This window comes from Arachis stenosperma, chromosome 9 (genome assembly GCF_014773155.1).
Source record: "Arachis stenosperma cultivar V10309 chromosome 9, arast.V10309.gnm1.PFL2, whole genome shotgun sequence".
NCBI classification, from domain to species: domain Eukaryota; kingdom Viridiplantae; phylum Streptophyta; class Magnoliopsida; order Fabales; family Fabaceae; genus Arachis; species Arachis stenosperma.
The window spans coordinates 161,088,840-161,229,573 of NC_080385.1; the positions used below are offsets into that span (position 1 = coordinate 161,088,840).

At 34.4% G+C, this 140,734-nt stretch overlaps 20 protein-coding genes and 1 non-coding gene across 31 annotated transcripts in view; 12 read left to right on the forward strand and 9 right to left on the reverse strand.

The window, feature by feature from the left end:
• Positions 1-1,914: 1,914 nt before the first annotated feature.
• Positions 1,915-3,858, forward strand: LOC130950992 (protein ROH1-like). Its single transcript, XM_057879596.1, has one exon. The coding sequence runs from the start codon at positions 2,362-2,364 to the stop codon at positions 3,559-3,561; it is 1,200 nt and encodes a 399-aa protein (XP_057735579.1). The 5' UTR covers positions 1,915-2,361; the 3' UTR covers positions 3,562-3,858.
• Positions 3,859-7,264: 3,406 nt separating this feature from the next.
• Positions 7,265-8,343, reverse strand: LOC130951778 (18.1 kDa class I heat shock protein-like). Of its 2 annotated transcripts, none has more exons than XM_057880499.1 (3): positions 8,212-8,343; positions 7,903-8,072; positions 7,265-7,778 (listed from the first exon to the last, which is right to left on the reverse strand). In XM_057880499.1, exons 2-3 carry the CDS (start codon positions 8,048-8,050, stop codon positions 7,273-7,275), a joined length of 654 nt encoding a protein of 217 aa, XP_057736482.1. In that variant the 5' UTR covers positions 8,051-8,072; positions 8,212-8,343; the 3' UTR covers positions 7,265-7,272. The 2 variants fall into 2 exon arrangements, with proteins under 2 accessions (XP_057736482.1, XP_057736483.1); XM_057880500.1 differs by having other exon boundaries at positions 8,198-8,217.
• Positions 8,344-11,868: 3,525 nt separating this feature from the next.
• LOC130948851 (abscisic stress-ripening protein 5-like) lies at positions 11,869-12,811 on the reverse strand. Its single transcript, XM_057877726.1, has one exon. It carries the CDS (start codon positions 12,738-12,740, stop codon positions 12,105-12,107), a length of 636 nt encoding a protein of 211 aa, XP_057733709.1. The 5' UTR covers positions 12,741-12,811; the 3' UTR covers positions 11,869-12,104.
• A 4,667-nt stretch (positions 12,812-17,478) lies between these two features.
• Positions 17,479-19,360, forward strand: LOC130950687 (40S ribosomal protein S18). The gene is made up of 4 exons (XM_057879247.1): positions 17,479-17,710; positions 17,931-18,091; positions 18,249-18,437; positions 19,082-19,360. Exons 1-4 carry the CDS (start codon positions 17,708-17,710, stop codon positions 19,185-19,187), a joined length of 459 nt encoding a protein of 152 aa, XP_057735230.1. The 5' UTR covers positions 17,479-17,707; the 3' UTR covers positions 19,188-19,360.
• A 1,359-nt stretch (positions 19,361-20,719) lies between these two features.
• On the forward strand, positions 20,720-22,151 carry LOC130951239 (F-box/kelch-repeat protein At3g23880-like). The gene has a single exon (XM_057879885.1). The coding sequence runs from the start codon at positions 20,870-20,872 to the stop codon at positions 22,052-22,054; it is 1,185 nt and encodes a 394-aa protein (XP_057735868.1). The 5' UTR covers positions 20,720-20,869; the 3' UTR covers positions 22,055-22,151.
• Positions 22,152-36,367: 14,216 nt separating this feature from the next.
• Positions 36,368-38,811, reverse strand: LOC130950350 (uncharacterized). The gene is made up of 4 exons (XM_057878854.1): positions 38,451-38,811; positions 37,267-38,259; positions 37,120-37,192; positions 36,368-36,959 (listed from the first exon to the last, which is right to left on the reverse strand). The coding sequence occupies exons 1-4, from the start codon at positions 38,809-38,811 to the stop codon at positions 36,368-36,370; spliced, it is 2,019 nt and encodes a 672-aa protein (XP_057734837.1).
• A 1,573-nt stretch (positions 38,812-40,384) lies between these two features.
• LOC130951192 (uncharacterized) lies at positions 40,385-46,267 on the reverse strand. 5 transcript variants are annotated; one of them, XM_057879828.1, is made up of 11 exons: positions 46,039-46,267; positions 45,202-45,297; positions 44,582-44,659; positions 44,110-44,162; positions 43,097-43,339; positions 42,592-42,848; positions 42,288-42,500; positions 42,112-42,204; positions 41,925-42,026; positions 41,262-41,651; positions 40,385-40,630 (listed from the first exon to the last, which is right to left on the reverse strand). In XM_057879828.1, exons 5-11 carry the CDS (start codon positions 43,335-43,337, stop codon positions 40,541-40,543), a joined length of 1,386 nt encoding a protein of 461 aa, XP_057735811.1. In that variant the 5' UTR covers positions 43,338-43,339; positions 44,110-44,162; positions 44,582-44,659; positions 45,202-45,297; positions 46,039-46,267; the 3' UTR covers positions 40,385-40,540. The 5 variants fall into 5 exon arrangements, with proteins under 5 accessions (XP_057735811.1, XP_057735810.1, XP_057735808.1 ...); XM_057879827.1 differs by having other exon boundaries at positions 45,202-45,302; positions 46,039-46,261; XM_057879825.1 differs by lacking the exon at positions 44,582-44,659.
• A 292-nt stretch (positions 46,268-46,559) lies between these two features.
• Positions 46,560-47,534, forward strand: LOC130950351 (F-box/kelch-repeat protein At3g23880-like). Its single transcript, XM_057878855.1, has one exon. It carries the CDS (start codon positions 46,560-46,562, stop codon positions 47,532-47,534), a length of 975 nt encoding a protein of 324 aa, XP_057734838.1.
• A 3,568-nt stretch (positions 47,535-51,102) lies between these two features.
• On the forward strand, positions 51,103-52,559 carry LOC130950610 (F-box/kelch-repeat protein At3g23880-like). The gene has a single exon (XM_057879160.1). The coding sequence runs from the start codon at positions 51,178-51,180 to the stop codon at positions 52,315-52,317; it is 1,140 nt and encodes a 379-aa protein (XP_057735143.1). The 5' UTR covers positions 51,103-51,177; the 3' UTR covers positions 52,318-52,559.
• A 142-nt stretch (positions 52,560-52,701) lies between these two features.
• LOC130950611 (uncharacterized) lies at positions 52,702-57,500 on the reverse strand. 4 transcript variants are annotated; one of them, XM_057879161.1, is made up of 5 exons: positions 57,188-57,497; positions 56,957-57,045; positions 56,664-56,841; positions 53,012-53,118; positions 52,702-52,920 (listed from the first exon to the last, which is right to left on the reverse strand). In XM_057879161.1, the coding sequence occupies exons 1-4, from the start codon at positions 57,383-57,385 to the stop codon at positions 53,053-53,055; spliced, it is 531 nt and encodes a 176-aa protein (XP_057735144.1). In that variant the 5' UTR covers positions 57,386-57,497; the 3' UTR covers positions 52,702-52,920; positions 53,012-53,052. The 4 variants fall into 4 exon arrangements, with proteins under 4 accessions (XP_057735144.1, XP_057735146.1, XP_057735147.1 ...); XM_057879163.1 differs by having other exon boundaries at positions 52,710-52,920; positions 53,048-53,118; positions 57,188-57,498; XM_057879164.1 differs by having other exon boundaries at positions 52,737-52,920; positions 53,044-53,118; positions 57,188-57,500.
• A 553-nt stretch (positions 57,501-58,053) lies between these two features.
• Positions 58,054-61,061, reverse strand: LOC130947619 (protein PHLOEM UNLOADING MODULATOR). The gene is made up of 4 exons (XM_057876330.1): positions 60,376-61,061; positions 59,596-59,990; positions 58,921-59,114; positions 58,054-58,783 (listed from the first exon to the last, which is right to left on the reverse strand). Exons 1-4 carry the CDS (start codon positions 60,681-60,683, stop codon positions 58,379-58,381), a joined length of 1,302 nt encoding a protein of 433 aa, XP_057732313.1. The 5' UTR covers positions 60,684-61,061; the 3' UTR covers positions 58,054-58,378.
• Positions 61,062-61,752: 691 nt separating this feature from the next.
• Positions 61,753-67,627, reverse strand: LOC130947659 (sterol 3-beta-glucosyltransferase UGT80B1). The gene is made up of 14 exons (XM_057876365.1): positions 66,944-67,627; positions 66,281-66,423; positions 65,660-65,893; positions 65,363-65,480; positions 64,817-64,987; positions 64,427-64,490; positions 64,276-64,333; positions 64,002-64,179; positions 63,787-63,917; positions 63,090-63,192; positions 62,891-62,967; positions 62,764-62,811; positions 62,232-62,381; positions 61,753-62,153 (listed from the first exon to the last, which is right to left on the reverse strand). Exons 1-14 carry the CDS (start codon positions 67,125-67,127, stop codon positions 61,947-61,949), a joined length of 1,866 nt encoding a protein of 621 aa, XP_057732348.1. The 5' UTR covers positions 67,128-67,627; the 3' UTR covers positions 61,753-61,946.
• An 8,136-nt stretch (positions 67,628-75,763) lies between these two features.
• LOC130950353 (UPF0496 protein At1g20180-like) lies at positions 75,764-76,582 on the reverse strand. Its single transcript, XM_057878856.1, has one exon. The coding sequence runs from the start codon at positions 76,580-76,582 to the stop codon at positions 75,764-75,766; it is 819 nt and encodes a 272-aa protein (XP_057734839.1).
• A 21,839-nt stretch (positions 76,583-98,421) lies between these two features.
• LOC130947433 (G-box-binding factor 4-like) lies at positions 98,422-101,427 on the forward strand. The gene is made up of 4 exons (XM_057876132.1): positions 98,422-99,239; positions 99,411-99,482; positions 100,323-100,352; positions 100,828-101,427. Exons 1-4 carry the CDS (start codon positions 98,595-98,597, stop codon positions 100,906-100,908), a joined length of 828 nt encoding a protein of 275 aa, XP_057732115.1. The 5' UTR covers positions 98,422-98,594; the 3' UTR covers positions 100,909-101,427.
• A 2,069-nt stretch (positions 101,428-103,496) lies between these two features.
• LOC130951769 (early nodulin-like protein 13) lies at positions 103,497-105,052 on the forward strand. Its single transcript, XM_057880492.1, has 4 exons — positions 103,497-103,655; positions 103,761-103,864; positions 104,020-104,424; positions 104,785-105,052. Exons 1-4 carry the CDS (start codon positions 103,526-103,528, stop codon positions 104,854-104,856), a joined length of 711 nt encoding a protein of 236 aa, XP_057736475.1. The 5' UTR covers positions 103,497-103,525; the 3' UTR covers positions 104,857-105,052.
• Positions 105,053-107,673: 2,621 nt separating this feature from the next.
• LOC130950354 (egg cell-secreted protein 1.3-like) lies at positions 107,674-108,120 on the forward strand. Its single transcript, XM_057878857.1, has one exon. It carries the CDS (start codon positions 107,674-107,676, stop codon positions 108,118-108,120), a length of 447 nt encoding a protein of 148 aa, XP_057734840.1.
• A 326-nt stretch (positions 108,121-108,446) lies between these two features.
• On the forward strand, positions 108,447-108,536 carry TRNAY-GUA (transfer RNA tyrosine (anticodon GUA)). Its single transcript is given in 2 exon segments — positions 108,447-108,483; positions 108,501-108,536. It is a non-coding gene; the product is annotated as a tRNA-Tyr (tRNA).
• Positions 108,537-114,131: 5,595 nt separating this feature from the next.
• Positions 114,132-120,352, forward strand: LOC130947521 (cellulose synthase A catalytic subunit 2 [UDP-forming]-like). Of its 2 annotated transcripts, none has more exons than XM_057876218.1 (14): positions 114,132-114,565; positions 115,564-115,759; positions 115,860-116,095; positions 116,187-116,289; positions 116,388-116,574; positions 116,718-116,984; positions 117,057-117,402; positions 117,504-117,641; positions 117,742-117,867; positions 117,976-118,188; positions 118,283-118,553; positions 118,641-118,837; positions 118,909-119,259; positions 119,379-120,352. In XM_057876218.1, exons 1-14 carry the CDS (start codon positions 114,485-114,487, stop codon positions 119,961-119,963), a joined length of 3,297 nt encoding a protein of 1,098 aa, XP_057732201.1. In that variant the 5' UTR covers positions 114,132-114,484; the 3' UTR covers positions 119,964-120,352. The 2 variants fall into 2 exon arrangements, with proteins under 2 accessions (XP_057732201.1, XP_057732202.1); XM_057876219.1 differs by lacking the exon at positions 114,132-114,565 and adding an exon at positions 115,306-115,359.
• An 8,509-nt stretch (positions 120,353-128,861) lies between these two features.
• LOC130947523 (60S ribosomal protein L3-1-like) lies at positions 128,862-131,904 on the forward strand. Its single transcript, XM_057876220.1, has 6 exons — positions 128,862-128,926; positions 129,128-129,222; positions 129,539-129,649; positions 130,111-130,415; positions 130,919-131,328; positions 131,420-131,904. Exons 2-6 carry the CDS (start codon positions 129,138-129,140, stop codon positions 131,676-131,678), a joined length of 1,170 nt encoding a protein of 389 aa, XP_057732203.1. The 5' UTR covers positions 128,862-128,926; positions 129,128-129,137; the 3' UTR covers positions 131,679-131,904.
• A 5,103-nt stretch (positions 131,905-137,007) lies between these two features.
• Positions 137,008-137,805, reverse strand: LOC130950355 (uncharacterized). The gene is made up of 2 exons (XM_057878858.1): positions 137,442-137,805; positions 137,008-137,369 (listed from the first exon to the last, which is right to left on the reverse strand). Exons 1-2 carry the CDS (start codon positions 137,803-137,805, stop codon positions 137,008-137,010), a joined length of 726 nt encoding a protein of 241 aa, XP_057734841.1.
• A 1,463-nt stretch (positions 137,806-139,268) lies between these two features.
• LOC130948757 (polypyrimidine tract-binding protein homolog 3-like) overlaps positions 139,269-140,734 on the forward strand; it is a 5,247-nt gene continuing 3,781 nt past the window's right edge. The window contains exons 1-5 of one of the 2 annotated variants that reach the window (XM_057877619.1): positions 139,269-139,496; positions 140,112-140,179; positions 140,285-140,356; positions 140,464-140,540; positions 140,650-140,728. In XM_057877619.1, coding sequence (XP_057733602.1) covers positions 140,123-140,179; positions 140,285-140,356; positions 140,464-140,540; positions 140,650-140,728 — 285 coding nt within the window. In that variant the 5' untranslated portion in view covers positions 139,269-139,496; positions 140,112-140,122. Of the gene's footprint in view, positions 139,497-139,675; positions 139,695-140,111; positions 140,180-140,284; positions 140,357-140,463; positions 140,541-140,649; positions 140,729-140,734 lie in introns of those variants that run through there. The other variant, XM_057877620.1, reaches the window with a different exon arrangement.

The window sequence follows — 140,734 nt, forward strand, 5'->3', positions numbered from 1 at the left end:
CTTCATCGTTGCAAAGATTTTAAAGAGGAACAAGAACAACAAAGACAAATGAGAGAGGATAAAATAGAGGGGACGTTCTCTTTGAAGAAGAGGAACCATTAGAAAGAAGTTGAAGGGTGGTGTCATTGCTGTCCGAAACTGACAACGTAGAAGACAGACAAAAAAATTACTTGCAAGAGAGGAGATGATGAAAAAGAGTTGAAAGAGAAATTAGTTAGAAGATAAAAAAAATATAGTTGTGATTATTGAAATATTGAGGAATAAAACTATAAAAAAAATCAGTATCTCAAGTATCCATGATGAATTTATCAAATTTAGTATGTTCACTATTCAATCTTAATTCTAATAGCTCATTCAGCCTTGGCGTGTTAGGGGTTTCTCTTTGCTTTTTTTTTTGTTTGATTTGTGAGAAAATGAAGTTTCAAGTTAGTTATGCGATGAGTCTTGGATATGATCCGTGTTATCGGTTTTTGTGTGCTTGGTGCTTTAGTAAGTTTCTGTGTGGTGTGATTTCTAAAAGAATTTTGGAGATGATGCTGGTAAGTGGTGGTTGTGTCCTCGTATTTTTTGTCGTTATCAGGTAGATGGTGGTTGTGTTCCTCGCGTTTTCAGCATCACCACAGCGCCTCCCTTTTCCTTTTCCTTCCCTCTCTACCCTCTGCTGCCCTTCTCCTCCCCTCCTCTTCCTTTCTATCCCTTTCTTGTTAATGTTTGTTTTGATAATGATGATGATTTTTTGTTTTTTGTTTTTTATTAACAATGATGATTTTGGTGATGAATTGCTATTTTGATTTTGATTTATTTGAGGTTATTGTTGAATGTTGTTGTTTGGTACAAATGGTGATAAAATAATAGTCGATGAGGTGGTGGTGAAAAGAGAAAGAGAAGGAGTAATTTTTTATCATTTAAAAAATTAATTTATTTAAAATGACGATTTTAAAATTACGTCGAATCATAGGAATAATTTTATATGAAAAAATGTTAAAGGCAAAAAAATTTCGACCTATACTTTAGAGACTAAAATCGTATTTAATCTTAAAACAAATGTAACCTAATTGTATGCTAGAATAAGTATTCTATAACAAATAGATTATTTATCATGATAATAAATCTAAAAATAAAATTTACAAATTCAGTTTTTATTAAACTTCGAACTTCTCATAAATTTTCATTATTTGAAAAACCCTTGTATTTTAATAATACGAGTGTTTCAACCCTTTTTATATGAGAATGCCATGTAGTTAATTTTTTTCTTTTCGTAAAATTTTTAAGATTGTCACTACTCCCTAGTCAGTAATATTTATATATTCACAAAAACAAAATTCTAAAAATCATCAATTTATTACCTAAATTATTTTGGTCCCTCTAATTATCAGAGGTAGCGACACCCATCAACATTTTATCTAAGCCTTATGTACGAACCACATTTGTCCAGGTGTCAAAGGTGGACCCCACGTGACCGCAATCCAGCACGTGGTGGCCCATGTAAAAGTGTAAAACAGTCTCCCAACTCCATGTAGCACACTATAAATTCCTCCCCTCCCTTCAGGTGCTGATGTACAGTGGGGACAGCATAAGTGTCTCTGTCCCAAAAATTCAACGGTTCAGATTTCATCCGTACCTTTTTCATTGGGATCTACACCGCTGAAAGCCCTCTGAATCCTCAATCTAGGTCCTTGCCACCGTGTCCGCTACGTGTTCGATGCGTGTTCTGCTTCCATAAACCACATTAATTATTAATTAATTTTCACTAATTAACTGCGGATTACACTTTAAACTTTACATTAGTGATTTTTTATTTTTTTGTTTATGCGTGGTTCGCTTTTTCTTCTTTTTTTTTCTCTCTCTCTCTCTCTCTCTTTTCTTTTATTCCTTTTTTTTGGGTCTCTTTTTATTGCAACCACCACTAAACGCGGTGCAATTGTGCCCCAATAAAATCCCTCTCTTTACCACTTAGGGTTTCCATGTTTCTTTCTTCTCACTTGTCCCCGCATTCTCTCTCTCTAGTTTCTCTCACTCCTTGTCTGGTTCTCTCTGTCTCTCTCTATATCTCACTGGATTCTAAACTCAAATTGGGTTCAGTTGAGCTGAAAAGTTCTGGAATCTGAGTGGGGGAATCCTTTGGAATTTGTGGGAAGTCTTGTGTGCTTTTGATTTCTGGGTTTCCAAATTGATGTTGATAGAGTCTACAAATTGATCTCTGAAGTTTGGGGTTTTCAAATAGGTGAGGTTTTCTTTTGAGGCAAAAAGTCTTTGAAATCTAGTCCTTTCATTTCTGGGTTCTGAAATAGAAAACAGAAAGTCCTCAACTTGGAGATAAATCTTGGATTTTGATCGTTCTTGAGTGTGTTCTATGTGAGAATGCCCGCAACGGACTACCAAGGTTCGTCTCCGTCATCATTGTCCCATTTCGGCCGTTCATTTCTGAACATCCACCGTGATCATCAGGTTCACTCCATGGAAGGTTCAAGCTTGGAGGTGGAGCTGGAATCGTTTCAGCAACACGTGACTGACCAGTTCCTTGAGCTGTCGTCGGTTAGCCATGAAGAATTGGTGTCACTTTCATGGGTTGGGAAGCTCCTTGATTCATTCCTGTGCTGCCAAGAGGAGTTCAGGGCCATCCTCCACACCCACAAGGTGCTTGTTTTAAGGCCACCCTCGGATCGCATGGTGTCTGAGTACTTTGAGCGCAGTGTGAAGGCCTTGGATGTTTGTAATGCAATCCGTGATGGGATTGAGCAGATTCGCCAATGGCAGAAGCTCTTGGAGATTGTTCGTTGTGCAATGGGAGGAAACCAGAGGAGCATTGGTGAGGGTCAATTTCGAAGAGCAAAGAAGGCTCTTATTGATTTGGCAATTGGTATGCTTGATGATAAGGATTCTTCTAATGCCTCCATTAATGCACATAGGAATAGGTCATTTGGCCGCAACACTGGTGGTGGTAGAGACCATCATCATAATAACAATCTTCACAATCGATCGTTGGGGCACTTTCGATCCCTTTCGTGGAGTGTTTCTCGAACTTGGTCTGCTGCTAGGCAGCTCCAAGCAATTGGGAACAATATGCATCCGCCTAAGGCTAATGAGCTTGTGGCTTCCGGAGGCCTTGCAATGCCGGTTTTCATCATGAATTCGGTGCTTTTGTTCGTCATGTGGTGTCTTGTGGCTGCAATTCCCTGCCAGGATCGCGGCCTTCAAGTCCATTTCAACATTCCTAGGAACTTCTTGTGGGCTGCTCCAATGCTATCGCTCCACGACAGGATCATGGAGGAGTCCAAGAAGAGGGACCGGAAGAATGCGTGTGGCTTGCTCCGGGAGATTCATCAGATTGAGAAATGTGCTAGAGTGATGAATGAGTTGGCTGATTCAGTTCAGTTCCCATTGACAGAGGAAAAGGAAGCTGATGTTAGGCACAGAGCTCAAGAGGTTGCACAACTTTGTGATGCTTTGAAAGATGGGCTAGACCCTTTGGAGCGCCAAGTTAGGGAAGTGTTCCATAGAATTGTGAGAAGCAGAACAGAAGGGCTTGATTCTCTTGGAAAGCAAAACCTTGCTGATTAACCTTTTTTATGCATACCCTTTAGTTTCCATTGTTGGATTTTGCTTCCTTAGAAGCTGAGAATGGAGATCAGAATTGTAAGGGGGAGGTTCTTGTATCTAAGAACCGTGTAAAATGTATAGAGCTTAGAATATTTGATGTGGATCCTTTGTGATCTATGCTGTTTATTGTCCTCTCCTTGGTTGTTTTTCTTTTTGTCTTGTGATGTTGCTATTGTATAATCAATTTTCTCTGCAACTTGCTGCATCCTCATTGTAGCAGATTTTGTTAATCGATGTGTGCTAGACACATTTTCCTTTTGCTTCATGTGTTCATATACTTACAATTCGCGTTCTTGGATTATCAGGATTCGTGGTTTTCATTGAACTCTTAACTGTAAGATGCATTGAAGTTGATCAAAACTCAGGAATCACTCTTTTATTCAAGTCAGCAAGTATGCAACAAAACAAACAGCCTTTCGTTTCTATTTATCTTTCTCTTATGTGTTATCATTTCTTATTGAGAATGACATTTGATCATTTTTAACAATTGTTCCTAATTGTTCTAGGTAAGAAATATGTTATAGCAGTTTTTCCTATGGTGGTTTGTCTTCAAAAATACCTAACATAATGAATAATATGCAATTGTAAAAAACTTTGAACCATTAACCAGAAATAATACAACTTTCTCATTTTTTGTTTGTTTTATTTGCACCGGCATTCCCTCCTAGAGATTGCGAATAAGTGTTCCAGATGAATAATTAAGGAGATTGAGTTTCTAGTCAAGTCATTCAAGTTGACTTTGACTTGGTTTATTGCCATCCATAATTGAATTCCTTGACAAGGGGCTAGTTCAGGTCAAGGTCAAGATAAAACTTATGACCTTTATTAACGGAATCAAGATTTGCCACACATTATCTCTCAACTTTTTCAACACAAAAATAGTAATGTTCCCTCTACTTGAATTGAGCTTATATCCCAGTCGAGCTTCAATAAAAAATGTTAAATAAATGCTGCTATTGTGCCATATTGAACTTAACTTGCAGTGGAACTTCAATAAAAAAAAAAGGTTAATCAATGCTGGCCAGCAAATTAGGAACAAATGAAAGAAAGTTTGCATTGATTTACCTATAATTCAAAGAAGAGTATTATTTACCTATTTTGGTCCCAAAGAATTTTTAACCAAACACTTTAGTCCCAATTAAAATTAATTACTCGATTAGTCTCTAATAATTAACTTCGTTAGTCACTCAAGTCCTTTGCTCTCTCAACTCTAATAGAAGACAAAATGGTTCTTGAAAACTCTAATAGGGGACAAAATGATTTCTGACCCCCTCTGTTCGGAAACAACACCATTCTTTCACAATTTCCAATATATCTCGCATAACCCTAACATTCATATTATCCTTCTTTACCTCCACAGTCTTCTTTTCTATCTTTTCCTTCCTCCTCTTCAACTTCAAGATTAAGCTATGGTGTTACTGCCACGCGTGTCGCACGTACCTCAACATGTCATGGACCACACTTCCTAAATCTCTGTGACTGGTACACTCAACTCCTCCGCACTTCACTCACCAGAAGCATCCACCTCTACGTCCTCGATAACAGCATCACTTCCAACCCCGACAACGTCCACTACATCCTCAAGACCAAGTTCCACAACTCCATCAAGGGCACGCCTTTCTCCACTCGCCTGCAAGCAATATAGATTGTTGGATATTAGAATATCATGAGAAGATTCTCCTTCGACATCATATGCAAATTCTCATTTGGAATGAACTCTGAGTGCTTCATTTCTTCTCTCTCGAAGTTCAAGCTGGCAGACAGCTTCAACCTTGCATCCAAGCTATCAGTATAGCGAGCAATGTCGCCGTCACCGCTCATATGAAAATTGGGATTACTGAACATTGGTTCGGAGAATAAGCTGAAGGAAGCGATCAGAGTGGTGGACAATGTGGCAATAGAGATGATAGCGTAGAGGAGGAGGGAGATGGCGACGACAACGATGAATCTTAATAAATCGGACTTGCTGTCTAGATTCATGGGATCCATCAAAGACGACAAGTAAATGAGAGACATAGTCATTAATTTTCTGAGTATGAATTGATTGAGAACAAATTGACGATTCTTTTTCTTGTGAACATTGAAGTTAAAGAGTGTGCATTGTGTAGCTTGAAGTTGCAGTGTTAGACTATTAGGGTTATGCGGGATATGATAGAAATTAGGAAAAAACTGTGTCGTTTTTGAATAGAGGAGATCAGAGACTATTTCGTCCTCTGTTAGAGTTGGCATGAACTATTTTATCCTTCGTTAGAATTGATAGAACAAATGACCTAAGTGGCAGATGGAGTTAATTGTCAAGGATCAATCAAATAATTAATTTTAGTTAAAAACTAAAGTATCTTGTCCAAAATTATTTAAGAACCAAAATGGATAAATACTCTTTAACTAAATAAGTTTTTCTTTATATTTTATTTTTATTTTGTATTGTGATACTTTAATTATTATATAGAATATAAATATAAATAATACAGTTATATCTTATCTCTAAGTCTTAATTTAATGTATAAAAATGATAACATAAAATCTTTTTCTAGTTTACTCAAATCTGCTAGGAGTTGATGGTTGAAGTCACACTCAATCAATTATAATATTATGTTCCCAATTCACCCAAAAGTTTAAAATAGGCACAACGTTTTTTTTTTTCCTTCTCTCTTTCCATGTTATCAACTGACCTACTTAAACAAATCTACCTATAGTACTTGAGGATTTGATTTTCTCCTGATGATATCTTTATGAAATTAGTTAAGATTGCTATCTTAGTATGTTTGATATATTGAATTCAGGCCCCTCAAACAATGGTTGATGTTATTAGGATCGGATATTTTAAATTTTTAATGTGATAGTTAAAGTCAAAAGCCGTTATCAAGTGATAATCATGTAAAATGACTTTTGAATTTTTTGTGCTTCTCATGAAGTTACATGATCAAATTTTTTTTGCAAGGTAAGCGGCATTTATTGATAGACTAAATTTTTTGTGCTTTCTCTAATTGATAGTTTCATCACTTTAAATGGATAAAAATAAAAAATATTCAATAACTATCAAAATTTATTATTTTTTATTATTATTTTTAGTTATTAATTTATTTTTTTAATTTAATAATTTAATAACATATTTTTAGCTTATATTTTTTAATATTAATAATTAATTAATTAACAAAAACAATAAATTTTGATAGTTTTCTAACATTTCTCGATAAAAGTTATATTGTTGGTTTTAGATGCCAAAGAATTTTTAGTCTTTTCTTATGGACATGGAAAGAATTTTTAATCTAATTGTTTTGTGCCATCATGCATGAATTGTGGCCGAGTATGACATTCAAATGGTGTTCCTTCTCGCCCAAAAAATGGTGTTTCTCTCTGCCATCTTTTTATTTTCATTTTGCTTTAAGAAAAATAGATTGTAATCTTAGAACAATGATTAAATACTCAAAATTAGATTTTCACAAAGACATCAGGTTAGTTCTCTGAAAATATAGATATGCATTTAGTTTACATTCTACTAACTTTTCATGAATCACTAAAAAGCTAGCCAATGTTAAACTATCATAAATTAAGTTGATGAACAAGATTAGTCAAATATGTTATGAACCATATAGCTCTATGAAATTAACTTCCAATATTGTTGTTTGAGAAACCAACAAAAAAAGGAAAATGAAAAGCACGTTTTATTAATCAACTCTTTCTGACTCTAATATAGTGTATGACAAGAAAAATAAGAGATACAAGCAAAGTTGATCCTCCTATGAACAATGGAGGACAAGGCTTCCATGGCCTTTTTGGACGCTTCTTCTTCACTGCTGGACCTTCCTCTTCACTCTTATCTGGAACCTTTTCAGCCACAATTTGTTGTGCTGCCGGCTCCGGTTCCGGCTCGGGCTCTGGTGGCTTTCTATGAACAATCTCTTCTTCCTTCACCTCTTCAATTCCAACACCAAGCATCCCTTTGACCCTTTTTGGCATCACAATCCTCAAAACTGCTTCCTCTTGGTTATACTTGGCCTTGATCCTATCCAATTCTATATCCCCGGGGATTCTAAACTTCTTTCTAAAGTCTTTGATTTTGAGGTCTTTCTTGAATGGCATCATCATGTCCATTTCCTCCACCTCCTTCTCCCCACTCACTGAAATCTCACTGCCATCTTCACTTATATTGATCTCAATGTTCTCTTTCTTGTATCCTGCATTAACATGCTAACAGGATCAACAATATCTTTTTGCTAACTGTTTCTGTGGTTTGTGTTTGGTTCTAGAGATAAGAAAGAAACCAAAACATATATAAAAAGTGGAAAGTGTTAAAGGAACCTTTGAGATGTGCAGTGAGGATGAACATTACATCAGTTTCTTTAGACAAGAAGAAAGGCCCTGCTCTATCTTTGGCAAACTGAAAATCAGAAATGGAAGTGGAATCATCTCTGATTCTCGTGATCTTCAGACCCAACTCAACCTCCATAGATGTTGATCCTCAAATTTTCCTGAAATAATGCATAATGGCTAGCAATTTAGCATAGTGCTATATAATTCAAGAACAATATTGTGCAAGTAAAGAACATATTCTTTTCTTGCTGCAAAGGGAAAAGCTGCTAAAACGTTGAAGTACATTGCTTCTCTTACTATTCTCATTTTCTTAAGGGAATCTAGTGTTTAGAAAACATGGTTGCAATTTGCTAACTCCATTTAAACATTTGTTACTAGTCAATGAGTTGCTGTATATACAAAGTAAGATTTGAACATCCGATATCGCTTCGGCCAACTAACTCACTAAGATGAACCCAAGTTGGTTAAGTAGGAAAATGACTATGATGGAGACTTTTTCACTCACATCACATCATCTTTTCCTTTTTCTTTTTATTTTTATGCTATGAAGCACAAACACTTCGTAGAGTTGTCATATCCGTGTGTAGAACACATTTTGGACACGACATTCGTCGACACTTGTCTAACACCCAAGTTTGCTGTATCCAACCGTGTCTTAATAAAAAAAAGAACTTTTTTAAATATGCTTGAACACATCTAAATAGCATCTTCAGCATTTCTTAAAATTTGTGTGTCGACATGTCTTAAAATTATGTCGACATTTGTCGACATAATTTTTTTGACAAATCTAATTACTAACATCTATCTTGGGATAAAATTAGTGTAAGTTCGTTTTTAGGGCCCAAGAAAACTTGATTTCATACTGAGGCCCAATTTAGAATGGATCAGAAGCATAGCCCGATGTAGAAGAAGCCTTATGTCATGAATAATATTTCATCTATTTCTCCTTCTTCAGCCCTCACCATGAGTCCATGATCCCAAAAACAAAAATCTCCTTCTTTTAAGTCCTTTGTACATCTCTTATGTGTTAAGATCAAAATTGTCCTTTATGATTAAAATCTCAAGAGGGGTTTCTAACTTCAAACATACATAACTGTCTTTTCTTCTTCTTTTTGATTCTTCTTCTTTTATTTTAAATGTAGTGATAACAAAATGGGTATTCTTCTTGAATAGCTTTGATAACATACCCTACCATGCTTAATTGATGATTTGATGTACTACTACTCAAAGAAGTGTGACCTACCGTGTTTCTCAAGTAAGAGGCACCTTTTCTAAAGGCTTTAGTATAAGTCACAAGGCATTCAAGATTTCTTTCGCAAAAGCATTGGTCGGTCATTAAACGCAAATGCGCGTGAGAGAGGTGTAACTGCCCTTCCTCCATTCCTATCACTTGGTGTGTGAGAGACATTCACTCCTCAGAACAATAATAAGCAAATGTAAAGAAAAAGAAGAAAATAATTGTCGGAAAATGTTTTTTAAAAATGAATTTGCAAGTTTCTTAGGCATAATTTGTGTATGCGTATTAATAAGTTATTATGAATAAGGTGAAAATTTACCTGTATTTATTTTTTTGTAAAATTAATAGTTGAAATTTATGTAAAGTTCAATAAATTTTCTTTTTTTTTTTAAACAAAATCCAAAAATATATAAAAAAGAACTTAAAATGAGTGGTTGTGCATGTGTTGCATGTTATTAAAGCATTCATTAATTATATACTCAAAAACTATACCGTATTATATAAGTGATCCGTAAGAGACAATTTTACATCTTTTTAGAATAAGAAACTTTTACCCTGATCATTAAATTTGAATAAAGAAGGAAAAAAGAAATAAATGATAGACAAGAAAAGTGAATTCACCGAAAAATAAAAATTTGTAACGTGCGTGGACACTAATTTCGTCGATCTACAGTATAAGTCCATTCTTAGGGTTCATGGTGCTTTCAATGTTCATTAAATATATTTGTTGCCAATACGGGGTGTTTTCTTATTGGATCGGAGCACACATGTCTAACACTTGTTGCATATGATACAAGTGATTTTCAGTAATTGCTCCATCGCTTTCTGATGGAAATCACAAATAATCATGTGTGGATAAGCTTATCTTTGAAAAATTGAGAGATTTCATACCATATTTAAGTTCTCAAACAACTTAGTCACTTGCAAGTTGCAAGTGTATTTGTTTATTAAATGTTATTTTAGGCAAGAATTTTATGTTACCAATTGCTTAAACTTTTTCCATGATTTAGTGGTTGCGAATATATCAGTACTTTTTGCAAACTAATTAATTTTGCTACCGATCCCAATTTTTTTAAGACAATATATAAATCAGAGTAATTAAAATAAAAACACGAGAGTAAAAATCTCCTAAATTGTAAAGTAGTTCACATTGGAAAATTAAAATGTGGATGCAAATAGTATATTTTTTTTTCCCTTGCCAAAGTAGTTCTCATTTTTGTTTCGTTTTAGCTCAAGTATCTACCTCGGTGGCTGTAAGTGGCTTTGTAGTTTGTATGATTCCATAGTTAATAGCTTGTGACAGAAATGTTGTGGTGACCGATACCTAGAGTAAGTAGTATTTGATATCTTGATGAACCCATCAAAATGGGACGGATCTATTTTTAATCATGGTTATGAGAACCGATTGAACTGGCCAGTTCAATGGATTAATCAGAAATTAACTATTAGACAGTTCAGATAAAAAATTAATTGCTAACAAATGGGTCAAAAAATTGAAAAAACCGATTAAAGAAAAAAAAAGCAATCAAATAATCAGTTAATTAATTTAAAATAATAAAATATAAAAAAATATTTTTTTAAAAATATATATTATATATAAATACTCTCAATTAAATATTTAAATTTTAAAATTTTTAACTTTATCCACCTAATAGTCAGTTTGATTTTCATAGCATTACTTTTTACATTATCTCTGTGTTAGAGGATTCTTTCGCTTCTCTTAAATAGTTAAAACTTAAATCACATATGCATACAATCATGTTATACATGTATATCAAAATTAATCATAAATATTAATTATTAATATAAAATAAATATATAAATATATATTAAAAATAAATTAAATAATACATATATTCATATATAAATACATAATGTGTTTATTCTTCTTTAGACAATAACTAATAGGAATGGTAAAGCGGGCCAGCCCGCCCCAACCTGCCCTGTCCTGTCTAGGTCCACCCTATAAACAAGACAAGTCGACCCGTCCTGCCAACTACGATGGGTTTAAAATGCTAGCCCGTCCTACTTTATGGTAGATTTGCGGGTCGGCGGGCTAGCCCGCTTGACTTTTTTTATTTTAAATAAAATTTATTAAAATTAATTAAAAAATAATAATTAAAAAATTAAAAATAAATAAAAAATAGTCAAATTATAATATAATTTTTTACTATTTTTTTTATTTTTAGTTTCAATAAAATTGTTCAAAATAATATTTATCAATAGAACTATCTTTATTTTAAAAAATAAGTCATATAATTTGATCAAATATACGAAATTATAAAATAAAATAAATAAAGTTAATAACTAAAAGAAGAATAAAAACAAAAACAAAAAAAGTGTTTAAAAATTCTATAATTATTAAGTTTATAATAGTAATTACTCTGATATTTAATAAAATAAAATTATTTGGCCCGGCGAGCTGGCCCGTCTCACCCCACCCAAATCTGCTAATTTAGCAGTGACAATTTGACGGATTCCAAATTCTAACTCGACCCACTTTAATAAATTGAACGGGTCAACAAGTTTTGCCACCCCTAGTAACTAACTATACAAAGAATATTTTATGGTACTTAATAAATTTATGTCTAATTTGTTTAAAAGGTAAAAACACAAGAGGTGAATCCAACCTTTTTATATTTGTGTCATATAGTAAAATTAAGTATTATAGAAGAGACCACGATACAAATTGAATAGCATCCCAATAATAATAATAATAATAATAATAATAATAATAATTTTATATAATATCGGTAATCAACAGAGTACATATACAAGCATATATTGGAAGCAAATAAAGCAATAACATTCTCCCAATAAGTACATACAAACCACACACAGTAGTAGAAGTAGTAGTAAGCTGGAAAGATAAATTATACGGAAGATACATAAAATCGAAAAGCACAATAATTCAATAATATTATTGTTGTACGTATGTATACACATAGACGCGTCAGCCAAAGAGGTGGTGCTTCTTCTTGCCATGAGCTTCTTCATCTTCCTCTTTAGCTTCCTTCTTCTCATGATGCTCATGGAAGGCAAAACCTCCAGATCCCACTGCAGCTGCTGCTGCTACCTCCTCTTCTATCTTGTGCCTGTGAGCATGCTCGGGATCTTTCTTCGCCTCGTGCTTCTCATACAAGGCATAGGCACCAGCAGCTGCAGCACCAAACTCACCGAGATGCTCAAGCTTCTTGTGGTGCTTCTCTTCTTTCTTGTAGTCAACCTCATCTTCATTTCTTCGATCACCGTCATCACGCCCATAGCCACCGCCATAGCCACCGGAAGAAGGTTCATCACTGGAGTAAGCTGACTTGTTGTAACCGCCAGATTCACCATAGCCACCACCGCCAGAAGGCTTATCGTAACCACCTTGATCGCCATAGCTACCAGACTCACCGTAACCACCGGAAGGATTATCATCGTACGATGATGGCTTGTTATAGCCACCGCCAGAGCCACCGTAACCACCAGTTTCCTCGGAGGAGTATGATGATGACTTGTTGTAGCCAGAGTCAGTGTCTATGGGTCTGTCTTCATCGTCTTTGCGGTGGTGGAAGAGGCCTCGAGAGCGGTTCTCGTCAGACATGGTGGATTGAGAGAGAGAATAAGAATGAAATGTGTGAGTGTAAGGTAGGATGGGATTGGTGGTATGTGATAGGTACCTATTTATAAACGGATATCATCATGTTAATTGCATGAGACCAAAAACAAAATAAATAAACAAATTCATGATCTACACATCACGTTTTTTCTTATATATTCTTGTTTTCTATTAAAATTAATAGCAATGCTAAGGGACCAACAACTTATGTGATTGATAGCTATCAAATAATCGTCAATGATGATTTAATAACGTGAGATTGATGTGAAATTTTATCCAATGATTTACCTTTCTCTGTTGGTTATTGGCCAAAATTCAATATAATTACTGGCCCTCTAGACTTTTCCTAAAATTAATTATAAACATTAAAAAATTTACTTTTATATCATAAAAAATGTGCTAATAATTTTTTCCAAAAAAAAAAGAGAAAACAAATAAAATCAAATTGAAATTGTTATTTTTAGTGAAAATATAAATAATTTTGGTAAAGTAGCTAAGGAGAAAAAAGGAAAAAAATTGAAAGGAAAATATCTGAGTCCCCGGCCCACATGTTTTTACTTTTCTCTTTGGAACGGAGACTATTTAATATTTATGTAACTTTCTTAATTTCTTTTTACTTGTAGTTGTAATTTTTTTAGTTTAATAATTTAATAATTTATTTTTAGTTAAGGATGTTAATAAATTGGGTTAAGACGAATTTAATTAGGCCTGAATTCAATCTTAAAAGATTACCATATTTATTTTAACATGATTTAAAATAAATTGGGTCGATTAAATATAAAATTAGTATATATAAATTTATAAATTTTATATATTAAAATAATAAATTTACTTTAAAATTAAATTTAATAAATATTATATTATATTTATAGTTTTATACTAAAATAAATTATTCTAAAATAAAAATAATATTATATAATACAAAAAATATTAATTAAAATATAAAATTATAATATGATATTATTAATTTTATTTTAAAAAATATTTTTATTATAAAAAATTACTTTGGACCGAGTCAGGCGACTTGAAGCATAACTCAAACCCAACTAAAAAATAAATCGGATAAAAAGTGACAAAACCAAACTTGCCAAAATATATATTGGTTCTGGGTCGAATTTCACACAGGATCATGATCAGATATTAAACACATCTACTTTTACTTTTAAATATTAGTCTTTTAACATTTTGAGTTAAATTTTTTGAAGTTTTTTCTCTAAAATTTAGACTCTTTCAAAAAATTAAAGATTAAGAACATAATTTGATAATAAAAAATTAATCCTTTATATTTGTTCTTTTATATCTGCATAAATAAAGAATGAATGGTACGATGTGATAGATTATATATATAGCGCATGAAAATAGGACAATCTACTCCATCCTGATTATTTGTTTATTTATTTATTATTTTACACGAGTTATCTACATGCATTATCACGGTGGTGGAAGCAACTTACTTAAAAACAAAAAAAAAAAGGATGGATATATGATCATGAAGTTAGATAAACATGTGTCATTGGGTAGGCAGGTTCCTTCTTTTTTGGTAGGGGCCATTAATGATATTAGTGCTAAGCTTTGAAATTTCGGATCTCTATTAATGCTTTATGTTTAGAAGAAGATTTTCTTTTATTCCTTTTTTTTTTCTACGATGTGTTTCAAAAGATTAATAGTTAATTTATTATAAATCAAAATTTTATTTAAGAATTTGTTATTAATAAATAAATTATTATATATACAAAATAAAATTTAAATTTCTAATATTTACTTAAATAAACTAATTAATTACTAGACCAATCAAAATTAATTTCCTTTTCTTTTCTTTTATTTGGTACACATTGCATTGCATTTAATTTTGGGCCATATACTATATATCTAGATATAAGGATATTTTGTATATACGTACATACATGATACAGGTGAAACAATAATATATAGTTGTTTAGAATTTATTCCCGCGTACAGTACAATATAAAGATTGTCATTTAATTAGATAGGGTTGTATTAACAGTGCAGATAATTAAAGTTTGATATTATTATCACAAGTTCTTGAAAATGATTAAACTTTCATTTTTGTTATTATTTCGTTCACGAATTGAAGAATATATATATACACACACTTAGATATATAATATTTTTGTTATACATACACACACATTTTGAAAGTAATGTTATCCATTAGAATTAGCCTACATGTCCTTTTCAATTAGTTGTAATTTTGGTTGTTCGCTTCATTTCAAACGAGTGCATGACAATTTTTGTGGCTCAACAAGTTATAAAAGTAAAGAGGAAAATATAAATTGATTTTAGTTAAAAACATAAAAGCAAAATATTAAACTTACATTTGGAATTATTATATCTACTTTATTTAATTACTCTCTTCATTTGATCCAATCTTAATTGTGAAGGATGTGTATTATTATTCATTTATTCCATTTTAGTTGAGGATACAATGTCAACAATTTTTTCATAAATATGACAAAATTATTTAATGAGTCAATTTTTAAATTGAGTTATGGTCACTCAATAAGAAAAAAAAAATTACATCAATATTTTTAACATGTGTTATTTTAACAAAAATCCTTTATATATTTACTTCAATCTAACCTTTTTATTTCGGATTGAATTTATTTATTTATTTTACTTTGGAGGTGATAAAAGCCCAAATGTTGTAGAAAATGGAAGTGGATAATGTAGGCGGTGAGTGGGACCCATTTGAATGGAAGTTGCAATTTCAACAGTCTGAGGTGTCGGCAAGAAAGGATATTCCATCCCAAGAGTCATGAGATTCAATATATATTTCCCTTTTTCATCATATTATTTTTAAAACATATGCATTTTTGGCAATAGAAATAAGAATTTAATTTTAATATATTAATAGTATAAAATATTTTATTTATGGGACATTTTACTGTACAGATTGAAATGGTATAAAGAGAAAATATAATTTTTTTATAGTTATTTTTTATTATTTTATTATTATTCAAAATATGGATCCTACCTTTATTAATCTCTCTTTAATTCTATTAAAGGAAAAATCTGTAAACTTACATCTTTACCATATAATTCACCTTTATTTATTTATGTAATTATATTTATTATTTTAAATAATTATTTATATAATTATTATAAAAAATAATTATTTTTATTCATATGATATTATATAATTAAATACATATATAAAATTATTTTACACTAACAATATATTAAAATTAAATTTAAAAAATAATAATGAAATATCATTTTATGCTCATACGCACTAAAGTAGTTTGTATGGAGGGCTGCAAATTTTGTAGGTTCACCGAGAGTTTGTTCTTTACATAAAATATATTTAATTATATTTTAAACATTATATATTTAAGAATATTAAGTTCTAATTAAATAATAAAACATTTGTTTGTATGAAAAAATATTAATGTTAATATCAATTAGTCTTCACCAAGACAAATCACACCATATTCCTTGATGTCACTTGCTTGCTGTGCCTGTCTCAGTATCTCCCTTCCCTCAAACACTGTTTACTAAATTACTGTTATTATTATTAAAATATCATTCTACTTAAGATGTAGAATTAATTAAATTCATAACAAGGCTTGATTATTCAGAAGTATTAATATTGAAGAATGTGACTGATATGAATGAAACAAGTTACTGAAATTAGGTCACATACTCGGGAGCTACACGTATTCTGAGATATAATATATGGTTGTGACAATTGATTGGATATTAACCTGTGGAGAAGTTGGAGCCACGTCGTGTTGCCACGTATTTCAATTGACCACTAAAAAAAATAGATAGATTTGGTGGTAATCGATTTTCATAATGTGGATTGATTGATTATTATTGCCCATGCATCGCATTACTTGATACTTTGTTCGTTGAAGGTGGACCAAAAGTTGAATCCAATACTTAATGCCAATGTAGCTATTTAATGAATAATTTCGGCTAAGCGAAAAAACAACCAACTCCTAAGTCGAGAGGGTTAACTGGTACTGAACACATCTGAGTTTTTTATTAATAAATAAATACTTATTAGAACGTTCTGCTTCATTACCCTTGAATTTTATTTATGAATTTAGTTGATTAATTAATTGAGTTATCCACTTCAAAATCAAAATAAAACTTGTATTCACATATTACGGTTATTTTAAAAAGTTTTTACTCATTAAAAATAATTTATTAAAGTTATTTTTTGAAAAATCAATTTTAAAAAATTACCATATTCGTATTTGATAAATCAAACTAAAAATATTTTTTAATAAATAAAAAATAATAATAATTGTATTTAGAATTTTTTAATTTTAAAAAATTATAATATATATAAATATAATAGTAAATTTAAATATTTATTAATATATAAAATTATATTTAATTTTTTAATTTTAATAAAATAAAAATTAATTTTAAAAATATCTCTTTAGATGATATAAAAATCCCTCTAATTTTTAAAAATTACAAATATAAGCACATGCCTTTTTTTAGTTCACTGAACACAATTTACCAAACAAATCTTATGTGTTAACACTTTTATGAGATTCATAATTTTTTTGTTTTTAATATTAAAAAGAGTTAAAATCCAAAAGAAAATCTAGATAAAAATCAAGCGCGATAAGGATGGCCCGCTTATTTGTCTTCTTCAACTTTTTAATATAAAAAATTAAGATAATGCAGCACAAACTTAGCAAATGTCACATTGTTTTAGGGCGATTGAAGACATGAAAGCCCAAACACAGGAAGGATATTTATATAAAATTATGAATTATAGTGTAAACAAGAAGCCCATGTACATGGCCCAGATCTGGATTTATTAAGGCCCAAATAAATAAAGAAAAGAAAGAAACCCTCCTCCTATTGCGTTGCGTAGTTGGAATAGCGGAGGTTTTAGCAAAGGAGGCGTCGTGCCCAGCTGCGCGGAGCAGAGCCACATCCAACTTCCTTGAATCTCCCTTCATTCAACCATGGTACCAATTTCTTCTCTTTCTGTATATGTCTTTGATTCTTTTGAGAATTTTCTGGTTTTGATTTCAACTATCTTGCAAACGTGAACTTCCATCGCCTTTTTTTTTAAAACTAGCCTTTGATCTGAAATCAAGGGTTTTGAAACCAACCCTTGCCTTGTCTATGCTTAAAATGCAGTATGATGATTGTGTTATTGTCCTCTTTCTCTCTTGAGTAATGTAGTCTCTAGTGGCAAACGAGGATTTCCAGCACATTCTTCGTGTTCTGAACACAAACGTAGATGGGAAGCAGAAGATTATGTTTGCTATGACCTCCATCAAAGGTATCGGAAGGAGATTCGCCAACATCTGTTGCAAGAAGGCCGATATCGACATGAACAAGAGGTACCTTATATGTTTATGTATATGTATATGATATCATAAGATAAGTTGTGGCGTTAGTTATCTTACTAATGGTTGAAATTATAGACTATAGACTTTAGGATATAAGGCCAGGTTATCTGATAGGGTATGTTTCTGTTGTTGTTGATTGATTGGGCAGAGCTGGTGAATTAAGTGCTGCTGAGCTTGATAATCTGATGACTGTAGTTGCCAACCCAAGGCAATTCAAGATCCCAGACTGGTTCCTCAACAGGAAGAAGGACTACAAGGATGGCAAGTACTCTCAGGTCGTGTCCAACGCCCTCGACATGAAGCTCAGGGATGACTTGGAGAGACTCAAGAAAATCAGGTCTCACTCATAACTCTTTAATTAACTTTTTAATTTAGTCTGATTCGGATCAAATCTTTATTTAGAATTTATGTATAGGGATGGATGTTAGTTGTTTGTTTGTTCAATGTAATTTTGGATGAAGTTGAATACAGTCTCTGTTTGATATTTGTGCTAACATGATATGTAATGGACCAGTTGATTTTGGTATGACTTTTAGTTCAGTTGTTAACTTGGTGTGGTTGTTTATTTCTATTCTTGTTAAATATTTTTATCATAGACGAACAAAATATCCTCATTACCTAGTAGATATAATTATCTGAATCTTCATCTTTTCAATTTAGTTCAATGGCTTTTCATGAGTGTGTATTTGATTTGACTATCCTGCATGATTTGATCTAAAATCATGGTGTTCTTTTTCCATTACAAGATTACGGTTTACAATAATTTCTTAAGATGTACAAATAAGTCATTATATGATGCAACACTAATACACTATCTATCTTTTCTCTTGCCAGTCCTCAAAACACATTATATTCAGGGAAATCTGTGGTTAATATATGCTTATGCATTGGTTGACTTAAAAATTCTAGCTGCTGTATGTTTTTTTCTTCATGAACTATTCTAGCTCCTGTATTGACACACACGTTGACACTATTTTTCAGAAACCACCGTGGTTTGAGGCACTACTGGGGCCTCCGAGTTCGCGGTCAACACACCAAGACTACTGGGCGTAGGGGAAAGACCGTTGGTGTTTCCAAGAAGCGTTAAACTGTTATATTTTGGCTTTTGGAAATTAGATATTGTTGAAGAGGCAGACAATGTTTTTACATACCAACTTTGCTTTTTGGTTGTTAAATGCTCTCTTGACCGTTTTCAGTTTTGTTTGTTATTTTCTCTAAGCTTCTTTTTAGTTGAATGAATGATGACTCTTTTTACAGACATGAGACATCCACAATCCAATAGTATTGATTACATTATATTTTAACAAAAAGTTTGCCATCCAAATATTTTGAAATAATGAGGAATTAGTAAATTGGTGTTGGTTTACTAGTGCTACGTTTGAATTGGCGCTAGTGGGAGTGGAGTAAAATCTAGTTTCAAGGGAATTTAATGAACTCTTCTTGTTTGGATTGGTAAAGTTTATGGAATAGATTTAATTCATCAAAATTATAGTGAAGTTCAATCATACCTGTTACCATCATCTATATTTTTTAATAAATAAAAACAAGTATTTTTCAGAAAAAATTTTTCTGTTAGTCCCTTGTGCTCACGATATAATCCATGTGGTTTCATTACACCTGAATAAAATAGTGATAGTGTGGTGAACTATAAATAAAGACTTGGTAGGTTTATCAGCAACAATATTTCCACTTTTTTGTTTACTCAGCAGAGTAAATTTGTATGCAACTTCAAATTTCCACCATAATTAAGCAAGCCTAGAAAAGTGCTGAGTTAGTTCTAAGGAATAGAGAGGAGTTAGTATTTTTGTAGAAATTGGGTCAACACTTAACCATAAAAAAAAATGATTACTCAAATATTATTAGATGTCATCTTACACTATTGAAAATATTGATGATAGCTAATTGATGGCTAAACATCACAAATTCTGCTGGCTCCTAGCACTTTTTTATGCAAATTCTAAAACCACCCTTTTAAAGTAAAAAAATGAGGGAATACCCCACTCGACCCCTGACAATTATCTCAAAAGGACAACGAGGCAAAAAAACACTCAACCTGGCCCTGATTTTTTTTGGACTGATTAGTCTCTATACTAAAAAAACATCGACTTTTTTTTTTGCACAAGGACCTCGTTATCCTTTTGAGGTAATTGTCAAGAGTCGGGTTGGATTTTTTTGTTTTGTTTTGTTTTAGGCTTTGTTTGGATATAGAAAAGAAAATGGAAGGAAAGAAAATGAGAAGAAAGAAAATGAGTGAAAAGAAAATAGAAAGAAAAGTAGAGTTATTTGTATGTTGTTTGGGTTAAGAGAAAATAGATGGAAAGAAAATAAAGAAAAAAATTTTCTTTTGTTTAGATGGATAGAAAAGTGAAAAAAAAGAAAATCATAATAGTATAAAATTACATTAATATTCTTATATATATTATATATAAATAATAATTTATTAATGATATGGGATAAATATGTAATTTTATTCATATTGTCACATTTCTCTTTATTTTCTTCTCATTTGTGGAAAAAAAATAATTTAAGAGATCTCACACTATTTTTTTCTTTCCTCCCTATTTTCTCTTTTCATCCAAATTACAAAAAACTTATTCTTTCCTCCCATTTTCTTTCCCTCCAAATTCCCTCAATTCAACCAATGTGTAAGGGCCTCAGGACTGTTTAAGGTTTCTTCCAAAAAGAAAAGCAACTTCTAAAAATACCAACCCGTCCGAAGTTGCACACTTCCCGGTGCTACTAATCGCGCCGCCCCCTTCTTTCTCCAGAATGAGGGGGAACCTCCTCGGAACCACCGACAAGCGGCACAAACACCTCTCTTCGACGCTGCGGATCCTTCCGGACGATATCATCGCCGAGATCTTGGTGAGGGTTCCGGCGAGTTCCGTTGTGAAATTCAAGATTGTGTGCAAATCATGGAATGCACTAATCTCCAGCCCAAGATTCGCCAGCGACCACCTTCACCGCTCAACAGCAGATCCAACCATGACCCGCCCACGACTCGTATTTAGAAGTGATCGCGGATTCGAATTTTTCTCGGTGCAGTCTGTGTATAAGAATCCATCCGCGCCTACTGAGGATGCCTGCTTCCAGATGGATGATGATGTGCATATCTTGGGTTCCTGCAATGGCTTGATCTGCCTCACCTTGCTCAACCGTAATCGTCGCTGGGAATCCATCAGATTGTGGAACCCTTGTACCAGATTGGCTTCCGATTGGTTGAAAATTCGGCCAGAGGGGCCCATGTTCGGGGATTACATTTATGGTTTTGGCTATGATTATGTGCATGATAATTACAAGTTTCTTGAGGGTTCTTTGGCACACCGCTACAAAGTTCACACCTTTGGTTCGAATTCTTGGACAACCATCATTCAAGATCATCCATTTTATCCCCTGCAGGTGATAGGGAAGTTTGTGAATGGCACCCTCAATTGGGCAGCTCGTACTCGTAACAACTGCTTCAAATGGGTGATCCTTTCCTTTGACTTAGCCAACGAGAGTTTTTGCCCAATGTCCCTGCCTAATAGGGATCATAGTGATTACAATTATAGTTCTGTTTTCTTTACTATGTTGGGTGTCTTGAGGAACAACCTTTGTGTTTGTTTCAATGAAAACTATAGTCGTTTGGTTTTGTGGGAGATGAAGGAGCATGGGGTTCAAGAGTCTTGGACTAAGTTGGTCACCATATCTAGTGAGCTTTTAGTACCCCGGCGTTATGGATCACAGCTTCTGTCATATAGAGCCTTGTACATCATGGAAAATGATGACGTTCTGGCTGTTTCCTATTATTCCGATGCTTGCAAATTAGTTATGTTTAATGCAAATGTTGGCCAGCTAACGCATACAAATCTTTGCGAACCAGGTCTTCATAGCTGCTATGTTTATCATGAAAGCTTGGTTTCGCCCTCCCATTTAGGTCTTCCATGTTTTTTATATGGATCCACTACTGATTAAATCAACTACATGTTTATTGCTTAATGACTCTTTCTTGTTGTGGCTTCTTTTAAGTCCTACTCTCATTCATTAATGCAGTCTATTTTCTTTTCCTCAACTTGGTGTAGCGCTACATGACTCTACTTTCTAGTTTCCATCCATATGATTATCCCCAATAGCTATCTAATAGTAAATGAGTAATATATATCTCTATCAGTACTGCATAAGGTGCATCAGGCACCGTCAATTCATGTTCTCCAAGGTTTCCATACTCTGGAGAAAACACAAGCAATGTGCATCAAAGATGTATAACATTGGATTCCTAAATCATGGAGTCATGACAATTAATCAAATCCTTTACTTTTGAACAAAAATGAAGGTCCTAGGTATGCAGGTACTTATTTTCAGATTCCAATACTGTTTCTACCACCACTTCCATAGAATTTCCAGTCATAATAAAGTACAAAGAATGATTTATATTTAATTTAATTGGGTGTCCACCGCGCAGCACAACAGAATCAAGTTGTCCAGTGACCAACTATCAATGGAAAAAAAAAAGTCTGAATGACATAATAGATTAATAGGGTGATCTTAGTCTTCCAATATATTCATCTATGACATCCAACATTCCAACAGCAAGTATTCTTTGCAGTTTCATTACACCTGAAAATGTTAAAAGTAATACGAAATTTTAGAGGACAAAGATAATGTAGAGAAGCAATTTACAGAAAGTGCAGCTTTATTTAAACTATACAATTAAAAGTGATAGGGTGAACAACAAAAGACTTGCTAGGTTTATTGGTTGACTTTGAGACCAGTTTCTACGCGTTCAATGAGCTGATCTGCACTCATTGCTCCCTCCTGCAAATCATACCAAGCAAACTAACCAGCCAAATAATAATAATAATAATAATAATAATAATAATAATAATAATAATAATAATAATAATAATAATAATAATAATAATAATAATAATAATAATAAAAAGATGATGCAAACTATAAATAAACGAAATATATGATGTAGCTTCAACTTGAGAACTCTGTTTTGTGTTTCGAAAATTGGTGGGCACGAGGGAAACTTTCAAGTAAATATATCAAGTAATAATGGTATGACTTCAATATATTTATAGTTATATATACAAAACGAGTGTGAAGATAACATAGGTGACAATCTACTAGAACATCAAACATAATGCTACCATTTTATGGTATCAACCACGGACTAAGGTCTTAAACATTCTTGAACAGATGCACTTGTTAGATTCTTAACAATGTAATCAAAGCATGTTTTCATTATGTTTAAGTCAACAAGAACAAGCCTTAGAGACAAAGAATGTGAATGAATGTGCAAACATCCAGTCCTAATTTCGAACTAGATGCAAGTCCACTATATTCAACAATACAAAGTTGAAGTAATATTACAATGTGTTATTAATGATACGAGTAAACCCACTCGTAATGGGCCGAATACAGCAATTGCAGACCCGACAACTCATGATGGGTCAAATGTACCATTTGCAGATTCAACAAGCAAAAAAATAAGAAAGTCACCTGTGTGGATGAAAGATTATGAAGGGTAATGTGAGGGTGCGTTACAGGGGATTCTTATAGTATGCTGAGGTGGAGAGTTAGTTACAACAATAGAGAGAATGCATGTGTATAAGGAGAGAGGAGTGTAATGGAGGAGGATAGGCATTTTCATATGGAAGGTTGTTATAGTAGTCTTCCTTAAGTCAGGGTTGCTGCCATTGTTGATTTACTACAATTACATTCTCACTGTTTCATTGATTACTTGATATTTTCCTGCATTGTTATATATCTTCACTTGCTGAATTTGTTCTGGTGTGAATTGTCTTTTGGTTACCTATTAATTGGTGCCTTCATTGAGAGAATCGGAGTCATGGCGGAAGGAACACATCTGAACCGATTAGAGGAGCTCACTTTGTCGAATAAGCAAGAGGTCACCACCCTTAGCCGCGGTCTTATGGAAGCTAACGAGAGGATCGCCGATACGCAAGCTCAGCTCACGAACATGGACTCTTCTTTTCGATTCATTGAAAAATTGCTTCGTGAGAATTTGAAATTGAAGCTTAAGGTGAATGATTATGGCTTCAATGGTGACGACACCATGGAAGGTGGTTCAGAGGCAGGGTCTGTGAGTGTGGGGGCTGAGCAACCGTGGCCTCGACTCAGAGTGAAAGTCGCCGATCTACCAATGTTCGACGGTGAGGGGGTGGAGGATTGGGTGTTTCGGGCCCACCAATACTTAGAGACGTTTGAGATACCTATGGAACAACGAATCAGGGTATTGTCATTTCACTTGGTAGGGGCGGCTTATGCTTGGTACCGGTGGGGGATCAACAACAACATGGCGTATACATGAGAAGCATTTCTGGAGGCGATAATCCTCAGATTTGGAAAAAACCTCTATTATGATCCCCGAACCGCTATTAAAGAGTTGAAGCAGAGTGGATCGGTGGAAGAATATTAATGCCAATTTGAAGAATTGACCAACCGAGTCAACGGATTGAGTGAAGAATGGATAATCTCACTCTTCGTAGCCGGACTCAAGGAGCAATTAAAGTGTGAATTGCTCTTGGCCCAACCTACCTCTTACATACAAGTTGTTTCCATCGCCAAATTGCATGAACAAAAAAATGCGGTAACTGCGGGCCTAGCTAGAAGCACTAGTAATAAGCCCATTACTCAACAAGCCCCAACCCGATTTGCACCCAACCGTACTCTCAATCCCATTTACACTAATCAAAAAATTCAAACTAATCTCACATCTACCAACCCCACAAACCCTGTGATTCTCCATTCCACCAACACTGCCAAGATGTGGTTCGATTTGTCAATCGTTGTGTGGAGTGTCAGTGTATAAAGTATGTCACTGCCAAGTCACACGGACTCTTGCAAATGCTTCTGGTTCTGGCAAAGCCTTGGGAAGACATTAGTTTAGACTTCATCACCAAACTACCAAATTCCAATGGTTTTACTGCGGTGTTAGTAGTGGTGGATCGGTTCAGTAAGATAGCTCGGGTTGCGCCGTTGAAGACGGGGTTCACTGCCAAAGTGGTTGCTCAGAAATTCATCAATTCCGTGGTGAGGTATCATGGCTTCCCAGCCACTATTGTCTCAGACAGAGAATCTCTTTTTCTTAGTCGTTTTTGGAAAGAATTGTTTCAGCATTGTGGTACTAAGTTGCTCTATAGCACAGCTTATCATTTTCAGACGGATGGACAAACTGAGGTTGTATTAATAGGACCCTGGAGCAATATCTGCGTGTGTTTACACATGCTCATCCAACCAAGTGGTCTGCCTACCTCAATTGGGTAGAGTTCTGTTACAATAATTCTTTTCACTCCACCATTGAAATATCACCACATGAGACCTTGTATGGGTTTGCTGTCAGAACTATACCCGGCTATACTAGTCGCTCTTCTTTGGTCCAAGACGTGGATGATCTATTGCGAGTTAGGGAGATTCTTGACATGGAATTCAATTTCGCCTCTAACAAGCCCAAGAACGCATGAAACGCCAAGCTGATTCTCATAGACGTGAAAAATCATTCAATGTTGGTGATTTAGTTCTCTTAAAACTTCAACCATATTGGCAGGGGTCCGTAGTGACGCGAAGACATTTGAAGTTTGGTAAGAAATATTTTGGACCATTTAAGGTGCTCCAAAGAGTGGGAACTGTCGCTTACAAACTGGAGTTGCCAGTTGGAAGTGCAATTCATCCCGTTTTTCATGTTTCACTACTGAAGGAGTTTAAGGGTGAGTCCGTTGTGGCAGGGGGCATCAACAAGCTTCCTCTTTCTCTGTCTTTTGAACCAGTGCCGGTAGCCATTATTGATAGTAGAACCTTGCAGCTTGATGATGGGTCTCAGGATGTTCAAGTGTTGGTGGAATGGCAAGAAACACCAAGAGAGGAAGCAACATGGGTGAGTTGGGCTGAGTTGGTAAGAATGTAAGACCTTGAGGACAAGGTCATTGTAATGGGGGAGTGATTGATACGAGTAAACCCACTCGTAATGGGCTGAATACAGCAGTTGCAGACCCTACAACTCATGATGGGCCAAATGTACCATTTGCAAATCCAACAAGCAAAAGAATAAGAAAACCACCTGTGTGGATGAAGGATTATGAAGGGTAATGTGAGGGTGCGTTACAGGGGATTCTTATAGTATGCTGAGGTGGAGAGTAGTTAGTTACAACAATAGAGAGAATGCATGTGTATAAGAAGAGAGGAGTGTAATGGAAGAAGATAGGTATTTTTATATGGAAGGTTGTTATAATAATCTTTCGTGAGTCAGGGTTGCTGCCATTGTTGATTTACTACAATTATATTCTCACTGTTTCATTGATTACTTGATATTTTCGTGCATTATTATATATCTTCACTTGCTAAATTTGTTCTGGTGTGAATTGTCTTTTGGTCACCTATTAATTAACCTCTTTACTAAACTGATTTATAAATGTAACTTCAAAATTCCACCAGAACTAAACAAGGCAAGAAGAAAATGTTTGTTTCTTTGCTTCAACCTAAACAAATTTAAAGAAGTACATTTAAAATTCTAAAATCGCAAATTGGCCAAACAATTGAGGAATCAGTGTACGTAATGAAATAGTAAATAATCGGCATAGAAGATGAAACTTAAGAATGATTTCTTGATATATTTTAATGCTAGTATTTTTATTGTAAATAATTAACACTGAATATAATTAATTTTACTGTTATAATTTAATTACTGATTTATATACAATCATCTATGTATTTGTTGTATATGTATTTATTTGTGTGTTATGATTTTTGTTAAATTTATATTATATTATTATGCATTATTATATATACTTATATAACTAAATATATTAATACCAAATATATTAATTGGATATATATTTTAAAAAATTCTTTCTCGTTGAAAGGGAGATACTTTTTAAATTTAAAAAAAAAATTAAAGAAACTCTTCTGGCGGTAAACAAGTTGTTTTTAGAGTAATTAAAAGGAATAAAAGAAAAGTGCCTCATCCACTGCAAGAAGGGTGATCCCTTGGTCTCTTTAAAAGGCTTAAGAGTAAAAACAACTTGAAAACAAAATAAAGTGATATCATATTTATCATAGTTATAACATATGTATAAGATTGACGTGTTTATAGTATTTATTGATAATATTAACTATAAAATTGTTTTTTTTAATTTAAATTTAATAACAACATCAAAATTAGTCATAGGAAGAGATGATTATATTATGAGTTAGATATTATTTATAATAATATAACCTCTTATAACTCTTATAAACTTAAGAATGATTTCTTAATACATTTTAATGTTATTTCTTTTGTTGTAAATAATTAACGCTGAATGTAATTAATTTTTACTGTTATAATTTAATTACTAATTTACATACAATCATCTATTTGTTTGTTGTAAATGTACTTATTTGTATGTTACGATTTTTGTTAAATTTATATTATATTATTATATGTTGTTATATATAATTGTATAATTAAATATATTAATACGAATATATTAATGATCTGACTGTTACAATTTCAATGCCTTAACTCGACATTATACACCATAACTCGGCAATTTCCGTCATAATTCGGCGGTTACACGTTATAATCGGACTCAACGGACTACCCTTAACTCGGCATTATACACCATAACTCGGCAATTTGCGTCATAATTCGGCGGTTACACGTTATAATCGGACTCCACGGATTACATTCTGGAATAAAACTGTCTGACCAGGTATTTATTACTTATTAAACCTAATAACTGCTCATCAATTTAGATAAAGAACGTAACTGACCTATCTTACTTCACCTATAAAGGTATGATGTTTTATCCTCAACAGGGACACACTGAATTCACGGTATTAACTTAAGCATCGGAGTGCCTTTTGCAGGTACACTCCCTCTTTGCTCATACTCTCCGTGACGTGACACCCCTCTGGACGAGAAGTTTGGACCATCCCAGCTTATAGCTCGGCGTTAAAGGCTAAAGCTCGGCGTCAACTCCTGTAGCCGAGGTTACGTCCAGGTCGTTCACACAAGAACAATTGGCGCCCACTGTGGGGCCCAAAAATATAATTCTTTTCATTTTCATCGGCCTCGAAATTTTCACCTCCAACCATGGCTGAGCAACTTCCACTACACCGTCTGAGCTCCTTCAGATGGTGACCGAGTTACAACAATCCAACCAGCACATGGCGGAGGAGAATCAAAGAATGACGTATCAGATTGCTAACCTAACTAATGTTCGGATTGAAAACAATGATGGACATCAAGAACGAATCGAAGAAGCCGAGCATCATTCTGATCCAACACATGTCTCTGAAACTGCTCGGAATGAAGAAGTTCGAAACGAAAGAGCCCCACCTGAGCACAATGAGAAAGCTCGGCTAGAAAATAAGGATGGAGAGACAGATAACTCGTCTAGACCATTCACTGCCGATTAAGAGAAAAGGTGGAGGTAGCACAAGCTCTGCAAGAAAACGCTCTTACCGAGCTATGTTTTCAATCAAAGCCAGTCCGAACAATCTTCAAATGCCTCCACGCGTCCCCCAGATGACGTTTCAAGCATCCGATTTCAATACAGCTACAACAAATCTGGATGATCCTGTGGTAATCTCCATTCAACTTGGAGATCCCCTGGTAAAAAAGATACTGCTTGACCCGGGGAGCAGCGCCAACCATTTTTGAATAAGTTCGGCGCTATTGTTTCTACAATTCATCTCTGTGTTAAGTTCCCCTTACAGGATGACACTATTGCAACAATTCACAGTGACAATCATGACGCTAGGCAATGTTATAACAATAGCCTCAAAAGGCCCAACCAAAATATAAATGCACATGTTCACACCATTAGCAATCAAGACGAATCCCCAGTGTTGGCCGACCTTGACCCAAGAGCTGACGTTCTCGAACGACCAACCCCTACGGAGGACTTACACAAAATCTTTTTTGCAGATAGCTCAAAAAATTCACTTACGTCGGATTCACACTAAGCTCGGAAGAGAAAACCTCAATTCAAAAATTTCTACAACAAAACGCCGATTTGTTTGCTTGGACCCCAGCAGATATGCCAGGTATTGACCCTTCTGTAATTTCTCATAAGTTAGCATTAAACCCATCTGTCCATATATAATTATCTGAAACTTCATCTTTTCAATTTAGTTCAATTGCTTTTCATGAGTGTGTATTTGATTTGACTATCCTGCATGATTTCATCTAAAATCATGGTGTTCTTTTTCCATTACAAGCTTACGGTTTACAATAATTTCTTAAGATGTAAAAATAAGTTATTATATGATGCAACACTAGCTATCTTTTCTCTTGCCAGTCCTCAAAACACATTATATTCAGGGAAATCCGTGGTTAATATATGCTTATGCATTGGTTGACTTAAAAATTCTAGCTGCTGTATGTCTTTTTCTTCATGAACTATTCTAGCTACTGTATTGACACACACGTTGACACTATTTTTCAGAAACCACCGTGGTTTGAGGTACTACTGGGGCCTCCAAGTTCACAATCAACACACCAAGACTACTGGGCGTAGGGGAAACCGTTGGTGTGTCTAAGAAGCGTTAAACTGTTATATTTTGGCTTTTGGAAATTAGATATTGTTGAAGAGGCAGACAATGTTTTTACATGCCAACTTTGCTTTTTGGTTGTTAAATGCTCTCTTGACCGTTTTCATTTTTGTTTGTTATTTTCTCTAAGCTTCTTTTTAGTTGAATGAATGATGATTCTTTTTACAGACATGAGACATCCACAATCCAATAGTACTGATTACATTATATTTTAACAAAAAGTTTGCCATCCAAATCTTTTAAAATAATGAGGAATTAGTAAATTGGTATTGGTTTACTAGTGCTACGTTTGAATTGGCACTTGTGGGAGTGGAGTAAAATCTAGTTTCAAGGGAATTTGATGAACTCTTCTTGTTTGGATTGGTAAAGTTATAATGGAATAGATTTAATTCATAAAATTATAGTGAAGTTCAATCATACCTATGTTACCATTATCTAAATTTTTTAATAAATAAAAACAAGTATTTTTCAGAAAATTTTTTTCTGTTAGTCCCTTGTGCTCACGATATAATCCATATGGTTTCACCTGAATAAAATGGTGATAGGGTGGTAAACAATAAATAAAGACTTGGTAGGTTTATCAGCAACAATATTTCCACTTTTTTGCTTACTCAGCAGTTAGTAGAGTAAATTTGTGGATTTTTTATTTTATAATTGGGGAAGAGATGGTATTTTGCGTTAAAATGAAAGAAAACGGAGTTTTACAGGAGACTAGGGGCGCTGTCCTGATGGATCTACAATACGCCCCATTCGTAATGCACCCACAATCTGCCCCCTTGTATTGATTGCATGCATGACACGTGTCTATGTCCCCCCTCAACCTGTGAATCTCATAATCCCCCTTGGTCCCTCTTCATACTCACGTTCTCTCTCTTTCTTTCACTTTCAAATCTCGTTCTCTCTCCTAAACACCACACTCAAGTGACTCAACCATTCTTTCTTCTTTCTTCTATAACTCAACACAACCCCTTCCCCCATACTAGAACTTCATCTTCAGATTTATTGATTTCAACTATATCTCCATCAACATCACCAAGTAAGTACATTTTTTAGTAATAATGTTTTTGGTGAGTTTAATTATTTTAATTAGTGTAAATATAAAATAAATTAGATTAGTTTTCAGAAATTAATTTGGATTAATTAATTCATTGTTAGTAGTAATAGTGTTGAACTTATTATTAGTTAGGATCACAATCTTAGTTAGATTAAGATAGTACTAAAATATATTTTTAACTTGTAAACAGAAACAATACTTAATATATTATTAAGATACTTTAAACATACTTTATATATTATATATTTTTGTAGAAGAATTTAAACATTAAATATATACTACAATACATACATACGAACATAGATATGTTAAAATTTAAATATGTATTTTATATATTTTACAATAAGTTAATCATATTTAACATAATATATTAATATATATTGTTTATATATATATTATTTACAAAAATATAAAATATAAGATTTCATGCTATGTTCAGAATATATTTTATTTAATGTATTATTAAATTTATGTTGAATAAATGTTAAAGTGGGATATGTTGTTTATTTCAAACAGAACCGAAAATATTATATATAAAATTATTTAAATATGCTTTTATTTATTTATTTAATGTTAGAGAAATATTGGATATATGTTAGATATAGTTTATATAATGTAATAGTTTTTTGTTTCAGAAATAATACAAATAGAAGATGGTTCGTAACATTACGCGTCCTGAAGATCACATTGTTGAATACCTTGAACGTCCACCATATGTAAATATTTTTATGTTTGTATATTTGTTAATATTATTGTTGTTATTATCGTACTTAGTATTATTGTTAATATTGTCGTTGTTATTATTATTATTATTATTATTATTATTATTATTATTATTATTATTATTATTATTATTTATGTTTGTTTATTTTTTTGTTTCTATTTTTAATTATAATTTTTTATTTGTTTTAGAGTTCAAGAAATTTAGAATCAAGACATCTAAACCAAGATTCATATGATCCCCGAGTTGAGATCGAATTACGAGATAGTGGATTCTATCGCATATCTCAAATTGGGAGACTTGTTTTGCACAATGCACTTATAAATGCCTTAATCGAGCAATGGCGTCCAGAGACTCATACGTTTCATCTTCCACACGGTGAATACACGATAACCTTAGAGGATGTTGCAATGATATTTGGACTCCCGATAGATGGTATGCCGGTGTCAGGATTTACGGATAGCAGCACTAATGGCCTCGAAAATGAATTCATGACACAATTTGGTATTGTACCTACTGCCGTTGATCATAAAGGAAGCGGTGTCAAGCTTGCATGGCTCCGCACCCTAAAACGGCGCATGCAGTTGGACACTGCACTTGGTAGAAAAATGTACGTCAAGATACACTTATTATTGTTGTTTAGCACAAATTTATTTTGCGACAAGTCAGGAATGACAATTCACTGGAAGTTCTTACCTTTACTCCGAAATTTTTCTGACATTAGAGGCTTTAGTTGGGGATCCGCTTGCCTGGCACATTTGTATAGGGCATTATGTCGGGCATCACGTTATGATTGCAAGGAGGTGGATGGCCCATTGGCACTGCTTTGTATATGGGCTTGGGAACGGTTACCGTTCCTAGCACCGGTGCGATCGCATCCTAGTTTTCCGCTTGCGTGCAGGTAAAATTATTTCATATGTTAACATATTATCGCTTATATATTGTTTAGGTATATTATATAACATATATTGGTACTGAGTGTTAGAGATTTATTTTATTTTAGCTGGATGTTTTGGCACTCGCAGATTCACGGATACCAAAAGTGGACCATTTCTCACATCAGGCGTTTACTAGATGATATTCCTACAGATGAGGTTAGTTTTTTTTGTTGTATTTAACAGTGTTGTTATTAATATTGGCATTATATTTGTGTTTGTATTTATGCAGTCGTTTTGGAATGTTTTTGCAGTTTGTGTGGAACCCGTACAGTCCTGATCATATAGAAAATATTGTAGTACTAGATGATATTCCTACAGATGAGGTTAGTTTTTTTTGTTGTATTTAACAGTGTTGTTATTAATATTGGCATTATATTTGTGTTTGTATTTATGCAGTCGTTTTGGAATGTTTTTGCAGTTTGTGTGGAACCCGTACAGTCCTGATCATATAGAAAATATTGTAGTTCCAAATGACATTTTGCAGCATCGATTGATGTGGAGTGCAATTGTGCCACTAATATCGTTTGAATGCATAGGAACAAAGATTGGAGAGTTGAGCATTCTGGATACATTATGAGCTGGACAAACCGTTTGAGTTCCGTTTGAGTTCCGTTTTGGTTGGTGATCCTGCACTACACCATCAAGCATCCGATCGGTATATGCAATGGTATACAGAAGCATATGGGGCTCACCTGCGATTGACTGGTTATGTAATTAGGGCTGGCAATACATACCCTACCCACGGGTACCCTACCCGGCCCAACCCGTTCGGGTAGGGTAGGCTACCCGACCCGCTGCGGGTAGGGTAGAGTGCGGTTCGGGTAGGCCTGCGGGTAGGGTAAGGTACGGGTTTAGGGTGTACCCTACCCTACCCTACCCGCACCCCCCATATATAACATGTTTTTAAAAATTTATATGCATAGTAAAAGAGGTGGGAGTTGAACCCTCAACCTCCTTCATGTGTAGCAAGTAAGTAACCACTAAGCCAGTTACTTACTTTGATAATATATTGCATTTGTATATTTATGAAGTTACCATAAAATAAAAATTAAACAAAAATAAAAATCATATATATAATTCAAGATTCAGAAATCACTCATTAGAAACCCTAAAAGGCTAAGACTGGGAGGCTGGTACTCTGGTAGCGCCGTTTCTTCCCAAGTTTCTTCCCAAGCCATAAGCCTCAGACCTCAGTGCTCCATTGCCCCAACTCTCCTTCTTCATTCGTCATTCCTCTATTGCCACCACTCTTCTTCCTCCTTTGTGCTCTCCTCACAACGCCGCTGATTCGTGACCTTCTCTCCTCTCTACGCTGCTGTTCTGTTTTCTTCTTGGTATGTACTTTGCGTTTGAATCTGTAAAAATTGGGGCTTTACTAGTGGTGAATCATATGTCTTTCATTCAATGCTTGCTGTGCCCAACTAGCTTGAATTTGCTCTGTTTTCTTCTTGATACGCTGCTGCTCTGTTTTATTCAATGCTTGCTGTTTTTTATGTATAAATGATTTTTCTGAATCTTAATGATAGTACTATTGTGTAGGTTTTACTATTGTGAAAAAAGAATGCCTTATTCTCACAGTGTGATGTGTCTCATTCAACTTTTGAATGTAAACAAAATTAAAGGAGCTTTCATTAAGACAAATCATTAAATCCAATCACCTTATATTAATTTTCAAGTACCAACACCATATATTATAATAGATTTAATTAGTAAAGCCAAAATATGTAAAAGGCTAAAAGCTCTGACTCAAAGCCTTGACCATAGTTATCTGCACCCCTTGAGTTCTTATTTGTGGTGGTTGTCATTATCTGTCTCTAAACATACAATCCATTTCGAATTTAGGATTTATGAGGAAATTTGACCGACGGATCATATATATTTTGGTCAATTTCTTATTTTATTTCAAATTGATGATTTCATGTAAATGGGAAATGCTAATTTGATAAGAGTAGTATTAGATGTATAGTTAAAGAGGGAGACTTAGAATTTGGCAAAAAAAAGGAACTTATTTATGTAATTTTTTTTATATGATAATTAGCAACCTGAATAACAACAACCAATTTTTACTATTGTGTAGGCAATAATGGATAGTAGCAACATGGATGTAGTGGCTCAAGAACAACAAGAAGAAACTCCTATTGAAGAAACTGCTAATTTTGTTCTAGACGAGTCTGTCTCGGGTGAAAATAGCAATAAATCTTTATTGAAAAGTGTTTATTGGCAATACTTTAGTAGATATAAAGAGGGGAAAGAGTGGAAGGCAAAGTGCAACCATTGTAAGTCTGTTCTTGGTGCCAATCCAAGGAATGGGACTACAAATTTGAAGAAACATGTGCTCCATTATTGTAAGAGAATAAAATTAACAAATTCAAGAAAATCAACAATTGCCAAATCTCTTCAAAGACATGGAAAGAATAGGTCAGATTCTTTTATATTTGATGCATCTCATACAAGAAAATTGATTGCCAAGTCCATTTGTATGCATGAGTATCCTTTGTCATATGTGGATCATGTTGCAACAAGAGAAGTGTTTGCTTCAATGCAACCAATGTTTAAGATGCCAAGTCGAAACACAATCAAGAAGGATATCTTGGAAATGTACGAAATGGAGAAGCTTAACATAAACAAGATGATGGATGCAAATGATAGTCGAGTGGCTATTACAACTGACATGTGGACTTCCAACCAGGAAAAAGGATACATGGTTATTACAGCACACTACATTGATAATTCATGGAATTTGCAAATGCGAGTATTGAGGTAATACCTTAAACTTTGCTTCTAGTATAAGATATGCTTTCTAATGCTTGATGTACTTGTGATATTTTTTTATCTGATATATTTATAATAATTTTCAGCTTTACTTATGTTCCTGCTCCTCATTCAAGTGAAGTTCTCTCTAATGCATTAATGAAAGTTTTGTTGGAGTGGAACTTAGATAGAAAATTATCAACTATTACATTGGATAATTGTTCTACAAATGATGCTATGATTGACGTGTTGTTGGGACGTTTAGACTCAAATTATTTGTTGTTAGGGGGTAAGTTATTGCATATGCGTTGCTGTGCTCATATTTTAAACCTAATTGTGAAGGATGGTTTCAATTTAGTTAAAGAAAGTGTGGAGAAAATTCGTAATAGTGTGGTGAATTGGACTTCAACTAGTAAAAGACATGAAAAACCTTTGTGAGTTGGTGTAGTAAGTCAGGTGTTCCCTTTACCAAAAAATTATCTCTTGATTGTATGACTAGATGGAATTCCACTTATGTGATGTTAGAAAGTGCATGGTTGTACAGAGATGTCTTTGCTCGACTAAAACAAAAAGACTCCAATTATAAAAGTGTGCCAAGTAATGAGGAATGGGAACTTGCAAAAGAAATTTGTGGTAAATTAAAACTTTTTTATGATGTGACTGAGTTGTTTTCTGGAACTCAAGTTCCAACTGCCAACATTTACTTTAATAAAGTATGTGAGATACATGTTAGATTGGAAAAATGGGCTATTTCTCCTAACCCAGTTATTAGTAGCATGGCATGTATGATAGTGAGGACGACAGTGAAGATGATAGCGATGGTAATAGTGTAGTTAATATTAGTGTATTTAATATTAGTGTATTTAATATTATTCTATTTATTATTGTTAATGAATCCTAATACTTTCTTAGTGTATTTATTCTTGTGGTTGTTCATGTCATGCAGCTACGGCAGAAGATATAGATGGGGTGGAAGGTGCGAGAAGTTTCCACCCTACCGATATACAAAGTAAGGGGTATAACTTGAGAATTGACCCAATACATAGGAGCGCAAGTAGATATACCCCTTCCACAATAAAAAAGACAGTAAAAAAATGTATTAAATTTGTGAAAAAGACATTTAGCAAGTAATCTTTATATTTGTTGTTCACCTATTGTTGTAAGACTGTTATTGTGGTAAGATTGCTATGGTAGTTTTTGTTTAATTTAATTCATAATGTAGTACATAATCCAATACAAGAAGTAAATAAATGCCGAAAACCCTAAGAATTATGAGCACCACCACTAGCACTTGACCCTGGATGCTGAGGGCATCTACTTCGACTGTGACCCTGGCCTCCACAAAGCCCGCAACGCCTAGGACCACGCATATCACGCATATCCATTTCATTCAAGAAACGAATTATTTTGGGACGTCCTTTGGATACTCGCTTTAAGTGTGGATTAGGTATATGCCTTGGTCCTTGATACACAGGCCATGTTGTTGGGTTCCCTAATGGCTTAAACCTTGCTCTATACACCTTCTTTATCTCCTCCATCCTATATACGTCATGAACATATTGTTGCCAATCAAGTGGTTGGTTCGCAAAACACGCAAAGACATGACGACAAGGAATTCGATATGTCTGAAACTCACCACAATCACAATGTCGTTGACGGAGATTCACCGCATACTCTAAACCGCTGGGCATCTCGCGCACCTCAAAGACCTCATTCTGCCTATCAAACAAGTTAACTTGGATGTTTTCCGCTGCCTGCTGATTTAATTGAAGTTTGTTGATTGCATATTCAAAGAATATATGTCCCGCATTCGTTCGAGCCTCAGCCCTCTTCCTAGTGAACAACTCATTTAACCTGTAAAAAGTTGCCTTGACAAGTGATGTAATTGGAAGATTTCGCGCCCGCCTTTACTACCCCATTGATGCACTCGACTAGTTTTGTCGTCATATGACCCCAACGATATCCATTATCGAACGCCAAAGCATATTGCTGACGTGGGATCCGATCGAGTCACTGAGTGTAAGCCTCACCACGCTCACGTAATCTTGCATACTGCACATTAAATTCACGCACAGTCCTACAATAACCTGTAAAAAAAACAAGAAAAAAATAAGTATCACCACATAACACTAACATCATTATTTAACTATAATTTACGTACCTATATTTACAATCAACTTCTGTAAATACGGTGCCTTGAAATTCCTTAAGAAGTTGGATGCTATGTGCCTAACACAAAACATGTGGATAGCTCTTGGAGGCTCCCATGATCCGTTACTACGTGCTATTGCTGAGGTAATAGAGTCGTGTCGATCAGGGATAAGCCCAATACCATCCCGCGTCACCACGTGTGTGCGCAAATGAATAAGAAAGAAGTGCCATGCATCAGAAGTCTCACCCTTAACAACGGCAAATGCAAGAGGCGCAATATTGCCATTGCCATCCTGAGAAACTGCAACTAAGAGAGCTCCTTTGTATTTGCCATACAGATGTGTGCCATCTATTTGGACGATTGGTTTGCAGCTCCTAAATGCTTTAATGGAAGGGTAAAAGCTCCAAAACACCCGTGTCAGCATCCTAATATCCTGGACCACCTCATCCCCTAGGTAAGCTGGTGCAGTTTTGATCTCAACTGCAGCTGATGGATCTTTTTGTACCATTGCTTCAAACCACGACGGTAAAGCTTCATAAGAAGCTTCCCAACCACCAAAAATATTCGCAATTGCCTTTTGCTTAGCCAGCCATGCTTTGCGGTAACTTATCGTATAATTGAATTTCGACTGTACTTCGGCAATCACAGATTTCACCTTTAAAGATGGATCAACTTCAACCAATGGCTTTATAGCCTTTGCAATCATGTCTGAGTTTATCTTGGCATGATCTTGAGAGATTGTTGTCCTGGAGCATGTGTGACTACCATTGTACTGCCTTATAACCCAACAAAACTTTCTCTTAATAAGACTAGCCCTGATAAGCCAATCGCAATTTGTTCCATATTGTACACACTTAGCATAAAATGTAGTTGGCTCAGATTCACACACTCGATAATCCACACCCCGACGAATGGTATAATCTTTAATTGCTGTAATCACAGTTTCTCTAGAACTAAACTCCATGCCAATGACAAATTCACCATCCATAACAACAACATGATCTACACCAGCCATAACAAAAAATAATTCTTACTATTACTAATAATGATAATAATGATAAATTAATAATAATAATAATAACAACAAATAATCGTAATAACAAATAATAACAATAATAGTAATGCGTAATATAATAAAGGATAAATAATAATTATTATAATACTAATTACAATAAAAATAGAAGACTACTTACCTGCATTGACAAACTCAGGAAATTCTGGTGCATTCATAGTATCTAGATCCAAAGCATGCATAAAAGAAGGCTCTTTAGATAGATGTTGGCTCGTTAGTACATTTGTCACATCTGCAACGTCAGGCTCAATTATGATATCATCTTCGTCGACATCTTCAGCTGGACCAACAATATGATAAGTGCCCTCGAATTCCTCTTCACTTTCAGTGTTATAAACCGTCCAGTCGATATTAGGTTCGGGTAAATTAACCTCAACTAATTCTTCGAACTCAACATATAACTCGATAACTGACACTTGTGCCCGTGTTTGTTGGTAGATCGAAAATATCCCTTGCATACTTGCATCGTCAACCACATACATTATTTGAAATTGAATAAAACCCCCAAATACTAACACAGGCTGTCTATAAAAAATATTTGTGACTCTCTTTAATATTTGATTATCAACACACTGACAAAGTATACTATTAAATTCCTCATATGTTATTCCAAAAGAAATAACAAGATCATATGAATTTTCACATACAAAACTCACACCTTCAGATGTTTGTGGAAAGATTTGATAATTATAATATATTTTCAAACTAACACTTTCCTCCATTTTTCTTCTCTTACTCTCTCAACGAAATAAACTACACTCACACTCAACAAATTCGTTCTTTTTTTTATAATACTCGAGGTATATTTTTTAATCTAAAAAATACAATACGCTTCCTGCTTAATGTCATTCCGCCCTCTGCGTTCTGGTAATACGTCGTTCTTGTATTGTCAATACACTCCCTTGTATTATGTTTTTAATATTAAACTAATACAATACGCCCCCTTGTACTGTGTATTTAATATTAAATTAATACAATCCGCCTCCTTTGTATTACTTTTTAAAATTTTCAAAAAAGCAATACGCCCCTTGTATTGTCTTTTTCTATTTTAAAAAAAATATTTAGTTAAAGCAATTCACCCCTTGCGGATTCTCAGCCCGCATAAACATGCAAAACACTACAAGATCCAATAATGAAGCATTACACCAAATCCTAACCAATATTAAAAAAAAAGGCTAAATTTGTTTGCAACTTCAAATTTCCACCATAATTAAGCAAGCCTAGAAAAGTGCTGAGTTAGTTCTAAGGAATAGGGAATCACAACAACATCCCATGTTTATCCAAATTCTAAAACCACCCTTTTAAAGTAAAAAAATAAAAGCAACTTTTAAAAATACCAACCCGTCCCAAGTTGCATACTTCCCGCTACTACTAATCGCGCCGCTCCTTCTTTCTCCAGAATGACGGGAAACCTGCTCGGAACCACCGACAAGCGGCACAATCACCTCTCTTCGACGCTGCGGATCCTTCCGGACGATATCATCCCCGAGATCCTGGTGAGGCTTCCGGCGAGTTCCCTTGTGAAATTCAAGATTGTGTGCAAATCATGGAATGCACTAATCTCCAGCCCAAAATTCGCCAGCGACCACCTTCACCGCTCAACAGCAGATCCAACCACTACAAGGTTTTTGTTTATTTGTGGAGGTTTTTTTTCTTATTTGTGGAGGTTTATAACCCCCACCAAATAGTTTGTGGGGGTTTCCAAAACCCCCAAAATTTGAGGTGCCACGAGGTCTTTTGTGGGGGTTTTTAACAACCTCCACAATTTATTCAGTGGGGTTTTGTGTGTGTTTAGTGGAGGTTTTATATTTAACTTTTGTGGGGGTTTTAAATCACTTTTGTGGCAGTTTAAAACCCCCACAAATTGATTTTTCAATTTGACACAAATTAACTATTTTGTGAGGTTTTCAAACCTCCACAAATCCTGTAATTAATTATTTATTTTTAATTTCAAATCATTCATTAATCTCATCCCATTTATATACTCTCAAATTAGAAATTTATTTTATAATATCAAAATTTAAAAACTAAATCTTTTATAACACAATTCCTCAATATAAGACATAACTCTATATATAAAAAAATTCTCAAAGTCAATAGTTTCAAACATAATTGCATATAGTATTGTTTTACATAACTATTACTGTTTTTCTTTAAAAAGTAAAATAAAATAATTTCAATATTTCAATGTCATCTAATTACATAAAAATCTCAAATATTTGTCCTCGGATGTCCATTACTATCACCAGCTGATCTCCTAGCATCAAAGGGAGTAGTAGGCTCACTTTCAGCATCATTAGCCTATATGTAAACATAAGATGTTATTAGTAATTTCAGTAAAGTTAAGCATCAAGATAATTCGATATAAGCCTTACAACTCAATTTTAAAGAGCATCTAAACCTAGTGTAAGAAAACAGAAAACTACAGCTGTACAGTTGAAGAGGCAGAAACATGCGGATATGCTTGGTTGCTTACTACAAAATGATATCATTATCCTAAAACAGGATCGGAGGCAACTTGCACTAATTTATGACCAAATTGATATAATTAAGTATTTTTCTAATGCAAAACACAGCAGCAGAGCAGTTTCTCATGTTTAATGGACAACAACCACTAAAGAATGCAAGAACACTGTGATGTCCATGTTCTTAACTATTCTCAGCCTAATTTTTGGCATCTAGAGTCGTGGGTTACCACTGATATTGAAACAAGTTGGTAAAATAGTGTAACAATTTTAACATAACACTAGCTTTTCTATAACTATTAAACACACCAATTGTTATCATTTGAGCCTTTTACTTTTAGTGTATCAGGTTTATTTAATAAGAATTGATGATATAAACATGTTCAATTTCAATAATTAGACTCCATTATTAATTATTATTCCATCTAAACTTATATTCCTAACAAATGAATTTATTATAAAGTTACCTCGCGGGCAGAAAAAAAGCCAACAAGTGCTTCGGGAATTCCTCCTTCCTTCATCATTAGATATGCTTTCATCATATCAAATGATTGCTGCAACTTAGACTCTAGACTAATGACCTTTTGCTGTGAATTATGTAAGTCGGACTCCAAATTATTGATCTTTTCCTGTAAAATTGCAGAAGTAGTAGGCGAAGAAGATCCAGCTGAATTAGTGGAGATGGTCATCCCATTAAGCCGACTTCTCACATTCCTAAAGGTATTTGTAGGCGCTGCTCCCATGCCCATGCAACGAACTCTCCCAGAGTGTTCAGGCCCCAAAACTTTACCAACAGCATCATTAGGGGACACCTCAAATTGTGTATTTGACTGTGTCATATTCAGCTCAATTTGTTCCTATTTAAAAGAATAAATAGAAACTATTCAATTTAAAAGAAACAACACATGTAACCAATGGCATTGCAGATTATGATTATTCTAGTGTTCCTACTTCCTAGACCATTATCACAACAAAAAATTTAAAGTGAAAAGTGCATGCAAGTGAAATGAACCACTTTCCTATAATCATTATATATTTCAATCCACAAGCAACCACACTCAAATCCCATTTTCACATGATCACATACAAATAAAATAAGATAAGATAGTAAAGGTTTACAAAATACTTACCACTATAGTTAATGCCTCGTTATTTACAAAAGACCCATCCTTTCTCTTATGTGTTTCAATGTACATCATTCCTCTACTAGGCTTCTTTCCCGTTTCCAAGTACTAAAAGAGAAGGAATAAAGAGTTAAACAATTAACATATATAATGCAAGTAAAATCACACATGTACCAAGTGTGTATATATATACCATCTCATGTCGCCTCCGAGAGTTGGATTTAGATCCACAAGTGTGAGGAATGGTTTGCTTGCTTCGATTTTCCTTATTTTTCATGCAAAGCTCCTAAAAATAAATATAATAACTTCAATTAATATTTTTTTTAATTAAACTACAGCAATAACTAAATGAATTGTTTAGTGTCTTACAACTGTAGACGGTTTTAGTCGATAATTGACAAAGCAAGCCCATTGATCTCTTGGAACATCATCAGGAACATTGTTCACCAATGCTTCTCTTCTCATGGTTGGATCATAGAACTCATTCCACAATCTTTGCCTATATGTTGCCCACTTTTTTGCAATACTTTGAATGCAATACCTGTAGGCAATCTTTTCTGTGCTTGTAAAATGGAAGTGGGGCTTCAAACAAACAAACAAACAAACAAATAAATAAATAAATAAATAAATAAATACTTGAACTAATAGAAGTTTCAAATAAAATGAATTTTACCTTTATCATTGTATCAAAGCACTCATCCTTAAAAGACTTAGGCATGCCACCATTTTCTTGTCCTGACCACTTTTCAAAGCTAATTGGAAAGATACGTGCATTAGTTGCTAATATACCACAATAGCCAGCAAGTAAACCTTGTGCTTCACCATATGCCGCACCCTCTTCGTCAACCTCTACAATTACACGGTCTCCCCTAGGTAAGTTGCAAACATCCTTGACTTTGATCTTAGCTTTCTTCTTCATATTTGTAGAGTCTTAAGGAAAATAAAAAACTTAATTATTGAAAACATTCATATTAAGAGTTACAATTATTAACTATTTATCCATTTTTTTAAAAACTTCATTGGTACAATTATTCTCAAAAGTCAAATATAAAATATTAAGAGTTACAACCTTTTAAGCTAACAAATGATTATGGATCAGGACATGTTCAACCTAATAACATAAATGGTTTAAACTATGCTTTAATCACATTAATTAATTATGCAATATAAATTAATACCAATTATCTCCACATTCCAAGCAGATGAAGACTTTGAGTTAGAACAACGTGTGGCTCCATCAGATGAAATGGAATTTGCAGCGGCTTGAGAAGGAGCTTGAGAAGGAGCCTCACTAGCCTCTACACTAGTGGTATCTTCAAATGCTGCTGGTGCTAGAGGTTGAAGTGAACGAGAAGCATTGTTGTTTTCCCTCTCATCTACAAATTTTAATGGATTTTTTATGCGTTTGCCCCTTGGCATGACTGCACATCAACAAATACAAAAATGTTAAAGCATTAGTTTATTCTCTTCTATCCTCCTTACCACCCTGTGGATTATATATGAATTCAATAACATGCCTTTTTTAATCAATCTTCAGTTGATAAGCACAGTAAACAAGACAAATAGGACAAAAATGCAGACAAATCATACCAGTGGCCAGAAATCTTTTCATGCGGTCAGCTATGAAGCTATAAGATTTCAATTTAATTCAGTGGTTTACAATGTGTTACATCAGAATATATGGCAATTTTTGCATATTATTTATTAAAGTAAACAAATTTAACAGCGAGGGTGAAAATGAAACGGCAATGGCATATCTAAAATTAAGAACATTAGTAAACTTGTTATTAATAAATTCAATCATCCACGGGAAGACAAAAACAATTAAAAGCTGGGAAAGTAAAATACAAACCTAGTTTTCACCTCTTCATGCACTAGCTAGTACAAGTACATATATACATGAAAATTGTGGTTGTGTTAGGGGATCTTTGAGAGGCTAAAGGCATATAGAATGAGAATAATGAATTAAGGGGAAAACTATATATGAGGGTGAACTCACTTTAGCTATATAGATAGATGGGAGATATGCTTTTACATTACAACTGTATAGGATCTCAAGCAAACAAAAGCAGTCAAAAAGGTTTTAGACCCAGCTTTCTACCTTTTTTCTCAATCTTTTAATTCTATACTACTAAATTACAAATATACTTGAGTATCAAATCTCCCAACAAGTACAGAAAAAGAATATTACCTAGACGACCAATGATTATGGTGGTGGCATCAGAAGTTTCAGGTTTCCTTTAACTGTAGATGAGGAAAACAACTTATCACATGAATAAGCACACAATAAAAAATTTGAATGAGCTAGAGAAAGTTTTTGCAACTCTATCAATGTGAAATAACTACTGCTAAGTCAAATATTGAAGAATGTCCTAAAAATCAGTATGGTTTGTCCAACCACATGAAAATTAAAACAGATCAAACTCTATTTTTCTCCAAATAAATCCCCCACCCACTAGAAATTTCAAAGCTGTACCTTTTTTAGGTTAAAAGTCATGTAGTTGCTTTCTGCATGGTAAACCAAGTAATTTTATAGCGCACGCAAACTTCAAAACTATAATGTATGCTTTCTGCTTCTTATATATGCTAGTAGCTCAATTAGCTTAGCTTATTGTATTAGGCATCATTAATTATTATTAACCAATTAAGGTGGTTGAGGGTACCACAAAATCTGCGTTTATTGTGGCTTCAACTGAGTACACTATGAGAGATCCAAGGTCACGATTCTGGAATCTACAATTCTGATTACCAACGTAGTAATACTTAGAAAATTAAATAATAAATATATATTGGGAGAAAATGAAAAATAATTAAACATAAAACAGAAAGAGAAGGGAAACAATCATAAAGCAAAGCTACAGGTATATTTTTCTAATGGGTTTGTGAGACTAAAAATTGGATCCTTTGTGATAATTGGCAAACAAACAGACAAAGATTGTTTGATATGCTGGTTGAAAGAACTTCTAAAGTCTTAAATGAAACTGATTATCACCTTTCAAAATATTATAGAAAAGGAATATGTACTTTAAAATGATGCAACCAACCAATCAGTTCCTCAGTCCAATTTTAGCAGGAAACTTTAAGCTCCTTCAATTAAGGTGCATAAGTTCACAACAGATTTGTTAATAGAATTAATTTGAAGTTTTATTTAAACAAGGCATACACCAGTTTGGTCTACTGGCAACCCAGCCTGAAGAATGGAACAAAAAAAATCCACTTGCATTCAAAGCCAAACAAATAATTAAAACTAATAGTAAAATTGATATCATAATTCTTATCTTACCTCAACAAACTTTGTTCAAAAGCAATAGTAAGAAACTGGTGAAGTATAAAACTCTGCATCTGCTATATTATTAGTGGCTGTCTTCTCATATGAGATCTGCTCTAATAAATAAATACTATTAATTAATAACATCATCAGCACTAACAATTAATGAAATTAAAACCATGTAAGAAGGAAACAATCAAAAAGGAAACCACACATGTATCCATTAACTAAAGAAAAAAGGACAACATATAATTATTATATAATAAGATTTAACTAACAAATTATCTTATAAAAGTGTATAATACAGCTTATGAAAACAAGCAGCAACTTTAAAAGTTAAAATTGCCCTGTGAACACACTGGGATAGGGATGGGACCCATGGAAGCAAAAAAGCGCGCATGCTATCCCATGATCCTCAGAAAAATGTTGATAAATTAAGTAACATTCAACAAAATAACAATGATCTTCCAGGTAGAAAAAAAAGCCTCATGAAAAAGAATCAAATAATTGAGAAGTGATTGAAATTGAAGAAATAAACGTGGCTGGCATTCTTTCCAATTCCTATTTGTTCGAACAATGCAATACTGAAATATAATAAACAACAATCCTAAAATATATTCCATTAGAAAATAAACTAATATAACATAATTCTAATATTTTTTTATCAATTATCATGTCTTCCCTACCTCGTTTCCAAGATTCCTTATCAACACAAATGAAAAACAATAAAAAATACAAAACAAAAGGGAGTATCAGTACGAAAGTTGCATCAGAACTGAAGAGGCGAGAATTTATTGTTAACAAAGAAGAAATATTAACAAATTAATTGGGAAGAAGAAGAAAAAGAAGTACCAGCAGCAGTTCAAAGGAGAAATTGGAGTGAGAGAATGCGGCGTTGAAGAAGAAGCTCGGGAATGAACAGATCTGAAAATACGTTGTACCACGGCAACTACGGTGGCATCGACGGCAGAAACTGTGGCGACAACGGTGGTGAAAACTGCGGTGGCAGCAGGGGCGACAGTATAGAGAACAGATTTGATCCAAAAACACGTTGATAGAAGAGGTGGCTCGATCCAGAAGCTCTCTACTGCAATGAACACGACAGTGGTAATGGCGCCGACAATGAAAACGACAGCGGAAATGGCGGTGAACCTGGCAGTAGAAAATCTAGGGTTCCATAGCCACTCTCTCAGCTAACTAAACGCCTTTCATTTCGGAAATAAGGGAAAATGAGATTTGTTTCCTAAATTTTGAATTTTAATTAATTATGGGTGGGGGTTTTTAAAATTGCCATAAATAAAATATATTGTGGAAGTTTTTAAAAACCTCCACTAAAATATTCCCACAAACAAATATTAATCTTGTAGTGAACCATGACCCGCCCACGACTCCTATTGGAAACTGATCGCGGATTCGGAATTTTCTCGGTGCAGTCTGTGTTTAACAATTCATCCCCGCCTACTGAGGATGCCTGCTTCCAGATGGATGATGATGTGCGTATCTTGGGTTCCTGCAATGGCTTGTTCTGCCTCGCCTTGATCAGCGGTAATAGACGCTGGGAATCCATCAGATTGTGGAACCCTTGTACCAGATTGGCTTCCGATTGGTGGAAAATTCGGCAAGAGTGGCCCATGATCGGGGATTACATGTATGGTTTTGGCTATGATCATGTGCATGATAATTACAAGTTTATTGAGGGTTCTTGGGCACTCGGCTACAAAGTTCACACCTTTGGTTCCAATTCTTGGACAACCATCATTCAAGATCTTCCATTTTATCCCCAGCTGGCGATAGGGAAGTTTGTGAATGGCACTCTCAATTGGGTAGCTAAGCCTCTTGACAACAGCTTAGAATGGGTTATCATTTCCTTTGACTTGGCCAACGAGAATTGTTGCCCAATGTCCCCGCCTAATATGGATCATGTTGATTACGATTATCGTACTGGTATCTATGCTAAGTTGGGTGTCTTGAGGAACAACCTTTGTGTTTGTTTCAATGAAAACTATAGTCGTTTGGCTTTGTGGGAGATGAAGGAGCATGGGGTTCAAGAGTCTTGGACTAAGTTGCTCACCATACCTAGGGAGCATGATGTACCCCGCCGGGCTTATGAATTCCCACGGCTTCATTCATTTAGAGTCTTGTACATCATGGAAAATGATGACGTTCTGGCTGTTTACTATTATTCCAATGCTTGCAAATTACTTATGTTTAATGCAAATGTTGGCCAGCTATCGCATCCAAATCTTTACAAAGCAGGTCTTCTGAACTGCTATGTTTATCATGAAAGCTTGGTTTCGCCCTCCCATTTAGGTCTTCCATGTTTTTTATATGGATCCACTACTGATTAAATCAACTCCATGTTTATTGCTTAATGACTCTCTCTTATTGTGGCTTCTTTTAAGTCCTACTCTCATTTATTAATGCAGTTTATTTTCTTTTCCTCAACTTGGTGTAGCGCTACATGACTCTACTTTCTAGTTTCCATCCATATGATTATCCCAATGGCTATCTAACAGTAAATTAGTAATATATATCTCTATCAGTACTGAATAAGGTGCATCAGGCACCGTCAATTCATGTTCTCCAAGGTTTCCATACCCTGGAGAAAACACAAGCAATGTGCATCAAACATGTATAACATTGGATTCCTAAATCATGGAGTCATGACAATTAATCAAATCCTTTACTTTTGAACAAAAGCGAAGGTCCTAGGTATGCTGGCACTTATTTTCAGATTCCGATACGGTTTCTACCACCACTTCCATAAAATTTCCAGTTAATACAAAATTTTAGAGGAAAAGGATAATGTAGAGAAGAAATTTCCAGAAAGTGCAGCTTTAATTAAACTATACAATTAAAAGTGATAGGGTGAACAACAAAAGACTTGCTAGGTTTATTGCTTGGCTTTGAGACCAGTTTCTACGCGTTCAATGAGCTGATCTGCACTCATTGTTCCCTCCTGCAAATCATACCACAAGAGAAGATATAAAAATCAAGCAAACTAACCAGCCAAATAATGATAATAATAATAATAAAAAGATGATGCAAACTATAAATAAACGAAATATATGATGTAGCTTCAACATGAGAACTCAGTTTTGTGTTTCGAAAATTGGTGGGCACAAGGGAAACTTTCAAATAAATATATTAAGTAATAATGGTATGACTTCAATATATTTATAGTTATATATACAAAACGAGTGTGAAGATAACATAGGTCTTCAACATTTTTGAACAGATGCACTTATTAGATTCTTAACCATGTAATCAAAGCATGTTTTCATTATGTTAAAGTCAACAAAAGCAAGCCTTAGAGACAAAGAATGTGAATGAATGTGTAAACATCCAGTCCTAATTTCGAACTAGATGCAAGTCCACTATATCCAACAATGCAAAGTTAAAGTAATATTACAATGTGTTATTAACCTCTTTACTAAACTGATTTATAAATGCAACTTCAAAATTCCACCAGAACTAAACAAGGCAAGAAGAAAATGTTTGTTTCTTTGCTTCAACCTAAACAAATTTAAAGAAATACATTTAAAATTCTAAAATCGCAAATTGGCCAAATAATTTAGGAATCAGTGTAATGGAATAGTAAATAATCGGCATAGAAGATGAAACTTAAGAATGATTTCTTGATATATTTTAATGTTAGTATTTTTATTGTAAATAATTAACACTGAATATAATTAATTTTTATTGTTATATTATTTAATTACTGATTTACATACAATCATCTATGTATTTGTTGTATATGTATTTATTTGTGTGTTATGATTTTTGTTAAATTTATATTATATTATTATGCATTATTATATATACTTATATAACTAAATATATTAATACTAATATATTAATATTAAATATAATATTATTAATTGGATATATATATTTGAAAAATTCTTTCTCGTTGAAAGGGAGATACTTTTTAAATTAAAAAAAAAAAATTAAAGAAACTCTTCTGGCGGTAAACAAGTTGTTTTTAGAGTAATTAAAAAGAATAAAAGAAAAGTGCCTCATCCACTGCAAGAAGGGTGATACCTTGGTCTCTTTAAAAAGCTTAAGAGTAAAAACAATTTGAAAATAAAATAAAGTGATATCATATTTATAATAGTTATAACATATGTATAATATGACGTGTTTATAGTGTTTTTTGATAATATTAACTATAGAATTGTTTTTTTTTAGAATTTAAATTTAATAACAACATCAAAATTATTCTTAAAAAGAGATGATTATATTATGAATTAGATAGTATTTATAATAGTATAACCTCTTATAACTCTTATAAACTTAAGAATAATTTCTTGATATATTTTAATGTTATTATTTTTGTTGTAAATCATTAATACTGAATATAATTAATTTTTATTGTTATAATTTAATTACTAATTTACATACAATCATCTATTTATTTGTTGTATATGTATTTATTTGTGTGTTACGATTTTTGGCCAGCAGTTTTATTGAATTTTGGCCAGCATGTAACCAGCAGAGGAAGGTGAGCCATTGGATAAAATTTCACACCAATCTCACACCATCAAATCATCATTGATGGCTAGTTGATGGCTAACAATCAAAAAAATTGCTGGCCCCTAGCATTGCTCATAAATTTATATTGTTATACGTTGTTATATCTATTTGTATAATTAAATATAATATTAATAATTAGATATACATATATATTTTAAAAAAAAAACTCTTCTAGTTGTTTTAGAGTATTTTTTTTTTTTAAAAAGTGCCTTTTCCACTAAGAGAAGGGTGAGCCCTTGACCCCTTTAAAAAGCTTAAGTGTAAAAGCAACTTGAAAACAAAATAAAGTGATACTAAATTTATAGCAGTTGTAATATATGTATAACATGACCTGTTTATAGTATTTATTGATAATATTAACTATAAAATTATTTTTTTTAGAATTCAAATTTAATAATAGATAATAAAGGTGTAAGTTACTGAACCAGACCAAAAATTATCGCAAACCGAACCGAAAATTACAACAATCGATTTGAAAACCGAAAAAATCGGTTTTTTCGAACAAAACCGATCGGTTCGGTTCGGTTTTCGGTTGGTTCGATAGAAACCGAACTGAACCAAACCAAACCGAACATATGCATCCATTTCAATATTTTAACCATTTTAATCTTTAACCTAACAACAAAAATCTCCAACTCCTAACCATATCAATGTTTTACTCTTATTATTTTAGTTTATTAACTATTTTGAACCTCTAATTATTGTGATTCATATTTTACTCATTAGAAATTAAAAACCGAAAAAATCGATCCGAATCAAACCACTGTTGGTTCGATTTGATTCGGTTCGGTTGTTATAAAAATAGCAAACCAAACGGTTGTGTATCTATAGAAACCGAATATATAGATTCAGTTGGTTTTTGGTCTAAAACCGAACCAAACCGAACCGATAACACCCCTAATAGATAATATAACAAGATAATTTCTTATAACTCTTATAAACTTTTTTTAACTAAAATAAAAAGATTCGAACTCGCGACTTTAGGTGAATATAGAAATACTATGCTATTTGAACTGTAACTCATTAGCTATAATTCTTATAAACCTAAGAACGATTTCTTGATACATTTTAATATTATTATTTTTATTGTAAATAATTAATACTGAATATAAATAATTTTAACTGTTATAATTTAATTACTGATTTATATACAATCATCTATTTATTTATTGCATATGTATTTATTTGTATGTTATAATTTTTGTTAAATTTATATTATATTATTATACGTTGTTATATATACTTATATAACTAAATATATTAATACTAATATATTAATATTAAATATAATATTAATAATTCGATATATATTAAAAAAAAAGTGCCTCATCTAGTACGAGAAGGGTGAACCCTTGACCCCTTTAAAAAGCTTAAGAAGAAAAGCAACTTGAAAACAAAAAAAAGTTGTTACAAATTAGATTACCATACCAAAGCCACGCCAAGGGATTTGTGAGTATGAGCGGGAACCTGCTGGAAAGCACAATCCTTCCGGGCGAGCTGATTGAGGAGATCCTGGTGAGGGTTCCGGCAAGTTCCCTTGTGAAATTCAAGATTGTGTGCAAGTCATGGAATGCACTAATTTCCAGCTCCAAATTCGCCAAAAAACAGCTTCACCGCTCAACCTCAGATCCAACCAGGATCCGCCCGCGACTGGCGTGCTTGGGACTGGATGACAAAATCCGATTTTACTCCGTACAATCTTTCTTCAAGAACCCATCCGCATCCGCTTTTACCGAAGATGCCTGCTTCCAGAATGATGATGAACTGCGAATCTTTGGTTCCTGCAATGGCTTACTCTGCATCGGCTTGCGCAAGGGCAAGTTCATGTGCCGTGCGCCTCGCCGCTGTAAATTCATCAGATTGTGGAACCCTTGTACCGGATCGGTATCCGATTGGTTGAAAATTGAGCAAGATGGTTGCGTGTATGGTTTTGGCTATGATCATGTGCATGATAAGTACAAGTTTCTTGATTGTTATTGGAAACACGGCCACAAAGTTCACATCTTCGGTTCGAATTCTTGCACAACCATCAATCAAGATCTTCCATTTGAGCAACCCTGGGAATGGACAGGGAAGTTTGTGAATGGCACTCTCAATTGGGCAGCTCGGCCGCAAGGCAAGTTTTCCAAATGGGACATCCTTTCCTTTGACTTGGCCAACGAAAATTTTTGCCAAATATCCCTCCCTAACAGGAATGATAGTGACGACGATTTATTTCCTGTGTTGGGTGTCTGGAGGGACAGCCTTTCTGTTTGTTTCAATGAAAACGAGAGTCGTCTGGTTTTGTGGGTGATGAAGGAGTTTGGGGTTCAAGAGTCTTGGACTAAGTTGGTCACCATATCTAGTGATCATAAGGTATTTTCGATTAGTGACGCACGGTTTTGTTCAGATCTGGCTGCTTTCTTTTGTCCGAGATCTCATGATTCTATATCCTCCTTCAAATTAGTTATGCTTAGGGCAAGTTCTTTAGAGCCACCTCAATATGAGGATATTTACGACATATATCCCGGATACCGCCATGTTTACCATGAAAGCTTGGTTTCGCCGTGCCATTTAGGTCTTCCAAGTTTCTTATATGGATCGACTATTCATTAAATCAAAGACCATGTTTATTGCTCGCCGAAAATGTTTGTTTTTGTCAGTTCTTTTGTTCAACTCTTATTCCCGTTATCTACTGTGTGACTGGTCCTGATATTGGGTCCGGGTGTTAGGGTGGTCGTAGAGGTTTTTCATAGTCTAATGTGTAAGATGCAGCAGGCACCACCAATTCATGTTCTCCAAGGTTTCTCATGCTCTGGAGAAAACACTAAGCAATGCATAAAAATGTATAATATTGGATTCCTAAATCATGCAGTCATTACAATTAATCAAATCCTTTACTTTTGAACAAAAGCAAATGTCCTAGGAATGCAGGCACTTATTTTCAGAATCCGATACTCTATCTACCACCACTTTCTTAAAATTTCCAGTCATAAAGTACAAAGAATGATATATATTTAATTTAAAAGATACCACTGTTGAGAGAACAGAACCGAAAAGAAGAGAAGGAAAAAAAAAGGGGGGGGGGGTGTCAAGTTCCTTAGCAATTTGAGATACAAAATTATCAATAAAAAGTGACGTAATAGTTTAGTCTTCCAATATATTCACCTATGACATCCAACATTCCAACAGAAAGAATTCTTTGCGGTTTCATTACACCTGAAAATGTTAAAAGTAATACGAAATTTTAGAGGAAAAGGATAATGTAGAGATGCAATTTCCAGAAAGTGCAGCTTTAATTAAACTATACAATTAAAAGTGATAGGGTGAACAACAAAAGACTTGCTAGGTTTATTGCTTGACTTTGAGACCAGTTTCTACGCGTTCAATGAGCTGATCTGCACTCATTGCTCCCTCCTGCAAATCATACCACAAGAGAAGATATAAAATCAAGCAAACTAACCAGCCATATAATAATAATAAAAAAGATTATGCAAACTATAAATAAACAAAATATACGATGTAGCTTCAACATGAGAACTCTTCTTTGTTCCAAAAATTGGTGGGCACAAGGGAAACTTTCAAGTAAATATATTCAGCATGCGAAGCTCTCTTAACATTTAAAATAATGGTATGACTTCAATATATTTATAGTTTTATATACATAATGAGTGTGAAGATAACAAGTGACAATCTACTAGAACATCAAACATAATGCTACCATTTTACACTATCAACCACGGACTAAGGTCTTAAACATTTTTGAACAGATGCACCTATTAGATTCTTAACCATGTAATCAAAGCATGTTTTCGTTATGTTAAAGTCAACAAGAACAAGCCTTAGAGATAAGGAATGCGAATGAATGTGCAAACATCCAGTCCTAATTTCGAACTAGACGCAAGTCCACTATATCCAGCAATACAAAGTTGAAGTAATATTACAATGTGTTATTAACCTCTTTACTAACTTCGCCTATGCTACACCTGTTGTACATAGTCGATCCCAAGCTTAGATAAAGGAGGGTTGTGTTAGATGTTCGACAACCAATATAAAAACTTAGTCGAATCTTCATGACATGGATCAAAGACATTATTACGCTAAAATTAGGTCGTTAGCTGGAAGCAACGCGCTATATGGCTCGCGTACAGTGTTAAATGAATAAGAGCTGCTGCATCGATGCTTAGGTGTAGTGTTAAATGAGCAAGGGTTCCCGCGTTTTCGTGAACAGACGAAGACAAATAAACTAGTTCACAAAAAAAAAGAGTTAAAAGTAAAGGTCGGAACAAAAGATTGAAATTTGGGACATGAAACATAGGCACTCTATCAGGAAAATTCATAGAGGTGATAGATACCATGACAAGGAGGAAGATTAATATCATATGCCTACAAGAAATAAAATGGGTAAGTACAAAGGCTAGTGACTTCAAACTTTGATATACAAAAAAAGTGAAGAATAGGAATAAGGTAGGTATTATCGTAGATAAGCAGTGGAAGAAGGATGTAGTGGATGTCAAGAGGATGGGTAATCGGATTATCTCTATCAAACTTGTGGTGGAAGAAGATACTTTTCTTGTGATTAGCGCATATCCACCGCAATTAGATTCGGAGGAGCAACACAAGATAAGGTTTTGGGGGGATGTGAAGAGTTTGGTTTAAGACATACCTTGGAGAGATAAGATTTTCTTAAGAGGAGATTTAAATGGCCACGATGAAAGAGAAGTGATTGGGTATGAAAGTATTTACGGAGGTCATGGTTTCGAGGTGGTCAATACCGAGGGTATACCTATTTTGGACTTTTTTTCAACTTTTAACCTTCTCATTACAAATATATTTTAAAAAAGAGGGACAAACATCTTATAACCTATAAGAGTGGCATGACAAGCTCTCAAATCGACTTCTTCTTGTTGAGGAGAGTCGACCAAAATTTTGCATTAATTGTAAAATTATTCTGAGAGAAAGTTTAACATAACATAGAATGCTTGTCATGAATTTTCGTGTTGAGCAAAAATTGAAAAAAAGATATCATACGAATAATCCAAAGACGAGGTGGTGGTGGACGAAAGGTGAGGAATAAAGAAGCTTCTTAAGACGGATAAGAGAAGAGACAAAGTAGGAAGGAGATGAAAGCGTAGAGGAGATGTGGAGAGAAATGACAAAAGTTATTAGAAAAACACCAAAAGAAAGTTTTGGTGAATCTAGAAGAATAAGACCAAGAGATAAGGAGTCTTGATGGTGGAATGCGAGTGTACAAGAAAAGATAAAGACAAAAAGTGAGTGCTTTAAAAAGTGATTTTTGTGCTGCAATGTAGATAATTGGTGAAAATATAAAGTGGTTAAGAAAGTCTAACAAAAGCATATGAAGATCTCTACTAGTCTTTAGTGACGAAAGAAGGAGAAAAATGTATATATAAAATCGCAAAGAGCTGTGAAAGAAGAACGAGAGACTTGAATCAGGTTAAGTGCATAAAGAATAAAGACGAAAAGGTTTTAGCTCAAGATGAGAAGATCAATGAAAAGTGGAAGAGTTATTTAATGAACGACAGAAGACTCTTTCGAACCTTGATCGGCTATGTTCAAGGGAAGAAGATCAAAATATCGACTATTATCGAAGGATTCAAAACTTCGAGGTAAAAGAAGCTCTAAAGCAGATGAAAAATGGTAGGACAGTAGGACCCAATAATATTCCGATTGAAGTTTAGAAGGGCCTTGCAGAGAAAGACATCAGTTAATTAACCAAACTTTTTAATGAGATTTTAAGGTTAAAGAAAATGTCAGATGAGTGGAGAAAAAACACATTGGTACTTATATATAAAAATAAGGGAGATATACAGAGTTGCGAAAATTATAGAGAGATCAAACTCATGAGTCATACCATGAAGTTATGGAAAAAAGTGATAAAACGGAGGTTGAGATAGGAGACACAAGTAACAGAGAACCAATTTGATTTTATGCCAGTCAGATCTACCATTGAAGCTACATATGGTGTTTGTTGATGAAGAGGTATCGTAATAATAAAAATGATCTATATATGGTGTTTATTGGTTTGGAAAAAGCATATGATAGGATGTCAAATGAGATCTTATGGAAGATTTTAGAAAAGAAGATAATAAAGATCGCATATATTTGTGCAATTAAAAATATGTATGATGGAACTATAACTAATGTGAAAACTTAAAAATACTCACAAAGCATATCTAAAAGCATGTGTCATGATGCATGCTTTTTGTCGATAATATTATTCTTATGAAAGAGTCGATAGAAGACCTAAATAAGAAGTTGGATTTACGGAGAGAAACTCTAAAAGTGTATGGTCAGCTATAGCAAAACAGAATATATGGAATGTAAGTTCTGCCGTCGAAGATAAAAATGACGAAGTGTGTGATTTCATATGCGATAAAAAATGTGCTTTTAAAACTTAAAATAAATTCTATTGTACTGCTATCAGACTGACTATGTTTTATGATACAGATGGTTGGACGGTCAAAAAAAAATACGAACATAAATTAAGTGTGACAGAGATAAAAATGTTAAAATGAATGATTGGTCATACGCAATTAGATAGAATAAGAAACGAAGATATTAGAGAGAGAGAGTTAGAGTAACATCTACTATAGAAAAAATGGTAGAATCACGTGTCCGATTGTTTGGACTTGTGAGAAGAAGATTGACAAAACACTCAATCGAAAGTGTGAATGAGATGAAAGATGGATAAAGAGTAAAAGATAGATAAAGACTTAAAGAATAGCAGGTGGTCAAATAAGATCTATATGTAAACGATCTCTTTGTAAACATAATACATGATAGAACTCAATAACGTTTACTTAGCGAGACAAGACTTTGTTATTGTATTAATCTCTTTACTAAACTGATTTATAAATGTAACTTCAAAATTCCACCAAAACTAAACAAAGCAAGAAAAGCCCTCATCTAAGAACATTCCAAAGCAAAAAGCAACTCACAAATCGGTCGAAGGGCTCTCCATCCTTGAAGATGATGAAGGTTGGCAGGGCCTCAATCCTGTATTTGTCGGCTATGGCGGTGTACTTCTCAGTATCAATCTTGACTACCTGTATCTTATCCTTAAGGCGAGTGCTGACTTCATCAAGAATGGGAACCATGAATTGACAAGGACCGCACCTAGTATAATAAAACCACACCTTAACTCGAGTCACTAACTAGATTCAGTTTTGATTATGCAAAGATTAAGAGTTAACACACAGTACATGAGTACAGAGCTTAACTAATTACATACCAGGTAGCATAGAAGTCAACCAAAACAGGCTTCTCAGCATTAGCTAGCAACTCGTCAAATGAAGAAAATGTTTGTTTCTTTGCTTCAACCTAAACAAAGTTAAAGAAATACATTTGAAATTCTAAAATCGCAAATTGGCCAAGCAATTCAGGAATCGGTGTAATGGAATAGTAAATAATCGGCAACAGAAGACGAAACTTGAGAAGAATTAGGTTTTGTTTTTATTGTTACCAGAGGAAGGATTCGACGGCGGCGAGAGGGAGAGGAAGCAGTTCCGATTCGAAGAAAGCGAGAGCGAAGGGGAAATTGAAGCGAGGATAGCTTTGCGGAAGCAGAGGAAAAGGAAGAAGAAGCAGGTGCGAAACGCGTGGAGGCTTCGGAGGAGTTGAGAGAAGCGATTGTGGAAGACGCGGAAACGGAAAGTGCCATTGGAACTTGCGAGAGAATTTGGGAGGGATTCTTTGGTTTAGGATAGCGAAATAAAACAAAACAAGTGAGTATTGTTTATTTAGTAAAGCCAAATAATATCTGTGTTTGTTGCTTGCACTTGCACTCTACTCTTTCAACTATTTCTTGTGTTTCAAGTTTGAACACGTTAATGGTCCATGGATTAATAACCTTCAAAAACAAAAGCGATGCTACATGTGCAACAATTCATTGCATGCACAATTTCCCCACTTCTCCATCTGCTATATTTACTTCATTATCAGTACAAGAGTAGGTTTCCAATTCCATGTGATTCATATTCTTAATATTCATTTTCTTTTTCTTGCATCAACATAATTTAACGATATGAACAAACTTTATTTATTTACTATCAAAAAATTCTATTAAATATACATGTCTTGTTAGGAGAACAATTTAACAAAAAATTGAATATTACATGTTGATTAATTATTAGCTCATTTTTATCACAATGCAATAACCTGATTATTATTATTATTATTATTATTATTATTGTATCTATCAGAGCAATTTAAGGTCACTACAACTATTCAATCACAATTTAGAAGCTACATGCACACTTTGGCATACATATGATTTCGAAGGAAGCAGGAAAGAGAGCACTTCCTTGCAGAAAAAACTTTGCCACCATCTAAAACAAAATACAGAGTGATGAATCCCAATGAACTGGGATAAGTTCGGTAATCCTGATCTATATTCATACAGAAGAACTTACAATAGTGATACAAGAAGATGAGAATTGGCCGTGGTGAAAATGTTAGGAACCCAACACTCATCAGCACAAGAAGCCCTCATTGACTCACTGTCAACCTCATGACGATTAACGTACATAAGTGCAGTTAAATGGCTCAAAAACTGCCGCAGACAAAAAGAACATGGTACATAAAAAAATGCTTACAAATTTGAAACAAAACGGGACACTATAAATAATAAATTGTTTAGGTCGTGGTAAGAGGATCACCCATCGCTTGTCAATGTGAAAGCCAGAAGGACAACGGCAAGTGCAAAGCCAATGACGGCAAAAGGAAACCACCGTCCATATTTATTTGCCCTACCCTTGCTAAAAGTGCTCTCTTCATCGCTCGACTCGAGCTGTTTGAGAAGCTCCCTCACTTTATCCATGTTTGAGTCCTTTGAAGCTTGGATTAGTCTACCTTCAATCTTCTTAAGCTTGGCCAGCCTCCTGTCGCTGTATGTAACTGTATTTGACCAGAGAAAACCTGTCATCTTCCACAGGAGGATCCCTACATAGATGGCTACAACACAGTCCACACTGTAATGATGGCGTTCTCGTACTTCTCTTTGGGCACTATGCGCTACAAGAAGCCATACAAGAGCTGAACTGTACCCTCCATATGCTTCCTGCAACCATTTTTTAAAATAGAAAAGTCAAGAATTAAGCTCGTGATTCAAAATTAAAAAAAAAAAAACACACACACATACACACAGAGACACAAATGATAAGACAATGCAATCTTGCAAGGAACTTCAGAACTTACAGTCCAAGCCATGGCTGTCAGTACGGCTACAAGCATGTGGCCACTGTATATGAGGTCATTGCAGCCACCTTCAGCTTTCTTTAAAAGACTGTACCATGTTGGTCCTTCAGAGGCAGTGGGTCGTAGGAAATCAATCAGAAAGCTCATTGCACCCCAATTTGGCCGGTATTCATCAACTGGTTTTCCAATGTCAACTATGAAAGGAAAGTATGTTGATTAGCACTTTAGCATAACCTTCTTGCTAAAGCAAAAATATCTGCGAAGGTGGACTAGTTCATACAGATGTAGGGGAAGAGATACATGATAAATGTGAAAGCTTTAGATCCAACTTACTAAAAGCTTCCAATACCATATATAAGGAACGAAAACAAAATAATAGAAACTAAAATTCCTACAATTCCAGTGAAGGTCAGGAACTCAATACATATCAAATAAAACCACAACAGACCATCCTGAAGTGGCTGCAATCGATGACAATGTCCAGAACCTAGTATGTTTCAGTTTCAATACTAAGATACTCCTTTTAGGCAGAAAAAAATTATGAAGGAAGATAAAATTGAAGAGGATATACTAATTGAGCACTAAGATATAAGAGACCTATAAGTTTGTTAATATTTACAGGCCACAATATAAGCAATGATTAGAACTCAGTTATAGTACACACTACACACATACCATAAGCTTCATCTAGCCTTATCACCTGGCGGATAGCGATATGATCTGACTGATAGGGAATATAATATTTCTGAAGCCAGGGATGGGGATGAGCTGGAACTCTGAACCGACCATCAGCACACCAGGGACGCGGTGATGGGAAAATTGTAGATGCAAAACTGATGGCACGAAGAAGACGGCCAATTGCCATGGTAAACATGTATCTAGCACCTAGTCCAAAGCCTGGGGCCTTTACAGAGTCACATAGAACAGAGAAAGCCAACATTATAAACAACATCAAGTAATGGTGCAATCCAATAATAGGAGCTCTTAGTAACGCAACAATTGCACTAGGGAGTTTCTCATTCAATGCCAGGAGAATCCATTGACCAGAATCTGGAAGAGGAGGTTGATTGCTGTCAAAACAAAATAAGTACATAAGCTTTGATCTTTCTAATAGAAATACACCAGCAGGTTAAAGAAATTGTTCGTGCAAATTATAACAAAATCATACAGTAGCAAGCTAAAATTCTCTTCACTGAAGAATCTTGGACTAGTCAAGATCACTAGCATTGACCATTTTAGTTTCAAAATCACAAGCCAATAATAGGTTATCCAATCTTCGGTAGTTCTCCTTCTCCATGAACATTAAAGAAATCTAGTTCGTTGACTTCATTCAACAACGCTAGATTCGCATTAAAGAATCAACAATTACAACGAGATCGATTAAAGAAACAACAGATCCATTCACGGAAAGCGAGGGAAAATAAATGGAGTTAGTTAACTGTAACAGTTTGATACCGGTGCCACTGGAGGCCGAGGACGGCGGTGACGGAGCGAACCGAAATTGCCTCGTAGAGTAAAGCGGCAAGCATGAACACTATTGACGCGACGAACGGAATCAACGAGCGAAACTCCTCGGACCAATGGCGGTAGTAGGGGACGCGAGCGAGGGCGGCGAGGGCGAGAAAGATCCAGAGCACGGGCATAAGGCGTGAGTGCCACGCCGGGGAGACATGGCGGAGGTAGTCGATGGCTATGTAGGAAATGGCGGCGACGCCTAAGCCGGCGTTTTTGGTGGAAGGCCGCGGCGGCGCCGGCCACCTCATGATGGATGAGCTGAAGACACAGAGAATCCGATAAATCAAAGAGTGTGAAGGAGTGAAAGGTAATTACAGTTACAGGTGGAAAAAACAGATACTTAGGAGATGAGTTAACGAATTTCCAGACAAATTCTGCTCTGGGAAATTTTACAAGGTTTTTTAAAGCCCATATATCAAAACATGGCTTTTTTTTTTCTTTAAAAAAAAGAATTATTAATGATGTTGTTGACTTTTTTACATAGAGCTGTTATGAGTTACTTCAGAGTTGTGTTATGTCATTCTTCGTGTATTAAAGTTGTGATACACTTGGTTCTAATGGAATCCATTGAAGCACCAAGAAATTGGTAGCTGCGAAAGACAGGGATTTGAGTCCTCCCTAAGCATGCTGGACTGACTTATGACGAATTCATTTAGATTTTTTATTTCATAAAAAAAAAAAACAAGATTCATTAACACCCTTTTGGATAAGAAAATCAGCCACGGGAGAATCTTGGCTCAATAAAAATTTGAGTAAGTCCTCAAATTTATTCTAAAAAGATTACTCATTTTCTAAATTAGTACTCAAAAATTTTTTTAATCAAATTCATCTTTCAAAAATTTTAAGTTAATCACGTTAGTTTTTTTATTATTTTTTTTATTAACGACGCCAAAATTTTTAATGTGGCACATAAAATCTTAATTGACTATTAACATGATAAGTTTATGAAATTAGATCAAATCGAAATCTAATTGAAAAGAAAACTTGAGATATTAGAATCCCTCAATTTAGAATTGATTTGATGGAATTTCATAAACTTATCATGTTAGCAGCTAATTAGGAATATTAAGTGTATATTGTAATATCACTTAATTGACTTAAGATGTCATTTTGATGTCGTTAGCAACGGAATTGACAAAATAACTAAAATGACTAATTTAAAATATTTAAAAGACAAATTTGATAATAAAAAAAATATTTTAGCGACTAATTTAAAAAATAAATGATTTTTTATGACTCGAGCATAACAAATTCCCAAATTGATGAAATTTAACGTGTCAAAGAGATTAGACTTTCTTTTGAAAAAAAATTCTCTGCTGATTTTATTAATTCATCATATAAGAATTCCAAGAGCAAGCTCACTTCATAGTTCATACTATTACTTTTAGTCATACTATTTCTCTCGCATAAGATGAATGAAGTACCAAAGGCAACAAAAATTGGAGTTATCCTACAAGATTTAATTCTATAATGAATGAAACAAATGAAAATGGCAAAAATGCAAAAAAGGGCTACACACCACCACAAGGTGCACAGCACCATTTTCCGAGTTGGCCGAGAAACCACTGCAAAGAACTAGGATGCTCATCCTCCGCTACCGGAGGAGGAGTTGGCAGTGGCAACTCATCAGGTAGATGGCGATGGAATGCATCAACTGCAGCGGCTACACCATCTTCATTCTCAATCAACTTAGCAATTTCCATTGCTCTAGATTTCACCTGAATTATACAAGTATATACGTCATGGACTTGAAAATCTTTGTAACTTCAAATGTGCCTCTTGACTTGGAAATTTACCTCTGGCTGGAGCATGAATTTAATAGCATTTGATAAGTTCTCGGCACTGAGCTCGGATATCGGAATTGGAGCCGGTCCTAACTCTTTCTGACATATTCTATCTCCCCAAAAGAACTGATCTCCAAAGAACGGAACAATGGTCGTCGGACACTGCGAGTTAAATGTAGAGAAATGTTAGATGACCAACATTTTTACTTTGTATTTATCTTGTGTTTGAGTCAACACTAGCCAACTCCCAGGTAATGCTACGAGGCCAATACTTTTAGTGTAAAAAAGTGGAAAGTTAGTTGGTATCGGTTCGAATGTCAGGTAAAAAAAAGGCAGCCAGTCAACAAGCATCGGGCGTTAACATAGGATCCGGAGAAGGGCTGCACCTAAATCAAGGAAAAGATGTTTGCCACATAGAATTTCTCATAAAATAAAACAAAAGAACTGCTTTGTTGCACCAGAATCAGTTTCATTAAAATCCAAAGGCATTCAATTTTCAAAAGAAAATATATTAGAGAAGAGATTATTGAGTATTGCATGTTACCCCAGCTTTTAAACCTGTAGCAGTAGTTCCAGCTCCACCATGATGCACCTGTAATTTTGGGGTTGTTTAACCTTTTTCCAAGTTATTTTCTCACTTTCCTATAACAAGAACTTATGTTGAAACTCACCACCGCAGAACATTGAGGAAACAACCAATCATGAGGGCATTCCTCCAGTAGGAAAACATTGTCAGGAACTTCTTCCACTGCATAATGAAAAACATAGTGCAACTATTGTAATTTATCTTAAAATACACTGAACAAAATGTAACATTTTCTGAGAAATAACACCTTCTAACTTCAACAGAAATTAGAATAGAATACTTACGATTCCCAAGATTGCCCCAACCCCGATCGATAATTCCCCGTTGTCCGGTTTCCTGTAGTGCATCCAATATAACATCTGTTGTTCTTTTAGGGTCTTCAAGCGGCTGGCAAAGTAAGCACAACAATTTTGTTTAGGGAATTCAAAAAATAATACTACTTTAGTTATAAACTGCTAATGCTATGACATGGAACTGTTATTTTTTATAATAGGGATAGCCCGGTGCACAAGCATCTTGAGTAACGCATGGTCCGGGAAAGGGTCGCACCCAAAGGGTGTAATGTACGCAGCCTAACCTGATAATTACATCAGTGGCTGCTTCCACGGCTATGATTATTTATTTGAGTTCCTATAAGGTAGATTACCTCAGGAACTTCAGAATTCAGCCTAATATGAATATGGAGAATTCTGAGTACCCTTTCTTGTTCTACACCAGAGTGATCGATCAGACTATCTGATGAACATTAGAATAGCCATTCAGATTAACAAGTAGAAAAGAAAATGAAGAAAAAAAGAGCAATGCTGCATTCTCGTGCATCATAAAATGGTAGGCCATTAGAATTTAGAGGCAAAAGTTCTATGAATCCAGTTTGGTGAATCTCATCATGCTTCATTTTCTTGAACATCCAAACAGAAAAATTGAAGTTGTGGGACAAAAGTTACTACTAATCAGATTTGAGTTCAAGTCACAATGCCATACCATGCTCCCAAACCCAAAATATATTGGAGGTGACCCTTTCCGAATCCATTGTACAAAATCTTCCTGTGGTATATACTTTGATCCAAGGTTTAAGAAACAATAACCAACAACATCAACTAAAGGTCCCCAGTCTGCAAATATGTTAAACATGATTAGCAATTTCTATTTAGGACTTAATCATATAATGCAACTATCAATTACATCCTTGTCCATACCACTTGGCTTCGGAACAACATGGGGACTCCACATGTAGCCAGTTGGTAAATGAGATATCGATCCACGGTACATACTGAAGTATGCAATAGGAGCAAGCTTCAATTTGTTTTTCCTGAAGTCATTGATGATTCCTCTTATTCCCCACCATATTAGTAGATCCACAACTATATAAGATAGCTGGAGCCAGAAGGAAATATTGGAACAAAAGATCTATTGGAAACCACAAAAGAACCAAAATCAAATAACAAAATATTGTTTCAGCAAAAGACTTACCCAGTAACCAGCACTTTGAGGAACTCGTGCCAAAGGGTGAGGAAATGCATATGTTGGCCTGCATATTAAATATCAAATTACGAAGTCATGCCTAACTTGTTATGAAACCTTATCTTACCTATATAAAATTGTTATGGCAATTTAAACTCACGTCCATGGCATTGTGAAGAAGATGTGAAGAGGTACGCCAAGGGCTTCAGCAACATGTGTGTGTCCTGCAAGCCAGAACAGATGATAGAGTTTAATCTATTTCATTCTTAAAAAGTCATGTGCCAGTTTTACACAAATTTGCAAACAATAAACATGCTCTGCAAGAATGAAAGGAAAACTTTTCTTTTGAAACAAAGAGCAATCAATAACAGATCTTATGAATTTGGGAAACAAATTGGAAAAACAAACTCCTATGTTCTACATGCTCTTTAATGTAAAAGCCTCTGAATTTTAAACGTCAAATTTGCAAGTTACTTTTGTGATCCCAGTTTTCCTATTCCCTTTCTAAGAACATTACTAACACTTTATATTTGATCTACTAACTACTCACCATAAGCTGGAGGATTGGCAATAATAGCCTGGGCTCTGAATGGAACACCGGTTTCCAAATCAGGCGCTGTGCATGCTGGAAGAAGGGAATCAATAATGTCCTTCAGCTGCTTTCTTTGGATAGATATTTCTGCAGGCCCGGATGGAATTAAACCTTTATTCCTCACCATATCTATCATTGAAATAACTCTTTCAGTATATCAGCAGCAGATGAACAAAGAATCAAATGAAAGTAGAACACATGGTAATATATCACTTTAAAAAGACAAAAGGGTTATTTAACTAAGACACTTGGATTGCATTTGCAATTGTTGTTCCAAGAACTGATATTTTCTTGGTAGTTATTATCATGCGACGATATCCATATCAGATACTTCTTATAGACAACTTTAGGTACATATGCAGTTTGAGGCTGGCAAGAAATGTTTGGATATTATTTCACATTGTTAAGACTAATTCTCACGCTTATAAACTTTCACAATTCATTGAGTGGTATATAAATTATACTGCTTCTTGAAAATGGAAGTTTTGAGCAAGGAACTCTTACATCCTGCCAATACACGTGGATCGCCACCCAACGGATAGAAATCTGCACCAGCTGACTTTACAAATGTGCTGAAATTAGAATGAGTTGCCACCCTAACACGATGACCATACTCCTGCAAGTAAATATTAGTTCATCTCTGAAGAAAAAAAAGAAACAAGTATGGAAAAAATTAAAAAAAAAACTGTTAAACAAAGACTTTGCATCTTTCCAAATGATACAATCAGATCAATTATAATATAAGGTGATTCTCGTGTGCAACAAAATGAACCGAATATATGTAATTGAACATGCCTGAAGTCTCTTTGCAATGGCAAGAAAAGGTTGTATGTCACCCCTAGTTCCAACCACAAGTATGACAATTTGTAACCGTGGAATTGATGTTTTTGCTTCACGAATAAGATTTTCACTCGCTGTTGACTCGTCAAATGACTGGAATTCTAACAATTCTGAAGCAACAGATGCACTTCTTTCTAGATCAACTTCAACAGTCCCATCATTTTGTATCCTCACAAGGTCAGCAATTAGTTGTTGCTGTGAATCAAAATCATAAAATGTTGTGAACTTGCTTATAACAGGGAAAATCCAATACATAAATGAAAAACACAGAGCTTAAAGTCAATAACAAATCTTCAAAGGCAAAATCGTAAGTAATAGCCAAAACACATGTTGGGAACCAGAAGGCATAATTGTTTTCTAGAAGTAAATAAGCTCATAATTGAAACACAATGAATATATTCAGCATATATTATATTCACAATAGAACTATCAGATTTTACATGTTTTGAAAAATATTAAATGATTAGAAACTGAATAATTTGAGAATAATTTATGATGATTAGAATTAAAAACACTCCAAAAAGAGCAGAAGTACAAGTTTGGAATGTAAAATCATGCAGATAAAACAACACCTCCATCTACCTTCTCATCCTCGGACAATCTGTCCAATAGTAGATCATGCTTCGGGGTCTTCTCCGTCATTGATCTAGAAAGCATAACCTCATGGTCAGCTATAAGTGGGTTTCTCCGAGTCTCAACAGGTGCTGTGGTGCAATGTTCTAAGCCTTCATGAACATGAGCAAAATTTAGCAAACACAAAATAAATCTTCCAGAAGGAAACAAGTTAGAAACCATAGTCCAACGGGTACAATACCAACAGAAATTTTTAAGTTATATCCCAAACAAAATACAACAACCGGAAGATATTAACTGTTATGGCCTTTTGTCTGCATAAACTCTGCTATTTCTCTTTTTCTTCATTCTCTTAATTGTACATTGCTAAAGTTTAATCAATAAAATAGTTATCTGAAAACAACACAACCCAATGAGTAACTTCACACTACCAAAGGATCAAACTCTTCTAAAGTGAGAAGGTCGGTAAAGTAAACGTTGATAAAGTGAAAAAGTGAGGTCTAATCACCACACCTGATGAAAATTACAAGTTCAATGATAACTAACATTTTACTTTATCAGTTTACCAATGTTGTCACTTTAGAATATTTCTTTCCCCTCCTAAAAACACCTTCATTATTGATCTCAATCGCTACTTAACAGATCAAATGATAGAAGCAAATGAGCACAAACCTCTCCTTGGTGAAGAACCAACTTCTGATGAAGAAGATAAACCATGCTTTCCATTTATAGACTTTCTATCCCTTGTCATCATCTCTTCATTATCCATTTCCCTGATATCTTCCTCCTGTTGGTGGCTATCAAAACCACCTTCTAATACATCATTGGACAAATATTCAATCCCATTACTGCCCATGTTCCCAATTCAAAGCAATCATTACTTGTAACAATTTTACTAACAATAAACATACTCAGCAAACCAAAAGTCCAAAACTTGAAAATCCCAATCAGAAACCAAACCCCTCCACCCAAGCCTGCAAGCTAAAAGGGACTTCAAATCAACAACACTTCCTTGTATATCTGAGTCTGAGAACAGCTGCAATTACTTTCAAGTTTTTCTGATATTACCAAGTTGCCCTTCAGTGACCAAAAAACAAAACTTGGATGAATCCAAAGCTAAGCATACCGACCGGTCACTGAAGCACGAAGAAAGAACGTTTGGTAAGCTCAAAGCTGGAAACTTTTTTTTACAACTGTAACCTCAACCGAATTACAAGCACGTCGAAGTTGGTCAACAACAGAACCAAAATCAGAGAAAGACCCAGAAACAATAGCGGTGGAAGTGTGCACTGAAGGGGTGAAGAATAAACGGAAATACTCTGCAATAAGCCAATAATCACCTTTGGTTTTGACCATGAGTCATAACAATCATGATGCTACTTCTTTGACAACATAGACAAAATACTTTTTAAGAATCAGAAATGGTTAATTTACCGGGATAAAATAAATAGAGTTTAAAATTATACTAAATTTCTAAATTAAAACAAGTTTAATCACCGTGTCATGCACGTGATAAGATTGAAATTATAATTTTAAGTTGTTATATTAAATTTCATTTTAATTATAATAATTTAATTAATAAAAAAATAATTTGTATGCGTTATTTTTCTTTTCTTAATATAGTATTAATTGAATTAACTATAAAATAGTTATTTAATCTACTTTTTTCAATAAATCAGGTATATATACTCAATATGACCATAAATAATCTAGTAATACTTAAATCTACCAACAAAGTTTTATATGTTGATTTACTATGAAGTAATAAAATATCAAAATCAGCTCAAAATGAAGAACAAATTAATAGAAAATCATAATGCAAAAAGTTTTGTAATAAACAATAAATAATTTAAACCTATTGAATAACAATTCAATACTATCCTTTGATACCTGCAAAATATATACATGAAACAACATTGTATCAATGTTTGTATATAAAATTATATGATTAACGTAATTATAAAATTGTTTGTCAAGAGAATAAAATTATACGAATTTTAATGATAATTTTAATATTCTCAAACTATTAATGTACAATAAGAATTCATTTATTAGTTCCTAGAATTTCTAAATTTTTTTAAGTGATAGTAATAAATTTTAATAAATAAATAGATTTAGTAAGACATTTTGTTATTACCTTTTTATTATAGGCTCTCAAAAACTTCTCTATATACCACATTCATCGTGCAGTTATCTTCCAAGTGTCAATGATCTTGCAACAGCACTCGCAAACCATCTTTACTCGTTACCCTTGATAACGCAACATACAATTGACCATAGGTGAAAACTGGCCTTGGAAGATAAATTCCAACTTTCAATAGAGTTTGTCCCTGGGACTTATTTATTGTCATTGCAAATGACATGATAATTGGGAATTGTCTTCTTTGAAACCTGACCGGCAATGTTTCATTATTTGGAATTAGATTCAGTCTTGGGATAAGAACAATACTTCCAACTTTGTTACCAGTTAAAGTCTTGCATTCTATCACATGATTTTCCATTCTTCTAACTTAGATCCTCATTCCATTGCACAAACCATTAGTTTGGTCTATATTCCGCAGCAACATAACAGGAGCGCCAACCTTCAGAACCAACTTGTGTGGTGGTAGACCTGAACAATTTATTCCATTTAGAATCTCCGGCGAAAAAGTATCTAACTCAAATTCTATATTTCCCTCTTCAACACACACAGAGTCTGAACTTAAGTAGACTCTTTCTTGTCCAGGTAACCCTGCAGTCATCTTGTTGTTGACATCAGTGACACAATCCAAAGTTGGTGCAAGAATTGCTCTATCCTTGAAATAATTTTCAACGGATAAATTGGATAACATATCTGGATACACGAAATCAATGAGGTCATCCAAAGCTGTCTTAGAGTTCTTAATCAAAATGTCAGATGGTATATGAACGATCGATTCACCATCTGTTGTATCATCAGCCAAATCATCACCAATTTTTAGTAGTCATTCTGCAAAATTTTTGAGTTCTTGTATGTTGTTATTTTCACCTAGTGACAATCTCATATTTTTTGTAAGTTTCAAAACCTCACAGTTATGCCACAAATATGAAGAATTAATAGAAGACTGAATTATATCTTGCCTTGAGTCTCTGGGAATCGCAGGTAAAATTTGTTTAAAATCTCCTCCGAGAACAACAACTTTACCTCCAAATGACAAATGAGCATTATACGAATCTGAGCACCTTAAGATGTCTCTGAGGCATTTGTCTAAAATTTCATAACAATACTTACTTATCATTGGAGCTTCATCCCATGTGATTAATTTGGCCTTGGATATTAACCTTGCAAGAGGACTTTCCTGTTTAATGCTACACAAAGAATCCTCATTTATGGTCAAAGAAATTTTAAATCTTGAATGTGCAGTTCTTCCATTAGGCAACAAAAGTACAACAATCCCACTCGAAGCAACATTTAAAACTATACCTCCTTTAAACCTAATTGAGCATGATATAATTGACCATAAGAATGTTTTTCCACAACCACATTGACCGTATAAGAAGAAAAGTTCACCCATATTACCGCTAACAGCACCAATTATTTGATCGTATGCAAATTTCTGCTCATTAGTTAGCCTTTCTAAATACCCACTTAGTTCATTCGCAAGAGCATTAACGTCAAAATAATTGAAATAATTGACTATTACGACTTATATATATACACTAATCACAAACGATATGAATTGTTAATGGAAATACTTGATACTAATAGAAAAAAATTATATAAATAGAAATTATTTAATTTCAATTTCAATTCCATATAATAAAACAGTAGTTTTCAAAAATTATGGAATCTTTTTTTGACATATGTATTATGCCATGCGTATAAATTATACGGGTTATTATATAAATTCATATATATGCATAACAAAACAGTTTAATATTATATATTTTCTACATTAATTATATATCAATATTTTAAAAAAAGAGATAAAAAATATATAAATATATATAATATTATTGTTATATATGAAACAGTTTTATATTACTTTAATTATAGAGACTTATTATAATTATATAAAATTTAATTTGAAGAAATAATTTCTCTTGCCATAAATAATATACTAAAACTGTTAGTATATTATCTTCTTTATGGTTAATTGAATTTATCAATGATTTTCCCGTGTAAATCGTTATTACCCAGTTTTTAATAATTACTTAATATATAAAATTTGAAATTAGAAATTGTTATTACTAATTCAATTAATTGGTTAATTGAGTAATAATTGTCAAATTATTAAGGTGCAAAATCATTGATTTACTCAATTGATTTTCATATATTATTTATATTTCAAATAATAATTTGAAATTATATTATTTACCCAATTAATAATACTATTATTAAAAATTATTTTTTACATTGATTTTTAAATCAATTATTAAATAATTATTTTTGTTAAGATAATTGTTTATAAATTATTTCAAATTATATTTTGTTAAGATATAATTATTTAGATTATTACTCATGACACGGGTATAATTTCATTTTATACCAATTAATCAATTATAATTATATGACACGGGTGTAATTTTAATTTTATCTATGGATTATTTCTCGTAATAATATACAACATATTATTTACCGTGATAATTTGATTTGATTGATTTCTAATTATTTACGTACATAAATGATTAAAATATATAACATAAATATCGTAATTATTATAATTCTATGATATAATTATAATTAACATATTTTATCATAATTAAATATTGATTTAATATAATTATAATGAAAATACTTTCCCAAAATAATATAATCTACTATTATTCATCCACTAATTATTTGGCAATAAACTTTAATATGATTTTTTACATCTCCACTATGAGAAATAACTACTTAGATATACCAAATAATATGTAACATATTACTACTTGTATAAGTTAAGGCACAAAGATAGGATTTAATTAAGGTGATTAAAACTTTTACCAAACAGAATATGACATCAATCAAATAAAAAAGGGTACTCGATTTTGCATTAATTAGCTAGTCGAAGAAATAACATACTCATTCATTATTCATGTTTCATTATATTTTTTAAATAATATATAGAAAACATATATCTTGTGTATAAAAATGTGACTATTAGTAATTTTATTAATAAACTTTTTTTAAACTATTACTAATTTCAATTTTAATAGAAAATCTGAGGAAATAATTTTGCTTGCCATAAATAATATACTAAAACTGTTAGTATATAATCTTCTATATGGTTAATTGAATTTATCAATGATTTTCCCGTGTAAATCGTTATTACCCAATTTTTAATAACTACTTAATAAACAAAATTTAAAATTGAAAATTGTTATTACTAATTCATTTAACTGGTTAATTGAGTAATAATTGTCAAATTATTAAGGTGTAAAATCATTTATTTACTCAATAGATTTTCATATATTATTTATATTTCAAGTAATAATTTGAAATTATATTATTTATACAGTTAATAATACTATTATTAATAATTATTTTTTACATTAATTTTTAAATCAATTATTAGATAATTATTTTTGTTAAGATAATTGTTTATAAATTATTTTAAATTATATTTTGTTAAGATATAATTATTTAGATTATTACTCATGGCACGGGTATAATTTCATTTTATACCAATTAATCAATTATAATTATATGACACGGGTGTAATTTTTATTTTATCCACCGATTATTGGCAAATAAATTTTATTCCAATTATAAATAAAATCTGTTTTATTGGCAAATAAATTGTCTTTAGGTCAACGATTTAATATATGTATAGGTTCATTTTTTGTCAAATATAATGAAAATACAAATAAAGAAATAAAGGATAAAAATAAACTTAATAATATCTGACACTATTTCATTTTATTAAATTATTTAAAAATAGCACATCCACAAAAAATAATCATAATATATAAATTGAGGCAATAATTTAAAATTCTATAATTATAATTTAATCAAATACTAATAGTAAAACCAAATTACCTAAACAATATTGAACATATTCTAGTCCTTAGTCACGTATAGTATAGAGTCATTCTTATAACGACAACCAACTAAAATAACATCGTAAGTTTCAATATTTAGAATTCGTGCAAAATCGACCATCCTCTTGTTAGATAAGTTTCATCATCCGCTATCCATGCAATGCTGCAAGGTATAGAATTGCCACACCGAGAAATCAAACTAACTCTTATTCCCCTCAATGGCATTGTATGCATGCAAAAGAAAGCTGGTAATTTCTGAAAAAAATCAAAATATGTTAAAAAATTATTCTAATAATGAACGGCTTAAACTAAGAAAATTTAAATATATTACCAATCATTGAAATTGCATATCTGAATTTGTCATGAATTTAACAAAACTGAACGCTTACATCCTTCGGTAAAGTAGAGACTATTGCCTCTTATTTGAACGCTTACATCCATGTAGTTGGAACCCGAATCAGTGAAGACAACTCGATGAGGTATTTCATGGATGTGATGCATTGTAAATGATTATGGCAAAAGACAATCGAACTGGAACATTAGATGATAAGAATAACTTAGAGTAACAACAAATAAAAAATTATCAAAATAATAATATAATAGAATGAGTATATAAAAAAATATTATAAAAAATTATAAATTGTACCTTAAAATGATCAACTTCAATAAAAAATGAAGAATAGATTCTTATTCTATGAAGTAGTAAAAAACAAACATTAAATATAAAATTATGAATTGACTCTCAAATTTAGATTCATGTACCACACGAAAACACTATATATAGACTTTAGTAAAACAAAAATAAATATGTAAATTACCTATTATTAAGGTAATTTTTTAATAATACATTAAATTTTGATTTGATACAATTATAATGAAGATATGTTTCTAAATTAGTATAATTATATATTATTCATTAAATATTAATTATAATATAATTAATATTAAAGATATTTTTTATAAAATAATTTAAAAAAATTATTTGATATACGTGAATCTGGTAACAAAGATTTATTATTATTATTATTACTATTATTGATATTATTATTATCATTAAAATTATTAAAAGTGTTTTTAATTGATAATAAATAGTTTAATAGTGCATTAAATATTGATTTGATATAATTATAATGAAGATATGTTCCCAAATTAGTATTATTATATATTATTCATTTAGTATTAATTATAATATAATTACAATAAAATAATTTAGAATAGAAAAAAATTTTATTCATTTTGGAGGAAAAACGGAAGCATGAGAGATCGATACGTCACCTTTAGTAGTTAGGAAAAAACCCAATTTTAGTATATTAAGTAGATTAGTTACATATTTTATTTTAAATATGTTTATATAAATCAAATTAAATTTATTTAATTTATATTATTTATTTGATTTAATTTATATATATGTATCATGTATTATTAGTAAATTGAATCAATTATTGATACAGTTTATACATAATAAATCGAATTAAATTGAGTAATTATTGACATATAATATACATAGTAAATTGAATTAAATTGATTTAATTTATATATAAATAGCATAAATTAAACTAATTTAATTTATATAAAAATATTTAAAATAAAATATGTAACCGATTTTGATTTAATATATTTATAATTTTAAATTTTATTTATTTTATTTAGATAAATTATCCTAAAAAATAAAGTTTTCAATGTAGAAATTAATGGGTTGATAGGAGGTAGGTGATTTGTATTAAATTATTCTTTTATTTTAATCTATGACAATAATAAAAAAGTCTCATAATTCATAAAATTTAACAAAATACATAAATTTAATTATAATTTTAATTTTTTTTCAAAAACTTATTTCATTATTCAAATAATTAAAGATACCCTTTGATCCCAATCTATGAGATCAGTAACACTAGTACTTAATATTTTTAAGTAAGGATTCCGCTAGAGAGACAATGGATTATTTGTACAATATGTACAATGGCTATTGAGTTATGAAATGAACATCTCCTATACTATTTAGAATAACCATCCAAGTACAAGAATAATAAATATCTTCAATTGATACCACTGTCATGATACCACTCATTGGCTCATCATACTTTTCCATAAATAAAATGGTTTGATATCCGCCCACACACCCCGTAACATGTAAGAAGCACCAACTCTATCGCGGGGAACCAGGCACAGTTCTGATCCATGCTTAAGAAAGACATTCCATGCACTCTGCTGCGGGTTTATGCCAACACCATCGTTGGTGGTGATAGCGCTGGTCTGAGGAGGGACTTTGAATTCTTTGGCAGCGAATTTGAGAACGGCAGTGAAAGGCGCAGCCTCTGGAACGCTAAACACTTTAAAGGGAAGCTTGGGATCAGAGGTGAATGTCACCTTGAACGACACATTTCCGCCACCGCCCGCCATCTTTGTTTCCTTCACGATTCTTCTGTGCTTAAAGAAAGAATAGGAAAAGAAATTAGAGAGTTTTATTGATTGTTGATAGATTGAATTGAATTGAATTATGAAGGTAAAACTAAATATATATAGAAAATATTATCTATGAAAGATAAAAATAAAGATAAAATAAGATAAGATAATAAAAATTAAAATTATAATTAAATTTATGTATTTTGTTGAATTGAATTTATGGACTATGAAATTTCTTAATTATTGTCATAGGTTAAGATAGAAGAGTAGTTTAATAATTTGAAAAAGGACATTGGGCTTGTTTGGGTGAGCTTTTAAGAAAAGATCTTTTTTTGAGTTATATTTTTTTAAAAGATCTTATAGAGAAGTAAAAGTAATTTTATATTTAGATATTTTATGTAAAAAGGTCTTTTTATTTATCAATTATGTTTGGGTATAATAATATAAAAATATTTTTTTGTTTATTTATTATATAAAAAAGATCTTTTTTAAAGAAAAAAATATCTTTTAAAAAAAGATGTAAATTACAGTTTCTCAAAAAAGATTTTTTTTATTTTATTAGTACTTTTATTTTTACTACTAAAAATTTGTCAAACACGTAAAAATAATAGCGCTCAAACATGCACATTATTCTTCTAAATAATACTAGGTTCATTTTTTCGCCAGAAATACTCAGTAGGTACCGCTTTAAAATATTTTATATGTGTAGTGTGGATATCTACACCGATTTATTTTTTATTTTTGTCACAATTGTACCAAGAAATGTATCTTCTGAGTTCGGACATAAGGGAAAAGTCATATAGATTTTTTCTCAAATAAATAAATTTAGGTAATGTGTAACTATAACACTAAATTTGTTGTTTTAAAATTGTTTTAATGTTAATAAGAACTATGGAAATGAAACATGTTCTGTGGGGTAAGGTACAACGGGAGACAGCTTCGCTAGGTGTCTGAAATTGCAACCTCCAATTATGGAAGTTAGTCAAAGGCATATATTATAGTGAAAAACCATTCTTTGAATCTATAATAATCATATAATTACACAATAAAAGGTTCATATATGTATGGTATATATGTACATTGCATTCAACATTTGAAAGTCTTGTTTTATTTTTTCATTTCCTTAATGACCAAAGCCCTTGCTTTGTTTATTGTTACAAGGCACAAGTAGACATGTTCCTCAAGTTCCTTCACTTGTTTCCTAAACCCAACATCATTTTTCTCAAGCTCCTTCACAATCTGCAAAGAGAATTTGTCCTCTTTTCTATCCAAACAGAACTGCACCATTGTCCTGTTATGTTCAATTTCATCATGAATCCTTGTCACAAATCTACTCATTGTATCAAAGTCTCTGTTCAATATGTAAGTTCCCTTAGCTGCTATATCAAGTTGATCATAAACTTTACTAAGGTAATCACTTTTTGATGAAATTCTACTACATCTTCGAAGCTTTTTCTTATTATGATGCTTCAATTGGGTGTTGAGAATTGCTATCCCCATGAATAGTGATGTTAGAGGAGTGTGTGATGCTATAACCATGGCCATGATTGCTACTATGCCACATGTTGCTGTCACACAAATACCAAACAACCTCTTCAAGTACTTCAAAATCCTCTGTTTCCTTCCAATTTTTGTTCTCATTGATCTCAAATGGCGCAACACGGACGAGTACTTATCGTTTATGAGCTTGAAGTTGTGGTTCGAAAAAGGGTTGCTTGAGGACATGAATGAGTTGAGCTCAAAGACGATTAGTTCGAAATTCTGTGAAGATTCGCAATTATTCTTATTACTGTCCAGTGCTCTTTGAATGAATTCATGAGTATAGTGGATTTGGTTGATGCTTTTGAGAAGACAGGTGCAAATGTGTGATGCCTCAGCACTAATGTCAAAGTAACTTAGCATAAGGTTTCTGAGTTCTAGAGTCATTGAAATTGTTGCTGATTCAACAAGGGAAAGGATACTTTCTTGATCAGGTTCAAGGAGGAATTCTAAGAAGGTGTTGTGGCTATAATTTATGGAAGATTGTGTTGCAAGTAATTGAGCTTTGTTGAAGCAATCAGCATATGATTTTGTCCTAAGTGCTCTTAAGTACTCCTCATGAAAGTTGATGTTTATTTGATTTTGTCCTAACAGAAAAATAAAATATGATCTCAGAAAGAAGCTAATTTATTAACAAAATGACATAGTACTAAGAAAAAATACTTGCCAAAATTAATATCATGATTTGCCTCTTATTAAGAAGATAAAACTTGATAATTAACCCTTTCAAAATCTTGTTTATCATTTTCAATGTTACAACAAGTAAGCCATCATCTTATCTGATACCAACCAATCAGGTTGCTTAGATCTCCAAGGATTTGAAAGAAGATGCTAATAATTAAATGGAATTCTATAGCCAAATGAAAAGTGGTGAAATTGAATTATAAGAGCATGCATATGTATACCTTGGTTGGCTTCCATCTTGGTTGATCTGAGGAACAAACTTTATGCTGCAAAAGCTAAGAACAACAGAAATTGAATTATATGAACTAACTTGGCTTTTAAGGAAGGCCGATATAAATATTTAAATTTGAGATTTTTCTTTGGTAATAAAAGTCCCATAAAAGATCAACTACAGAAATATATATATAAAATAAAAGTTACTAATTTTAAAGTGAATCAAAGAAATAGAGCACTAAAGATATAGAATATTGTAAATCAGTGCAGAGTTATGTAAACAAGAAGGATAAAATTAGAGATCCTAATAGGTTATTACCTCTTGATTCTTGCATGGCCCATCTGGTGAATTTAATTTTCAGTGCTTCAAATTGAACAAAAAATGACTACCGAACAGGAAAGTTATCCAAAGCCACTATCAATAATCTGGTTTGTTTATCTAATCAAACATGTTTTATTGTTCCTTATATATGTGTGTGTGTATTAAGTAGCTTCATCAAGAAGAAGAAACACTTTGAATTGTAAATAGCTGAGAGATGACATGATGAAATGCATATATATTGTTACAATCATGTGGATCAATAATCAAATTATTAGTGTTAACCGGTTAATTAACTAGGTCATCGTAATTATGGGCATGGATGAAGCCTCTAAGCATTAAAGGTATAGCTGTAATTGAGCATTTACCAACTGAAACACACTACCGAGTAGAATAGTAGAGTAAGTCACGCTATATATTTATTCAGAAATTAAAAAGTGTTACTCTTGAGTCTTACCAAATATGGTATGAGATGAAATTGTTAATGACAGATAGATGTCTTTAACCTCAACTTGTGTGTCCAACAAATTATTATTGGATCCCGCTAGGGAGACAATGAAATATCTATACAATATATAAAAATAACAATAAATCCCATTTATTCTACTTTCTATCCCTAAATCAAATTACCCCCAATTTACCATTGTTGACCATCCATTACCCTAACCCTCAAACATGTCACTGTCGCTCACCAGCCCCCTTCGCCGCATCACTGTCGTTGGTTACCAACCCCTCCTCCGTGCACCCGCCATTCTCGCGACCCGCATCAGCTCCGACGAGAACTGCATCGGCGACCCCTATTCGCTGCCATACACCATCGCTGGCAGCATCCACATCGCACCGTCGGCGCTGAACTACCAGACCGGTGCCTTGTTGTCCAACCTTGCACATCCGTCACCGCCGACCCACCCAGCATCGCCCAGTCTTTGCACTAGTACGCCGTGGCTGGAAGCATCCCCGTGGCACGGTTCGCAGCTGAGGATCCACGCCTTGTGTCGCCGCCTGCCGTGGACCATTCACCGGGACCAGCACGAACATCATAACCAGACCGTCGCCGACCATCCACGGTAAGTGGGTTAGTTTCTTCGTTCCATAATTCATTATTGCTGTTGCATCTTGTTCTAGAGATAGATTATGTTGCTGGGATGGTTAATTCTACATGGTGAAAATGCAATAGGTGCAGTTTTAGTATTCTGGAGCATGTGGGATGAGAAATTGGTTGAGATCGTTGCAATTGATTTAACTTTAGCGGGAATGGTTTTAAAATTTTGGTATTCTTGATCATGATATTGAAACAACTGCTTGACTTAATTGTTTGCTATTTTCATATAAGCTGATTTGGTAAAGTTGGATAATTTAGTGATTTAGCCTAGTTTTGGATTAGGTGTAAGGGTCTCTCTTTTGTTGTTATTATTATTTTAGCTTTCCTTTTGATCAGTTATTTTAATTTAAAAAAACTGGTTTGATTTTCTGGGCTTGTTGATTTATGTTATTTATAATGAATTGTGATCATATTTTGTATCATGGCCTTAATATAATGAAGATGGAAATGATGAATGAAATGAGATATTTAGATGAAACAATTATGGTGGTGATTGGTTTTTGTGATGATCAGCTTTTCTTGGACTGACATAAAACGGTTTTTTGGGAAAGAAAAGAAAATCACTTGTGTTTAATATGCATCCTCTTCTCCTAGTTCAAGACGTAATTTTTAAAGAATGTGTAAGAGAATTTTTCTTGGTGGCTTGTCCTACGCTTGTTCAAAACCTAAGATATGCAACACAGCATTTGAATTAATTATTCAGTTGATTTTCTTAAGTTGTCAGGTTTTGAATTTGCAGGATGTATTTAGAATTATCTAATGAATTAAAGAAATAAAGACTATTATATACATCAAGTTCAGCTTCAATTTTTTTTGGTTGGAAACCATGTACATATCTCTAATTTAATCTTCTTCTTGTTCCATTCAAAAAGTAAAAGCATGCTCCTTTTTTTTATTATTATTTTTGCTCTAATCACTATGATAGTAAATCATTCACTGAATAGGGTTCACCCGGTTCATTTTTCTTGTATATGATAGCTTTCTTTTTGGGGAAGGGGAAAAAGGTTTTTTTCTTTTTACTATTGAGTTGCTGAGTTCTGTATGGCTTTTTTTCCAACTCTGGAAAGAATAGTTAGAAACTGCCATAGCACTATATAAAGCCTTTCTAACTATTATGATTTTTGGTCTGTTTTTTTTTTTATTTTCCTTGCTTGCTACTCTAATGCTTAGATTTTGAAAAGTTGTAATTGATGTTCCATTTTTTAATTGATGTTCCATTTTTATTTTATTTGAAGAAGTCCAAGCTAGAAGTTCACTATCACACATACGACTTACTTTAATTTTTATTATGAACATATCACATAAAGATATTAATTTTCTTATATTTGGTGTTAAATAAGTTTATTTAATTATAGAACATTTGGTCCCTAGAGTGTACTCCGAATTCGGATATTCATTCTTGGATCGACGTGGTACGGATGGTTACTTCAATAAATACCTGGATGGTTGAGTTACATTTATTACCCTACTGTTTAGGTGTGCCATGTTATTGCTTTGTGTGAATCTAATTTACCTTTATGGTTGTTGTGTTTATAATTGGAGGAGTCGGTCTCTCAAACCACTTAAATTCTTGCTGTGGAAGTCCTTTCTCTTAATGGCTCTTATGATTATTTTTTGTATTAGCATCTGTAATGACTATAAGGTTTTTTGCTCATTTTCTTATAATCTTCCTTTGTTGGTTACAAACTGAATAGAAACTTGCATTGGATTTCAGAGGAACTAGCACGAGGAAGTTAGATCACCATTCACGGCACCTAGCATGAGGACATTGATACAACATGCCGAAGATTTACTAAATGGGAGGAAGAACAAAGGGAGGAAGAAGTAGCGTAATAGGGTTTGACTACTGTGAATTTAATTACCTTAAGTTATATAAATTACTTACCGCTTAGTGTCTTGGGGATTTATTTATGATGCTTTTGGAGGACTTGTTTCCAGTGGATACCTTTTTTTTTTTAAAACTTCTGTGAATCTGTTGGTGTACAGTTGTTCAGGCATGGCACACCTTCGAGTGAGTCAAAATGACCATCTATTTTGTTTATGAAAGTAACCATCCAGTTACATACTGAACCGAATACCCGATTTGTTATGTCTTAGAATAGAGATATCTCTTTCATATTTTCAGATTTGACTTGAATCTGTTATGATTTTGGACAACATGATCAGTGTTCATGACACAAGATCCAATGATTCCTTTAGAATGCATCCTACAGGTAGTATGAGTTGAATAACACGAAGAATAACCATTTACGAATACTTTAAAAGTGAACATCCAATATCATATAGAAACGAACATCCAACATAAATATGTAAAAATAACAATGTAATTATTTTCTAAAACGACCAGCTATATACCAAAAGACTATGTTAAATAACAATCTGAAACTTGTAACAAATTGGATAACCATGATAATTAGATCCAACATCACCATCAAGCATCAAATAAAACTAAGAATCCAAAAATAACCATCCACATTCACAACAAAAATGAACATCCGATCACGTACAAAAATGAACATCCAATGTATCTCAAATAATGATAACTATGTATTCACTATCTAAAATGACCCGCTACGTGCCGAATGACTAGTTAGTATAGCATAAAATAATTTGCAACAAATTTACTAACCTTACTTGTAAGATAAAGAATAACTATCATGTCTAATCATATATATATATATATATATATATATATATATATATATATATATATATAATTCATTGAAATTAATCAAGTAAAATGGTTCATTAAAATAAATCAAGTATAGATTCTTGCAACAACTGCATACAAACCTGAAAACTATATCTTTATAACATAATCACACCCTCTTCATCTACGCTTTATAATAAATGAATATGAATCAAAACCATATATACATCGAGATGAAAAATAAACGCAAGCACACCCATGTCTAACATATTCTAACTTTTGTTAAACGAGGTTAACAAAGACAAAAAAGATTGTTACAATCACACCTAAACTAAACAACAAAAAATAAAATGTAACAAATTAGCATGATCATGTTCCCTCTTTCATCTTGGATCCATTGTTATGTCAAATATCTTCTCTTGAGGTGGCTCTCTATTCTGCTGGTTTGGTATTAAATTCTTTGGCTGCACTTTTTTTGTATCATTGCTAGGTTTTTTATCTAAGAAATGGCTAGCAAAATAGCACTGAAACATAAGATGATGACAATACATACATGCTTAATCCAATCTGGCAAAGTAGCACTGAAAAGAAGTGTCCAAATTTTGCTAACATCTTGTACCTTGCCTGTAAAAATTAAGGACCATTGTTATACTGAAAAAAATGAAGTTACAAAGTAAAAAATCAAATACTGGCATGGAACATCAGTGGCCTCAAATAATTTATAAATTATAGATTTAAAAAAATGAAATTTAGCCAAAGAGGCAAAAACCAAACTAAATACTTAGAATTAATTCCACATCTTCAACAAAACCCATTCTGAGCATCTCATTAGCCTCATCAAGGACATGGAACTTTAGCTGGCTCAGGTCAATATTTTTCCTCTATATATGATCCTATATAAAATCAACAATAGCCATTAAATAGACTAAAGCTTCCATTATCAACATTGGCAATAGGTATGAATCATATTGCAAAAATGAAAAACCATTATATGAAACCAACATATATTATAAAGGCAATACCTTCACGCGACCTGGAGTGCCAACAACAATATCAACGCCTCTCCTAAGCTTACTCTCCTGAGTCTGGTATGGAGCCCCACCATATATAAACAGCAAGAACTCAATCCCATTGCACCACCATAAACTTCAAAATCAGCATACACCTAATCAAAGAACATCTGAAGCCTAGGTGTCAAACAAATATACACTATAGAGTAGAACGATAGCTTTATACTGACCTTTTGTAGTCCAAGAGGGGGACGAAGAGAAGCGTCGCGATCAGGCAGAGGGAACGGTGGCGTTAGATTCGTTGACGGCAGACCACAGACAACGCAAAGAAGACGCGGCGTTCAGAGATGAGTATGGTGCGACACAGGTCCACACGGGCGTGCGGATGTCCAGCGGCCAGGAGACGGCGACGGGGAGCTCCTAGTCGACGACTGACGCTCGACGGTAGCACGAGGGAGGCGCGGGACGATGGCAGCAGCAAACACCAAGCTTGAAGGAAACACTCCAATCGTGCGGGAAGACCGGTTGGGTAGCGCCAACGGCTCAGGTTACAGCGAATTTCATGGGGGTTGGTTCTCTAGCGTCGGAGATGAGGCTCTCTTCGGTGGCTGCTTGGTCAAATTGGGGGAGGGGGTTTCTGCTAGGTCAACAGGAGAGGGAGGATTATATGAATGAGGTACAACAAAGGGAAAATCCTAATTTCATTCAAATTTAAAATTTGAAATAAATAAATAATAATTAATTATTTTAATTATCATTTGATTTTAATTACAAAATTATCCTCATTGTACACATTGTAGAGCAATTATATTGCCTCCTCATACTTTTTCATTATTATTACATGACATAATATTGCGTCTTATATTATGGTACGTGCGTACTTGTTTTATATATCCTTATCGCGATCTCAATCCAAAAGAAATGACGTTACAAAAATGCGTGAGAATCATGCATGTCAATGTACATATATGTAAATGTACATGCACTCATCAAATTTTCATAATAATAATAATAATAATAATAATAATAATAAATTTTAACTTTAAAATAATTCATATGATATCCTTAAAAAAAAAAATAACAAAAGTTTCTTGCTTCTATAATATGCTATGGAGTAGGAGTATGGAATATGGACTTATGGAGGGCTCTCTTTCAAAATTTCATGTCGTTTACCAATTTGGTAATTTGTCACCTTTTGCTTGGAGTTTTCTTCTATATATTCATGTTAAAAAAAGTCTAACTGATCAATAATAACTAGGTAAATTTTAATTCATTCATAAAATCTAATATTTTTTTATATTTTAGTAATTTTTTATTTTAAAATAAAAATATTAAATAATAAAAAATTATTTTAATTTTAATAATATTTTTTATAATCATACTATGTATATATTAAAAACAGCTATTAAAATTAATTATTAATATAAAATATATATTAAAAATATAAATACACATTAAAAATAAATTAAATTACACAAATATTTATATATAAATATATAATAATTAATTTTAGTATATATATGTTCATACCTTGGTCCAATAATAAAGGCCCAGGTCCAAACGAAAGGCTTAGTCCAGAGGATTGAGCCTTGCTGAGCACCGACCTTCGTATTAAGAAGTCGGTGTTAACTACGACTTACTCTAAAGAAGTCGGAACGGAGAATAGCTGGCAGATAAGCACTCATTCAAATGAGTAACTGCCCCTAAAATTTCTCTAACCACTTCATCAAGCCATATCTTAACCTCCCTAAGATAATGGGACGGTTAACACCCTAAAAATATGGCACTACTCCAACGGTGGCTATTGGCTCACCACTATAAATACACTGACACCCCTCAGGTATCTCTAAGTCCAATACTCTCTAGACCTGTTTACACCCTTGCTAACTTAGGCATCGGAGTGTCTTTGCAGGTACCACCCCCCATTCACTCACGTACACAAGTCGGAAGGAGGTTCCAGCGTGCAAACCTACTCGGAAGCTACCCTCCGCAAACGATTGGGCCAACCAACGCCATCCATTCTATTAATCTCCGGTTACCCACCGTAACATTGGCGCCGTTGCCGGGGACCCGAGAGATCATCCACCGATGGCGGACAGATCCCACGAAGAAGGTCATGTGGAAACAGATTCTGAGCAAGAGAATCTGGACACAGGCAATAACGATGCGGACTTCACCCTTCACCAGGAAATTGATAATCAGCACAGAGAAGGCACCTCCGGAGTAAAAAAACCCGAAGGTAAACTCTTCAGAAGGGCGCGAGTCAGAGAAAGAAGGACCATCCCATGTAACCGAACTCATGGGATTAGTCCACAGCCGCCTGGAACAGTTAGAACAAGAACGGGAGCGACAAAAGGAAACTGAAAAGAACCTAAAAGAGGAGATGGAACGACGAAAAGAGTTAGAAAGAAAACTCTTAAAGTTAGAATCCTCCCTCAAAGGTCGCAACTCCCGTGACGAACAAGAAGAGCCGCCCTTAGGTGGGGAGGATCCTTTCAGCGAGGACATAATGAGGGCAAAAGTTCCGAGGAACTTTAAAAGCCCTGATATGGACCTCTATGACGGAACCACAGATCCAAAGCATCACTTGAGCAACTTCAAAAGTCGGATGTACCTAGCTGATACTTCCGACGCTACGTGATGCAAAGCCTTCCCGACCACTCTCTCGAAAGCAGCGATGAAGTGGTTCGATAGCCTCCCCCCAAGGTCGGTTACCAGTTTTGAAGACCTCTCGATGAAGTTTTTGATGAGGTTCTCAATCCAGAAAGACAAAGTGAAACATGCACCGAGCCTCCTGGGAATAAAATAGGAGGTCGGAGAATCTTTACGAGCCTATATGGAAAGGTTCAACAAAGCATGTTTGGAGATTCAAGACCTGCCCACCGAGGCAGTAATAATGGGGTTAGTCAATGGGCTTAGAGAAGGTCCCTTCTCGCAATCCATATCCAAAAGACATCCCACCTCCTTGAGTGATGTGCAGGAAAGAGCTGAAAAGTACATCAACATGGAGGAAAATGCTAAGCTGAGAGACCTAAGTTGGCGACCTGGGCACCCTCCCTCAATAAAAGAGAGGGAGAGGGAGACCAAGAAGAAGGAAGAACTCGGTCTCAACAGACCAAGGAAGTACCACTCTTATACTCCTCCAAAAGTTTCAATAGTGGATGTATACAGAGAAATTTGCAACATTGAAAGGCTGCCACCCCCCAGACCCATCAAAAATAAAAAGGGGGGAAGCCGCAGCGATTACTGTGAGTACCATAAAATATATGGTCACTCCACGAACGATTGTTACGACCTTAAAAATGTGATAGAAAAGTTGGCCAGAGAAGGTCGGCTTGGCAAATACCTCATAGAAAGGTCGGACAATCATGGGAAGAGGAAGCGAGATGATATCGACAGAAGAGACCCACCACCGTCGACTCCTGAGAGACATATCCACATGATCTCAGGGGGTTTCGCGGGAGGAGGACTCACAAAATTTTCTCGCAAAAGGCACCTCAAGAGAGTCTATCAGGTCAGAGGAGAGTCATCCGATCTCCCCACCATCTCGTTCACTAAAGAAGATGGGCAAGGAATAACCCCTGGACATGATGATCCAGTGGTAATAACTATGATCCTAGCCAACGCCCATCTCCACAGAACCCTAGTAGACCAAGGAAGCTCGGCGGACATCCTTTTTAAGCCCGCCTTTGACAAGCTAGGGTTGGATGAGAAAGAATTATGAGCCTACCCCGACACCCTATACGGATTAGGGGACACACCAATAAAACCACTGGGATTTTTGCCCCTCCACACCACTTTTGGAAAAGGGGAAAAATCAAAGACTCTGAGTATAGACTTCATAGTCATTGATGTCGGGTCAGCATATAATGCTTTAATCGGCAGAGCTACCCTTAATCGACTCGGAGCAGTGGTATCCACTCCCCACCTCTGCATGAAATTCCCGACCTCAGCGGGAATAGCAACGGTAAGGGGAGACCAAAAGTTGACGAGGAAATGCTACAATGAAAGCCTAAATCTGAGAGGAAAGGGCAGAGAAGTTCACACAATAGAGCTCGGTGGCGCAAGGGCCAGAGAAGAGCTGCGACCACAACCGGGAGGAAAAACCGAGGAGATACAGATCGGTAAAGAGGAAGGGGAAAATACTCATATAGGAGCCAACCTAGGGAAAACTCTAAAACAAGGATTGACTAAACTCCTAAGAGATAACTCCGACCTCTTCGCCTGGAAAGCCTCTGACATGCCTGGGATAGACCCCGAGCTCATGTCCCACAAACTCTCGATTTATCCTGGATCCCGGCCTGTACAGCAAAGAAGACGCAAGCTCGGCCCAGAACGAGCCCTAATAGTAGAAGAACAAGTACAGGCGCTCCTGGAAGCTGGCTTCATCAGAGAAGTCAAGTACCCAACATGGCTAGCCAATGTAGTGCTAGTCAAAAAACAAAATGGTAAATGGAGAATGTGTGTCGACTATACCGACTTAAATAAGGCATGTCCCAAGGACCCTTATCCACTGCCAAGTATTGACACCCTAGTGGACTCCAGCTCGGGGTATCAATACTTATCATTTATGGACGCCTACTCGTGATATAATCAAATCCCAATGTATGAGCCAGACCAGGAGAAAACATCATTCATCACACCCAGAGCTAATTTCTGCTACGTGGTCATGCCATTTGGATTGAAGAATGCAGGAGTCACGTATCAAAGGTTGATGAATAAAGTGTTTTCCCCTCACCTGGGGAGTCTAATGGAAGTATATGTCGACGATATGCTAGTAAAGACCAAGAAGGAAGTCGACCTCTTGTCAGACCTCTCACAAGTCTTTGACACCATAAGGCTGCACGGGATGAGACTAAATCCCCCAAAGTGCGCCTTCGCGGTGGAGGCAGGAAAATTTCTAGGATTTATGCTAACACAAAGAGGGATCGAAGCCAATCCCGATAAGTGTAGAGTCATCCTAGAAATGAAAAGTCTGACTTGTTTAAGAGAAGTCCAGCAGCTGAATGGCCGACTCGCAGCCCTCTCCAGATTTTTGGCAGGATCGGCACTAAAATCCCTTCCACTATTCTCCTTATTAAGAAAGGGATGCCATTTCGAATGGACTCCTGAATGCGAGGAGGCGTTCCAGGAGTTCAAGAAGTTTTTAAGCCAACCTCCTATTCTGACCCGACCAGTATCTGAAAAAGACCTCGTCCTGTACTTATCCGTAGCAGACAAGGCTGTCTCATCAGCCCTGATAAAAGAAGATGAGGTCGGACAACATCCAGTTTATTTCATCAGTAAAGTTCTACAAGGCCCTGAGCTAAGATACCACAAACTAGAGAAGTTTGCCTACTCCTTAGTAATAGCCTCACGAAGGCTACGACCTTACTTTCAGGCTCACACAATAAGAGTCCGTACGAACCAACCCATGAAGCAAATCCTCCAAAAGACGGATGTTGCAGGGAGAATGGTTCAATGGGCAATAGAGCTCTCCGAGTTCGACTTAAGATATGAAACTCGGATGGCGATCAAAGCCCAATGCCTTGCCGACTTCATTGCAGAATACGCAGGGGAACAGGAGGAAAAACCAACTATATGGGAACTCTATGTAGACGGATCCTCCAACAAAACAGGAAGCGGCGCAGGCATAATATTGGTAGATGAAAGAGGAACCCAGATAGAGGTTTCCCTAAAATTTGAATTTCCAGCTTCAAATAACCAGGCAGAATATGAAGCCTTGATCGCTGGATTAAAGCTGGCAGAAGAAATCGGTGCTACAAAGGTGATGATATACAGCGACTCACAAGTAGTGACCTCCCAGATAAGCGGAGAGTATCAGGCAAAGGACCCAAATATGAAGAGGTACTTGGAGAAAACTCTGGAGCACCTTGGGCGTTTTGCAGAAACTGAGGTTAAACACATAACTCGGGATTTAAACAGCAGAGCAGACGCCCTGTCCAAGTTAGCAAGTACCAAACCAGGAGGGAACAACAGAAGCCTGATCCAAGAAATCCTCCAGGAACCCTCAGTAGTAAAAACAGAAGACAAACAAGAAATACTTGAGGTAGTCGGTTTAAACCTCGGATGGATGAACCCCTTAGTCGAATACATGAAATTCGACATCCTCCCTAAAGAGGAGAAAGAAGCTAAAAAGATCCGAAGGGAAGCACAACACTACACCTTGGTGAGAAATACCCTCTACAGAAGGGGGATATCGACACCATTGTTAAAGTGTGTACCGACCTCAAGAACTGCCGAGGTATTGGAGGAAGTACAAAGTGGGATCTGCGGAAACCATCTCGAAGCAAGGTCACTAGCCAGGAAAGTAATCCGAGCCGGATTCTACTGGCCGACCTTGCAGAAAGATGCCACATAATTTGTGAAAAAATGTCAACCATGTCAAATGCATGCAAATTTCCACGTAGCTCCACCAGAAGAGCTCATCAGTATCACTTCTCCATGGCCCTTTGCAAAATGGGGAATGGATTTGTTAGGTCCTTTTCCCCAAGCGCCAGGACAAGTCAAATACCTGATCGTGGGAATAGATTACTTCATAAAGTTGATAGAAGCAGAACCATTGGCCACCATCGCCGCTCAAAGAAGTCAGAGGTTCCTCTACAAAAATATCATCACAAGAAATGGGATACCTTATTCCATCACTACAGATAATGGAACCCAATTCACCGATACTACCTTCAGAAGCTTAGTAGCCAGTATGAAAATCAAACATCAGTTCACCTCGGTGGAGCACCCACAAGCCAATGGGCAAGCCGAGGCAGCAACAAGGTCATACTAGTAGGGCTAAAGAAAAGATTGCAAGAAGCAAAAGGAGCTTGGGCTGAAGAGCTCCCCCAAGTGCTATGGGCTTACAGGACAACGCCCCAATCCGCCACTGGAGAGACGCCTTTCCGACTAGTCTATGGCGTAGAAGCAATGATACCAATAGAAATCAATGAGCAAAGCCCAAGGGTAATTCTCCATGACGAGATAGGAAACATACAGGGGCACAAAGAGGAGCTCGACTTGCTCCCCGAAGTCCGAGAAGATGCCCAGATAAGAGAAGCAGCATTGAAGCAAAGGATGACTACAAGGTACAACAAAAAAGTCATTCGAAGAACATTTGCCCCGGATGACTTGGTACTAATCAGAAATGACATTGGAGTCAACAAATCAGGAGAAGGAAAACTTGCCGCTATTTGGAAGGGACCATACAAAGTCAATGAAGTTTTAGGAAAAGGTTATTATAAAGTAACCGACCTGAACGGCACCGAGTTTCCAAGGTCGTGGCATGCTTGTAATATGAAAAGGTACTACAGTTAAAAGTGAACTCTACTCCCTGATGTACTCTTTTCCCAACTTCATGATTTTTTCCCAAAATCAAAGGGTTTTTTCTGGAGAAGGGTTTTTAACGAGGCATCATAGTAGAGGCTAAGGGAAAATAGGCTATTAAAACCCTTAGTAGCAAGAAGGTACCTCCCCAATTAATAAAGATCTTTTTCATCTATAATATCTCTTATAAAATCCTTTTTATTTTCTAAGTCTTTCTACGAAACGCGCCGACTTAAGCTCGACAAAACGTGAAAATCCCATGAACCGACCTAGATGGTCGTCAGGATAAAACGACGAGGTACAAGTCGGTGTAAAGAGGTTATACGAGTTGATCGTAAAAAACTCGGGAACAATCCGACTTATAAGTCGAAATGAAAATCCGAGTAGAAAAGCTCGGAAATACTTCGACCCGCGAATCGGAGTAAAGAACCGAGTAGAAGAAAAACGCATCACAAAAATAACCTAAGTCATAAGAACTCACTAAAGCAAAGTTGAGTACAAGGAATAATAAAAAAAGAGATTGAAAAACCTAGGAAAAAGTTTAAAGGATGTCCTAAAGTCCTTAAACAAAAGGCTCAGAAAAACAGATAAGCCAAAAGGAAAGGTTTTCAGGAAAAGATCAAGGGGACTTCGAAAAATCAAAATCAGGAAAGCATACACGCATAAGGTAACCTAAACCCTTATCCAAAAAAGGGTATTTATTTTGTTAACTTAAACCCTTATTAAAAAGGGGTATTTCTTAATATTTTGTTTACGGCCTTGAAAGGCCAAAGGAAATTGTTCAACAAAGCACCACCAACCAAAAATAAATAAAAGAGTTTAAAAATGGGGGACCCACAGGCCGGGCCCCAAAATATCCCGCAAATCATTTTTTAGAAAGAATAGAAGACGGATCACCACCACCGGAGTCAGGAGGAGCGCCACCAGGACCACGAAGAGAAGCATCCATGGGAGATGAAGAGGAAATAGGAGGAACTGCTGAAGAACCCGGAGCATCCTTCCCATGAGGAGGAGACTCCATGATCCTCTGCCCTCGAGTCTTTAACTCTGATTCAGAAACGATCACAGGGACAGGGGGATCAACTATGGCCCCAACAATAACAACTTTGTCAGGATGTAAAGGAGAACGATCCAAGTCGGGAGCAATAACTCTGACTTGCTCCAGGAAGATCCTCCAAGACTCCTCGGCGCCATCAGCAATAGAGTCCTCCAACTCATCGTATGCCTTCCGAGAATTCAGCAGATCATTCTTCACAGACACAAGATCATTGAATAAACTTTGATAGCTGGCCTGCACTGTTTTCCTCAAATCCATCTCCATGTTGCATTGGGCTTGTAAAACCTTCCCCTTCTCCCGGAGGGCATCTCTCTCCTCCTTCAGTTTGGTGACTTCCTTCTTCAACTCTCCCTCATGCTCTTGGTATGAGCGAAGCCTTCCTTCCAGCTCCTCGACCCTCGAGGTCATCCCTAAAGAGCTGAGAGGAGCCTTCTCAAAAATATCCAAGAGTTTGTCGCAAACCCCCGCCGCCTTGAGACTCTCCTCAATTAGGGGTGGCAAAGCGGGCTGGCCCGCCCCGCCCCGCCCCGCCAAAATATGGGGCGCGGCTGACCCGCCCCGCCAAACTAATATGGGCTCAACTTGCTAGCCCGCCCCGCCAAAGGGCGGATTGGCGGGTTGGCGGGCCGGCCCGCCTTTTTTTTTTTTCCAAAATTTTTTTATGATAAAATTCAATAAAATTCAATTTACCAAATTTTTATTTTATAATAAAATTATTCCATCAAATTTGTTTTTTAATAAATAGAATATTAGAATAATATCTTTAATTAATTATTAATCGATTAAAAAATTATAATCAACCATAATAATTTTTTTGATTGAAATTAACAATAATAAAAATAGGACATCACATAACAAATAATAAGTCTCAAAATCTTAAACATAAGTGCATAATAATAACAAAACAAACACATAAATCATAATCCACACATAAATTCTACCATAATTAAAAGTTAAAACAAAACACAACATAATTCATAAATCAACAAGACACCCAAAAAAATCCTTACATCAACACACATAAATTAATTATCAACTTCTAAATCAATAAAATTTGAATCTGATCCAGAAGTTGAAACACCGCCTCTCCTAACACCTTGAGGATTCACATCTTCACCTTCGCCATCACCTGCAAATAGAAGAATACCCAAATTTAGAACAAGATATAAATACTTATAAATATTAAATTAGTAAATAACAATGTAATTACCATCAACAAAGCCTTTATTCCAATTGCGAGTACAAATCACAGCCTCAACATTTTCTGGCAACATTCGACTTCTATATTTGTTAATGACATGAGCTCCAATACTGAAGGCAGATTCCGATGCAACCGTAGTAATTGGAATACTCAATAAGTCACGTGCCATGATTGATAACTTCGGATAACGACTCTCATATAATTTCCACCATTCCAAAACATCTAAATCCTCAAAGCAATCCTTTGACAAAAGTTGTTCCTCCAAGTATGTATCAAGTGGATTCTTTCCACTAGAGACCTCAGCTTGATGGTTACGTTTCATCAATTTCTATCAAAATAGAAATAATCACATCTTGTTAGTGTAGAATAATGACAATTAATAAGAGAATTTAAAAATTTTAAACATTACTTACACCAACAATTGCGAGTCGCTTCTTGGTTGCACTTTCAGGGGTATGGGCCATGGATGAAGATTGAATACTAGGTCCTTGTGCTTGAACAATTGGAAGAGAATTCTTGTCATATTTTTCAAAAAGTTTGTATAATTTTTTTTTCACATGTTCCACCTTTCCTTTTGCAGTTTTAGCATCAATCTCTTCATACATAAGCTCTAAAGTAGAAATCTTAAGTCTAGGATCAAGAATAGCACCAAATGCAAGAATGACACTATACTTTTCCCAATACTTCTTAAATTTGTTCATCATCTTTTCTCCCATGCTCCTTAGAAGCTCATCTTCACTTCTCAAACTTCCCATCAAAACACATTGAATATGATAGACTTGTAGAAAATACAAATTCGAAGTAGGGTAAGATGTGCCAGAAATCAAATTAGTAGTTTCATAAAAGGGGTATAAAAATTCACATATCTTTTCAGCTCTCCCCCATTCATCAACTGAAGGACAATACTTATAAGCATGATCGGTTGCCTTCAAATACTCAAAGGCCTTCCGATACTTGATAGCACTTTCGAGCATAATGTACGTAGAATTCCATCGAGTAGTAACATCTAGATGCAACCCACTTGTAAAATTCAAACCTTGAATCGCTGAAACACATTCTTTAAACCTTATCATTCTACTTTCCGATCCCCTTACATATTTCACACTTTCCCTAATCTTATCCAATGCATCATGAGCAATTTTTAATCCATCTTGCACAATAAGATTCAAGATATGAGCAGAACAACGAATATGAAAGAACTCTCCATCACACAACAACCAATCATGCATATTTAATGTACTTTTCAAATGATCTTGGCATGTATCATTAGCAGATGCGTTATCTAGTGTAAGAGTCATAATCTTCTTTTCAATTCCCCATTCATTTAAAAGCTCAAAAATCTTGGAAGACAATTCAAATCCCGTGTGAGGAGGAGGCATATGACAAAAACTCAAAATTTTACTTTGCAATTTCCAATTCAGATCAACAAAGTGAGCAGTTAGGCATAAATAACCCTCTGTAGTGATGGATGTCCACAAATCAGAAGTCAAACAAACTCTATTAGGAATGGCTAATAAAGTACTTTTAAGTTTTTCTTTTTCCCTTGAGTAAATTTTCAACACATCCTCCTTAAGAGTATTTCTAGTAATTAGGCCTAGAGTTGGACTGATGTATTTGACCCAATTTCTAAATTTCTTATTATCAACAATAGAAAAGGGAACATCAAAATCAATCACAAAGGCAGCAAACATCTCACGCGACACATGATTATCTATCTTGAGAGCCCCCATTTTATTTTGCATTTCTATCAAAGTTTGACCAATATCCTCAAAATCTATTTTCACGCACCTGTCCAAATGACGCTTAAGTGACGATGTCCCATATTGTTTACCACCAGCCTTAAACTTCTGTTTGCATCCATCACACTGAGCACGATCTATTCCATCATCACCAGGTCCAAGCTTTGTGAAATATCTCCACACATCAGATGTTACAGCCTTTGTCTTTTTCTTTTTAATATCTTCTTCCATTTCAGATCTTTCCATATTTTCAGGATTTTGTGTTATGTTCCCACCATCAACTTCCATAGAGATAGAATCATCCATTGCAGAAACAACAACTCAACCTAAATAACACAAATACATAACAATATCTAAATGAGCAATAAATCAATAATGTTGCATCAGAAGTCAGAACACATACACCAAGCAAACTAGCAAAGCATCACAGAAAGCAACAAAGTAAAAGTTCAAACTAAAGTTACATACTTAAACTGATACTAATACAGTAAATCAGTAATACTCTAATAGAAGCCACAAAAAGATAAGCAAGAAATAAGATGAATAGCAGAATAGCACTATAATTTCTGGTGTAATTGATGTAATTCTTTTCTTTTTTTTCTGGACTATTTCAGTAGATCATAAGCTTTGCACCATAAATTAATGAACATAGGCCTTCAGTTCAGATTAGTACTATGCTTACATTTTCAATTCATAGGTGAATTTCAAGGGAGGCAAAACAATGAAATGATAGCAGAATTATGTTATATATATACGGCCATCTAAATACAAATAATGCTTCTATAACAAATTCATAAATTCATAAACAAATTTCATAAACAAATCCACAGTAATTTATAAATTCATCAATGCTTCCTGCCTGCATAACAAGTACCAGTAAAACAAACTTCAAAATCCTTCCTGCCTACTCTCAAAATTCATAAACAAATTTCATAAACAAATACCAGTAAATCAAATTTCATAAACAAATCCACAATAATTTATAAATTCATCAATGCTTCCTGACTGCATAACAAGTGCCAGTAAAACAAACTTCAAAATCCTTACTGCCTACTCTCAAAATTCATAAACAAATTTCATAAACAAATACCAGTAAAACAAATTTCATAAACAAATTCACAGTAATTTATAAATTCATCAATGCTTCCTGCCTGCATAACAAGTACCAGTAAAACAAACTTCAAAATCCTTCCTAACTACTCTCAAAATTCATAAACAAATTTTAAAAACAAATACCAGTAAACCAAATTTCATAAACAAATCCACATTAATTTTCAACAGCATCAAAGAAGCTGTCCAGTGTCCACAACCAAAATCACAGATTCACAGTTCCTTATTAAAAAAAAATAAAAATATTTACTTACTGGCTCAGAGCCGTCGAGAGGCAGGGGAGGAGAGAGCAGCGCCACCGGAATCTGCCGGAACTGGAGCGCGCCGCCACGAACCGCGAACCGGCGAGATGAAACAGCAACCGACGAACCACGAACCGCCACGAACTGGAGCGTGCCGCCACGAATCGCGAACCGGCGAGATGAAACAGCAACCGGCGAACCACGAACCGCCACGAACTGGAGCGTGCCGCCACGAACTGCGAAGCCGAGGAGTGAGGACAGACGAGGGAGCTGAGTTGTTGAAGGATGAAGATTGAAGGAAGGGTCAGGGTCCGTCGGTCTGAGCTCTGAGGGTCCGTCGGTCTGAGGTCTCAGCGTCTTAGGGAGTCAGGGTCAGGGAAGGGAGAGTAAGGGATGAAGATTGAAGGAAGGGTTAGGCGCCGTTAGGGAAGAGTCGAAGAGAGCTAGCAGGCAGCAGTTAGGGCCGACTGTTTGTGCTGGGAAGGAGGGGAAGGAAACCTCATTTTTCTATTTATATATCAGTGGCAAAATTACGAAATTACCCTTTAAAAAATAATATGTCAGCCCGCCGGGCCAGCCCGCCCCGCCCCGCCTTGGCCCGCGGTTTTGGCGGTGCAGTTTTGGCGGGTTTTTAAAATTTGGCGGGTTCAAAATCTCGTCCTGACCCGCCGTTTTTGGCGTGTTTGGCGGTTTGACCCGACGGGTTCGGCCCGTTTTGCCACCCCTATCCTCAATCATAGTGGTAAGGTGGCTCCAAACGGACATATCATCCATGCTTATACGAGCATGGGGGTAGATATTCTTTCGGACGAATGCAAGAGCATCCGCCTTAACCTCACCGGAAGAGCCAGACTCTAAGGTCTTGCGCTTTTTTGGCTCAGGGGAGGGTCGGACGACGGGGGGCAGTTGAGAGGAAGCTGAAGAAGAAATCACAATGGGCTTGGAAAGAGTCCCAACATTTCGAGGAGGAGGAGGAGGAGAGATAACCCTGGCACCACCAATCCTGGCGCGAGACTTGGCTTTAGCTTCCTGGACTCTCTGATAAGATTCTTGAGCATTTGTCTTCGCCATTTCTGAAAAATAAAACAATAGCTAAGGAATTAAACAAGTCGGAAAGTTCAGTGGACGAGTCAGAAATATAACAAACAAATGAAAGCTACCTAGCTGTGCTTGGATAAAGGTCGGAGACCCTTGAAGAAACTTTTTAGTGTCCAAATATGGGGCCCTCCCCCACACTTCTCGGAGGAACCCCACAATGGCCGCCTCTACTTCATCCAGGTCATCCAGACCATATTTCTCACAAGGAGAGGCCTCCAGCCAGTATAAAGGAAAGCGAGGAGAAGAATTGTCATCCAGGAAAAAGGGGTGGTGACCCTCTACAGCTTGCACTTTGAAAAAATAATTTTTAAAGTCGTGGAAGGATTCGTCAAAGAGGGTGAAGATTCTCCGACCTTGTATGGCTCTGAAGGAAACCCATTGTTGTTTATTGTTTAGCCCACTGAAGGGCTTGGTCATATGGAAAAGATGGAAAAAGATTTTCAGAGAAGTCGGGAACTCCAAAGCATGGCTAATAAATTGATAAATTTTCAAAAAACCCCAAGAGTTGGGGTGAAGCTGGGTAGGGGCAACCCGACAGTGCTGCAGAACAGACATCTCAAAATCTGAAAAAGGTAGAAAAACACCCAGACGGGTGATCATGCATTCATACATAAAGAAGAAATGAGGGGCCGTTCCGTTGGCCCTCCCATGACAAACTCGGTCCTCTAAACTTGGGATAAGCAATTCATACTTAGGCTCGTCCTCATCTGAGGTACAGAGCCGGTGGTGAGTACGAAGATGAGTAATAAACTCAGCATCAACCAACGGCTCCTCCCCTAGGACAGTAACATCAACCCAATCTACGGAGGCCATTTTCTTTTCCTAAAGAAGATGAGAAAACCTACAAAGGGAAAAAGAAAAGAAAAAATCAAAAACAAAGGTCTCTAGAGGAGAGAAAAAGGAACCAAGCAAAAGCCTGTAAACCTACTTATCTACAAAATAAAGGCATACGAAAAATATGAAAGAGGAAAAGAAACTAACCGCTCTTTGAAAACGAAGGTTGGAAGAAGCAGAAGTCTCCGAAACACAAGAATGCAGCACGAGCAAATGAAGAACGAACGAGGAAATTTTTTTTAGAAAAATCGCAGAAAGAAGATAATGAAAGAGAGGGAAAAGTATTTATAAATACTCTAAGGGCATAATGGTAAAAACGGGACAGTCATCAATGAGAGTGCACCGTTACCAAAGCCATCAATCCCTAAGTGCATCCCTAACGGACACGACGCTTGAATAGACGTAACTGTCAGAAACAAAAAGTCGCGAAAATCACGTCGGTTTAAAAACCCGCGTCTCCTCCAAGAAAGTCGGCTACGAACCCGAGTAAAATACTCGAACCCAAGTCTTAAAGAGATATTGGACTCAAGTAGGGGCACTGTTCATACCCTGGCCCAATAATAAAGGCCCAGGTCCAAACGAAAGGCCTAGTCCAGAGGATTGAGCCTTGCTGAGCACCGACCTTCGTACTAAGAAGTTGGTGTTAACTACGACTTACTCTAAAAAAGTCGGAACGGAGAATAACTGGCAGATAAGCACTCATTCAAATGAGTAACTGCCCCTAAAATCTCTCTAACCACTTCATCGAGTCATATCTTAACCTCCCTAAGATAATGGGACGGTTAACACCCTAAAAATATGGCACTACTCCAACGGTGGTTATTGGCTCACCACTATAAATACACTGACATCCCTCAGGTATCTCTAAGCCCAATACTCTCTAGACCTGTTTACACCCTTGCTAACTTAGGCATCGGAGTGTCTTTGCAGGTACCACCCCCCATTCACTCACGTACACAAGTCGGAAGGAGGTTCCAGCGTGCAAACCTACTCGGAAGCTACCCTCCGCAGACGATTGGACCAACCAATGCCATCCATTCTATTAATCTCTGGTTACCCACCGTAACAATATATAAATAATATTTTTGTATTTTTTAAAATATCATAAACATCATAGTTATAAACTATTAGCATGTTTCTAATAATTATTATTATTATTATTTAACTAACCTTATATTCATTATTCAATTATTTTTTATCTTTCTTTTATCAAAAATAAATATACTTAAAATATAATTTTAATACATTTATAAAGTAAATAATTAACATTGTTATCTAATTAAATTTATATATTTAAATAACTTTTAAAATAATATATTTAAAATTTTATTACTTTTATAATTTTTTTAACAGAGATTAAATAAAAATAAAAAAAACAAAAATTTATTATTTTTATGAATTTAATTTTGATGCGTTTATATTATAAAATATTTTACACAATTATTATAATTATATCCATTTTTTAAATGATTATATATACAATTAATATAAAAAATAATTATTTTTATTGATATAATATTATGTAATTAAATATATATATAATTATTTTATACTCACAATATATTAAAATTAAATTATATTTTTATATGGTATAAGTTATTGGTTTTCTGTTTAAAAAAACTCAATACTCAATAATTTAAAAAAAAATGACAAGACAACAAACACACACATTGGAGAAGGCGTGAAGCTTCGAGTCCGGCACTGCAGAGGACAGCACATCACAACACACTCTCACTCCCCAAAATCCCCAATTCTCCGATTCCCAAAACCCTAGCACACACAAAAACACCATCATCACCATCTTCATCACTTAAAATCTCCAATTCATGGCGTCGTCGAAGTTGATGCCGTCAACAAATTCTAGAAACCCCGATCCTCCACTACCTCTCCAACGACAACCATCCACTTCCCCAAAACCCCAACAATTCACTACCACCAACTTCATCCCAATGCCCGAAGATGCCACCCTCCTTGATGCTCAAATTTCCCTCTTCGAAGCCCCTTCCCCCGCCCCTGCCTCAGCCAAAACCGTCGACGACTTGTGGCGGGAGATCGTCGCCGGAGAACGGCGCGAGTGCAAGGAGGAAGCTCCCGAAGAGATGATGACGCTCGAGGACTTCCTTGCCAAGGCTGGCGCCGTTGACGACGTCACTGACGTTGTCCCCATCGACGAGGAGGTGAAGATGCCGATGGCGCTGACGGATAGGCTGGGCAGCGGTGGCGGCATGTTCGCGTTTGATCCACTGCCGACGACGCCGTTTCAAGGGATGGAGAACATGGAAGGGTCGGTGATAGGGTTCGGGAATGGGGTGGAAGTGGTTGAAGGTGGCGTTGGCGGAGGAGGGGGAGGAGGGAGAGGGAAGAGGGGGCGCCCCGTTTTGGAGCAGCAGCTCGATAAGGCTGCTCAGCAGAGGCAGCGGAGAATGATCAAGAACAGAGAATCTGCTGCTAGGTCTAGAGAACGAAAGCAAGTAATGTTGTCTATATGCTTTTATGCCCATTTGAATTTCTTTTTCAATGTTGACGTAATGATGTGTATGTTTGTGAATTTTGTGATACTGAAAAATGTTTTTTTTTCTTTTTTTTTTTTTTAATAATGGATTCTATCTAAATTTAGTGCTATATGTTGGATTGAATTTCAGGCTTATCAAGTTGAGCTGGAATCATTGGCGGTGAAGCTAGAGGAGGAAAATGACAAGCTAATGAAGGAAAAGGTGTTTTTTCTCCCTCGTCCCTCTCACACTGTATGAGGATGCAGAAATCAAGTTTTTCCTTTGAGTTGATCCCATTTTTGAGCTGATTTTAGTTATTTATTTTTAATGTTTTGAATCATAGACATGCAAGTTACTTTTTTTCTATAATAATCTTTTGTCGGTGCCATTTACATGGTTGGCTATTAATCTGTTTCATGGCCTAACCTGGCCTTGTTCCATGAAACATTTTCATCAACCCCCTGCAGTTGGCTTCATTACAAGTTAACAACTTAGTGTGGGATTCTAGTGTTTGTTTTATCTTTACCATACAGGCTCAGTGTTCTCATCATAAATGGGTATACAGTGTTATCCTCATTCAATCACACCGGTCCTTGCACTATTGTAGTATCACTGGCTATCTTCTATTAGCCATGTATTAAAGGATCCTAGAACTTTGGTTATTCCTTGTTGGGTTATGTTTGATCTTGTTTGATCTTTGTGTGTCTAAGTTGCTGTGTTCTCAACGACTTCATTGGGTTATTTGTTAGGGTTTGTAGACTTGGTTTTTCTGCCATTTGTTGTGAAATGCCCTTAGGTTTGGATATCTACATCTACTTCAAATTGTGGTATTAAGTTTGCACCCTTCCAAGCAAGGATGCCTTTATACCGCGGTTGGTAAAATACATCTTGCTCCCTAAAAGTTTTCAGTCTCCGAGTATGTCCTTCTAATGTATCATGCTTTTATTTCTGCTGTTTTGAGTGTGGATCACTGTTGAGTGTTTTGAATCACAAACAGCCTTAGAGTTTATAATGTTTTTGCTTTCTCTTCAATCTCTTAAAAAGGAATATATTCTTGTGCAGGCCGAGAAGAAAAAGGAAAGATACAAACAGGTATTGATCTGCCATTATTTTAGTTTGTCTTGAATTCAACCCCTTTGTAAAAAATTTTATGACTGATAATTCACATAATGTGTCTAAGCAACTCTTTCCCAGTTGATACTGTGTCTTAAGTCAAATAATGCTATTACAACTCTTGAAAGTCTTGCCCAGTCTAAGCAACTCCTGAAATTCATTGATATTGCAACATGCTCTGTAATCGATCATGAATGTGCATTTGTTCATGAAATTTCAGTCATGTCATCATTGAAAAGAGTAGGGTTAGTGTGGTTCAAGTGGGTTTTTCCTTGCATGTATATATGGATATGAAGAGTTAGGCAAGTGGTGTTGATTTTACTACTGAATTTAAGGGAGATGCAAAAAAGAAGTTATTCCATAACTTCCAATCCAAGTTGTTGTTTCATGAAGCTTGTCAGCATTTTGTTTTTGGCTTTTTGCGCGACAGCTGACCCAATTGATTTTCATGCAGCTTATGGAAAAAGTAATTCCTGTTGTGGAGAAGCGAAGGCCACCACGGTTTCTACGTCGTGTTCGCTCCTTGCAATGGTAGACCATGTTTCTCAGTGGTCCAGGATGGAAATTGAAGATTCACAGCAGCATATGTGAATCATGTGATGAGGGAAATATGGATATGAGCACACTAGCACTGTAATCATTGTTGTTTCTGAAATCAAAGGTCCCAGTCTAATTATTAATCTAGAGGGCAGTGGTGAATGGGGGTTAAATTATGTGAAAAGAGAATGGGAATTGCTACCTGAGTGATGAAGGGAAATTCCTTGTTACATAAGAAGCAGCTTTTGTTTTTCCTAGTAGATAAAAGCAGAAGTGGTGGAGGTTGGTTATTTAGTTTAGATTCGAAGTAGGCACCCTGATCTTTCCTCTAGTGAAATGTGTTGTATTACTGGTAGAGCAGAGGTGATTTTTAGACGTATATAATGTAGTTATGGATTAGACAGATATATTTCGACTCTAAAGAATGCATATAGAAATTGTTTGTATGATCTATCAGTGCGTTTTAGTGTCAGTTTTTCTTTAACCATTCAATGGCGATCAGGTTTATTTCATGTCAGTTTTATATCCCATTTCAGTTTATTTTACTAGATAAATCCAATGAGAATACGTTTCTAGAAACAATAGGAACTTTCTTTGTAGTTTCACATGATCTTTATATCTCTTAAAACTTAAATGTGTGAAAAACAGTCTAGTCATGAGTATTATATTTCCTAACTTAGTTGAATAAATTTGTCAAGCAATTCATAATCTATTAGAGTCAGCAAATTTTCATTTTTTAAGTGCTAGAATCTCTTTAGTGCTCTCTTGATGGTTTATTCTGTCAAAAATACAATTTACAACAAATCTCAGTTGCGGATATTTAATTTCATGCTTCTTAACTATTTTATTGTTTTGTCAATTTACTTTATTTTTTTATATACATAAAGTGAGTGTGTTTGGAGGATTAAAAATTTAAAAGAGAGAAAGGACAAGAGAAGGAAATTACAAATGCTTCGTCCTTGTCGTTTTTTGAACTTGTAGCTTCGTTTATCTCTTTTAGTTGGACCACATCGGTGAGCCTAACAAGTGAGCCGAAAGCTGCTACCTTAAGCAAAGACAAGGACCTCTGTCTCGCTGAACTCCATTTTATAACGGTAGCTGTAACGGTAACGCTCGTCAACCATAATCAACGGTTAAAAATTCATCTCATCAAATGTCTATAAATAAACGTTTAGAGCATTGCTAGAGTTTGACGGAGGGTAGGTTTGGTGTTTACCAGAAAAATGTTTGTATTTTTAAAAGACATTGACATCTTACTTTGTATTTAGTAAATAAAAAATTATGTATTTGTACTTTTAATTTTAAAAAATTAAGAATATTTTTAAAAATATAAAATTATTTTTAAGGCTAATTTGTATTTTTTAAAAAAGTAAAATATTCAATATAAATTTATATATGTATAAATATATTTTTTATTTTGTTAAAAATAATTTTATTAAATACAATTTTTATAACTTGTATTTATTAAAGATTAATTAATTTTAATTTACCAAACATAATTATCCGAACTTTACCAAATCTAGCCGAATGAAAGAAGATGTAAGTATCCTTTCTATAGATTTGAGCTGAGATTGAGACTGTACATTGCGATTTCATTGAAAGTTGTAGCATTTGATATTGGAGTGTTTTATTTGGTCACTTGTTAAAATGATACTATCACATGTACCGACAACAAAGTATTACGGACACCAAATGTAACATTGAGATTCAGAACCATTACAAGAAGGTAGAGATTAAGATGTACTTATTTTATGTGAAATTAATAGTTAAAAATTATTAGTTTATAATTTAATTAAATTTATCAATTAAAAATAACTGTGTGAGTTTTTACCTTATAAGAATTGAATTCATCATCCATTCATAGTAATAGAAAACCCAAAACCAAAACAAATTGTTTTGGCCTAATCCTAGAACGAAGTATATAAAAGGACCTCATTTATAACCTTTTATCATATTAGAAATTTATTCCCATACTGCATGAAAGTATGAGCAACATTGCATTCCACAATGAATGAGGCAAAACCTTTTCTTTTATTATATGAAATAAATGTGGTAAGAGGAGAAAGGCATTTCTGATTTCTCACCACCCAAGAAGAAAGGTTTTTGAATTGAAAAATGAAAGACCAAATTGACTGCAACTGCAAGCTCATATAATCACACCACTAATCATTTTAGAATTATAATCACCATCATCATATTTCAGACTCTCAATTCTGCTTGTGAATGTGTTACTCCATCTAGAAATAGTAATATAAGTATATATATTTTTCTTTCCTCTACTTGTTACTACAATTTTGAGAAACAAAATCATGCTACCTTTTGCTGTGTAAAATAATACTAACAATAATAATAAATAATATGAGATCACTATCCCCAACAGCCATGTCTGGAACCCATTCAAACTCTTCCTCATCAAAAGCCAAACACTTCTGACATATTAACAGTCTCCTTCCCCACACCAACACAGTTTTCAAAATCACTTTTTTTTTTCTTTTACTAATCCATAATTACCCAGAGAGAGAGAAAGGTAGGGCAGAGTTAAATACATACACCACAAAAAGCTAACAAAGCTTACCAATTCAGCCTTCTCTCTGTAGTTTTGCTTCATCATCACAATGTCCTTCTTTCCCATTTTCCTCTTCTTTCTTCTACCCTCACTGTTCAAGCCTTCTCATTCAACCGCAATTGTAGTGGATGGAACTTCACAGTGGAAGAATCCCAGTGTTCACATTGGTGATTCCATTGGTAAGTAACTAAGTACTATTGGAAATAGCTGATGAATCTTCTTCATAAGCATTATTCAGTACATTGTACATAGCTAACTAACATCATTCTCTTGTGTCATTTAAGTTTTCAAGCCCATACAACACTTTAATCTCTACATTTTCAAGAACCAAGAAGCCTTCAACAACTGCAACTTCACTCAGGCCACTCTTCTCACCTCCTCCTACACGGTGAGCACCTTCAAAAACTCCCATGTTGGGTGCCATGAAAATGCCTCCAAAATTCAAACTTTTTTCTTCCACTCCGATCGTTCTTCATCTGGGTTAACAGAAACAGTTGAAAAGTGTCGAACTTTATATTTTTCTTTACGAATTTGAATTTTCAGTGGCATCCATCTCGCCCTGGTTTCTTCTACTTCGCCTTCAACAATGGCTCCCTCAAATCATGTGAAGAATCTCAAAAACTAGCCATAAAGGTGGTGAATTCAGCAACACCACAGGCTCCAACAATGGCTCCAGAACAAGAACATTCTCCAACGGCAGCTCCATCACCATCTTCAGGTGGAGAAGTAGTGTCATCTTCCCCAGCATATCCATGGCCTTTCCGTCCCCACCAAGCAGCTTCACCATCACCATCACCATCAGCAAGTTCACCAGTGACAATTCCATTAGTCCCCGACAAAGGTGGTGGCATGCCATTCATAAACAGCAACCCTGCAGTTCCTCTTCCCACTGGTGAAGTTGATTCTGCAACCATTCGCCCCTTACCTACCTCTTCCACTCAACCACAGGTTACCCCATACTTCTCTCTCTCTACTTTTTTTTCAGTAATTTCATGCATAGGTCTATTTAGTCACTGTTTTAGAACAAGAATAAACCTGTTACTTACCACTATCTTATATGTTAGTGTTGGCAATATCAATTAGTAGGTAGGCATTCTCAAAAAGATGATATTGGGAACTGTTAGATACTTCACTCAAATAAGCACATTAATGATATCAATTAGTATCTTCAAGTAAGCACATTAATGTGTTCCATAATGTAAGGAATGAATTAATGTATAGTGCTAATTTGGATAATGTTGTAGTAGTGGCAGAGTGAGATTGATGGTTTAGTGATTGCGAGACTAATTCCATTATTGGTTGTTGCAGGTGATGATTGGATCATTTGGATTTCATATTATTATTGCAGTGCACACCATGGCTTTACTACTGCTGATGTAAGGAGAAAATTTGAAGACAGATTTTATGTTAGAAAAAGGAAAATGAGAGGAGATAGGGTAGGGAGGGTAATATAATTTCCCAATGAGGTTAGATGAATTGGGTCTAAAGTAGCTTTAAGAGTGATGATTATACCATGTATTAAGATGCTCTTGTATTCTACTTTGGAATCGTTGACACTTTTTTGTTCTTTGGATTTGGAAAAAGCAATTCATTGCTGCTTTTGCTTTGCTTTATTTATTTATTTTCCCTACTTCCCATTCTTCTCACCCTCCTTAATTTGCTTAAAAATTTTCAATTTAATTTTTAAATTTTTAGAAAATACATAAAATTATAGTTTGTATATTGGTGAAAACTCAGGTGCAGTCGACTTCACGTGAAGTTGATAGTTAAGAGTTATTAGATGAAAATTTAATCAAATCAATCAAATTATCTAATAACTCTCAATTATCAACTTCACGTACACCTGAGTTTTACCATTTATATTATTTTAGTCTTTAATAAGTTAATTATTGCATAATACACTAAACTATGTGACATGTTAATATGCCACACTATATGACATGTTGCATTGATTGATGCCCTGACATATCATCAATTGATATGCGGGTCAACCTCTTCTAAAATGTGTAAAAATTAAAAAATAAATAATTAATTAAGTATAAAAAAGTAAAAATTTAATTACTTTTTTATTAAAATAATAAGATTCGTTTATAACTAAAATTATAAATTTAATAATAATTAAATTATTTTTTATTTACCATTCTCCTCCATTTGAATTGTTTTTAATTTTTAATAATTTTAATTATTAATTTTAATTAATATATATTATATATATTTTTATATAATTAAGATTAATAATTAAAATTAATAATATACCGATATTTTTGAAATTCTTCCGCACTTTTAACTTAGCTGAGAGTCTTACCATATAAATGGAAGATTATTTATAGGGGTTCCTGGTGCAATTACTCAATATGAGAGTACATGAGGCATAGCGGCTAAAGGCACCACTCACTCACTGACACATATAAATTATAACTTGGCTGTCTAACCTCTAACAACATAATTGAAAGCCACTTTAATTTCTTCATTCTTCATTTTTAAAAAAGAAAAAAAAAATCTCACGACAACTTGTCTTGGTCCCTTTGTAGATGAACTTGCTGAAAAGGTATGCAATGCAATTATTTTCTCAAAACTTTTATTTAAAATAAAAGCTATATGTGAAAATGAGGTAGTTAATGTGGTTTTTGGAGTCCTCACACGCACATGGGTATGGGTCACATATGCTATGGCTTCCACAAACATGAATATAGTATGGATATGGCCCCCTTTTCATGATTCATGAGCGTGGTTACCTATGCTTGACTCTGGTTGCAAGTTTCAACCATAGTCATGTTTCCGTTTATTATTTTGTGTGTGATAGACAGATGTGTATCAATTTTGTATTTATAATTTTGGAAATTAATTTAAATGGCACATATCTGTTCATTTTGTATTTATAATTTGATATAAACTTTTTAATTTGTGTAGAATTGTAAATTAATTTTATTAATTAATTAACTTAAATTTATAATCTTATCCTATTAGTAATAGAAAAATATTTTTAAAAAATTTTATTATTGAAGATTGAATCCTATTAGTAATTACATAATTTTATCTTATTAGTAATTATATTTTATAATACTATAATATAATTATAAAAATTATTATTATACTATATATTTTATTCTACTGATAAAAATTTTTGGATTGGTCACGTTAGAAAAAGAGCTTTTGGTGAGTGCATTAAGGGCTAATCTGTCGCGATACTGAACTCCATTTATGGGTTGCTGCATGCACAAGGCAAGATTCGAACCTCCGACACTTACTTAAGCGGACTAGTGAACTAACCACTAAACCAACCCAACTTGGTTTTGCATTAGGATATTTATCCAGGTTATTTGAGCTATTCAGGACATCAATCACTGCTTTCTAGTCACATTCCATAATAAATGTTTTTAATCCCATGTCCACATCTATTATCTTGTTTTATCAATTGAGGCTCTAAGCCCAAAAATTTGTTGGGCTGTCTGAATAAAATATTCTCTCACTACCGACCCAATCCTCCACCAAAAAAAGAAACTCCTAAGTACTTTATTGTGAAGTCAGAAGAGAATTCAGACATGTGGTAAACGTTTAAAATATAAATTTTTTTTGTTTTCATAATTTTTCGACACTTATTTATAAAGATTAGTAAACTAACTACTAAACCAATCTAAATTATTTGATTAAAATATATTTTATAAAGATATTAATTTGGGTCTTTCTTATTATTATGAGAACCTTTTTTTATCTATATGGGTCAATGTTAATGTTCTCAATTTCGTCTAAATTTTTGGGTAAAAAAAAAAAAAACCTAACCAATTTATAGCAATGTAGGTCACTCTTCCATTTCCAAATTGATCAATCCCAGTGTCTATTCTATTATATTTTGTATAACTGATAAATTGATAACAGATGATAAGCTAGCAAAATAATAATTTGATTATGATCACATCAAAAATCAACTTCAAATAAAACTACTCTCAATAGATAATAAACACGTGAGAGAAATTCAAAGGCCTCAAATCAAATTAACCATAAGAATGATTAATGAACCATTATTCAACAATTATTAACAATAACAAGCCTTAAACTTAATACTTAATAGTGTAACTGCAAAATAGAATAAATAAAAAACCTTACATATTCAACCTCTCATTATGACACTAGCTTAACCTAGCTCTATATAAAGCCCAAGCATAATCACACAAATCACTTGTATATTCCAAAAACAAAATGGCTCATTACACAAACCACAATGTTTACATTGTAACAATTATTCTTGTTGCAACAACCTTAGCTTCCAATGCAACAAAATCAATGAGTGAAAGTGCACATCCAAGCTTAGCAACAAGGTTGAAGGTGGATGGAGAGCCGGAAAGTGTAAATTGTTGGGACTCATTGTTCCAACTTCAAGCATGCACCGGTGAGGTCATAATGTTCTTCCTCAATGGTGAGACATACTTAGGACCTAGTTGTTGTCATGCCATAATAATTGTTGGACATGATTGTTGGCCTCAGATGCTTGCTTCCCTTGGATTCAGTGCCGAAGAGACTGATATTCTCCAAGGTTATTGTGATGCCGAACAACAAAACCACCACCACTATTCTCCTCCATCTCCCCCTTCTCCTCCTCCATCATCATCACTTCCTCTTCGTCACGTAATCACCAATAATAGCTAATGTGGTTACTTACGAATTAGGATTCATAAATATGCTTTAATTTGCTCAATGAAATAAAATGTTACACGATTGATATATGGTGGAAATATCATGCAACGAGTATTTCTCTTTTTTGTTGGGCCATGTTTTGTATTTTAACAAATTTTCACTTTCCTTCATTATGTGAAAATTATATGTATTAAGGCCCAAATTATGTTCACCTTTATCTATTTATTTATTTACCTTTCTCGATCGTGATGCATGTTTTTATTTTTCTAGATGCTAAAGCTAAATTATCCAGTTTTATTTAACAATAAATTGTTTTTTTTCCCTCTCAAGAACATCAACCGACCTTAGCTCAGTTGGTAGAGCGGAGGACTGTAGTGGGAAATCTCAAAGTAATCCTTAGGTCGCTGGTTCGAATCCGGCAGGTCGGATTTTTTTTATTTTTTTTATTTTTTTTAAAAAAATTTCAAATAATAGATAATTGAGAACTTTAAATAATAATTTGAGTGTTTATTGAGTCGAGCATAGGTATTGCTCTCGCATATTCAACGAATCTTCGTAGACATATTTAGAAGTTAAAACTTGGTTTCTCTATAATAATGAAAATATCACTACAATAAACTTTAAAGTCCTCTTAAGAAGAAAAACTAATTACTCGGGTAAATTAATATTTGGTGGTTAATTGTTGTAAAGAAGAAAAAACTGATACTATTTTTATATATCTTCTAATTTTACTGTCAATGTTTTTTATACATTATAGTTTTATATTTTAAATATTTTTAGCAAGTGTTATCTAGATATTTATTCGATATCTAAATCCTTGGAATAAAATGGTTAGTATTTAACCTAAATTTATGTCTTTTAAGGATTATTTTTTATTTCTGTCTGAAAATAATAAAATATAATTAGTTGAAATGGTAAATTTATAACTTAACTAAATAAAATAATAAAATGATCGGATTGGATATGGTCGAAAATTTGATCCGATTTGTACAATTTTTATCGGATCGGATATGATATCTGCATTTTTTTGTGTCAGATCGGATCGGTTATCAAATATATCCGCATAATTGAACCTTCTCTTTTTAATTATATTTTTATGTAAAAAATTCAATAAAAATATTTATTTCACATTTTTTAACTTATTTATTCCTAAAATATTTTTAATCAAATTTTTCCTAAATAAAAAAATAAAATAATACAATATATGAATAATAATTACTAACTAAAACATACAAACAATTAAATATAATACCAAATATATATTTATTTATTTATTTTTAATTATTATTATGCGAATTTGCGGATTCGCGGATCAGATATGCGGATGTAGAGCAGATATCCAGGATTCAATCCGTAAAAGGTGCGGATCGGATCCAATCCGATCCGATCAATGTGCGAATCGGATTACATATTTACCATGGATATGCGAATAAGATTCGATCCATGAACACCCCCTAAGTCCCATATTTTTCATTTATTTTGCTTCCTCTTTTTTTTTTTTATTATTATTATTATTATTATTATTATTATTAAGTAAGTCCTATATTGTTAGCATTCATTAAAAAAAACCTCATCCATGTTTGATTAGCGTACCAGATAGCTAGAATTATACAAGTTAGTTTCACCAACTGCAATCTATGATATAGGAAGATCGAGATCAATTGCATCACCAAAAATATACACTAGTATAATAAGTGCAATTTTTTTTCCTTTAATTAGAAGCAGAAGATTAATATTTGACTATAAAGAGTTTACAACAAATTCACTTTGAGGATCCACCAATTGGATTATTGCCTTTCAGAGGAAACTTAATCTGTCCCTTATTCTCCTATGTACTCCAAACTTCCTTCCAAAACAAAGCTATTTTGAGTGGTTGAGTCGCAAAGAAGAAACCTAAAAGCAAAATCTTCATTTCACTATCTCATACCACATACCCACATTCTTTGCAATTATTGATCTTTGGGCTTTACCTCTTTATATAACCTTTATCTTTATTATGCACCCTTGTGTATTTTTTTAACACGTGTTCCAATAAAAATAATATGGTAAGGGGGCACTAGCGTATTGGAAGATTGTTTGCTATATAAATTCATAGGATTGCTATATTGCTATATAGTATATACATATATATACACACCTGAAAAATTGATTACCCTTTGGTGAACGTCAAGTCCTTTCACTTAATATAAAAAGGAAATTATGAGACAGAACTTTTTAATGAAGATAATTAGATATAGTTTCTTTTTATGTGAAACAAGGTAAACAAAATTTAACTAGCTGGGGCCAATGGGTTAGTGGACTAATAATTTTTATTTTTTTTTTACTAGTGGACTAATAATTAATCTCCAATAATTTTCCTGTCCAAAAAGAAAAATCTCCGATAATTTTTCCATTTACCGTTTCTCCTTATTATAAAGAAAAAGGGGAAAATATTTTGGAAACATAAAAAGTTTTAGGTGAAATTTCATGTAATTATCTTTATATAAAATGGGTAAGAATTATGAAATAATAATTTAATTAAATATATTAAATTATCTAATTATTTTTAATGATTAATCTCACATAAAAATAAATACATATAACATTTTTACTAACATTTTATGAGATTTAAATTATGAATCATATTTTTTATCATATACCATATGTCACCAAAAAATATCTTTTGTCATATAATTTTTAATATTATATTTCTGAAAATCAGATCGAATCGACTAATTTACCTATATTCATCAGAAATTGATAAACAAATTAATTCGATTTAAATAAAAAAATTAACTATATTCTAATAGAACACTCGATGCATATAGGTTATTATTTAAATCTCTTATTAAAACAACCAAATTATTTTTCTAAAATAGCACTAAATGCATAACCGATATTACCGTTAATGTGTGATTAAAAAATCAGAAAAATATCTTTTAATTATGAAAACATGAAATGAAATTTCAAAGCTATATGATGATTTATATCACTAATGCCTTTAAAAAAATAAATAAATTAGTATTACTGTCAAGTGTCAACTGAAAGATATTATTTCATTAGTCATGAGGTATAAGAGTGTATTGTATAAAAATAATATAAATAAAGTCAAAATTAAACATTTTTAGTAACTTTAGGTTAAAATTTTTTATTTCCCAATCATTTTCCAACTCAAAATTATTATTGATGTTAAGAGGCATGCATGAAAGTATAGAACATAAGCTAGAATCCAAACAAATGTCCCCTATGATAGAGTTTAGAGTAGTTAAGATCGGATGAGATATATCTCCATGAAAGTGACAATAGATGTAATGGGATAAGCTTTGTTCTCCAATTATATTAGCGAGTAATTAAGAGAAGGGCAAATGATATAGTATGGAAAGGTGAAACCATTGAATACCACATGCAAAGGCAGGCATGGTCCCCTTTTTCTGCTTGCCTTGTCTTTTAACCAAACTCACTCTTTTTTCCCCCATCACATTATTATTACACCAAAACTTATCAATTAAGCTATCTACATAAATAGTTATCTTTCTTAATAATATGTGCTATTAGTTTTGATTATTTGACTAGTGTCGTTTTTAGAGTTTGATGAGTTTAATGTTTCGGCTCATAATGTTTATATATTGAATATAAGTTTTTGCAATTATATATATAAGAAAATCTAAATGTAATTTTCTGAAACTATATATATATATATATATATGCCAACAACTATAATTTTTGGCAGAATAGTAAGCGTTTAGTTTAATTATTCATCATTTGCGATTAAGTGGTTAAGTAATTAAGTACAAATTCAGTGGTTAGTGGTTCCACGTTAAGCAATAATACCCACCAAATCTTGAAATGAGGCTCTCAGGCTCTCAGCAATCAAATAGGAAAAATATAGGTAGACAACAAAAATATTAAATAATATGAATAATAGATATATTAGATGTTCATTTCATTAGATATACGAATGATTATTCTAATAATATTAAGATTTAGGTGGATAATTTAGAGTTATAGTATATTTTTATTTGATTGATGATTGTTCATGTTATTTAACAAAATAATTGATTATCTAGCATAACCCAATCAAATATTAAGTTTAGCTGAAATTTAGTGTAAGGTTCAATCACAATTTGGGATTATTTGAATTATTTGGTTATTTAAGATATTTATTTTAATCATATTATTATTATTATTATTATTATTATTATTATTATTATTATTATTATTATAAAGTATTTTTTTTTTCATTTTCAGATATGTTTGGTGGTAATTAATACACAAGGCATTAATAGATGGGTACACAAGCTGCTATGGCATAAAAGGGAAGCATCTAAAATGGTCCACTTTCCCTAACTATGTTTTTGCCATTAGCATGTGTAGCATTCATTTGCTCCTCCTTTGGATTCTGATGCTTTCTAGGAACATATTAACCCCTCTCTGACCCCTCTGTATAATTTCTATCTTCTGAGAAAGGAAAATTAAGAGATCAAAGTTGAGTCTGTGGGCAAACAAGATCCAAGCTAGTTGGATATATATATCCATCACATGATGTTAAAAGAAATAATAATGACTTGTCTATTATTTCTCATGCATGAAAATATAGAGAGAAAAATTGCTCTAGGTCATTGTAATATAATGGTTGCTTAATCACTTTCACAAGCCAAATTCCAGATATAATACAACTTACACATATAATTGAAACCTCATTTAAAAATTTGATTTGATTGAGACCAGATTACGTGTATACAAAAAATTAACTACTAAATTAATTTAAAATATTAATCTTTTTTTTCTTTTTCATCTTTCTAAGATCATAGAACATCAATTTTATAACACTGTTACCACCATCAATCATGGAACCACCACCACCAACAACAATAATAAAACCTTATCCCACTAAATGCAGTCTGCTACATGAATCAAATGACATTATTATACTTATCATGTCTATAGAGAGACCGTTTATATGTAGATCTCATTTGACCACTTTATGGATGATCCTTTTAGGTATTCCTCTGCCTTTCGTCACTTGTCTATCTTCCATCTCATTCACCCTCCTGACTAGATGTTCTATCGGTCTTCTTCTCACATGTCCAAACCATCTAAGACGCGATTCAACAATCTTTTCCACAATTGGTGCTACTCCAACTTTCTCCCTTATATATTCGTTCCTTATTGTATCCAATCGCGTATGGTTACTCATCCATCTCAACATCTTCATCTCTGTCACACTCAACTTATGTCCGTGCTTTCCTTTAGCCGCCCAACACTCCGTACCATAAAGCATAGCTGGTCTTATAGCGGTGCGATAAAATTTACCTTTGTTTTAAAGGCACTTTTTTGTTGCATATAAAACCAGATGCACTCTACCATTTTGACCAACCTGCTTTGATCCTATAATTTACTCAATCTTTTCATTATTTTATATGATCCAACCAAGATACTTAAAACTTTTAATTTTTCATATGATGTTTTTCTTAATTTTTACCTCTATATTAGAGTTTTAATCATGGAACCACCAAAAAGTTAATCTTGTATTATGTGAAATTATACTTTTACAAAATTAATTAAAAAAATAAAAACTTTTATTTTCATAATATTTCCTTGGCGCCCCATGTTTTACTACTAAAAAACAGTTTTAACAAACCGTTACACGTTTGATATGCTGATTTATTCATTCTTAATGTTATGTTACTTATAAGAATGTGTATCTGTTAATGTTTATAACATACACTTGGTTACTTATAATATAATAATGGATTCAACCACCCCATAAAAACCACTGACAGTCAAAAATATCCCACCTTACAATTACACTGTCTTTTTCTCTTGTTCTTGCACGTGGAATTTCCAACCCCCACCTTAATTTTCACCTTTTTCTTCTTTCTTTTTCATTTTTTCTACAAGGAAATTTTAGTTCTTGGCTTCTTGCAATGCAACTATGCAAAGTGCGAGCTCGTGTTTGTCACGGACGAACTTTTCTCTTTTGATTTTTGTTAAGTTCTAGTTTTCTTTAACATAAGTGGCCACAATCTTGGTTCATCAAGCAAAGGATCAAACTCAATTCACTCATCATTATTCCCACCAAATCTCACTCACTTTCTTAACTCGTATCATTCATAACTTCTCTTTTTCATCTTATAAATTTCATAAACTTACAATACTCCCTTTAAATTTTCCATATTTGCTTCTCTCTCTCTCTCTCCCTCTCTCTAGCTTGTGTGGTAGTAGTAATGTTGTGGTGATGGTGGGTGTGTGAGTTGAATGTAAAGTTGTGTTCTTTTGAGGTTTGTTGGAGATGGCAGAGGCTGAACAATGGAGTTTCTGAAGTGGGCCTCTCATTTTTCTGAAAGTTTCAGTACAGTTTGGTTCAGGTGGTGGTGAGTGGTGGTTTCAGCTTTCAATGGATACAAAGGGAAGATTAGTTGCAGGCTCACATAACAGGAATGAGTTTGTTCTTATCAATGCTGATGACACTGCAAGAGTGAGTATTCTCTTTCTTGCTTTCTTTCTTTATTGCCATTATTACCATGCTCTACTACTAAACTATATATGACACTGCAAGTTGTTGTTGCACCTTCATGCTCTTCAAAATGAGAGTTTTCTTTTTTCTTCTTGTGTTTGTTTGTAGTGGATTTCCATACTGAATTTTCAACCTGCTTTTACTTCTTGTGTGTTTTGTTATTTTCATGCAGAATTTCTGAAAATATTAATTCATATTATGGAAAAATTTACATCCAGATTCTTCCATTTGGCTTTTGGTATTTTTGCACTTTCTTATTGAAATAAACAGTGGAATTTTTTTCTTTTCTTTTCTTTTTCAGTCTTCCTTTTTTCCAATTGGGTATATGAGGGTCAACCTGTTCCTCCCCCCTTGTTTCTTGTTCTTTATGTTTATTGTTATTAAAATATAAATAAAAATGCAAACTTTATGATTGCCCATTTAATGAAAGGTTGCAGCTTTGATCAGAATTGAATACAGTACCAAACAGTAGCAACATAAAAATCAAGCATTGCTCACAGGGATTTGTTGTAACGAAAAATAACAATAAAAAATTATTTCAGAACTCACCTGAAACTGGACACAAGAAATTAAGTGAAGAGAGATATAGAGTGAGTGAGTGTAGCAGTGAACTGCTGAATCAAAGAGGTTTAAGATGATGAAGAATTTGGTGCTTTTTTTTTTGTTGGTAAATGGATCCTCTATTTCATCTCAAATTACCAATTTCACCATATCCCCAACCAAAAACCAACGAAAAATTCAAAGCCTAACAAATGGTAAATATATTTATACAACTCTTTGTCATTTTAATTATTTATGCTTTAAATACATTGAACTTTTCTTCTTACTTTGATGTTGCATATATTGTGCACTGAAAATCATGTATCTTCTGTTTAGTGTACTATAACTATAAGTATAGAGTCCAATTTTAATGACATATTGATTGAGGTTAATATTTGCTCATATGATATGATTCTCAGGTGAATGGAGTTACAGAATTGAGTGGACAAATTTGCCAGATCTGTGGGGATGAGATTGAGGTTACTGTGGATGGGGAACCCTTTGTTGCTTGCAATGAATGTGCATTTCCTGTGTGTAGGCCTTGCTATGAGTATGAAAGAAGAGAGGGTAACCAAGCTTGCCCTCAGTGCAAAACCAGATACAAACGAAGCAAGGGTGAGGTCCCAACCAATTTTTACTTTTATTTCTTTAACATAAGTAGTATGAATTGTGATATAGATGTTTGGCTAATAGTGCAACAAACCAATATCATTAGGTAGTCCTAGAGTTGAAGGTGATGAAGAAGAGGATGGTATTGATGATTTGGAGAATGAGTTTGACATTGGAAGCAATATCAAGCATGATCCTTGTCACATTGCTGAGGCAATGCTTGCCGCTCGCTTTAACACTGCCCGGAATTCACAGTTGAATGCTTCTGGAATCACCACACCATCAGAGTTAGATGCAGCTTCTGTAGCTGCTGATATCCCTCTCCTGACTTATGGTCATGAGGTTAATTAATTTCCTTGTCTAATGTTTGTTCTTAAATTTGTTATGGCATTGCTGCTTCTAGTTGTCTAATAATGACTTATCTTCAATTAAGGATGTTGGGATTTCTGCTGAGAAGCATGCTCTCGTTGTTCCTCCATTCATGCATCGTGGTAGACGGATTCATCCTATGCCTTTTCCTGATTCATCTATACCAGGTAAGTTGATTCATTTTGTTTTTGTTTTCTTTTTAAGCATGATGTTTAAGATCTGTGCCTTCTTATTAACTTGTCCAATAATGCTGATGGTGATGCAGCTCAACCCAGACCGATGGATCCTAAAAAAGATTTAGCAGTTTATGGATATGGAAGTGTTGCATGGAAGGAACGGATGGAGGAGTGGAAGAAAAAACAGAATGAAAAAATTGAGGTGGTTCAGCACGAAATGGTTGATGATGATGGTGGGAAAAATGGTGATGAGTTTGATCATCCAGATTTGCCTAAGTAAGTGCTATTAGCCAACTTCTTATATTGAATGTTAGATTTATTTCAACTAATCTCAGATACTCAGATTAGAATTGACTTCTTGAATCCAAGCTTGTTTATTATTTCCTTATTTTTTGCTTGATTTCAAATTGTGTGATCAGAATGGATGAAGGTAGACAGCCACTCTGGAGGAAGTTGCCAATTAGTCCAAGCAAGATAAATCCATATCGAATTATCATAATACTCCGAATCGCTGTTCTAGGCCTATTTTTTCATTATAGAATTCTCCATCCTGTCAATGATGCATATGCATTATGGATGACATCAGTAATATGTGAAATCTGGTTTGCTGTGTCATGGATTTTGGATCAGTTTCCAAAATGGTGCCCAATCGAGCGCGAAACATACCTCGACCGTTTATCACTTAGGTAGTTATCTTTTGTTGTAGTACTTCTCCTTGTGTGTCACAGTTCTATAACTAATTCTTTACACCTTAACAGATATGAGAAAGAAGGAAAGCCATCTGAATTAGCTGATATAGATGTATTTGTCAGTACAGTGGATCCAATGAAAGAGCCTCCACTTATCACTGCAAACACTGTTCTGTCCATTCTTGCCGTGGATTATCCGGTCGATAAAGTTGCATGCTATGTCTCAGATGATGGTGCAGCTATGCTTACATTTGAAGCACTTTCAGAGACATCTGAATTTGCAAGGAAGTGGGTTCCATTCTGCAAGAAGTATAGCATTGAACCGCGGGCTCCTGAATGGTATTTTGCTCAGAAGGTTGACTATCTAAAAGACAAAGTGGATGCAACCTTTGTCAAGGAGCGTCGCGCTATTAAGGTTTGCAGCTGTTATTGCTGTGCCATTTTAAAATTTAGATTGTTGAAGCAACTCTACTTTAGTAGTTTATTTGTTTGGCTCTTCAACTTTGTTGGCAACAGAGAGAGTATGAAGAATTCAAAGTGCGGATTAATGCATTGGTTGCAATGGCACAGAAGGTGCCGGAGGATGGCTGGACAATGCAAGATGGAACTCCGTGGCCCGGAAACAATGTCAGAGATCATCCTGGGATGATACAGGTTAGTAGTACTTAGTAGTATCATGCAGCAAAATTTTGTTCCTGAGTCCAGATTGTGAAAGCTGTGTCCTTGTGTTGTTTACTTGTGATGCACTCAACAGGTTTTCCTAGGCCAAAATGGTGTTCGTGATATCGAAGGAAACGAGTTACCTCAACTAGTTTACGTGTCTCGTGAGAAAAGACCTGGATTTGAACACCACAAAAAAGCTGGTGCTATGAATGCCTTGGTAGAGACTCTTGTTCAGTTGTTCCTCTATTTCTCTTGAACATTTTAGATTTACTTGCATCTCTCTATTTACCTAATTATCTTTTAAATGTGGTGGTTGATTATCAAGATACGAGTTTCAGCTGTCATATCAAATGCTCCCTACCTACTGAATGTTGATTGTGATCACTACATAAACAATAGTAAGGCACTTCGTGAAGCCATGTGCTTCATGATGGATCCTACATCAGGGAAAAAGATATGCTATGTACAATTTCCTCAAAGATTTGATGGGATCGATCGTCATGATAGATACTCGAATCGCAATGTTGTGTTCTTTGATGTAAGTAGGAATTTGTCCATGTTTGCCTGTGCTTACTTGCATTTGTATTGTGCTTTGGATGAAAAGTTAATTCTTTTTTCGATATGTTGTGTAGATCAACATGAAAGGTTTGGATGGCATCCAAGGACCAATATATGTTGGAACTGGATGTGTCTTCCGGCGGCAGGCGCTTTATGGATACGATGCCCCTGTTAAGAAGAAACCGCCGACGAAGACTTGTAACTGTTGGCCTAGATGGTGCTGCTTGTGCTGTGGATCTAGGAAGAAGAATAGGAAAGTGAAATCAAGTGCTAAAAAGAAGATAAAGAGTAAGGATGGTACAAAGCAAATACATGCACTAGAAAACATTGAAGAGGGAATTGAAGGTATGGGATACCCCAAATTGCTAATGCCTTTTAACTTGATGGAATTGTGATGAGAATTTGTTTTTCTGTTGAAATCCCCAATGGCAGGTATAGATAGTGAAAAGTCATCACTGATGTCACAACTAAAATTTGAGAAGAAGTTTGGTCAATCACCTGTTTTCATAGCTTCAACACTTATGGAAGATGGAGGTGTTCTAAAAGGCGCAAGTTCTACATCACTCTTGAAAGAAGCCATCCATGTGATTAGTTGTGGTTATGAAGATAAGACTGAGTGGGGAAAAGAGGTATGCTGCGACGCTTAAAAGCTGGATTCAATAAGTATTTCTATCTGTGCTAACTTCCGGTTATCTTTCAGGTTGGATGGATATATGGTTCTGTTACAGAGGATATTCTAACAGGTTTCAAGATGCATTGTCATGGTTGGAGATCTGTGTACTGCATGCCAAAAAGGCCTGCTTTTAAGGGCTCAGCTCCTATAAATCTCTCGGACCGTCTGCACCAGGTTCTCCGGTGGGCTCTTGGTTCTGTTGAGATCATGTTGAGTAGGCACTGTCCTATATGGTATGGATATGGTTGCGGCTTGAAATGGCTGGAGCGTTTTTCTTACATTAACTCTGTCGTCTACCCTTTGACTTCGATTCCCTTAATTGCCTATTGCACCTTGCCAGCAGTCTGTCTCCTCACTGGGAAGTTCATAGTCCCTGAGGTATGATCAAAAGTATTATTATATTTTTTATAAGCTTCAGATTAAGTAGAAGTAGTATGTTGATGTTTTTGTGTGCATTGTGTAGAGTACTAACTAATGCTTCATTTTCTTATGAACAGATTAGCAACTATGCTAGTATCATTTTCATGTCCCTCTTCATCTCTATAGCTGCAACTGGCATCCTTGAAATGCAATGGGGAGGTGTTGGAATACATGATTGGTGGAGGAATGAACAATTTTGGGTCATTGGTGGTGCATCCTCGCACCTCTTCGCTCTCTTTCAAGGTTTGCTAAAGGTTCTGGCTGGAGTTAACACAAACTTCACAGTCACATCCAAAGCTGCGGACGACGGAGAATTCGCCGAACTTTACATCTTCAAGTGGACATCATTGTTGATCCCTCCTTTAACCTTGCTCATCATGAACATTATAGGAGTCATTGTAGGTGTCTCAGATGCAATAAACAATGGATATGATTCATGGGGTCCCCTTTTTGGTAAACTATTTTTTGCTCTATGGGTCATTCTCCATCTCTATCCATTCCTCAAGGGAGTTATGGGAAAACATGAAGGTGTTCCTACCATCATTCTGGTATGGGCTATTCTTCTTGCTTCAATCTTCTCACTACTTTGGGTAAGGATCAACCCATTTTTGTCAAAAAGTGACATTGTATTGGAACTTTGTGGGTTGAATTGTGATGATTAAATGAAGGCATAGATGGTTTGATATTTTTTTGTAATGAAACTGTCTACAATATGCATAAAGTTTTGGGCAAATACATTCCTTCATGCATTAGAGTCTACTCTTGGATATAAACATGGAGGGTGTAAGTAGATACAAAAAGCTATGGTTTAGCACATAAAACATTTGATTGAGTTTTGATTTTTTTTTTCCACACTTGTTCATTCTATGAGTTTAGAAGATTGAATGTGAGATGAGTTGAGTGATTATGGCAGAGGAGCTAATGTTATTGTAATTATATAGTTTCCTTCTGAATAAGGGATCTCAAATTTGTAATATTTTTCCATTTGTTTTGAGTCCCTCCTTAAATGGGAAAAGAAATGGGATCAAGAGTGTGGTATTGTTCTCACTATTGCATTATTAATTTGATGTCATTTTTATCTTAGCATAATTTGATGTTACCATATACTTCTCTGTTATATGTGAGTATGTGACTATACAATATCCAATAATTACTTAAAGTAATAATCCTTATGTGACTAGATTATGATCAAACAATATTCCATATAAAGTTTATATTTGATAAAAGCATTCCTCAACATAAATGCAAGAAAAGGTCTGAAAGCATATTAAAAAAGATACTCATAAGTGTTTCTCTCAACATAAACATTACCCAAATTTCCAAGAACATAAGAAAATAAAACACTAAATACTCAGTTCTCAACTTAAACACATGTTAGATTACCACTGAAATCACATAATTCATTCCTGATGAATTTCATGTAAACTCTGCTTCTTAGGACTTGTGCCTTTTGATATGAAAATTCCATCTTGCTCCTTCTTCATCCTTTGCATGTTTTCTTTCACATCACAAGATTCAAAGGTCAAACTAGTTTTAGTCTGAAATCCTTTGTATTGTTGTAGATTCAAGGGTCTTGGAAGGAAAGCCAAAGATTCACTTTGAACTTCTCTGAAATCCTTTGGTTGTAATTCTAATTCCATCTTCCCTTGATCTATATCTGCATCTCCATAATGTCTATGAATCAAGATTTGTAACTGAGTTATTATCAAACAAGTACACTAAAGAATCAAGACATCACCATGATCAACAAAAATATTTTCATCCTGCTTGTGATGAAGTTCTCCTTTCACATAATTGTCCTGCGAGGAAACTTGTAGTACAAGATTCACATTATTTTTGACACTGTCATAAAGTGGTACAGGCAAAACCTCATGGGTGTTATCAAAATTCTCCAATTTTTCAATCACTATAGAAGCTTCATGGGGTTTGGTGAAGAAACCAATGGAATCCACTGGATCTGCATCTTGACATGGTTCTTGTGATGATGGCAACATCGCCTCGCAAGTATCTGCATGTGCAGATGTTAGCCCAAAATATTAATATACAACACAAATTTCGACAATTTTGGTCTAAAAGTCCAAGAAACTAGAGAATTGGTCTTATAATATATGATGAAACCATTTGATGAAAACTGAAAACTAGTACCTGATGTAAAAGCTGGAGTAACAAAAATGTTGATTTTGCATCAAGAAACCATTTGTTCATCAATATTAGATTATTACTACTTACTGGTTGATTCTTGAGGCATATTTCTGTTATACTGTTTTTCAGCTTCATCTCCACCCTTTCTAGTTTCATTAACATTGTCACAATTATGAAGAACTCTACTATTGTCATCCAACTTGGCAACTTCTTCCTCAACTAAATCCTTAGCATATTCCACTGAAGCAACCTTTGCAAGGTCAACATTGTTCATGTCACAAGCTCCAGCATCCTCATCTCTTGGTGAATCTAGGATCGTTGAATTCCTTTGAGACTCCAACCCTTTAATCTCTGAATTTTTGTGGTGCTTGGGAGAATAACCAATTGTTTGTCCTGAATCTGTGCTTGCACTTCTTTTAAGTGAAGATATAACATTCACTTCACTTGCATCTGCTTGATTGGTAGCATTGTGTAGCAACCAAGATTTGAAAGATTATAAACTCATTGCTATATATCTAATTAAGTGTGTTAATCACATTGTTCTATTGGAAGATTATAATTACAATACCTGAAGTAGTCACTTTGTGATGATCATTATCATGATGATGGCTTGAATTCAGCTTATTAGTCTCCACATCTGACATGTTCGGGCGTGCCCCAAAGTCTTCTTTTTCCTGTGTCTAAATTCAATACGAAAATATTTTACACTGTCAATGCATTAAAATTGCTATTATATTATTAATTCATATATCTCAAACAACAATATAGATTTAGATCTTCTGATGTTACACTACACACTAATATGAAATTTATGTTTAGAGAGAACAACAATGATTTTGATCATCCTAACATATAGCATGCATGTAAATTGACCTTGAGAATGGAAGAGAGTCTATGTGCCATTTCTAGGTTCTTTAGATTTGCAGGGATGCCATGTTTCTTGCACAAAGATTGCAGTTGCTTCCGCTTCATAGCATGAAGATCCATGTCTGCTCTCTATTTTCAAGTTTCAACCAAACAACACACTAACTAGTGCAATAAAGCAACTGCACAAAAATCATGACTTACACTAACTAGCAGTTATTTTTTTATATTTTATATTTTATAATTTTTTTTTTCTGGAAGCTGAAGTTACACTAAATGCGAAAAGAATTTCCTGCTACGTGGTTTGGTTGATGAGGACCAACCATGAAAGAAAAAAATAACTGCCTTCATCATATATATATTTTTTTAAACAAAAAGTTTGTTCATTGGAAAAAGAATATTTTGCCTATCAAAATCAGAAATATTTTAATTTTTTTACAAATAAATATATGTTAATTAAGGGTAAAAAGACTCCATATAAACTTAGGGTAAAAATTAACGATTAAAAAAAATTAATTTTTAACATAAATTATTTTTAGGGTCCTTTTAGGCATAAATTTTTTGGGTTTTGCTAGGTGAACAACGATTTTTGTGAACAATGGGCTTTAGAATTGACCGAATAAAATAAAAAAGCACTCCACCCCCAAATTACTTCCTAAACTCTAATATTAAGATAATCATCTGTACACCTAGTGATCATTCAGCCATTGTTAACTGTGTATGAGTAAACCAAATCAAAACAAATAACAATCCAATTAAGAATCAACATAATCAACCATCAGCGTATCTATTAAATTGAACATGTGTAAGAAAAGGAAGGATAAGAGTAATTTTAGAAAGTAAAATAAATGAGTTTTAATAGGAGAGAACTCAAAATGTTTAGTAAGGAGTTTTTTATCGGAGAATTTTATTCTTATTCGTTGAAGTTATAGTATAGAGATACTATATATACGTATCTAGAATTGTAATTGAAAACAATAACAATAACAATATCCTTATTCACATCATCTTATAGAGTTAGTTAGAAGAAATCTTTCATATTATTTTTTCTCTTTACAAAATATATAGCGAGTGCATTATTGTGAGTAGTGTTCAATTTCATATTACTTTATATCTATTAGAAGTCAAAATTTTATTGTAGACTCAACAATTGGTATCAGAGCCAACGTTGTAGTATTCATTATTTGCGTGGTAAAATTCAATTTTGAATATAATGGCTTCTACTATTGGTAATGTTAAAGTATGCAAATATGAAATCGAGAAGTTTAATGGGAAAAATGATTTTTCTTATTGGATGATGCAGATGAAAAATCTGCTTATATCATAAAAATTAAACAAGGCACTGGTAGGAAAAGAGAAAAAGTCAGAGGAAATGAAAGATGAGGATTGGGAAGAATTAGATCTTGAGGCGCGGGCTGCAATAATCTTATGCCTTGAGAAGGATGTTGTTTTTTGGTAAATGAAGAAGCAACTGCGGCAGAAGTTTGGGCAAAGTTAGAGAGTAACTTCATGACAAAGACTCTAACTAACAGGATCTACTTAAAATCTAAATTGTATACATGCAAGATGGAAGAAGGTACCACAATCTGAGAATATATCAATAAGTTTGATAGTCAAACTTAAAGGATATAGATGTGAAAGTTGATGATGAGGATCAAGCACTCATATTGTTACTTTCATTATCGAAGTCCTATGAAAATTTGGTGCAGACATTAATGCTGGTGGGTGACACTCTGACCATGAATGAGACGAGAGCATCACTTTTAGCGGATGATCTACGTAAGGTTGCTACAAGTGTAATGTCATCTCCAAATAGAAGAGAGTATAATGATCAAGCACAAGGATTGTTCGCGGCTAGAGGAATGACTAATGAAGGAGGAAAAGATAATAAGCGTGAAAAGTCTAGGCCAAAATCTAGACCTCACGCATAGAGAACATACTTTAAATGTGGGGAGTCTGGACATTTCAAAGTAAATTATCCAAATAAGAAGACAACTTTCAAGAAATAGAACAATGACAACCCAAAAGAAAAGCAAGAAGCAAGCTACGTCTCAAATGATGAGGAGGATTGTTATTCTATGACAGAACAATCTTATGAAATTTTCGATAAGTGGATTCTTGATTTAGGAGCATCTCACCATATATGCCCAAAAAAGAAGTGGTTTACTACATATTAAAGCATAAATGGTGGCACCGTTTTAATGGACACTGATCATGCTTGTAAAACTGCGGGATTGGATACTATAAAAATCAAGATGCATGATGGAATAGTAAGAACCTTAAAAGATGTGAGACATATTCCAGACTTGCTAAAAAATCTTATCTCCATAGGTTTGTTGGAGAAAAATAGTTTCAAAATAGTTGCAAAAAATAGGTACTAAAAATTGTTCGTGGTTCTTTGGTAGTGATGAAGGGAGTTCGTCATGGTAATCTTTATTCTCTTTTGGGGACAATAGTCACATGTGAGTTAGCAGTTGAAATTGGTGAAAGTAGAGATCAAACAAATTGCACAAGAATATGGCACATGCGGCTTGGACATATGTCAGAGAAAGGTCTATCATTGCATTGTAGATAAGGTTTGCTGAAAAATATGAAGAAACCACAAATGAAATTTTGTGAGCATTGCGTGTATGGAAAGGCACACAAGGTGAAGTTTTATACAAGCAAGCACAAAAGCAGAGGGTTGTTATACTACGTGCATACTGATGTTTGGGACCCATCTAAAGTTACTTCCAATGGTGGTTCTAGGTATTTTGTTACTTTTGTTAATGATTATTTCAGGTATGTTTGGGTTTACTTCCTCAAGCATAAGAATGAGGTATTCGACACTTTTAAGCGATGGAGAGCAATGGTTGAAAACCAAACAGAAAGGAAGCTGAAAACTCTATGATCAGATAATAGCACAGAGTACACGGATGGGACTTTTCAAGGAGTTCTGTGATCGAGAAGGCATTGTAAGACACTAGACAGTTATAGAAACACCACAACATAATGGAGTCACTGAACAACTGAATTGTACACCACTTGAGAATGCACGGTATATGCACTCTAATTCTGGGTTAGGCAGGGAGTGGGGGACGGAGTCAGTTGCTACAGCTTGCTACATAGTGAACTGATCCCCACATTCTTCTCTAGATGGAGACACACCTTATAAGGTGTGGTTAGGAAAACATGTAGATTACGAGAAACTCAAAGTTTTTGGATGCATAACCTATTATCATGTCAAAGATAATAAGCTTGATGATAGAGTTAAAAAGGCAATCTTTTTGGGGTATCCAAGAGGATTTCAAGGGTATGATCTTTGGAGTGTAAATGATTTTAAGTTTGTAATTAGCATGGTTGTTATCTTTGATGAACGATCTATAGTAGCTTTGTCTAAAGATACGATGCTAGATGATGGTGATGTTGAAAAAATTTCAAATACTCAAATGGTGAAGATAGAGTATAAAATACCAACAAATAGATTATAATAATGTTCAGGTGGAGCATTCTAATGCTACTCGAGATGATGCATAGGATGAACATGATCATAAGGAGATTCAACAAGAAAATGCACATGCATTACAACAGCAGTAGCAAGATTCTTTGGCATCCACTAGGTTAAAGAGAAATTATAAATTCGTTCAGAAGTTTGAGTCAGACAAGCCTCTGAGACATTATGGACAGATAAACTTGGTAGATTATGCACTCTCAATGGAGGATGATGAGCCAGTCACCTTCAAACTTGCTATCAAATACAAAGATAGAGAAAGTTGGTTGGTCGCCATGGAAGAAGAGATGCAATCTCTCCATAAGAACAAGACATGGGAGGTGGTCCCGTTATCCGTGGAAAAGACTGCAATTGGTTTGTAAATTGGTGTATAAAAGAAAAGAAGCTCGTACTAAGTCAGATAGTACAAGATTCAAAACTAGGTTATTAGCAAAGAGATTTGCACAAAAAGAAGGTGTTGATTACAACAAGATATTTTTCTCCTGTGGTGAAGCACACTTCCATAAGGGTGCTTTTGAGTCTTGTTGCTCAGAGTGATCTTGAGTTGGAATAGCTAGATGTAAAGACAGCTTTTTTGCATGGTGACTTAGAGGAAGAAATTTACATGTATCAATTTGAGGGTTTCAAGGTTGAGGGTAAAGAAAATCAGGTATGTCGCTTAAAGAAATCGCTATATGGATTGAAATAATCTCCTCGACAGTGGTATAAGCGATTTGACTCCTTTATGTTAAAACAAGGTTTTTTCAGAAGTAATTATGTTTGTTGTATATACATTTATAAGCTTTCTAGAAGTGATTATATCTATCTTCTATTGTTTGTGGATGACATGCTTATTGCTTCTAAGAGCAAGGTGGAGATAGATAGGTTAAAGGTTCAACTTGGTAAAGAATTCGAAACAAAAGATTTGGGTGTTGCACGAAAAATATTAGGCATGAAAATTAAAAGAGAGAGATCAAGCCAAAAATTGTTCTTGAGTCAAAGATGGTACATTGAGCGCGTTATTGAAAGGTTCAAAATGAAAAATACTAAGCCATTAGTAACACTGTTGGCTCCACATTTGAAGCTCTCTGGTAAACAATCTCCCACAACAGCAGAACATAAGACTTACATGAAAAATGTATCGTATGCTAGTGTAGTCGGTAGCCTAATGTATGCTATGGTGTGTACATGCCTAGATATTTCACAGGCAGTTAGTATTGTTAGCAAGTTCATGGCAAATCCAGGTAAAGCACACTGGGAAGCAATCAAGTGGATATTAAAGTACTTGAAGGGTACCATTGACATAGATTTTATGCTTTAGTGGAAAATCATGTCAAGTCAGCGACTTTGTTGATTATGATTATGCTGGTGATCTAGATAGAAGACGTTCTACGACCGATTATGTATATAAAATACAAGTAGCTCCAGTTAGTTGGCGATCGATGTTACAAGTTACAGTGATACTATCTACTACAGAGGCTAAGTACACGACAGTAGCAGAAGGGGTGAAAGAAGAATTGTGGCTAAGAGATCTTCTAGATGATTTGGGATTTCAGCAAGATTACGTGAATCTGAGTTGTGATAGTCAAAGTGCAATTCATTTGGCTAAAAATCAGGTTCATCATGCTCGTACCAAGCATATTGATATAAGATATCACTTCGTGCGCGGTGTTATAGAGAAAGGCAACATTTCTCTTGTAAAAGTACACACAAATGAAAATCCCACAGACATGCTTACTAAAGTAGTGTCAGGAAGCAAGTTCCAACACTGTTTGGAATTGCTCAATGTTGTTCCATGTTAGGTATGAAGATATGAATACCATATTTTGATCGTCCAAAATTTGAGTAAATTTCAAATTGTGATCGAGGTGGATAATTGTGAGAATAAAGGAAGGATAAGAGTAATTTTAGAAAGTAAAATAAATGAGTTTCAATAGGAGAAAACTCAAAAATATTTAGTATGAAATTTTTTGTTGGAGAATTTTATTCTTATTCGTTGAAATTATAGTATAGAGATACTATATATACGTCTCTAGAATTGTAATTGAAGACAATAAGAATATCCTTATTCACATCATCTTATAGAGTTAGAAGAAATCTTTCATATTATTTTTCCTCTTTACAAAATATACAGCGAGTGCTTTATTGTGAGTAATATTCAATTTCATATTACTTTGTATCTGTTAGAAGTCAAAATTTCGCTGTAGACTCAACAACATCCGACATATCTATTGTTCACATTGTTTAGTATTTTCATTGTCTACTATACTTTTCCAAAATTTTTTCCCAGGATATCCCCCAACTTGACAGGCCAAAGACTAATTCGTCGCAAATCTGAGCTCCATTTAAGGGTCTCCTAGCTAATGGGATGCTGCATGCACAAGGCAGGATTCGAACTCTCCAAAATTTTTTAGTCCTTATAAAATATTCGTTTCAACCCGGTATGTTAGTACCTATGATGCATGGACACTGACACATGGACATGATACGACACTGGATATGCCGACACACGAATTTTAAAATCTTATAAGACACGGAGACACTCATATATATATAAAATATAAAATATTTTTGAGATAAATCATAATGAATTTTGATATTTTATTAATATTAAAATATAAATTAATTTTTTAATTATTTTTAATGTCTTATTTTAATTATATAAAGTATTAAAATATTTTTTGTTTTAATAAATAATAATATATATTATTTTTAAATTTATTTCAAAAATATATATTAAGAATAAGACTGGACACGCAGACACATAATGGTATTTAAATATGTACAAGCAAGTCCGAAATTTTTTTTTTATGTTTTATTAAGACGTGGACAGACATGCTTATCGGATAAGTGTTAATGAATATTATGTCTCAAATGTGATACTGCAACTCATAGTTCTTACTTCTTCCTAAATTGGTAAATAATGGATTTTAAATTTTTAACCGGAATCTTTTTTTTTTTGCATTGTAAATATAATCGTGTAAAATAATTCATGTGAGGCCCAAAACTGAAATGAAGTGTGGATCCGGCCCATAAAAATTAAGCTTAAAAATGATAGTTAAAGAAGTTGACGTTATATAACGACGCAAAGGCGCTAGGGTTTTAGCCCTCATTGCTTTTCAGCTTGGCACACCACTCTCGCCGCTGCAGGTTCTCTCTTCTCTCTCTTCCTCTTCTCACCTCCATTCCGCATTATTGTTCCTTCTCTCTGGCAGTAGTAGATAACCATGTGAATGACTTGTTTCATGATTGTTTCATTGAAATAGTTGAGGTTTTTCAATTTTTTTTGGTTCTCATTTCCCAGCTAAATTACCTTCATTTTGACATGTGTTTGTGTTGTTGATCTTGAAGGAGGTGAAGGATGTCTCACAGGAAGTTCGAGCACCCAAGACACGGTTCTCTGGGATTTCTCCCGAGGAAGCGTGCTGCTCGTCACAGAGGAAAAGGTATTTTTTTGTTTCTCAAATTGTTGTATAATGATATTCTGAATATGAAATTCCACGATCTGTTACCCTGGATATGTTTTTCTTGAACTCATTTATATATATTACTTGTCATTGTTATGGCCATTTTTTTCAATAAGAATATTTGGATGATGTATTGTTATGATAGTTTGTCAATTCGTTTGAGAAGATGGGTTGTATTCTACATTTGCTGGTGTTAAGGGTTTTCACTTTTTTTTTTTTTTACTTTTGAATAGTACTTATTAAGAATAGGGATATAACAATTCTGACTCGTTACATTGTAATTTGATTCATGCAGTGAAGGCATTCCCCAAGGATGATCCATCAAAATCACCCAAGCTTACTGCTTTCTTGGGTTACAAGGCTGGTATGACCCACATTGTTCGAGAGGTCGAGAAACCAGGATCCAGTGAGTCACTTATTTACTCGTGTTTCATGCTACATAGCAAGGCATGGTCCATTTTCTTAATTGTTATTGGTGAAATGGTTCACCAGGTTTATAGCTGCTGAAAGATTAAATGAGTATTTTTGCTTGTATAAAAATCAGGGTTTCTGGTTATATTATAATTTCTCAAATTATTGAGAAGACTGTTTCTTGAGATATCTATTGTTTGGAAAATAGTGTTTTCTGTCCTACCTTGTATCGTAAAAAAATTCTGCAGTTGCCAAACCATTAAGCATGTCTATTTTTTAATTATTTTGGTGTTTCTCACTTGTTTTTGTTAAATTATGAATTTATGATTGAACTTTGCTATTATTGTTTCCCTGCAATCTAATCAACTGTATAAAACCTTCATTTATGTGGTTGCTATTTATCATTATGATTTCCTTTTTTTCAAATATTTTTTGACTTGTTTACTTTAACATCAGAGCTTCACAAGAAGGAGACTTGTGAGCCCGTTACAATTATCGAGACCCCTCCAATGGTTATCGTTGGAGTTGTGGGTTATGTGAAAACTCCAAGGGGTCTGAGGACCTTGAACACTGTATGGGCTCAGCATTTGAGTGAGGAGATCAAGCGTAGGTTTTACAAGAACTGGTGCAAGTCCAAGAAGAAGGCATTCACCAAGTACTCAAAGCAGTATGAATCTGAAGATGGAAAGAAGAGCATTGAATCACAGCTTGAGAAGATCAAGAAGTATGCAACTGTTGTCCGTGTTTTGGCTCACACTCAGGTACTTGATGACCCATCTCAAAGTAATTTATAATTTTCTTTATTAAGTGTCTTTATTTAGTAAGATGTATGAATACACATACTTTCACAAGTGTATATATTATCAACTGCCATTTGTTTCCTTTTTGGAATGAGAATGATGAACTCCTGTGCTAATGCAGTACCAAGGAATTTGGTGCAATGAGCAGCACTTTCCACACGAGATTTCTGACTCTCATTGTTTCTATTATCTTTATGGTCCCTTTTTTTGTTATTAGGAATAGAATGCATTGAAGATAGTAGGATAAAACACATTTTGGTTAAATGCTTAACTAATGGTTTTGAATTCTGCAATATATCATCTGTACTGAATGCTTATAATTATCGTTTGGCAAATACTTTGTTACATGATATTCCTTGTATTTGAAATAGTATTTTGTTTATTGATGTCCAAATCCATAATCATGGTTTTTAACTGATTTGATCTTAGATATATTATTAACACGCTACTTTTTTATTTTCCAGATCAGAAAAATGAAGGGTTTGAAGCAGAAGAAGGCCCATATCATGGAGATCCAAGTCAACGGTGGCACTATTTCCCAGAAGGTGGACTTTGCCTATGGTTTCTTTGAGAAACAGGTTCCTATTGATGCTGTGTTCCAGAAGGATGAGATGATTGACATCATTGGTGTCACAAAAGGTAAGGGTTATGAAGGTGTTGTGACCCGTTGGGGTGTGACTCGTCTTCCCCGCAAGACTCACAGGGGTTTGAGGAAGGTGGCTTGTATTGGTGCTTGGCATCCTGCTAGGGTATCCTTCACTGTTGCCAGGGCTGGTCAGAACGGATACCACCACAGAACTGAGTTGAACAAGAAGATTTACAAGCTTGGCAAAGCTGGAACCGAGTCTCACACTGGTGATACCGAGTTTGACAGGTGAGTGACTTATCTGTCTTCTTAATCTTTTGTGGTATACATAAAATTATTAAAGTTGAAACCATAACCAATTGACTTGTTTCTGTGGCAGAACTGATAAGGACATTACCCCCATGGGTGGCTTCCCGCACTACGGTATTGTTAAGGATGATTATCTCATGGTCAAGGGTTGCACAGTTGGTCCAAAGAAAAGGGTTCTTACATTGCGCCAATCCCTCCTCAAGCAGACTTCCCGTGTTGCCCTGGAGGAGATCAAGCTCAAGTTCATCGACACCTCCTCAAAGTTTGGACATGGTCGCTTCCAGACAACACAAGAGAAGCAAAAGTTCTTTGGACGCCTCAAGGCATAATTATGCTGAATGGATGGAAATGCTTCAAGTTAGATTTATATTTTGCCTTACTATCTTTCATAAACTTTGTAGTGTTTTATTTTCGTATTTGTAATTCGTGGATCCTTTGCTAGGTGAGTTCCTCATTTTGGCCAAACCATTGTTTCAAAGCAGAGACGGTACTCCAAATTTTGGTTATTTTATGGTTTGTACTTGCAATTTTAATAGTTTGATTATATTTTTAGTAGCTTGGATTGTTCTATCTAGGTCGATATTTCATGGTAGATTTTGTTTAAAGTCGAAATGTTTGAAGAGCATTGAAGGCTGGTTTTTCAACCTTAACCACTATTTAAAAGGGAAATTTTTTATTCAGGCTTTATAAGGTTAAAAAAACTTCATGTTGTATCTTTCTGATTTGTCAAAATTTTACATGTTGATATGCCTGTTGGCTACTTACTAATATTAGTTTTGTTTATGTATAATCGCCTTTCGATTCCAAAAGACACTTTAGTTATTTTAACAATGATCTACAATTAGCCAAATATTTGAGATGCTCTAGATTGGAAGTTAAATTTGAATCCTGTCCAACAAAAAGTTTCATGTGAATTAAATTTTTCCAATATACAAAATATAAATTCCAAGATGTTGACACAAATCTAAAAGGAATGTATGTAGTATCATACTTAAATTAGTCTTAAATCATTTTAAAACGTGTAAAAAGTGACCAATTGTGATCAAAGCTTGTTCTATTAATGGAAAAGCGTGACGTAACTTGTTAATGTAGAGTTTCATTTATTGTATAAAAAGTTCTATTTAATACATCATTCTTTTTTGATAATGTAGAACGTCTCAATTTACATAAATAAACATTTTTGTCATCTTTTTAAACACTTTGAAGACATTTTTGTTGATAATAAAATTTGGGAGCATTTTTGTTGACAAAATAATTTGGATGCATTTTGGTAGTTTACCCTAAGATGTTACACTGCGTTTGGATGGTGTCTATGTATATGAGAGATACACACACAACAACATATGTGCACTGTTTGTTTTGTAAGACACAAATTCAAAAGAGACACGGTTACACATAACTACCTACAGAAAATATGTATTTTGTGTCTGGCCAAAATGAAGAGACACGGATATTTGACTTGAGACACAGATCAAAATTCCAAAATTATCCAACTCACATTAACATTCTTTTTTCTCTTCTTTCTCCCTCCTCTAACCTCCATTGTTACTGCATCTCAACTCCTCCTCTCCAAATATATTTCATCATCATCCTCCACCATTCCAGATCCATCAAGTAGTTACGCTTCCAAAGCACTTTGTGTTTATCCTCTCCAAGATAGGCATCTCTCTCTCTTGGGATCTCTCTTTCTCATTCTCTTCTCTTTGACATCACCATCTCTCTGCCGAACGTTGCAGTAACCGCGGACACGAAGAAGATCATCCAACACTGTAGTTTGCCTCCATATCACCCTTTGCCATAACTGGCATCTTTTCCCATCATTTATTTCTTTCCGATGCGTCAACAAACCCTCACCCTCCCTAATTTTAGATCTGTTTCTACCTTTCTTTTAATTTTCTTTGTTTTTTAATTTGAATTGTTTAAGCGATATTTAAATTAGAATTTTTAATTTTATTTATTTGAAATAAGATTGAAAGATCAGGAGTGATGATAGTGGTGGTAGAAATTGGTGATGATAGTGGTGGTGTTGATATTATTCTGATTTGGGGATAAATTTGACTTTTGAATTAGGTAGACGTGTCTTGTGTATTATGACTATTATCACCAAACGTGTTAAAAATTTTGTGTATATCTGTGTTCATGTATCTTTGTGTCTTTGTGTCTATGTCTCTATTTTTTGAAGACAATAACCAAACACATTGTTATGTAACAATTGTTAAGTAGCAAGTGTGAGGAGTGCAATGAATTAGTCCTACATTAAAGTAAACAAGGAAGAGTAAGAAGTTTATAAAATGAGAGACACATTATCTTATTACCTTAAACTTGAGTTGGATATGGGTCTTCCCATGTTATGTTCTCTTACTTCATTCTTTTTTGGTGGTCTAGAACTTCTCACGATAGCCCAACAACAACGACCATCCAAATTTTATCCAAAATAAAAATTATTAATATTTTTATATTATTTAATTTTTTTGCCTATATATATTCCACATTATTAGATTTGTTCGTTTATAAAATAGGTAAAGTACTAAATTGGTCCCCTTATATTTGAGTCTAATCCTATTTTGATCCCTAAAATTTAAAGTGTCCTATTTGAATTAAAAAAAAAGTTTCATTAGCTTCAATGTAGTTCCACTGCAAAGTCAATATTAAATAATTAACCTCACCGTTCCACCAAAACATAATGTCTTTTCTTGAAGAAGAAGTACAAACTCGAGAGGCACAGGATCGGCAATAGATGCATCACCACGAGCCACTGGCCTTGGTTCAAAGCACATGGAGAACATTGTCGAGAACTCGCTTTTCGGGAAAAAAGTTCGCTGGTGGCAACGAGAACAAGGCCATTGTCACCTCTACCGCAGGAAACTCCCCTTGACAACCGAAAAGTTTGGTTATATAAGTTTTTTATATCTAAAACTGAGTTTCGTTAATTATTAACTTAACGGCAAAACTATATTGAAACTAAATAAAAATTTTTTGGATATAAATAGGACACTTTAAATTTTAGGGACCAAAACAAGATTAGGCCCAAATATAAAGGACCAATTTAGTACTTTACCCTATAAAATATAAACGTATCTTTTATTCATTGTGTTAATTTATTTTTGGTGAAAACTCACATGCAGTTGCCTTCATGAGAATTTGATATTTGTGAATCATTAGATAATTTGACTAAAGAGGTAAATACCAAATCGGTACCCGAAAGATTCTGGCGCTGACAAAATGGTACCTGAAAGACGTTATCGACAAAATGGTACTTGAAAGAAATTAAAATTTGACAAGTGTATCCTTCAATTCGCCGAAATTAATTAAATCGAAATACAACCTGAAAAAAGAAAATTCTGTGTATGTGTGTGTGTGTTTTACCCCTATTTTCTTACCATATCTTCCCTTCTCTCATTCGACGTCCAAAGACACAATAACATTAAATATATTTTATTGCGTATATAGTTATTATTGAGGTGGTAAAGGAGGAGGACCAGGAGAAGGCTATAATGGTGGTGCTGGTGGAAAGCATGACATTGGTTATGGAGGTGGTTCTGGTGGAAGATATGGTGGTGCTTGTAGAGAACATGGCACTGGTTATGAAGGAGGTGGCAGAAATGGCGATGAGGATAGTGTAGGGTATGGTACTGTTGGAAGAGCACATGGAGGTGGCTATAGAAGTGATGGCTGGTGGAGGTGGTGGAGCATACGACAGTGGTAGAGGTTGAGGCACTGTTTCAGAATGAAAGCGAGAGAGTGCGTTGGGGAAAAGGGAGGGGGAGATTAAGGTTAGAGAGATTTTTTAAGGTGAATTGAATTAATTAATTAAAAATTTTACCTAGGTATTATACATTAACAAGGTTGCCATCTCAGCAAAATACGATGGCCAAATCAGTAATATTCTGATTGAAGATGTGCTTTGATGAGTTCAGGAACATGTTTGTCATGTTTTAAAATCATTTAGGAACTATTTTGTCAATAACAAAAATCAGGTACTATTTTGTCAGTATCAGAATCTTTCAAGTACTGATTTGGTATTTACCTTTGACTAAATCATCATTTAACAATTCTAAATTATCAATTTTACAGGAAAACAAATCTATCCAAAACTTCCCCTTTATTTTTGTAATAATTTTCTCATTCTCAAAGTAAATGCTGTGCGAATGAATGTATGTTTCTCAAAAGATAACATCTACACTTTCAAGTGGGAAAAATATGTTCTAATTAACAAGATTTTTTTTCAATTTTTTAGGTGTTTAATGATATTTATTTATGGAAAAATTTTTAAAATAAAATTTTTGGACTTTAAATTTATCGAAATACAACTTTTGCATATTGGATACGGAAATGCACTTTTTCACTAAATTATGTAAACTGCGAGAGGGGTCCTACGGATTCCAAATGAATGTAAACCGCTACACCTCCTCTAGCGGTTTACATTGAAACTCGAAATGGCCATAAACCGCGGTAGGGTCTCATGGTTTTTGTGTAAGTATGAAATATGCATAAACCACGACAGGGGTCCAACAGTTTATGCTTTAGTATAAATACACGATAGGGGGTCGCGGATTATTCAGTTTGAGCCACTTTCATATCTTAGAGAGAGAAAGAGACGTTTTCTAGAGAGAGGGAGAGAGGAAAGTGTGGTAAGGAAGACATTTTGACTTTGCTGGGGCCAGACTGTGGCAAACGAACGTAGTCTTTACCGGCTCAACGGTGTTGCGCACGTTACTAGCAGCATAAACGAAAAGGTAAGTTTGTTTTCTTTTAGTTAGTGTATTTCATATAACATAAAATGTAGTATTTGGGTGCAGTAGTGAGAAGACATAATTTAGGATTGGCCAGTTTATAATTTCAAAGTTAAGATGTAAAATTTAAAGGTAGGATGAAATCTTTAAGTAGAATGATGATCCTCTTCTATTTGAGATATAGGATTCAAATAGTAAGGCTTGTAGGGTTGTTGATTAAGTATTGTATTTAAAACCTAAGACTTAAAATTTTAGGTTTTAAATATGTACGTTTAAATTCCAATATTATAATTTTAGTTGTTTAGAGTTTAAAATTTGTTTAAAGATTAAATTTTGTAAATAGAATGTAGCGGTTGTATTTTATGTTCTTAAACTTTAAAATTATACATTTTGTAGTTTAGAGTTTTAAATTTAAGATTTAAATTTTAAAATTATAAGTTTAGGGTTTGATTATTTTAAATTAAATATTTGAGTCTTATATTTAAATTTTATTAAATTTAATTTAAAATTATAAGTTTAGTATCTGTTTCTGGTTATAATCTATGGATCAAACTTGTTAGTGATGTAATCCGGAGACAATAGAACATGCCTCTGCATGACAGGATCATACCCTATCTGGAGAGGATTGGTTTGTACCACCTGGTGAGGTTCAACACGAGGTGGTTCTGGTTGGATGAGCCCCTAGTCAGCGCATTCATTGAGAGGTGGCGTCCTGAGACGCACACCTTTCATATGTCATTCGGGGAGTACACCATCACACTGCAGGATGTTGCATACCAGTTGGGGCTGCCCGTGGATGGTTTACCTGTATCCGGGTGCCTTATAGATTTTGAGAAGCTGATGGATGATGGCAAACCCGCTTGGGAGTGGTTTTAGGAACTATTTGGCGAGCTTCCCTGCCGAATAAGGTAAAGCAGTTTACCGTCTACTTCACCTGGTTCCATGAGAGATTCAGGGTGATGCCGGATGATGCTACTGAGGACACCGTATGCATATACGCATATATCACAAGAATGCCTTCTTGTGGAGTCACATGTTGACGCAAGTGGGAGAAGAAAAAAGTCAAGGGCTCTGCATTCTCCCCTTCCACAAGTGCAAAGGCAACATACAAGATATTCGAGTTTCCATCTTGCGCGATAGCCAGAAGCAAAGTCCCACCACACTTCCCATATAAATGAGTCTCGTCAATGCTTACTAGTGGCTTGCAATGTCTAAATGCCTCAATGCATGGAGGGAATGTCCAGAAAAGACGATGAAAGTACTCCGTAGACTCATCAACCTGATTACCTACACGTACCGAAGAAGTCTTCAATTATGACACAGTTCCCTCCGTTGTGGCTTGCACCCCAAAGATTCAACGGGGCAACTCGGCATATGACTCTTCCCAATCCCTGTAGATCTGTGCAACTGCCTTCTGTTTTGCCATCCACACCTTCTTATAACTAGGCCTGAATCCATAGGTTGCCTCCGTGGCTTCTTGCAACACCTTTATCCTAACCATTGCATCTGCCCTAACCAACGAAAAGATCCTCGCACAAATAACGTGGTGATCGAGCTGTTGGTGGTCACTCGAAATCGAAGTAGCCAAGCAAGTGTGAGTTCCATTGTACCTTCCAACCTCCCAATTATCCTTACGCTGCCGAAGTGTGATACGAATTATCCACGTGCAGCCGTTCTCAAACTCCTTGCATCTCCCATGATACTTCAGATGATCTGATTCCATCACCCAATACTAAACTCCACGGTGGATGCTATAATCCTTAACACTCAACACAGCTTCCTCCTTAGTCTGAAAAGATTGACCAATCTGAAATTTCTCAGAAGGATTTTTCTCGTGTAATTCTTGGCCTTTGAAGGTGGGATCTATGTCCGGTTATTGGCCGACTGCTTTCAAGTTCAACGTCGAGAAATATGGCGGTTGTTGGTGGGAACCAGAACTGGATGACCCCTAACGTGCCGGTGGGTTCCTTGGAGTACCCTCCTCACTGTCCCCCAATATGCGATCTGGCTCATCGTCTGAATCATTCTCTCGTATCGCATTCTCAACATGATCTGGCTCACCATCACTTGAAGGACCAGGAATCAAACCAAGTGATTGAGCTAACCCTGCTGGAACAGATGGTGGTTCAGCCAACAGACAATTAGATGCAACGACATGCATCGAAGTAAAAGCACCCCACCGTTGTTGACTGGGGATTCGACACTGATGCCCCGGAACTGTCGACACCATCATCCAATTTGGCATACAACTAGTGTATTATCACCTTCGAAAAACTACGCCGACAATGAAACAAAACCTGCATGTCTTCATCCGACACTATCACAAATGTTTTATACTACACACCAGTTGACACAACTGCAATCGGAATCTTGTAGAACACCTTCTTCACCCACTTGTCCCCACACAATCCCGCCTTTTGCAATATGCTCATCTTTAGCTCTGACAAAGTATTTGTCGAACGGATAAAAACACTCACCGATTCTTTATCAGTGAACTTAACATGGTGCCTTTTGTTTGTTTTTTTTTTTTTACTTGAGCAGTGGATTAGAACAAAAAATTCTCCTCGCCATCCATTTGTGAAAGTGTGAAAATGACTCTCTACCATCACACCACTCTCTCTTGGTTGGTATATATAGGCGAATTTGGTACAAGCATAAACCGTTGGACTCCTATTACGGTTTATGCATATTTCATACTTACACAAAAATCGCGAGATCTCTACAGCGATTTCTGACTATTTCGAATTTCAATGTAAATCACTATAGGAGTGTAGCGGTTTACGTTCATTTAGAATTCGTAGGACCTCTCTCACAATTTATATAGTTTAGTAAAAAAAATAAATTTTCATATCCAATATGTAAAAGTTGTATTTAAGTAAATTTAAAACTCAAATATTTTATTTTAGTAATTTGCTCTTTATTTCTTAATAACTATACATAACTAAAAATCTCATTAATTTGAGAATGTATGAGTATAAATGTATAATATAACATTTAATTTAAAATATTATCAACAAGGAAAAAAAGAAAGAAAAGCTTAAAATAATAAAATGAAAAGAAATTAAAATTGGATATTTTGGTTGACTAAACTGTTGGCTACGAAAGCATGAAAGGCTCAAACTGAAAAGGGAAGTATATTGGATAAAAGATTAAGTGGAGGAGTCATGAGGGTGCACTCGGTGTGATACCAAAAACTGACCAAATCTTCAAATTGGGAAAACCTTATAATTCAACTAAGTTTATTATTTGATTATTATCTTATCTTACAAAATAAAATGGCTAGATAGAAACATAACATAAGGTAGGGCAACATTAATTATCATGTGCCACACTAACACCTCTTTTTAACTCTTATTTTCTCTCTCTTCCTCTTCCTCCTTCTCTCTCTCTCTCTCTCTCTCTCTCCACGCTCAGGTAACTTCTCCCTCTCTCTCTCTGTGGTTTAGGAAAGGAATTTGCTGTGTGCTTCGTGTGCTGATACGTCACGATTCATGCCAACTTTTGGGTGTCTGAGCTGGATTTTTGAGATTCCCTCTTTTTTTTTTCGCGATTTTATTCACTGCACTTTTCTGCTATACATGCTCTCCTAGATTCAGGTCTCAATTGGTGTGGGTATGCGAGTTTCATTCACTACTAACTAGATTACAAATTAGATTTTTTTTGTTCTTGTTCGATTTGCACCCTGGTATGCGAAAGCCCCGCACTTTTATCAGTTAGCACATTATTATGATTCATTGGCAACTTGATCAACGAGCAATTCGGTTTTGCAAAGCTTTTTGAATTGAAGATACTTCTTTTCTTTTCTTTCTTTCTTTCTTTCTTTCTTTCTGAAACCAGCTGTTTTGTGGGGGTGTAGTTCAGAATGAGAAATTTTCCTGCGTGCCAAATGCTAACTTTTATTCTAATTGCTTGCTTTTAAATTAGTTTAGAACTAGATAAATATTGTGTTGTAGTGCTATCTATACATAAATAGTAAAAGAATAGTGATGAAGTTTATTTGTAATTCTTTTCTTTTCCTTTGTTTTATAGGTTTGCAAACAATGGCTGAACCTTCCAAGGTCATCCATGTACGAAACGTGGGGCATGAGATATCCGAAGTACGCTTTTTTTTTCCCTCTTGGTGGATGACTATGTTGTTTGTACTTGGCACGTGGTACGTGTAATGTTTAATTGTTTATGATGTTTTTATGCTTTGGTTGCAGAATGATTTGCTTCAGCTCTTTCAGCCTTTTGGAGTCATAACAAAGCTTGTGATGTTGCGTGCAAAAAATCAGGTTTCCTTTTTAAATTCATGCCTCAAAATGAGACTTCTGGTTTTCCTTCTGAAATTTAAGGGTGCTTTATTTTATCTTTCTTTTTGTTAATCTGCTACTTATTTCAGGCTCTTGTCCAAATGCAAGATGTTGCTTCAGCCGTTAATTCTTTACAATTTTATGCAAATGTTCAGCCAAGCATAAGGTATGCACAGACTTGTTTTGATAATTTGGTATCATGGTATGTTATGCACTTTTCTTTTCCATTGATTGTATGAGTTCCTAAAGAATCTGGTTCTTTTGTTTTACTCTAGGGGGAGGAATGTTTATGTCCAGTTTTCCTCACATCAAGAACTAACATCAATGGATCAAAATCAAGGGCGTGGAGATGAGGTTGGC

Excerpts from the sequence above, each read along its gene's own strand:
- LOC130950992 (XM_057879596.1), top strand. The coding sequence starts at position 2,362 with ATGCCCGCAACGGACTACCAAGGTTCGTCTCCGTCATCATTGTCCCAT.
- LOC130950610 (XM_057879160.1), top strand. The coding sequence starts at position 51,178 with ATGAGCGGGAACCTGCTGGAAAGCACAATCCTTCCGGGCGAGCTGATT.
- LOC130947523 (XM_057876220.1), top strand. The coding sequence starts at position 129,138 with ATGTCTCACAGGAAGTTCGAGCACCCAAGACACGGTTCTCTGGGATTT. Across the intron at positions 129,223-129,538 it reads TGCTCGTCACAGAGGAAAAG|TGAAGGCATTCCCCAAGGAT; the intron begins GTATTTTTTTGT and ends TGATTCATGCAG. Across the intron at positions 130,416-130,918 it reads GTGTTTTGGCTCACACTCAG|ATCAGAAAAATGAAGGGTTT; the intron begins GTACTTGATGAC and ends TTTATTTTCCAG.
- LOC130950351 (XM_057878855.1), top strand. The coding sequence starts at position 46,560 with ATGACCCGCCCACGACTCCTATTGGAAACTGATCGCGGATTCGGAATT.
- LOC130947619 (XM_057876330.1), bottom strand. The coding sequence starts at position 60,683 with ATGAGGTGGCCGGCGCCGCCGCGGCCTTCCACCAAAAACGCCGGCTTA. Across the intron at positions 59,991-60,375 it reads CTCGGCCTCCAGTGGCACCG|CAATCAACCTCCTCTTCCAG; the intron begins GTATCAAACTGT and ends TTGTTTTGACAG. Across the intron at positions 58,784-58,920 it reads TGACAGCCATGGCTTGGACT|GAAGCATATGGAGGGTACAG; the intron begins GTAAGTTCTGAA and ends AAATGGTTGCAG.
- LOC130947433 (XM_057876132.1), top strand. The coding sequence starts at position 98,595 with ATGGCGTCGTCGAAGTTGATGCCGTCAACAAATTCTAGAAACCCCGAT. Across the intron at positions 99,240-99,410 it reads GGTCTAGAGAACGAAAGCAA|GCTTATCAAGTTGAGCTGGA; the intron begins GTAATGTTGTCT and ends ATTGAATTTCAG. Across the intron at positions 100,353-100,827 it reads AAAAGGAAAGATACAAACAG|CTTATGGAAAAAGTAATTCC; the intron begins GTATTGATCTGC and ends ATTTTCATGCAG.
- LOC130951769 (XM_057880492.1), top strand. The coding sequence starts at position 103,526 with ATGTCCTTCTTTCCCATTTTCCTCTTCTTTCTTCTACCCTCACTGTTC. Across the intron at positions 103,656-103,760 it reads TCACATTGGTGATTCCATTG|TTTTCAAGCCCATACAACAC; the intron begins GTAAGTAACTAA and ends GTGTCATTTAAG. Across the intron at positions 103,865-104,019 it reads TTCTCACCTCCTCCTACACG|TGGCATCCATCTCGCCCTGG; the intron begins GTGAGCACCTTC and ends TTGAATTTTCAG.
- LOC130950687 (XM_057879247.1), top strand. Across the intron at positions 18,092-18,248 it reads GATATCGACATGAACAAGAG|AGCTGGTGAATTAAGTGCTG; the intron begins GTACCTTATATG and ends TTGATTGGGCAG. Across the intron at positions 18,438-19,081 it reads GAGAGACTCAAGAAAATCAG|AAACCACCGTGGTTTGAGGC; the intron begins GTCTCACTCATA and ends ACTATTTTTCAG.
- LOC130947659 (XM_057876365.1), bottom strand. The coding sequence starts at position 67,127 with ATGGGCAGTAATGGGATTGAATATTTGTCCAATGATGTATTAGAAGGT. Across the intron at positions 62,812-62,890 it reads TTCCTCAATGTTCTGCGGTG|GTGCATCATGGTGGAGCTGG; the intron begins GTGAGTTTCAAC and ends CCAAAATTACAG. Across the intron at positions 62,154-62,231 it reads AATTCATGCTCCAGCCAGAG|GTGAAATCTAGAGCAATGGA; the intron begins GTAAATTTCCAA and ends TGTATAATTCAG.
- LOC130947521 (XM_057876218.1), top strand. The coding sequence starts at position 114,485 with ATGGATACAAAGGGAAGATTAGTTGCAGGCTCACATAACAGGAATGAG. Across the intron at positions 114,566-115,563 it reads ATGCTGATGACACTGCAAGA|GTGAATGGAGTTACAGAATT; the intron begins GTGAGTATTCTC and ends TATGATTCTCAG. Across the intron at positions 119,260-119,378 it reads GGAAGTTCATAGTCCCTGAG|ATTAGCAACTATGCTAGTAT; the intron begins GTATGATCAAAA and ends TCTTATGAACAG.
- LOC130951192 (XM_057879825.1), bottom strand. The coding sequence starts at position 43,337 with ATGCCAAGGGGCAAACGCATAAAAAATCCATTAAAATTTGTAGATGAG. Across the intron at positions 42,501-42,591 it reads GCTTTGATACAATGATAAAG|CCCCACTTCCATTTTACAAG; the intron begins GTAAAATTCATT and ends GTTTGTTTGAAG. Across the intron at positions 41,652-41,924 it reads ACGAGGCATTAACTATAGTG|GAACAAATTGAGCTGAATAT; the intron begins GTAAGTATTTTG and ends TCTTTTAAATAG.
- LOC130948851 (XM_057877726.1), bottom strand. The coding sequence starts at position 12,740 with ATGTCTGACGAGAACCGCTCTCGAGGCCTCTTCCACCACCGCAAAGAC.
- LOC130950353 (XM_057878856.1), bottom strand. The coding sequence starts at position 76,582 with ATGACTCTAGAACTCAGAAACCTTATGCTAAGTTACTTTGACATTAGT.
- LOC130950355 (XM_057878858.1), bottom strand. The coding sequence starts at position 137,805 with ATGGAATCAGATCATCTGAAGTATCATGGGAGATGCAAGGAGTTTGAG. Across the intron at positions 137,370-137,441 it reads GTCATATGCCGAGTTGCCCC|GTAATCAGGTTGATGAGTCT; the intron begins GTTGAATCTTTG and ends CGGTACGTGTAG.
- LOC130950354 (XM_057878857.1), top strand. The coding sequence starts at position 107,674 with ATGGCTCATTACACAAACCACAATGTTTACATTGTAACAATTATTCTT.
- LOC130951239 (XM_057879885.1), top strand. The coding sequence starts at position 20,870 with ATGAGGGGGAACCTCCTCGGAACCACCGACAAGCGGCACAAACACCTC.
- LOC130950611 (XM_057879161.1), bottom strand. The coding sequence starts at position 57,385 with ATGGCACTTTCCGTTTCCGCGTCTTCCACAATCGCTTCTCTCAACTCC. Across the intron at positions 57,046-57,187 it reads GCCGTCGAATCCTTCCTCTG|GTTGAAGCAAAGAAACAAAC; the intron begins GTAACAATAAAA and ends AACTTTGTTTAG. Across the intron at positions 56,842-56,956 it reads GTTGACTTCTATGCTACCTG|GTGCGGTCCTTGTCAATTCA; the intron begins GTATGTAATTAG and ends TTATTATACTAG.
- LOC130950350 (XM_057878854.1), bottom strand. The coding sequence starts at position 38,811 with ATGTATGTGGTTGACGATGCAAGTATGCAAGGGATATTTTCGATCTAC. Across the intron at positions 38,260-38,450 it reads TCCTGAGTTTGTCAATGCAG|ATCATGTTGTTGTTATGGAT; the intron begins GTAAGTAGTCTT and ends TGGCTGGTGTAG. Across the intron at positions 37,193-37,266 it reads GAAGTTGATTGTAAATATAG|GTTATTGTAGGACTGTGCGT; the intron begins GTACGTAAATTA and ends TTTTTTTTACAG.
- LOC130951778 (XM_057880499.1), bottom strand. The coding sequence starts at position 8,050 with ATGGAGGTTGAGTTGGGTCTGAAGATCACGAGAATCAGAGATGATTCC. Across the intron at positions 7,779-7,902 it reads CCTCACTGCACATCTCAAAG|GATACAAGAAAGAGAACATT; the intron begins GTTCCTTTAACA and ends ATGTTAATGCAG.